This window comes from Saccostrea echinata, unplaced genomic scaffold, assembly GCF_033153115.1.
Source record: "Saccostrea echinata isolate AGI-Se365-2 ecotype Australia unplaced genomic scaffold, CSIRO_AGI_Sech_v1 ptg000005l, whole genome shotgun sequence".
Classification (NCBI taxonomy): Eukaryota; Metazoa; Mollusca; class Bivalvia; order Ostreida; family Ostreidae; genus Saccostrea; species Saccostrea echinata.
Genome location: NW_026889754.1, coordinates 13,466,336 through 13,588,918, shown reverse-complemented (window position 1 = coordinate 13,588,918; position 122,583 = coordinate 13,466,336). Strand labels below are relative to the sequence as shown.

Below are 122,583 nucleotides of genomic sequence, written 5' to 3'. Positions count from 1 at the left end.
AATTTGGGGAATAGTTTTCTATAACTCCGAATAAATTAAACTTGTCTCAACACTTCCGTTGATCTTTGTGTGGTATTGTGTTCCTGTGGTCGAAATTAAACGGTGGTCGAAATTACCCTGACTTACCCTATGTACAATTGATCTGCAAAACAAAAACTTCTTATCTTGAAAACTGTTGGAGAAGTTATCGGAATAAATGATGAACCCTATATGCAATATTTTGCATGAAAATGACTTATCTTATCAACTGGTACCTTTACAGATGATTAAAAAAACCAAGTCAGAGAATCACGTTCATCTCTGATGTACTTTTCTTTGATCTGCAAAATAAAACAAAAAATGATAACTTGAAAACTCTTGAAGGAGTTATCTGGAAAAATCATGAACCCCTAGTAAGCAATATAACACATTAAATGACTAAATTTAGCAACTGGTATTTTCTTATCCATGATCAAAAATCAAAATCCAATTACCATGTTCATCTCTATTGTATGTTCATTTGACTTGAAAAATTAAAAACCTATATTCCCTTTCATGGGATTTCTTTTTGAAGAAAACTGAAGGAGGAATTATCTGCAGATATCATGTACCCTACAAGTAGTATGTTGCATCAAATTGACCAAGTTCAACATCTTGTATCTTTTTCATAACTGACCAAAATCCAAATCAAGGTGCCATGCACATCTATGATGTAAAAATATTAGGGGAAAAATTCTTATTTTTAGAACTGTAGGAGCTATTTGGACAAATATAATGAACACTATATGCAATAGTTGGCATATAAATCACGAATAACAACAACTGGTATTTTTGTCATAAATGATCCAAAACAAAGTCCAAACACTTAGCCACTCTCTTACATATTTACAATTGATTTGCACAATCAAAACTTCCTATCTTAAAAACTGTAGGAAGCAGTAGCCTATAAGCAAAATTTTACATAAAATTGACCAGGCTCATCATCTAGTATTTTCCCTGTCATTGACCAAAAATCAAAATCAATGTACTAAACATATCTTTTATATAATTACGTACACTTCGTCTGCAGAACAAACTTCTTACTTTGAAAACTATCCAGGTAAATGATGTACAAAAAGCAAAATTTTACACAAAGACTGATAAAGTTCAACAACCGCAATTTTCCCCATATATGATGTAAAATCAAAATCAAAGCACAAGGTACATCTCTAATGAAAGTTTAACCTCATCTACAAAGCAAAAAATACCTTCTGATTTTGAAAACTGTTGGAGTGGTTTTCCTGACAAACGATGTAAGAGCTATATTGTACATAAAAATGACTTAGTTCAACAACTGTTATTTTCCCTATAAATGATCTTAATCAAAACCTAACTACAATGAACATCACTGATGTATGTACAATTTATCTGCAAACTAAATCATCTAATCCTGAACACTGTAGGAGTATATATATGGATAAATGATGAACACTGTAATCGATATTTTGCATAAAATTGACAAAGTTCGTCAGTTAATATACCCTCTCATAAATTATCAAAAATCAAAATCCAGGTACCATACACATTTCTGAGGAATAAATAATTGATCCACAATTGTAGGAGTACCCTGCAAAAATTATGTCCCTTTTAACCAATGTTTAACATTAAAATGAAGGAGGAATTATCTGCAGATATGATGTACCCTACAAGTAAAATGATGCATCAAATTGACTAAGTTCAACAGCTTATATCTTTTTCATAACTGACCAAAATCCAAATCAAGGTGCCATGCACATCTATGATGTAAAAATATTTGGGAAAAACTTCTTATTTTTAGAACCGTTGGAGCTATGTGGACAAATATAAGGAACCCTATATGCAACAGTTGGCATAAAAATTACGAATACCAACAACATGTATTTTAGTCATAAATGATCCAAAACAAAGTCCATACACTTAACCACTCTTTTAAATATTTACAATTGATTTGGTCGCCCGCGTGGTGCAGTGGTTAGAGCGTCTGCTCTAGATTCGCGGTATTCTTGTCATAAACAATCCAAAACAAGGTCCAAACACTTAGCCACTCTCTTACATATGTACAATGGATTTGCACAATCAAAACTTCCTATCTTAACAAGAGGCCCATGGGCCACATCACTCACCTGAGCACATTGGCTGGGCAAAAGTACAAATCAGTTCAGTATTGAAAAGATTACCGGGAAGGGGGGGGGGCTTGAATTTTAAACTACCTGATGATGCTTCCATGTCAATATAACAAATGGCTTTGTTGTTCTTGAGAAGATTTTTAAAAAAATTTCCCATATATTCCTTTGTAAAAATTTGATCCCCCATTGTGGCTCCTCCCTATCCCAGGGGTCATCATTTGAACTTGAATCTACACTACCTGAGGATGCTTCCATATCAGTATGACTAAACATAGCTTTCCTATTCTTGGGAAGAAAATATTTTTTCTATATGTTTCCAGATCAAAATGACTAATCATGGTTTGCAGTTCTTCAGAAGATATTTTCCTTTACATTTCTATTTAAAACTTTGATCCTCCATTGTGGCCCCATCCTACCCATGGGGGTCATGATTTGAATAAAATAGAATCTACACTACCTGAGGATGCTTCCACATAATAATACATCAATCAGGGCTTTGCTGTTCCTGAGAAGAACATTTTTAAAATTTTTCCGATATATTTCTATGTAAAACTTTGATCCTTCATTGTGGCCCCACCCTACCCCCGGGGGTCATGATTTGAACAAACTTGAATCTACACTACCTGAGGATGCTTCCATATAAATATGACTCATCATGGCTTTGCTGTTCTTGACAAGAAGATTTTTAAAGATTTTTCCTATATATTTCTATGTAAAACTTTGATCCTCCATTGTGGCCCCGCCCTACCCCCGGGGGTCATGATTTGAACAAACTTGAATCTACACTACCTGAGGATGCTTCCATATAAATATGACTTATCATGACTTTGTTGTTCTTGAGAAGAAGATTTTTAAAGATTTTTCCTATATATTTCTATGTAAAACTTTGATCCTCCATTGTGGCCCTGCCCTACCCCCTGGGGTCATGATTTGAACAAACTTGAATCTACACTACCTGAGGATGCTTCCATATAAATATGACTCATCATGACTTTGTTGTTCTTGAGAGGAAGATTTTTAAAGATTTTTCCTATATATTTCTATGTAAAACTTTGATCCTCCATTGTGGCCCTGCCCTACCCCCAGGGGTCATGGTTTGAACAAATTTGAATCTACACTACCTGAGGATGCTTCCATATAAATATGGCTCATCATGGCTTTGCTGTTCTTGAGAAGAAGATTTTTAAAGATTTTTCCTATATATTTCTATGTAAAACTTTGATCCTCCATTGTGGTCCCGCCCTACCCCCGGGGGTCATGATTTGAACAAACTTGAATCTACACTACCTGAGGATGCTTCCACATGAGTTTCATCTTTCCTGGCCCTACGGTTCTTGAGAAGAAGATTTTTAAATGATGCCATTATTTTTTCACTAAACCCTAATTATCTCCCCTTGAAAGAGGGCGTGGCCCTTCATTTGAACAAACTTGAATCCCCTTTACCCAAGGATACTTTGTGGCAAGTTTGGTAGAAATTGGCCCAGTGGTTCTTGAGAAGAAGTCGAAAATGTGAAAAGTTTACAGACAGACAGACGGACAGACAGACAGACAGACAGACGGACAGACAGACATCTAGTATTCTCCCTGTCATTGACCAAAAATCAAAATCAATGTACTAAACATATCTCTTTTATAATTAGGCCAGAGTTTTTTTATTTTCTGTTTAACGGGAGGCGCCGACCCATTTTTTTCAAAATACCGAAAAAAAATAAAAGAGGTAAATCTCACTTTTATTTTTAAAATACCTGCCGACTGTGTCATTCATTGAGGTTTGTTGTACACCATATTTTTAATAAATCATGTAAACGTTTGACATAGATTGTGTTAATCAAATTCTTTTACGAGCGTCTTGCTGATTACGATATCGCAACCAGTTTAAAGAACTAGTTTTACTGCACTTTCGCAGGTTCTATCAACAAGCAATGCCATTTCGAGACATTTATAGATAAAAATGATGAAATAGTAATATTAAATCCATTGATGATTAAGAGAAAAAAGATCTGAAATCGGAGTGAAGGCATCAACAACCTAACTACACGAGATGCACTCTGAACTGTGGAACTTGTGTCCAAAGAGTTGGGGGTAAGTTTTGAGATGTCTTAATAAACTTTCTGTTACAATCTTTCGATGGTTAACATTTTTTGATACATTTTTTTTTCTTTTAAAGATGTTTTAGGTATATAGTATATTTAATTTGATCACACAAAAAATTGAGGTAAAATTCACTGTAAAATTTAATTTTACAATGAATTGTGTTTAACTATACAGGGACATAAAATTACGATCAAAATATTTTAGATACAAGTCCATGTCTGCTTGGTTGAATTAAATGAGACCAGGATTCCAACAAAATTATGAAGAGTTGAAAAAGAATATTTAAAACTAACACTGACAAGTGATAGCTAATTGGAGTTGCACACATTATCCTGTGAAAAGGTAGAGATAGAAAGAATTAAGTCAAAAAAAAAAAAATTGTCCAATTTAATATTTTAAATGCAAATTGAACAAAGAACAAAATTATTATATTTAATTATTTATTATAATAAGAAATCTGTTATTATCAAAAACTCTTTAAAAATGTTCTGTATCTTCATTTAGAAAAGAAAATAATCTCATGTAAATACTGTTTTTTATCTTCTACTTTCTAACATTTACTACATGTATTTGGTTATATTAATAAAGTATCTTAAAGGAACAATGCAATTTTTGTGCAGTTTGATTTCTTGGTGGAGACCCAAACATTTGTGAGGAGTTCAGAAGACTTCCAAGATGACTGCTGTTGTTCGTCAAATAATTGCAACTGACAAATTTCCATTCTGAACCTCAAGAATGTGTTAATCAAATTGTTCCTCCAAACTCCTGTTTAATAATAATACATGTAGCTTAAAACATTTCATATTATTACTTTTATAAATGTTATACAGAAGGAGATGACCACCAGAGGACATATATAAATTTTTAAGCAGTGTGGAATATTCTGTTATCCATGTATCAAACATTATTGTTGATATATAATAATTTAAACTTTAAGATTTTATTGTTTTGCTTTCATACTAGAATTTACAAGTGTAATTATAAACCACAGTAGGATGACACGTGCATATAGTAAGGAGTTGTATCCTTTTATCTATATTTGAAATCCAAATAAATGATAAACAAAATTTTATTGAGTTTTCTTTCATTTTTCAACATTTTATTTAAAAAAAAAAATTCATACCATTTTTGGGTTTTATTTTTTTTAATGGTCTCGACAAATTTTGAAATTTTTATTTTTATTTTATTTCGTCCCCTCGACCCGACTTTTTCTTAAAAATTCCCATTAAACAGAAAATAAAAAAAACTCTGGCCTTATGTATGATTCGTCCTTACTTTGAAAACTGTTGGAGGGATTATCCTGGCAAATGATGTACCAAAACAAGCAACATTTTGCACAAAAAATTATTAAGTTCAACAACTGCTATTTTCTCCATAAATGATCTAAAATCAAACTCAAAGCACCATGTACATCTCTAATGCAAGTTTAACCTCATCTACAAAGCAAAAAATACCTTCTGATTTTGAAAACTATTGGAGTGGTTATCCTGACAAACGATGTAAAGGCTATATTGTACATTAAAATGACAGTTCAACAACTGTCATTTTCCCTACAAAGGATCTGAAATCAAAACCCAACTACCTTGTACATCACTGATGTATGAACAATTCATCTGCAAAAGAGAAACGTCTTATCTTGAACACTGTAAGAGTAGACATATGGACAAATGATGAACACTGAAATCAATATTTGGCATAAAATTGACCATGTTCGTCACCTGATATCCCTCTCATAAATGATCGAAAATCAAAATCCAGGTACATGTACCATGCACATTTCTGAGAGATCAATAATTGATCCACAATTGTAGGAGTACTCTGCAAAAATGATGTCCTTTCTATCCAATGTTTTGCATAAAAATGAACATGTTCAACCACTGCTATTTTCCCCCATCAAACATCCAAATCAAAGTACTCAGTAGATCCTTAAGATATGTACAATATTTACCTGCAAAATATTAACTTCTTATCTTGAAAAATTGAGCAGGAAATATCCATACAAATGTTATACTCTCTAATATTTTGCACAAAAATGACTGAAGTTCAATAACTGTTGTTTAACCATTAATGATCAGAAGTCTGAATTAAAGTACTAAGCACATACTGGATGTATGTACAATTGATCTGCAAAACAAAAACCTCTTATCTTGAAAACTGTTGGAGAAGTTATCGGAATAAACGATGAACCCTATATGCAATATTTTGCATGAAAATGACTTATTTTAACAACTGGTACCTTGATAGATGATGAAAAAAAACCAAGTCTAAGCATTACGTTCATCTCTGGTGTACTTTTCTTTGATCTGCAAAATAAAACAAAAAATGATAACTTAAAACTCTTGAAGGAGTTATCCGGAAAAATCATCAACCCCTTGTAAGCAATATTACACATTAAATGACTAAATTTAGCAACTGATATTTTCTTATCCATGATCAATCAAAGTACTGAAAGTACTACTACGAGTTGATGGTATTGATTATATAATGTTTAAATGAGTTTAGTCTCTAGTCCATGTATGGATTATATGATATTATGTGCATTGATGAAAACTATCACTTTAAAATCATTATACCCGCACTTTCTAAAGAAAGTTCGGGTATATTGTTGTTACTCATGTCTGTCCGTCCGTCTGTCCGTCCGTCCGTCTGTCACACTCTTCTTTCTCAAGCTCCTCTTAAATTTTACACAGTAGCCTAATCATCTTTTGGGAGATGTTTGGTGGTGTCATGTAGATGTGCAGTAAGGTTCCGGAATTTTCATTTTCACCCTGGGGGTCAAATGGGGGTCGAAAAATGACGCTTTTTATGCAAAAAGCCCCTGATTCCCTGAACTCCTCTTACATTTTACACAGCAGCCTAATCATCTTTTGGGAGATGGTTGGTGGTGTCATGTAGATGTGCAGTAAGGTTTTGGAATTTTCATTTTCAACCTGGGGGTCAAATGGGGGTCGAAAAATGACGCTTTTTTATGCAAAAAGCCCCTGGTTCCCTGAACTCCTCTTACATTTTACACAGCAGCCTAATCATCTTTTGGGAGATGGTTGGTGGTGTCATGTAGATGTGCAGTAAGGTTTCGGAATTTTCATTTTCACCCTGGGGGTCAAATGGGGGTCGAAAAATGATGTTTTTTATGCAAAAAGCCCATGGTTCCCTGAACTCCTCTTACATTTTACACAGTAGCCTAATCATCTTTTGGGAGATGTTTGGTGGTGTCATGTAGATGTGCAGTAAGGTTTTGGAATTTTCATTTTCACCCTGGGGGTCAAATGGGGGTCGAAAAATGACGCTTTTTATGCAAAAAGCCCCTGATTCCCTGAACTCCTCTTACATTTTACCCAGTGGCCTAATCATCTTTTGGGAGATGGTTGGTGGTGTCATGTAGATGTGCAGTAAGGTTTTGGAATTTTCATTTTCACCCTAGGGGTCAAATGGGGGTCGAAAAATGACGTTTTTTATGAAAAAAAGCCCATGGTCCCCTGAACTCCTCTTACATTTTACACAGTAGCCTAATCATCTTTTGGGAGATGTTTGGTGGTGTCATGTAGATGTGCAGTAAGGTTTCGGAATTTTCATTTTCACCCTGGGGGTCAAATGGGGGTCGAAAAATGACGTTTTTTATGCAAAAAGCCCCTGATTCCCAGAACTCCTCTTACATTTTACACAGTAGCCTAATCATCTTTTGGGAGATGGATGGTGGTGTCATGTAGATGTGCAGTAAGGTTTTGGAATTTTCATTTTCAACCTGGAGGTCAAATGGGGGTTGAAAAATGATGTTTTTTATACAAAAAGACCCTGGCTCCCAGAACTCCTCCTACATTTTACACAACAGCCTAATCACCCTTTGGATTGATTATGACTGATTATTATTGTTTAACCCCGAGTCGGCAATATTTATGCCATATTTAGGCAATCAAATTAAGTGTATATTCCCATTAATGAAGTTTTTAGTTTCTCTGGCTCCAAAATGCAAATTTAAGAAAAGTGAGGTCAAGGTCACAGGAAAGTTAAAAGTCAAATATTTTTGATGCAGTTGAATAGTTTTCACAAATATGTATCAGCATATTAATTTTGATAAAAAATATTGTGAATGGTTTATTTAAAACTGAGCTAAACACTTATTTGAAATAAATGAAGTAAAGGTCAAAGGAAAGTTCAAGGGCAAAAAATATTGATGCAGTTGAATAGCTTACATCAGTATGTATCAGCATATGAATTTTGACACAAATTCAAGAAAAGTGGGGTCAAGGTCAGAGGAAAGGTCAAGGTCAAGAAATATTGATGCAGTTGAATAGCTCTCATTAGTATGTACATGTATCAGTATATGAAGTTTCATTAAAATATCTTGAATGATTTCATTAAAACTGAGCTAAACACTAATTTCAGAAAAGTGAGGTCAAGGTCAAAGAAAAGGTCAAGGTCAAAAAAATGTTGATGCAGTTGAATAGCTTACATCAGTATGCATCAACATATGAAGTTTGATTGCACTTTCTTGAATGGTATCTTTAAAACTGAGCTAAACACTAATTTAAGAAAAGTGAGGTCAAGGTCAAAGGAAAGGTCAATGTCACAAAATACTGATGCAGTTGAATAGCTCTCATCAGTATGTATCAACATAAGAAGTTTGATAAAAATATCAATGATAGTTTCTTTGAAACTGAGCTTTGAACGGAGCTAAATGCAAAGCGTGATGGAAAGACAGACGGAAGGATGAAAGGACGGAAGACGGACATGACAAACACTATATGCACCGGCCATATTCATGGCTGGGCATAAAAACAAGGTAAAAAATTTTGTTTGCATGCACCCTTTCTCCATACCACCTCTGCATGTTCCAAGATTGAAGTTTTAATGTCAAAAGGTTCTTAAGTTATGGTTTGGAGGTGTTTTCTCAATTTGACCTTGAGTGAAGAAAGGAGTCAAGGTCAACATTTTAGTGCAGTGCATCTTTCGTAAATGTCTTTTTTCTATGTTACAAATTTGAAATCCTAATGTCAAAGGGTTCTCAGGTTATAGCCTAGACTATATTTTTATGTAAAGATTGACCTTGACCTTATCGAAAGATCAAGGTAAAAAGAGTTTGGTGGCCTCAACCCTAATTCCATACCATCTCTCCATGTTTCATGTTTGAAGTCTTAATGTCAAAGGGTTGTCAAGTTAAGGCTTGGACAAAATTTGACTGAAGAAGAAAACTGACAAAAACAATATGTAGACTAGTATAGTCTACTCGTTGCACCAAACCTGTAGGAGGAGTAGTTTTGAAAGAACAAATTTGCTTCTACATTATGTAATGAAACTTTCACATAAGATTCAACTTTTCTTGCCTAGTGGTTCTTGAGAAGGAATTTTTTTCTTATACAGTAAAGCATACTTATAGCCAAACAAGCCTATAATGAATTGACACTTACAGCAGAGCGATTTTCATTCCCCGTGACTTTAAAATATATTGTAAACTTAATGGATATAAGCAATTACACTTGTAACAAAGCAAAATCATCTGTCCCAGGCACTTTGTTATAAGCGTGTTTTACTGTACATTCCCATGTTCACAAAACTTTGATCCCCTATTGTGGCCGCACCCTACCCCTGAAGGTCATGATTTGAATCTACACTAAGTAATGAAGTTTCACATAATTTTAAACTTTTCTGGCCAAGTGGTTCTTCTTCAGAAGATTTTTGAAATAACAATAAATTTTCACTCATTCTTATCTCCCCTTAAAAGAAGGTTTGGCCCTTCCTTAAAAAAAGGTTTGGCCCTTCATTTGAACAATTGTTATGTTTTACACAAGAAAGAATATTTTGCATGAGAAATAAAACTCTTTGTGTTTCTAGATATTTCATCACACCTCTAGTGTGTTTCTTCTTAGGCCAAACAAAAAAATATGTGTGGTTCCGGTTACACCTCCAAAAAAATTAGGGTAGGTAGGTAGAGATTTTTTTTTTTTTTTTTTTTTTACAAAATTATATTCTTAATTTCTCTAAATAATACCTATCACTGCTTTGCAAGTGGCATTTAGATGTTATGTGATAATATACTAGTCAACATTGGTAGGGGACACCTACATGCTACCTTGCTTCTGATTTAACACTATTAAAAACTAGCACTATGTGTTGAAATGATGTTTTGCAAGGAGGCCGCCATTGCTGAAACTAAAACTAATATTCGAGCCAATTATGGAAATCAGAGAAAATTCTGGAAAAAATATGAAAATTGCCGAAAAAAGTTTGGGGTCGGGGGTATAAAATAGGGACGGTCGGGTAACCGGAACCACACATATTTTTTTTATTTGGCCTTATCTTAACTAAGATAATGATGATTTAATTATGTCTTCAATTTTGTACAGGCCTTTGTATGATAATTATACCCTGAGGGGTATGTATACCTGTCTTCAACAAGTCAGGTGATTGTTCACAGTGAGTACTTTTCAAGCATAATTGATAAGTTCATTTCTGCCTACTGAAAATACTGATCTTGAGCAAATTAATAGGAGTTCCAAGTGAAATTTGTAACAAACAACGTTAAAAGACTTCTGGTTGTGTCCTTTCGTAATTATAGATATAGATCAAAGACAAGATAGTGAGTTAACTTATTTTTTTCTGGGAGGGATAACATTCTTGCTGCAGTATGAATTAGTGTAAAATCCTAAAAAGTCATCAATTAAAAAAAATTGTCTTATAATTCCACTTTAATTTTGACTCACGCAAATGTTAGAGAGAGAGAGAGAGAGATTACTCCAGGTATAAAGCCCCATGCAAAATATGTATATCTGTGATAGCAAATTCTAGTGTTGTACCAATAATCAGGAAACATCGATTGTCAACGAAAAAATGTTACGATTCCGATGATCGATTATAATTTTTCTTAATCGATCATCGGAAACATACTTCTAATACTATACATTCCGGAATTATCTATTTCTGGTTTAAAATTTATTTCTTCTTAATGAAAGAAAATGGCGTCTGCATCTGATACTAGCCAACTAACACGAAGCAGAGGTGATTAAGAACCGAAAGGTGCATACCGGGTATATAAAAAAAATTACGTTTTTTTCCTGTAACCCGACCGACCCATTCAATTTACCCCCGGGTGGATTTTTGTTTCTGCCAAATCTGTGTTTGCTCTTTGGTTTGATCAATCAGCTGATTCTTTTTATTTAAAAAATATTAATTATATCTTTATTTGAGATATAAAATATGCAACATAATCAACATTTATCTTAAATATAAAGAGTAATCAATTCCCCCTACAACTTTTTGAAGTTTGTTTTCTGCCAGGCTAGATAGAACGTTCTATCGTTAAAATGATATTGTCCTACGGATCCGGTTTAACGATAGAATTCGTTCCGTGTATTGGCAATGTTACAAAATAAACACGGGCGATAACTCGAACTCTGTGCATTTTCTATGAACAATCCAGAGAGTTCCGAATGTCAACATGGCGTTAAATTTGAAGCGAGGAAAAATCATTGAGAAAATGAGTTGAATTTTCGTATTATATGGATTATTTTTTATGTTAAAAGGCATATACAATCTCAAAAAGGTTTGTAATGATTAATTTGGTAGTTATTTTCAGTGCAACTCCTTTTGTATTCTTCAAAATCATTTCGGAGTGGATCCACTCTGATTTGCTACATCGCAAGTATATGGAACGTATTCTAACTGTGGTGAGGGCTTGTCCCAAGACACAGTTAGATAATTCTAACTACCGCTAGGCAGCCATGACATGTTGGGTGTCCACTGTAAATACAACACCTGGATAACTGGATAATTCAGTCCCTGGATGTTTGATCCCGTTATTCATAAGCAAAAAAAAAAAAAAAATTCCCAACCTACCGACTCTTGATTTTTTGGGAATGTTACAGGAAACAAACATAATTTTTTTAGGCCTAGAAAGTGTAAAAGAAGCAAAACAACAAAGAAAATAATATATTATATATTTCATATATTTATGTTAAAGAAAAAATATGAAATAATTGTAATAGTCAGCTTTTTGTATACAAAACTATGAAAACTGATTATAATCGGCAAAATCACATCGGAAGCAGTAACCGATTCCAACCGATGATCGATTATGAAAATTAACCGATGTCCCATCACTAGCAAATTCTCAGGAGACAATTTTTGAAAAGCAATATTCCTCCATGCATTGTTTTCAGAAAACTGAAAATTTAAAATTTATACCCATGTCAACATAGTGCAACTTTTATCTATATTGATAAGAATGTACATTAAAAAAAAGTATGATTAAGTAGCTAAATCAAAGTGTTTTGAATAGCAAAACCAAGCTATACCAGTACAGCTAATTCAACTACAGAGCTTAATCAATTCTAAGAGATTGTCCCCTGCGAGAGTTTTATGAGTTGTTCATCATTGTTCATGAATGCTCATAAAAGATTCATAATAGTTTCATAAAAGTAGTTCATGAATTTAATTCATGAACACATCCATACTGAAAAAAATTTATACTTCATGAACAATGATGAACCTTTATGAAATTCGAAAATCTTCAACATTACACAGCAACACAAGTTTCATGATTATTCATGATTATTCATGACTCAATACAATTTAAATTCTATAATGATTCAAATTTATTGATATTGAATTTTAAGTACAATTTTAATTAACTGAGTGTTCTCCATTGGTAATTGCTTATCAATACATGTATTACAATACTGTTCAATGTTGAAATGGAAAGACTAAATAGACAGAAAAACTTGTTGAATTTTTTTTAACATCATTATAGACTATCAGTAATAAGTTGCAAATCAGGGAATTTACGTAAATTTACGTCTTAAAATGCAAAAGATGTATACAATTGTGGTACATACACATTAACATGAATTGTATTTTCTCATGTCCATTCAAGAAATACATGAATCATCAACGTTTTCAAGTAATGATAACCATCACTCACAGTCCAGTATGTTAAAAAAAAAAATATGATTTGATCCCTAAAACTTATAATTTATTATTTAAAAAAAGCCTCCATGCCTATTGCAACATTTTTGTTCATGGGCATAAATGGTTCTAAAATTTACAACATGAAATATATGGAGATAACGAACACTATTCAAGCTCAAAAGTCCATTATACAATACAAAATAGGAGCAGAGCAAACACGGACCTCCAAACATCAGAGGTGGGATCAGGTGCCATGGAGGAGTGAGCATCCCCTGCCGACCGGTCACACCCGCCGTGTGCTCCTCCATATATCTTTATTTTTTTATAAGGTAACATCTTAAAATAGAAAATAAAAATTGTGAGGTTAATAAACATCTTGCCAATCATCTGAAAAGATATCATATTAGTCTTGTCTATGATGTCAGTTTCAAATTGTGTGCTTGCATGAGAAGATCCATAACAACTTGGTTCCATAAGAATCATACTCCTGTCAATTCTGCCTCACTGATAAACATAGCTGATTCTTGCCGCTGATTCTTCAGTCTTTTGGGATATTTCAGTTCTAGTTGTTTCTTCTACCAGTCTGCGGCCACCATCAATCACTGATGATCCTCTTTGATAGACCTGTAAAAATTGTATGCTCTTAATGAAAGTTATATTTTAAATGAATAGACATTGACAAAAAACAAAACAAAAACAAACAAAACATTCAGCAACTATCTGCATAGTTTCAAAGTAGGTAATCTATACGTCTAGTATGCCTGTGATGACTTAAGTTTCAATTTATGTGAATAATTTTGATGTATAAATAGAAACACAATCGTTTTCCCTGAATTCAATAAGCTAGATAATTTAAAAAAATATTAAGTTTAAATACTTTATAAAAATATTTCCACATAATATCGGTACTTTTTGCCTACTAAGTAAGGCCATTCCAAGTTTTTTCTACGTTTAGCTTCCGCGTGCGCCTTGATTTTTGACACCCCATATCACAAAAACAAACAAAATCATGAGTCCTCAAATTGAATATTCTGGTCAAAATCACTGAATTCTGTCAATTTCTCAATATATTTGTCTGCAATATATCATATTAGGGATATAGTAAAAATTGAATACTTTGATTTTGTTGAAGAATGTTTTGTTTTTTTTACGAGAAAAATAGATTATTTATCTTATTCAACAATTAATTTTGTGTTGTTTTTTGATGTTGATCTCATCAGGAAATACGAAATTAATAATCAAATCCTTTGAGTGACGTCATTTTTATGAGTATAAAGTCTGTGTTTTATTTTTTGGTTTGTGTGTTTTTTGCGAATAGGTAGGTGGGTTTTTGAAAGATGGGTGGACGCTAAACAGAGAAAAAACTTGAAATGGCCTAATCTGTGAGGACACGGATTGTGTCAAACTCTGTCAAATAACAACACTGTATACATAATTTTAAATCGTATTTTATCTCCCTCTTGTTTCATTCTTGAGAAAAAAGCAAATGCCTTGCCAATCTCATTTTGAAATTCGAACAAACCAAACAATAAATAGGGCCATAAAAATATAATTAATTTAAGAACATATGAAACAACAACCTTGTAGCTTGCAGGTTGTGCACACGATATCCATCCCCCGATTGTAACATGTATAAAACAGATGAAAACTTACTCATGTTGTGAGCTGATGAATGCAGGCGGAACAGTGCTGGTCTTTCTGTGGATGTTGTTTGGATGGTGTGCATTTAAAATATAACCTCCAATGCAGTCTATATTGTAAATTCTCAAGTTTACAAACTTCTATCGCCCACCAAAAAACAAAAAGGCCGCCATTTTTTTACCGGGTGGCGAGGCAATTCGTATCAATAATTTTTCACACCCTTTTTATTCAAAGATTTTTTTTAAAGTTTGTAGAAACGTTGGCATAAATATAATGAAAAAAGTAAAACTTTATTTCATAGTACCAGTCCACGATTAACTAGGCCATTTTTTATCAAGGTAACCCAAACAAAAATAAATTGGCGGCCAATTAATATTACGGGTATGATTTGAATCGCAACCTCAATCATTTTTAGAAAACGTCGTTTGATTGGACGCTTATGGGTAGCTGATTTATAACATCATTACTGATTAATTAAGCAGTTACGCGAGCGCCAAATTTTCAATAGATTGAAAGGAAGGAAGATGTGCATTGCATTGTCAGAAGATTGTCGATAGATCTAGATTCTGTCAACATTTTTTTAATGGAGTGTTAACTATTATATTCATCAAAAGGAAGGACTGCAATACAGAAAGCATGTGGTAAGAACATAATTCTTTAATTATTTTGGTTCCAAATTTGTTGATTAGCACACTTGTTGCATGCATGCCAAACAAACGTGATTAAAAAAAAAATAACTCGGAGAGAAATATAATTTCAGTTATTGTTAAATGAAATGAATTTTAATGAGATATATTTTAAAAATTTATTTTAAAAAACTTGTTTTGGTGTTTTGATCTCAGAATATATTTTTTATATTTTATAATAACAAGAGGCCCATGGGCCTCATAGGTCACCTGAGTATCATGCAACAACTTCGCCACAATGGATTCATGTTTTAAACCAGAGGCCATGAAATTCACAATTTCAAAAGAGGCACACTTGCTCATCATAATTTTACATTTAGTAAGCTTACTTAATACCCAGAAAGAGAGCAGAGGATTATCAAAGAATTAATGCATTTTCACTATGTAATCATTAGAGCCCTGCCCTAACACCAGAACCATGATGCAGGGGCCATAAAATTCACAATTTTGGAAGAGGCATCCTTACATATCATAACAATACTCTTAGTTCATCGGCTTAATACCCAGGAGAAAAGAAGAAGATTTTCAAAGAATTATTGCATTTTTACTATGTAATCATTAGAGCCCCACCCTAACACCAGAACCCCTGACCCAGGGGGCCATGAAATTCATAATTTTGGAACAGGCACCTTTACTCATCATAACTATGCATCAGTTTGTTTGTTAAATACCCAGGATCAAAGAAAAAGATTTTTAAAGAAATAATGCATTATCACTATATATTCAACAGAGCCCCACCCTAACACCAGAACCCCTGACCTAGGGGCCATGAATTTCACAATTTTGGAACAGGCACCCTTACATATCATAAGTATACTTTTAGTTCATCGGCTTATTACCCAGGAGAAAAGGAGAAGACTGTCAAAGAATTATTGCATTTTTACTATGTAATCATTAGAGCCCCGCCCTAAAACCAGAACCCCTGACCAGGGGCCATGAAATTCACAACATAGGAATAGACACCCTTATTCATCGTAACTATGCCTTCAGTTTGTTTGCCCTGGATCAGAGAAGATTTTTAAAAGAAACTAGATGTCGTCATGAGACAGTAATACCAGCACTAAGGTGTTTGCCTCTAAATGCACACTCCTTCATATTGGGCTTACCAAGGAAAAAGTCCAAATAATTCTATAATTTACACAGTACATGTATTCGTCAAATCGAGCATAAAATGCTCAGGTGACCATGTGACCCATGAACCTCTTATACGCATTTCATATACTTAATTTATTACAAGTGTGAAATAACAGAATTTAATTAATGATGTAAATTAGGTTTTGATAAAAGGGGGGGGGGATATAAATTTTTGGCCCATAATTGGAACTTTTTTAAATTTATTTTCTCAACAACAAATAATATTATTTTAGTACAAAGCGTTTTTGATGAATTTATCAAAATGTGCAAACTTTTTTTGGTATTTGATTACGCAAAAACCTCCTTGAAAAGCCATACCCAATCAATTTTGTCCCCCCCCCCCCAACACACACACACAATTTGCCTGTTTTTGGAAATAGGCCTAGATGGCAAAGTTATGTTAAAACATCGTTTGTTATGATAATTTAAAATTTGTTCTTGTACTGTACATGTATGTGAACACCTTTTTGAAAATTTCTACATCACATTGGGCTTGCGTCACCCTACCAGTGCTAGTACTAGATTTACCATTATCATTTTTAGATTGCACATGCCATGTAACATGGTGCAGTGTTACATGTATATCAGTGGAAATTAAATCATTTTGTGTTTTAATTGGATTATATTTCATGAAGTTGACAGGACCTATGACAGTCGGTAAGTACAAGTTTAAGTATAGATTGGGGTAAAATAAACTGAAATGCAAATGGTTAGGTTAAAGTTTAAAAAGGATCAAAGATCATCGGCAATCTCCTATGCAGAGTTGTCCTTCGTTTCTCTCTCAGCCACTGAATGTATGAGCCGATGGTAGAGAGTGGATCATCAGATACCACAATAGATGAATTTCACATTCTGAAGAGTTATCTCCCGTTGTCGACATTACATTCAGTTACAGGCACAGATCCGGGAATTTTTTTCCGAGGGAGGGGGGGTCCACACCTCAGTCCAAAAAAATTCCAGCCCAGAATTTCCTGAGGAGCAAAAACAAACAAACAAACAAACAAAATAAAAACAATGATGGTGGGGTCCATGTTTTTAAAGGGGGAGGGCATCCAAAGTCATTTTTTATTTGCTTCTGTAAATCAGTATAATCGTAGTCCTATTTAAATAACTCTGCAAATTCCAGGGGGGGGGGGGGTTCCAATCTCCCTAGCCGCTCCCTGTCCCTGAAATGGCAAATGATCATGTGACTCCTAAATAGTAGAAAACTTTTCCATTTGACTATACATAATTTTGTTTCTTGTGTTATTATGTTATGTACATCTAATGGTTTAAGGTTATGAACCCCTGGAGGTCATCCCCACTCTCTTAATGAACTGGAAATGTTCATAATATGACTACATCAAATTAAATAAAAGTGCATCAATGATAAGATTACTTGATATTTCATTCATGAATTTGGGTCAACCCATGTACCCTCCTAGAATTAGGAATGAAAATCATTCAAAGAGATGGACCATTAAACTATTTGTATATATTCACAATTTTTTTTTATGTCAAACCAAAGTATTAGACTAGTTTGCATACATAACAAACAGGGGTCTGGGAAGGGGAAGGGGCAAGGGGAAGGAGTTATCTCTTTATGTCTTAATTGTTGAAAACTCCTAAAATGAATGTTAACCTCAAATCCGACTTGTACGTCTTCATTATTTTTAAGTGGTGGTGTCTCCGTATGAGTGAAAAATTCCCAAGAGGGACATTTAACAACAAACAAACATTAATGACTTAAAAAACACAATATACATGTACATGTTTATAAGTCAACGGATATACTTCTGATCATATCTCTAGTTCTCCCTTGAATCAGAAATGATGATATAAATATTATTTTAAGAATGATTAAGAGTTGAAAAGCTTGTGCATTTTAAAATTCACTAAGCTCTGTGGTTGAATTAGCTATACCAGTTTAGCTTGTTTTGCTACTCAAAGCACCTTGATTAACTAGTTTTAATCATACTGTTTTCTGAAATGTGAAGTTTTTTCAACATGGATACAAGTCATACCTTTTCAGCTTCTGAAAACAATGCATGAAAAAAAAACTGCTTTTCAAATACTGTAACTCTTTCCAAGTACTTGTGATCATCAGGTTTTAGCTCACTTGAGTTTTTCTGGTTTTCTGATCACATTTTGTTTGTCATCCATCTGTACGCCTGTAAACTTTTCACATTTTTGTCTTCTTCACTAGAACCGCTGGGCCAATTTCAACCAACCCTGCCACAAAGCATCTTCGGGTAAAGGGAATTCAAGTTTGTTCAAGTGAAGGGTCACACCCTCTTTCAAGGGGGGATAATCAAGAATTAGTGAAAATTTGGTGGTATCATTTTAAAAAAGTCTTATCAAGAACCACTGACTGGGCCCAAAAATTTGAAACTTTCTTTAAACAGACTTAGTGTAGCTTCAAATTTGTTAAAACTATGACCCACTGGGGTAGGGTGGGGCCACATATGGGGATCCAATGATTTACATAGAAAAATGCAGGGGATTTTTTCCATCATAAATCTTCTTCTCATGAACAGCAAGGGCATTATTGTCGTCCGTTTTCACAAAAGGGACCTAGGGGACATTAAATCTCATTTGTCTGTCAGTCTGTACGTTTGTCAGTCTGTCCATCTGTCACAATAAATTTAACCTTGGTCAAAACTTCTGAATAATAAGAAATAGGGCTTTCATATTTCACATGTACATTACCTACAAGAACTTTCTAAACATACCATGATTTTTGAACCCATGACCTTGACCTTGAAGTTTGACCTACTTTTCAAAAAATTTAACATTATTTTAAATGATCATTTTGAAAGAGAAAAGATAGGGCATTCATATTATACATGTATATTACCTGTGACAAGACCTTTCTAAATATATCATGACTTGACTCTGTGACATTGACCTTGAAGTTTAACCTACTTTTCAAAAATGTTATATTTCCTTATAACTTTTGATTGAGAAGAGATAGGACTTTTATATTTGACATGTACATTATCTGTAACAAGATGTTTCCAAGCATGCTATGATTTTTTTACCCCTTGACCTTGATGTTTTACCTAATTTTCAAAAAATTTAACTTTGATGATTACTTTTGAATGACATATGATAAGGCCTGCATATTTGAAACAATATGTCATAAATAATGGCATCCCATCCACTAGGACACGGAAAGCAGGGGACCACAATTCTTTGAATTTGCTTGTTAGTCATTTTGATATGGAAACATCCTCATATAGTGTAGATTCAAGTTTTTTATGCCCTGCCATGAATATGGCCGAGGCATATAGTTTTGTCATGTCCGACTTCAATAAAACGTCATATGCTAATACATACTGATGTAAGCTTTTCAACTGCATCAAAATTTTTGATCTTGACTTTTCCTTTGACCTTGACCTTACTTTTCTTAAATTAGTGTCTAGATCAGTTTTGAATAAACAATTCAAGAGATATTTATCAAACTTCATATGCTGATATATACTGCTGAGAGATATCAATTGCAACAACTTTTTTGACCTTGACTTTTCCTTTGACCTTGACCTCACTTTTTTAAATTAGTGTTTATCTACGTTTTAAATAAACCATTTCTGATATTTTTATTGAACTTCTATGCTAATAGTAAATACATACTGATATAAGCTTCTCAACTGCATCAGCATTTTGACCTCAACCTTTCCTTTGACCTTGACCTCTCTTTTCTCAAATAAGTGTTAAACTCAATTTTAAATAAATCATTCAAGATATTTTTATCAAACCTAATATGCTGATATGTATTAGTGAGAGCTATTCAACTGCATCAAAAACCTTTCACCTTGCACTTTCCTGTGACCTTGACCTCCCTTCTCTTTAATTTGTATTTTGCTTAGTTTTAAAGAAACAATCTAAGATATTTTTATGTAAGCATGCACTTATACATAATTTTGTGAGAATTTATCATCTATATCCATTTTTTTAGATTTTAGTTTCAATTTTAAAGAAACTGTTCAAGATATTCTCATCAAACTTCATACACTCATACAAATTTTCATGTTGCATTAGTAATATACATTCGGCGGGGCATTTATGTCCTATGGACATATTTCTAGTTTTCAAATCATGACCTCTGAGGATACGGTCAGGCCACAATAAGGGATCAAAGTTTTATAGAGATTTAAAAGGAAAAAAATCTTCAAAATTCTTCTTTTTAAGAACAACAAAAGCATGATTAATATGGAAACATTCCCAAGAAGTGTAGATTCAAGTTTGTACAAATGACCCCATGGGTTAGGGAGGGGCCATTTTTTTCCTGCCCCTATTTCCTATCCACATGGAAATGCAAATTTTAAAACCATTTTACACATCCACAGGACAAAATCAATCATCCTCCAAATGATCATGATTTAAGGCTAGTGCATAAAATATAAGGGAAGTTCTGGGAACCAGGATGTTTAAACATGTTAAATATTTTTTAAAAAAAATTTGACCCCCATTTGACCCCCAGGGGGAAAATAAGAATTCCGAAACCTTACTGCACATCTATAGGACACCACCAACCATCTCCCAAAAGATGATTAGGCTACTGTGTAAAATGTAAGAGGAGTTCAGGGAACCAGGGGCTTTTTGCATAAAAAACGTCATTTTTCGACCCCCATTTGACCCCTAGGGTGAAAATGAAAATTCCGAAACTTTACTGCACATCTACATGACACCACCAAACATCTCCCAAAAGATGATTAGGCTACTGTGTAAAATGTAAGAGGAGTTTGAGAAATAAGAGTGTGACAGACAGACGGACGGACAGACATGAGTATCAACAATATACCCGAACTTTCTTTAGAAAGTGCGGGTATAATAATGCATTTTCACTATACATGTATATTCAACAGAACACTGCCCTAACACCAGAACCCCTGAACCTGGGGCCATGAAATTCACAATTTTGGAAGAGGCACCTTTCATCATCATAACTATGTATTTATTTTGTTTTCATAATATCCAAGAGCACAGAAGAAGCTTTTTAAGAGAGAATGTCACGAATCATCAAGCTTCAGATGGAAACTTTAAATTTTAACCTCCTGTTTTCTTTTATTGGTTGTAAAAAGTGTTCATAGTACAACTCTTTCACATACATGAAAATGATGTTTGACCAACGAAACTATTATTTTTTTCCCTTATTATGTGTTGCCATGGAAACCAACATAAGTTAAGAAAAAAACACTTCAATTTTAACTTTTTTTAAAGAATATTTTTACAAAAAGAATAGTAATACGGATATCACCTACAAGAGACTTTACGCTAATTATCAAAGATGCATAGTATACAAAAAAATTTAAAACCAAATCCAAATACCTAGGCATCAGTTGCCATGGCAACACAAATATTGTACAGTTTTACAGTTTGAAAAACTGAAAATTACCTCTCAAGTTTAAACTTATATATGTAAAATCTACAACAACATTAAAATGAATTTTATTCTTACACAATACAGGTTGATTTTCAAGAATGACATATAAAATTGAGAAGCATTTTTATTGTTTTTGTGGAAAAAACGGTTAAATTTTATGTTTTTACTCTTAAGAAACGTTAAAAATACACAGCAAATTTTAGGGAGAACTTTCAGTTTCTTCCAAATTGATAATTGTTAATGTATATTTGCTATTATACTCTTGCATTATCGATAGATATAGTGATATTATGAGATAAAAATCCTGTAATGTGCCCATAGCAACCAATTTTATTGCATAGCTACCAAGGCATTTTCAAGAGATTGTGTCAAAAAATAAAGGAGAACATGTATTTACATATAAAAAAATTAAATTAACAAGCTTTATTTCACCTAGGAATAATAAAACATACTTAAATTTCAGCATCAATCATATTCTGTGCATAGCAACCAAATGATGTCCATAGCAACAGTTAATTTTTAAGTTTTTACACCAATAAAGGTTAAAAACACATCAATTTTTAAGGGAAAAAACCTTCAATTTCTTCCACATTGATGGTTAAGGGTCCATTACATAATTTCATGTATATTTGCTAATATACTCTTGCAACATCAATAAATAAAGTGATATAATGTTGAAATAATTATGTAATGTTCCCTTAGTAACCAATTTTGCTGCATAGTAACCAATATATTTTCAAAACACTGACAAAAAAAAATGAAGGAGAATATGTATTTATATACAGAAAACAAGATTTTTAAGCTTCATCACTTATGAATTATAAAAACATATTCAATCTTCTGCATCAGTTATGTAATCTGTGTATAGCAACCAAATGAGGTCAACAGCAACAGAGCTGAACAGACATTTTGTAATCCTTAAATTATCAAAAAATGTTGGTAACACTCCAACAAACTATTTATGAAAATTCAAACAAAACATGATCAATTTATGTATGAGAATTGTTTTTGATTTTGTTTGTTTGTTTTTCTTTTTTTCTTTTTTTTCTTTTTTTGTTTTTTTTGTTTTTTGTTTAGGTTTAACCTTTACATAATTTGTCTTAAATTCAATATTTCTCTTCTTTTAATTGAGTAGTCATTCCTCATCCAATGAAATCTTCAATCCATTTAATTTTCATCTGTTTCTTGATAGGGCAATGCCCATGTCACAGCATTCAAAGAAATCATCTCAAACGGTACTTTTCGGAACATAATCAGAGAGACCCATAATGCTGATGGCTTGTGTCATCTCACTTGTCTCAGTCATGTGTGTGTCTTGACTCCATGAAAATCACAGTCTCTCATTAGAATCTGACTTCTGTGTAAAAACTTCAAAAATTAAAAATAATATTAAACAAGAAGCCCATGGTACACCTGCCCTAACCCCGGGGGTCATGACTTTAACAATTTAAAATCTACACTACCCCAGGATGCTTCCACTTAAGTTCCAGCTTTTCCAGCCCAGTGGTTCTTAAGAAGAAGATTTTTAAAGGTATTTTTCTACATATTTCAATGTAAAACTTGGATTCCCTATTGTGGCCCCACCCTAACCTCAGGGTCATGATTTGAACAATTTAGAATCTACACTATCCCAGGATGCTTCCACGTAGGTTGCAGCTTTTCTGGCCCATTGGTTCTTGAGAAGAAGATTTTTTAATGACCCCACCCTATTTTTGTCTTTTCTTGATTATCTCCCCTTGGGAGGCGGCTTAGTCCTTCATTTTAACAATTTAAACTTCCCTTCACTTAAGAATGCTTTGTACCAAGTTTGATTAAAATTGGCCCAGTGGTTCTTGAGAAGAAGTTGAAAGTGTGAAAAGTATACAGATGGACGGACAGACGGATGGACGACGGACAATGGGTGATCAGAAAAGCTCACTTGAGCTTTCAGCTCAGGTGAGCTAAACAAAGTTGCCCAAAACTACATTTCCTTAAATGGAGAAAAATTTACAATCTCAAAGGATGGTTTTTTTCTTTTAATCTGAGTAAAATTAAAATATTACTTTGGATTCAAATTTATGAATTAAAAGAAAAAAATTAATAAGAAAGAGGTCACACTGCGCACCTGAGCCACCTATGCAATGCTTTTATCTTTTAGAAGCTTTTGAAAAAGCATTTTAATCTATATTCCCATGAAAAATGTTCTTACCAGGGCTGTACCCAAGCATGAAGAGCCCATGACTTATGCATACTTGAATCCACTCACAACAAATGCATATGCTGGATAGCAATATGACTTATGTAGCCGTAAAATTTGCTTCCATATTTTAGCCCCACTAAACCCAGCTTGTATCTACAAGACTTGCGAATTTCGATTTTCTTATGAAATACATTGCACACCATTTATAATTTTGCTTGTTATTGGCACACTAAGATACAATGAGTTCATTTAAGAAATGAATTCAACTTTTAAGAATTCATAAAGACATGAATTAGGACGCTTCACACAATTTATTTTAAGACACGTGATTTGAATAAATTTAAATCTACATACCTGAGGATTCTTCCATATCAATATGACTGATCAAGGTCTTGCTGTTTTAGAGAAGAAGATTTTTAAAGATTTTCTTTTTCCTATCCCTATGTAAGACTTTGATTGCCCTTTTTGGCCCCATCCTACCCCAAAAAGGTCAAGATTTGAACAGAACTGGATCTACACTATGTAATTAAAGTTTCACATGAGTTTCAACTTATCTGGCCAAGTGGTTCTGGGTTTTTTTTAAAGATGCCACTAAATTTTCACTAGGTTTTCTCCCTCTTGAAAGATTGTGTGGCCTTTCTATGAATAAACTTGGATTTCCTTTACCCAGGGATGCTATGTAACACTTTTGGTTGAAATTGGCCTAGTTTTTCTGGAGAGGTAGTCAAAAAGTTTAAAATTGGACAAACAGACGAACACTGAACAAATGTGACCACTTGAGCTTACAGCTCAGGTGAGCTAAAAGGTGCAAATGAAAAAAACCCAATAATTATTATAAATGACAATATACTTACATTATCTTACGATCCATCTGTGCCTAATATAACTGATTCTGGTTTCAATAGATAATTTCTTCATTCTCTCTATGAAAGTATAAAAAAAATATAATTATAGGTTTGACCTTGAAAACATGCCTGTTATTATACTGACTTTTCCGTGAATGTTAAAATGTTATGACACACATCCTTTAACTTGAAAATTGAGAAATATTCAATGGAGGAAATAACATGTTTTTTTTCAATAGACAGAGGGAATTAAAATTCAGTGATCACTACTGGAAGGTTTTACATGCATGGGCATGTACATTATGATGCAGTATTGTACTGTGGAAACATTAATTTTATGGAGTTATATAAATTTTAACAATGCCACATATCTTCAACCATAAAATTAAATATTTGTTCTCAAACCTTGAAAATTTGACCCCTCAAAATTAAACAAGAGGCCCATGGGCCTTGAATCGCTCTTCTGATAAACTGTACAACCCTATCACTTCTATTTGAAGCTTCGAAGTATCCTGTATATTTACATAAACCCTTGAAATTCCAATTCACACTCTGAGAACCCAAGATGATTCTATGCCGATTAGTACCTGAGAGTTGGTCATGGTGACCTACTTATCACTTGTCATTCTCTGAGGACCCATCAACTAAGTTTGATGATTCTAAGCCAATTAATACCTAAAATGTTTTTTAAAATTATAATCATAAAATTTTATAAGTAGGTCAAAGTGACCTACTTTTCAATTGTTTTACTCCAAGGACCCAAGATGAATCAACTGACAAAGTTTGATGATTCTAAGCCAAGTACCTGTAATATTTAATTAAAGCCATAAATTTTCAAAAGTAGGTCACCGTGACCTACTTTTCAGTCAACCTACTCTGAGGACAAAAGATGCATCAACTGACAAATTTTGACGATTCTAAGCCAAATAATTTCTGAAAATATTAAATACAGCCATAAAATTTCAAAAGTAGGTCACCGTGACCTCCTTTTCAGTTGCTGTACTCCGAGGACCCAAGACGCATCAACTGACAAAGTTTAATGATTCTAAGCCAATTAGTACCCGAAATATTTGATTAAAGCCATAAATTTTCAAAAGTAGGTCACCGTGACCTACTTTTCAGTTGTTGTACTCCGAGGACCCATGACGCATAAACTGACAAAGTTTTATGATTCTAAGCCAATTAGTACCTGAAATATTTTATTAAAGCCATATATTTTCCGAAAGTAGGTCACGGTGACCTACTTTTTTAGTCGACCTACTCCGAAGACCCATGACGCATCAACTGACAAAGTTTGATGATTCTAGCCAATAAGTACCCAAAATATTAAATTACAGCCATAAATTTTCAAAAGTAGGTCACAGTGACCTACTTTTCAGTCAACCTACTCCGAGGACAAAAGATGCATCAACTGACAAATTTTGATGATTCTAAGCCAAATAATTTCTGAAAATATTAAATACAGCTATAAAATTTCAAAAGTAAGTCACCGTGACCTACTTTTCAGTTGTTGTACTCCGAGGACCCAAGACGGATCAACTGACAAAGTTTAATGATTCTAAGCCAATAAGTACCCGAAATATTTGATTAAAGCCATAAATTTTCAAAAGTAGGTCACCGTGACCTACTTTTCAGTTGTACTCCGAGGACCCAAGACGCATCAACTGACTAAGTTTTATGATTCTAAGCCAATTAGTCCCGAAATATTTTATTAAAGCCATAAATTTTCCGAAAGTAGGTCACGGTGACCTACTTTTTAGTCGACCTACTCCGAAGACCCATGACGCATCAACTGACAAAGTTTGATGATTCTAAGCCAATTAGTACCCGAAATATTTAATTAAAGCCATAAATTTTCAAAAGTAGGTCACGGTGACCTACTTTTTAGTCGACCTACTCCGAAGACCCAAGATGCTTCAACTGACAAAGTTTGATGATTCTAAGCCAATTAGTACCTGAAATATTTAATTATAGTCATATAAATTGAAAAGTAGGTCACGGTGACCTACTTTTCAGTTGACCTTTTTTGAGGACCCAAGATGCATCAACTTACAAAGTTTTATGATCATAGGACTTAAAATGTCCAAATTATGCCTCTAAAACGCTTTGAAATCGAATGCCTGCAAAGTTCAAAAAGTAGGTCACTGTGACCTACTTTTTAATAAATATGTTTTATGGCCGCAAGATGCATCATCTTACAAGATTTAATGATTCTAAGCCTCCCCATATTCGAATTAATGACCTTAATTGTTTTAAAAAAGATCAGCCATAAAATTCAAAAAGTAGGTCAAGGTGACCTACTTTTTAGTTGACGTACTTTGAGGACCCAAGATGCATCAACTGACAAAGTTTGATGATCATAGGCCCTAAATTGTTCAAAATATGCCTCTAAATCATTTTGAAAAAGAATGGCCGCAAAATTTAAAAAGTAGGTCATCGTGACCTACTTTTGAGTCAACATGATATGAGGTCCTTAGATGCACCAACTGACAAGATTTGATGATCCTAGTCCTTATAGTAAGCAAAATATCAACATTTTAATAAAATGTAATTTTTGGTCAACTTTGAAGTGACCTTGAGACCACGCCCTTTGCCCCAGGGTAAATCCCCGTGCAAATTTTAATCTACAACATATCCTCATCCTTTTGTGTAAGTTTGGTGATAATCTGCCCAGTGGTTCTTGAGAAGAAGATTTTTTAGCAACAGTACTTTTTTTCTATTTTCCTAATTATCTCCCCTTGTTAAAGGGTCACAACCCCAGTTTTAGTATAAAAGGGAACCCTTGGGCCAAGGATACCCTGTGACAAATTTGACGATAATTGGCCAAGGGGTTCTTGAGTTATGGCCCATATTCTAAAAAGTTTACGCACACCGCACAAATGGCCATAGCATTAGCTCTTTGAGTCTTTGGCTCAGAAGAGCTAAAAATATATATTTTACAGTATTTCTTTTCTTCTGATCAGAGACATAAACTAAAACAACAAATAAATATTAAAATAATGATTTATATTTCCAGTCTTATTTAATAAGTCTTTCTATTTAAAAGTAAATGACTCTTAATACCAGTGAATAACTGCAAAAGGCTAAATTGTCTTTTTTCTAGATGCTAGCAGCATTTTCTAAACATTCTGTTGAATCTGTAGAGTGTAGAGTACATGTATCTGCATGTAGAGCTATCTTGTATAATTTACATGAAAATCTGTAGTGCTGCTAACAAGAGATTTTCTTGGCTTTTGTAGAGTAAAACAGGAATGAAATATAGAAATACATTTATAATACATTCACGCATTATCTTTTATCTGAAAACAAATCAGTTTGACACTGTCATCTTGCAAAATTAATTAATGAAATATTGTATTGCAATTTGCAATTTCCATGTGCAAATCTGATCTACAGACTTTCATAGTAAAAGTAACAGTAAAATGACCTTTGCCAAGGAAACAAGGACCCCTCGTATGTTGTTAAGCATAATAATATATCTGAAAGAATTGCCTTAAGAAAGTATCTTTTCATACCCCCCCCCCCCTCCCCCAAATCCTGAAATTGAAAAGGTTTTTCAGGTATTTTTATTTTTTTCTTGCATGTCAAAATTTTTATGTTTGGCATCTGTTAAAATTAACTTGAAAAACCCCACCTCCATTCCATCCACCACAAAAATCTTTGATCCGCAACCTGAATTTCAATGAGTTTTTTTTTTAATGTATTTATACAAATTAATGTTTCGCTTTCAGAACATTTTAAATGTTAAATAAATTTACATAATGATTAAAAAATCTGTGATTATAACATGTACATAGCTATACTGGGCATTTCAATAACAAATAAATATAGAGAAAATACATACATGTACCAGTTCCATAGGTGTCGGTCTTGATTGTCACTGTATCAGCTTTGCATTATTTGTTATTAAAATATTTGCATCAAATTAATATTTTTGTTTCTGCATACTTCTACAAAAAGGAAAAATATTTGAAGATCGATGTAATGTGTGTGGCGATTTTTGGGATAATAAACAAAGGAAACCAATTCATTTGGATTTTACATGCATTTAGCTACCAGTTTAAGTTGTACACAGATGAATGGAGAAAATTCGGATAAGGAAGAAAGTGATCGCTTTTAGAAATAAATATATATATTTTTTAAATTGTATTACCTGATTTGTCATAAGGTTTTTGTTGTTGACAAGATTCCAAGCTTATGAATCTTTTTCCCTCTTGAAACAACATGAATTTTCCTTTAGTCAGTGCTCCAGAACATCCAAAGGTTGCCAACATTTTTTGTTTCTATCACAGAAGAGCTCCAAGGGAGGTAATTCATGACAATAAAAGATGGGAAAAGTACCCATCAGTATGATAAAAAACCCTTTCAATTTAAGCCCACTTAAGAATGCTTCTCAATTTTAATTTTGATATAAACAGTATTAATGTTCACCTTTTTGAGGATAGCATCAGATATTTATTTTCTTGTTGTAGATTTGAGAATTCAGTCACTGAAACAGGGTCAAAAATAGGCTAAGTGTATGTAGAAAAACTAATAGAAATTTAAAAGTGTTTGTTCACATGCAGACAAAATATAAAAATACTGTTTTTTTAAAAATAGTTTTAATCAGATTTATTAATATTTATTGATTTTTTATTTTTTGTACTATGAAAAAGTACTGCAAATTGACTGAATCTGAATTTTTCAAAGAGTGTATTTTACTTACTTTGATATATGGTTACCATGGAAACGAGTTGGCTAATCATTGTAAAATTTTACCACAAATGATAAGACTGTTAAAGAAGTTTATTAACGCAAAAATCCCGAAATTTTTAAATTTTATAGTTTCCATCAATTACACTGAGGAAGCTTGATGATCGTGACATTCTCTCTTAAAGAAATAATGCATTATCATTATATATTCAACAAAGCCCCACCCTAACACCAGAACCCCTGACCCTTGGGCCATGAAATTCACAATTTTGGAAGAGGCACTCTTTCTCATCATAACTATGTACTTACTTCATCGGCTTAATACCCAGGAGCAGAGGAGAAGATTTTTGAATAATTAATGCATTTTCACTATATAATCATTAGATACCTGCCCTAACACCAGAACCCCTGACCCAGGGGCCATGAAATTCACAATTTCAGAAGAGACACCGTTCCTCATCTTAACTATGCATATTGTTTGTTTCCTAAATACCCAAGAGCAGAGGAGAAGATTTTTTAAGAATAATGCTTTTCACTACATATTCAACAGAGCCCCACCCTAGCACCAGAACCCCTGACCCTGGGGCCATGAATTTCACTATTTAGGTAGAGGGCTCAATGCTTATTACATTCATGCCAACAGTTGCCTGCTTGATGCCCAGGAGTAGAGAAGAAGATTTTTAAAGATTGCATTAATTCTGATGGTCTTAGCCCCACCCCTCAGGCCCCAGGGGGGGTAAGGGTCATAAATTTCACAATTTTTACTCCCCTTCACATATAGATGCTATGTGCCAAATTTGGTTGAAATTGGTTCAGTGCTTCCAGAGAAGAAGCTGAAAATGTTCAAATGTTAACGCACGACAGGCGACGCACGCCGACGGATGAAAACAGATAGCAATAGGTCACCTGAGTAAACTCAGGTGACCTAAAAAATGGAAGGGGGGGGGGGCATACACACCCCTGTGTGCCCATGGACTAGCTCAAATTGAAGAAAAAGGAAACTTGATTCTAAATTGAAACTAAAATCATTTTTAAATTTTCTTTACTGATCAGAACAAATTCTGAGGATTCCTGACTCTTTATAAATTAAAGACCAAGTATTCTGTATAAAAGACAGGTAATTCCTATATTTTTTTCTGGCCTCCAGTTGCAGCATCACACAATTCCCATATTATTTAAAAGTATCCTGTTCCCTGTAATATTTATTTCTATTTGGCATATCATTTATCTGTTTATATACATGTATATGTAATTTCAGGGAGAGTGAAATGAAAAACAAGGCCTATTGTAAAAGAGCTAGAAAAAAAACCAGGTCATGATTTAAAGGATGGATTTCATTTTTGGATGAATTAGTGAGTGATCCAGCAGACACCCATAGAGAAAAATTCATTTTTGGAATGTAAAGAAGCAAAGTTGACAGGGATAACAAATGCACCACAGGCATCTGACTTACTTGAACATGCCATAAGAAGAACACAAGCGTTGTTTAAGATTCTGAAACTGATCCAGGCTGTACATGTAATTGTTTAAGAGTGTGTTGGCTAAAAGCTGTATACATTTATAAATTCAATGAATTAATTTAATACATAGCATTTAGTTTAGAATATTGTAGTCATTATTTATATATTATCAAATTTTTAAATAGAATGTTTATGTACATGTATTTTGAGGGTACTCACAGTGGTTTTGCCAATTTGGCCTTCTGTCAAATTATGTAATTCAAGAATAATATTCTTAAAAAGTTCCTGAAATGTTCATGAAAGATCTAATGAAGCTAAAATTCACAGGACACTATGATTTCATGAATTCTATAAGGAAGTTCATGAATTTTCAAGAGTAGTAAGTAATTCATGAACAACCCACTATTCTTGAATATTCTTGAACTTGGTTTTCATGAATAAAATTCATGAAATCATGAGTGTCCAATTTTAACTTCATAGGATCTTCATGAATATTTCATGAGCAGATTCAAGAATATAATTCATGAACTTTTCTTAAAAGTTCAAGAATTATTCTTGATACTCTCGCAGGTGTATGCTCATTACAATCATGCTAACAGTTTGACTGCTTGATGTTCAGGAGTAAAGAAGATTTTTAAAGATTGCATTAATTTTATTTTAGCCCCACCCCTCAGGTCCCAGGGGGGCACGGACCATGAATTTCACAATTTTTGTTCCCCTTCACCCATAGATGCTATATGCCAAAATTGGTTGAAATTGGTTCAGCCCTTTCAGAGAAGAAGCTGAAAATGCACAAATGTTAGCACATGAGGCACGACACACAATGATGGATGAAAAGAGATAGCAATAGGTCTCAGGTGATCTAATGACAAATGCAAATCACATACATACTGCAAGACTCTGCACTAGACAGTTTTGCTAACTCAATTCTGCTACTCTACTTTCACGTTGACCTTGACTGAATACAGATCCCAACTTCATTTGTGAATTATTGGTGCATGTACTAGTTGTCTCTTATCTAAATAATTATCCATGGCTCTGAATTAATAAACAATATAAAATTTATAGATTTAAATGCTACATGTACATACATGTATGTTAACAATGGGAGTAGCCTGAGCATAACATGTCTGTTCCTAAAAGGGGGGGGGGGGGGGTAGGGCACTATATTTGAGACTCGATTTGTTTAAAAATGTGTATAAACAAAATAAAATTTGTGTTTCATAGATTTGAACAATTGGAAATGATAGTAAATACAAACTTCGCAACAAAGTACATATCTATGGGAATTTTCTCTTACCAATGGTTACAGTCCACTAATTGTTTTCCCATAGTTGACAATGTTAATGTTTTTTCACATAGTAATGTCCCTAATTTTCGTTCAGCAGTGACTGACCCCTCAAATCAGCACATCAAGTTGTCTTTCCTTGGTTAAAATCTAGAGGAAGATTCTTTTTCCAGCAAAATGCGTCTGTTTTCATTAAGCTCTGAAAATTAAAGTGAAAGTTGGGGGAGTTCCAAACTTCTCACTGGCATCATAATACACAAAACAATTCTGCTTATCTTCTCAATAAATTACATTTGTCAAGCTATTTTGGTAGGGAACATACTCCTTATTGACAAGTATGAGGCTCAGTTTAGTACATTATCACATTTTTCAATTAGTCTGCAAATTAAGGAACTCGTAATTTTTTTTGGCACTACTTTCATCCCCTAAACCGATTCTAACAGGTAACATTCGGTACCTCAAAGTCTGCGGAACCAGGGTAAAACTTCGAGAGATAAAGAGTTCGAGTTTTCAACAGTCCTAAATTTTCCAGGTTGTCTGACAGCTAAATTAATGCTTATATTACACATATACGCTGGGATAAAAAACGATACTTGTTCGTATTTTACTGGGGAAAATACACATCTGCCTTTTTAAAACTGAACAAGAAGTCTGCGAGCCAATGCTCACTAATAATACCCCCGCTCTGATGTGAATACACAAGTTCAGTTATGGACAAACACAGTGATAATCAGGAAATTGACACTGGATTAGTAAAAATTGAATCCCAACATATGGCATGCCTAAACAAACATTGTGTTAAGATTTCAAGCACCTGCAATGAGTAGTTGCTGAGAAAACTGCGACCAAAATTTGTTATGTATGGTACAGATAGATGTAGGGATAAACAGGAAGTTTACATCAGATTCGTACAAAAATGAATCCCACCATATGGCATGCCTAAACAAAGAGTGTGTTAAAATTTCAAGCATCTGCAATGAGTAGTTGCTGAGAAAACTGCGACCAAAGTTTGTTATGTATGGTACGGACAGACACACGGATAAACAGGAAGTTGACATCAGATTAGTACAAAGATGAATCCAACCATATGGCATGCCTAAACAAAGATTGTGCTAAAATTTCAAGCATCTGCAATGAGTAGTTGCTGAGAAAACTACAACCAAAATTTGTTATGTATGGTACGGACAGACGCACAGATAAACAGGCCGTTGACATCGAATTCGTACAAAAATAAATCCCACCATATGGCATGCCTAAACAAAGATTGTGCTAAAATTTCAAGCTTCTGCAATGAGTAGTTGCTGAGAAAACTGCGACCAAAATTTGTTACGGACAGACAGACAGACAGACACACAGACGGACAGACAGACAGACAGACACACAAGGGTAAAACAGTATACCCCCCTCTCCTTCGGAGCTGGGGTATAATAAAGCAAAAAATCTATATTGTCATCTTATTGATTTATTCTATGAAAGACGAACATCACGCATTTATTACATGAAGACATTTTATAGTGTTATAACATAGACTATTGGTATCTGTTAATACTGATTTGGACGAATACACACTTTTTTCCTAAAATATTTTTTGTGAGAAAGGGGTGCATATTTTACACCACAATAGGATTTTGAAAGGTTTTTCTTTCAGGTTCTTTCTTTTGCACTTCAAGAAATTTCTGGGTTGGAATTTTTTTTTTGACTGGGGTGGACCCCCCAGAAATAAATATTTACTGCCCTTATTTCATGTATTGGCTTTGATTGTTTTCACTGTTATAATTGAGCGGTGGATTTATACCCTTCGTACATCATCTTCCTGTAACCAGGGTTATGTATAATTAAAATATTAAATGCAATTTCGTATATGCGAGTATGTGGTATGAAAGACTTTGTGTGATTGTGGTATTGTTAATTTTAGACACTGGACAGACGGTCACATGACTTTACAATTCTGTTCACTAAATTCCCGCTTTTTCTTACTAACGATTGGCTTAAAAAATATATTTAGCCTGTTATAAAGGGGGAATTTCGATAAGGCCGCTCTGCAGCCCACTTTTTTCATAAAAATAAATTTCAATATTTTTTTTCAAAATCAATTTAGAATTCAAGATAGATATGATAACTTTTGTTATTCATATTTCAAAAGTTGAAATAAGATTAATTCATGCTGTAGTTAATCCGTATTTAGATGTATCTTCAACGCGTTAACATTAGGCCTATGGGAAAATACAAGAGGGTGGCATTCATTAATCGATGTTTTAAATATGAAGTGCATGAGGAACACTTACCAAAGAAATGCGCACGATAGTATTGTTCTCCCGCCTAACTCCAAGTCAATTTTCAAAAGTTAACACATGTGAATGATTTTTCATATGTATATAGATATTTACATGAATTTTCATAAAACATTACTTCTTTGGGAAAACAAAGAGAGATAACTCTATAATTTTGGTAAAACTTGTGTTTTTCACTATAGAAATCAACGGAAAATACTTTTAAAACATCCCCCCCCCATGAAACAAAAATTCATTTTTACAGGTAATATGGACTGTCATTTTACAAATTCATACCAAAGCTTTTTGTGTTTCACGGGGGGGGGGGGGGGGAGCATATGTTTACAGACCAAAAAACTACAAAAATGCTTATTTTTTCACCAATTTCAAAGGAGTTTACAACTAAAACATTGCATTTTATCAATATTATATGTTTAATTTTGTATGAGTAAAACATAAGATTTAAGGAACATTTATTCATATCCAAGAATATTTTAAAATGTGGTGATGCTTTAAAAAAGAATTAACACATTTTCACTATATTATCAAGAGACCCCCCCCCCCCGAGAAACACAAAAGCCCTTCACCTTGGGACCCCAAAGTTTTAAAAATTTTGTAAGAAGCACTATGCACTTTATTATCTGCTCAACACTAAGGATTAGACAGGATTATTTAACTGAATAAATGCATTTTCACTATATGATTAAAGAGCCCCACCCTAACACCAGAACCCCTGACCCAGGGGCCATGAAATTCAAAATTTTGGAAGAGACACTCTTGCTCATCATAACTACATACTTAGTTTATATATTACCCAGGAGCAGAGGAGATGATTTTCAAAGAATTAATGCATTTTCACTATATAATCAATAGAGCCCCATCCTAACACCAGAACCTCTGACCCTGGGGCCATGAATTTCACAATTTTGGAAGAGGCAAACATGCTCATCATAACTATGTATTCAGTAGTTTGTTTAATACCCAGGAGCAGAGAAGAAGATTTTTAAAGAAATAAATGTATTTTCACTATATAATCAATAGAGCCCCCCCCCCTTACACCTGAACCCCTGACCCAGGGGCCATAAAATTCAAAACTTTGAAAGAGGCACTCCTGCTCATTAAAACTATATACTTAGTTAGTTTATTTAGTACCCAGGAGCAGAGGAGAGATTTTCAAAGAATTAATGTATTTTCACTATATAATCATTAGAGCCCAGCCCTAACACCAGAACCCCTGACCCAGGGGCCATGAAATTCACAATTTTGGAAGAGGCATTCTTCCTCATCATAATTATGTACTTATTTCATGGGCTTAATACCCAGGAGCAGAGGAGAAGATTTTCAAAGAATTAATGTATTTTCACTTTATAATCAATAGAGCCGCGCCCTAACACCAGAACCCCTGACCCAGGGGCCATGAAATTCACAATTTTGGAAGAGGCATTCTTCCTCATCATAATTATGTACTTAGTTCATTGGCTAAATACCCAGGAGCAGAGGAGAAGATTTTTAAAGAATTAATGCATTTTCACTATATGAACATTAGAGCCCCACCCTAGTGCCAGAACCCCTGACCCTGGGGCCATGAATTTCACAATCTTGGTAGAGGGCTCAATGCTTATTACAATCATGCCAGCAGTTTGACTGCTTGATGTCCAGGAGTAAAGAAGAAGATTTTTTAAAGATTGCATTAATTTTGATGGTTTTAGCCCCACCCCTCAGGCCCCAGAGGGGCAGGGGCCATGAATTTCACAATTTTTACTCCCTTCACCCACAGATGCTATATGCCAAATTTGGTTGAAATTAGTTCAGTGGTTCCAGAGAAGAAGCTAAAAATGTTCAAAAGTTTATGACCGACGACCTACGACGGACAAAAACAGATAGCAATAGGTCACCTGAGTGACTCAGGTGACCTAATAATAATGTATTATCACTATATATTCAACAATGCCTTGCCCTAGCACCAGAACCCCTGACCCTGGGGCCATGAATTTCACTATTTATTTAGAGGGCTCAATGCTCATAACATTCATGCCACCAGTTTTGCCTGCTTAATGTCCAGTAGTAAAGAAGAAGATTTTTAAAGATTGCATTAATTTTGATGGTTTTAGTTCCACCCCTCAGGCCCCAGAGGGGTAAGGGTCATGAATTTCACAATTTTAACTCCCCTTCACACATAGATGCTATATGCCTATATATGCCAAATTTGGTTGAAATTAGTTCAGTGGTTCCAGAGAAGAAGCTGAAAATGTTCAAATGTTAACGCAAGACAGACGACGAACATGGCACGACACACGCCAACGGACGAAAACAGATAGCAATAGGTCACCTGAGTTTATAAAAAAAAATAAATGAATTTCAACTATATATTAAATAGACCCCCCCCCCCCCCAACATGAACCCCTGACCCTGGGGCCACAGATTTCACAATTTTGGAAGAGGCATCCTTAATGGCCATCATAACCATGCCCTTAGTATATCTGTTAAATACAAAGTAGAAGAGATTTTCAAAGAATTAATGTATTTTCGCTATATAATCACAAGAGTTCCGCCCAAACCCAAGAACTCGTAACCCAGAAGCCAAGATATTCAAAATTTTGGAAGAGTTGGCCTTGCTCATCACAACTTTAGGCGTAATTTATCTGCTAAATATCCAGTGGCAGAGAAGAAGATTTTCAAAGAAATACTGCGATTTCACTATAAAATCAATAGAGCCCTGCCCTGACACCAGAACCCCTGACCCAGGGGCCAAGATATTCACAATTTAGTAAGAAGGGCCCTTGCTCATCATAACTGTATATTTGGTTTATCTGCTAATTACCAAGGAGCAGAAAAAGAAGATTTTCAAAAAAAAATAATGCACTTTTGCTATTTAATCAATTATTAATTTAATCCCTCCCCCCTCCCGAAAAACCCCTCACACTGGGGCAACGAATTTCACAATTTTGGAAGAAGAACCCTTGATCATTACAACTATGCACCTATATGGAACGCCATAGCTGCCTTATGTGGTTATTTCATGAGAAGATGGTGCTTTTTTATATTATGCTGTGGTTATTTCATATGAAGATGGTGCTTTTTTATATTATGCTGTGGTTATTTCATGTGAAGGTGGTGCTTTATTATGTTAAGCTGTGGTTATTTCGTGTGAAGATGGTGCTTCATTATGTTATGCTGTGGTTATTTCATGTGAAGATGGTGCTTTATTATGTTATGCTGTGGTTATTTCATGTGAAGGTGTTTTTCATGTGAAGGTGGTTTTTTATGTGAAGGTGGTTTTTCGTGTGAAGGTGGTTTTTCATGTGAAGGTGGTTTTTCGTGTGAAGGTGGTTTTTCATGTGAAGGTGGTTTTTCATGTGAAGGTGGTACTTTATGTGAAGGTGGTTTTTTATGTTATGCTGTGGTTATTTCATGTGAAGGTGGTTTTTTTTAATTCTATGTGAAGGTGGTCACTCGGAACTCCTCATATTTTTAAAGACTGAGTTTAACAGCTATTATATCGAAATTTTGAAAGTAAAACAAATAATCTATGTTATTAAAATTATTTTAATACACCTTTGTTAGTTCCTCTTTTTTTCTAGCATAATAAGTATATTTATAAGCGAACGAGATGAACTGTGTACGACTTGACCTCAACCGGACGTATTTGCAACAAAATGGCGCAATCAAGTTTATCAACAAACACGATGAATGGAATATTGCAAGAATTAAAGGTAAGTAACTTAATCCCGAACTTTGAAATGGAGAAAATTGAAGTAACCAATTACTTGAGTTTAAGCGAAGAGCAGGTTATTCGATTAGGCATAAATGCCTTAGGTGATAGGATTCGACTTGAAGAGAAAGTAAGGGAAAGTCAGAGGGAAAAATCTACTGATTTAGCTGATTTAATAAAGTCTCAAAGGGAGGTCCTTTTTATGGGTGGTAAAGGCAAAGGTAAAAGGTCAAGAAATACAAACAAGATATTCACATCCAATAAAAAGACGCGTGGAAAAGTTAATAGAAATTGGACTGTTACAGTTGTATGTTTACCAGACAAAGATACAAATACTATTCCAACTGCGTTGCAAAAGGAAATAAACTTCAAGGCAGGTCTGGGACCGAAAAAAATCTGCCTTTCACTCAATGACACTGAATCTGAGGTAATGGAAAAAATATCTTCAGATGCCATAGATGAAAAATCTGAGAATAAAAATATGTGTTTAGGATTTCCTCAGTTACAGACTTGCGGAGGGTTCGAGCTTTTAAAATGCAGACAGAATTGTCGCGAGTTAAAAGTAGTTGACTGTGAATGGAATGCAAGGACTTTAAAGACTTTTTTGGGAAATCAAGCAAAAATTTATGTAAGACCGATTCAAAGAAGCTTGTCAACAGATCCAGTAAATGAACATAACGAGCAGGAACACTCAAAAGTCAACTGTCATCACTGCAGGAAAATGTTTAGTGTTCGAGAACTTAGAGAACATTTACATACGTGTGAAAGCCGGGCAAATCTAATTAGTGATAGTGAGGATGAATTACCTGACCCACACCTGACACAAGATTTTCCCAATAAAAAATGTGACTTTGAAGAAGTGCTAGATCAGAAAACTTTTCTTCGAGTTGAGGATTTTGTCAATGACATGAGTACAGATTGTCCTGAACAATTAAGACCTGGCCTTTTGACCATTCCTGAGGATACCAGTTCTGGTAATTTATCTGTTGATGGGAGTGCTGTTCAAACTGAATCAAAAGAGACAGTCATTGAAAATATCACCACTGCTGAAAATGATAGTGAAGGAACCACATCTGATACTTGTGGAGGACCCATGGACTTTGTCATAGCCAAAGCCATAGATTTTTGTATTTCCGAAAACATCCAGGACCCTGTAGAAATTCTGAGATATTTACAGTCTGTTATTGTTTGTGGCAGACAATTGGAAATCACAGACACAACACAATGTGATGAAGGAGAAACAAATTTTATCATAGTAGACAGAAATAACATATTAGAGACAGGATTCGAGGAAGTCAGTTCCATAGAAAATCTACGGAAGACACTTGAAGTGCAATTTTATGATGAGGTAAATGAAAAAAATTGTATTGTAAACTTCATTTCAAAATATCTATTCTTACATGTATACATGCACTGTCCAATAATTTGAATACCAGGTATTGAGGTAAATTTAATTTGTGTATAAAACAGTGTCCTCGTATGTATGCTCTTTCAAATGATTAAAATAAATTTAATTTATGTCTAAAACAGTAATTTAATTTTTTTTTTTTTTTTTTTTTTTTGTTGTCATGTATAGTTTGTAACACTTTTAAGCAAAGTTGACAAATAAAAAAAAAAAATCTGTTTTCCCCCTTTTTGCAGACAGCCATTGATCAAGGAGGCCCGAGAAAAGAGTTTTTCTCGCTGATTTTATCAGCAATAAAAGAAAAATATTTTGACAAAGGACTGCGGGATTATATGCATGCTGATTATACTGTTATTGGAAAAATCATAGGTGGGTATATAAAACATGATAAAGGAATTATCAAAAAAAAAAAATAGTGATATCGAAATACATGTAATATTGCCTAAATTAGTACTTGAGATGTACACATTTTATAATGGATCACAAATTGAAAATACTGAATGGTATTGGTATTGATATTAAAATAATGTGTAAACTTAAGATATTTCATTCTGTTTTTATCCCTCGTACTGTGAAACATAATGATTTTGGCTGTCTTTCTAATTCTTGTCTGTATTTGAAAGAAAAATGATTAGAGATGTCATTTTTCACTATTAATCAGTGGTAAAAGTCAATGTCTTTCATACAAATTTTGTCCCTATCTCACTGAGATATATTGAACTGCTTAACATGTTATTTTTATTGATATTGATCAATTTTTAAAATGAAATTTTCCATGCACTAATTTGCCCTGTGATGTTTAGCCTGGTTACCATACATAAATGTGTCCATTAATTTAAACCTTGCTCTGACATACCCAAGTTTTGTATCTTGGTGTATTTTGGCTCTTGTGAAAATTCCTTTTTTCTAGGGGTTGGGGGGGGGGGGGGGTGTTAAATAAAATGAACATATAAGTAAATTTACACCTGGTGTATTTTAATCATGTGATGGCCATTAAAGCAAATATTCACACCTGTATAACAGATTAACTGTAAATACATTTATTTTTTTAAATGCATATAAAGGCAGTTTCTGTGCTGATAGTAATACAGGTATATACTAGCTATAGTGAGTTTTGGTATTTGATAGTCAGTGTATGTTGCTTGTTTAAAGTGTTGTTCATTGATTAACACCAACATTAATTAGATTAATATGATTGGGAAACAGGCATATGAGTTTTATATATTTATGTAAATTTCTTTATATTTCCAGGTTTAAGTATACTGCAGAATGGACCTGTGCCAAAATTTCTTGATGAAAACATTCTAAACAGGCTTTTTTTAAACTAATTCAGAAGACTTTGAATCAGCATGTGTTCACAATTTAAAGAAAGGTCTAGATTGTCTTGGTCTGATCAAGGTAAAAATGACAAATTGACTGGAATCTGTTGACTACACTATCAGTTAAATCTCATATATACGTTATACGTTAATTTTGTAAAGAAAAAAAAATGTTTGGTAATTACATGTATATTTACACATGATATATTGTAGGTTGGCAGTGTTTTGCCAATGTTCCGGCATCTATTTCGTCCAGGCTGTTGTACACTCACAATCAAAGCTTTGATACAGCTTTTGCGACCAAAATTTTCAGAGGAGGGATCAAACAACAAAAGATATGAGAGTGCAGTATATACAGTATTTCTGAAGTATTTAAGAGCAGTTGCAAGTATGTTTTTAATTCCTTCCATCCTTCAAATCCTAGACACAGGTCATTTACTCTGTCTTTTTGTTTGTAGATATTTTATGTACAAATTAATATCAGAAGTTGCTTTTTGTTAGGTTTAAATGTTTTACATATCTATAAAGATATTTACAATATTTATACCCCGTTCTGAACGACAGGAAGGTATACTGTTTTACCCTTGGGTGTCTGTCTGTATGTCTGTGTGTCTGTCCCTAACAAATTTTTGTCAGTTTTCTTGGCAACTACTCATCGTAGATGATTGAAATTCTAGCACACTCTTTGTTTTGGTTTGCCATATGGTGGGATTCATTTTTGTTCGAATCCCAACTTAGGCAAGTCATTAGGTGAGATTCATTTCTGTATAAATTCAATGTCAACACAAGAGGATATATTCACAACAGAGCAGGGGTATTACTAGTGAACATTCACTCACTGACCTCTTGTTTGTTTTGATAATACTTTTTTTTTTTTTTTTTACAATTTTACTCCTTAATTACAAAATGAAATTCAAGTTTCTGTGGGAGTTTGTGTACATGTATCTCATTTTAACTATAGCAGGGACTCTGAATGAATGAGTTGGTTTTAAAACAGTATGCACAGTAGTACGCTATGTGCAATGTGTGTATAAAGGACTAAATATGAGAAATTGAGAATATTGTTGAAGATTTAAAAAACACAGTATTAATTCTCAGTTAACAACAAAAGTATGTATACCATAATGCTTCCTCACAAACTGTATTTTTGAAAGTGTTATATAGAAATATTTTTATTCATTTTCTTTGGAAACTGTTTTGTAGGTGGTAGAAGGGGAACTGTTAGTCTCAGGGATATTTTGCAGTTTGCTACTGGAGCGAATGAAGAACCTGTTCTTGGATTTGTCCTGCATCCATCCATTGAATTTGTTGAAAGCACACCTAGCACATCTTTCATTCCAACTGCAAGCACTTGTACCAACACCCTGAATATACCCAGGCCATCTGCTGAAATTCCACTCCCACCAGAAGAGAATTTGTTCTCATATTTTGATTATGCATTTTCAAATGCATATTTTGGACTAATGTAACGTTTAAGTCATTAAGCTCATTACATAGCAGAACCAACCGGGTTAACACTTTGATAGAATAACTTTCTCTTAAAATATGAAATACATGTAAGGTCAAGATTTTATGAAAATGTGAATTTTGTCATTAGATCTTTTTATTGCGGGGTTTTGAATAATGTGTATTGTGATTCATTAATAATAATTTGCAAACATCTGGTATTTTTTTTGGAACTGAGTTGTTGAACAGATCGGTATGTATTTTTGCAAGGATGTTGCATATTTAGTTTTTAGCACCATTGAGCATCACATTTTGTCTGCCATTGGTCTGTCTGCCTGTAAACTTTTAACCTTTTTTACTTCTTCCCCAGAACCATTTCAACCAAATGTGGCACAAAACCCTCTTATGCCAAGGAGATTTAAGTTTATTTTTATTATTTTTTTTTTTTTTTATCTAAAACCATTTGGCAAGTAAAGTTTAAACTTATGTGGAAGCATCCTCAGTTAATGTTGATTCAAGTTCTCATCCAAATCATGATCCCATGGGGTAGGAGAGGGGTGGTGGTATAAGTATTAGAAACACAAATTATTTCAAAATATGTGTTCAATTTTAATTTTAAATCTGTGTGGACTTTTAAAAAAAATTTAAACAAAATATGGTCTGCTAAATTTTACAGATATGTTTGTATTTCACTTTTTAAAGCTGCTTGAATTATACTTGTCAGTTGACCAATGTTCCTCATGACTGAGGGATGTGGCCTCCTCATGAGCCGCTTGTTTGCTTGTTTTGCATTTTTTAAAGCAATTGTTTCTAGTCATTTTGGAGTTTGAATTTGATTTATTTGTTTTAGCCAATACTCAAATGTGAACACATTTTCTAGGTTGTATTACTTCAAAGAGAAGTGAAATTTATGTTATGACATGTAATTTGTTATGGTAATTTTGTTTTATTGTTAAAGGTAAAAAACTTTCACATTCAATAAAAATTCAACTACTTTCTTAGTTTGAGATTTTATGATCCTTTTTGATTTGCATCAGTCTGTTTATCATTTTCTTCTAGTGAAAATTAATTGTAAAAATGAGTGGTTATTTAAACTTTTTTTTTCTAAAGGGAGATAAGAAGTTCTTGGAGATTAGAAAAATTGAGATTCACAGAAGAAAAGCGAATTTCTTATGATTAATACAAGAAGTTTTATATTTGCTCATATCTTGACCAGGGTAATAAAGTGATCAAAGTAGGTAATAGAAATGTATGAAAAAAATGATGTACTAGTAAATGAAGGTAAAATATTTTTTTCTATAAACTGTAATGAATTAATATGCAACCATTTATTTAGAATGACAAGAAGTTCAACCTAGACCAAAACTCTCCCATTAATTGTTTTGATTATTTCAACAAACATTTGAAATTGATTTAGATATGGTGCAATTGCTTGTATCATTTAATCTGTCTGGGTGTTTCTCCCAATGATTTCCAAACATTTAAGATAATAATCTATTCCAAAGTTAATCGTATGCCTTGGTGGCTCCATTGACAATTCCAGTCTGCACTGATCACTTATCCTGTGAGCTAGGGGCTGGAAGATTGGCCTCCTATTTTCTTCTTCATTGCTGTTTTCATCAATGTACCCTTCAGTTCCAAAGTCCTCCAGATTTGGTTTTTCTAAAATTCCAGTGGGGTTTTGAAGTTGACCACTTGTCCACAAACTCATTGGAGAGGATTTCACAGTTCGTAACTTATGTCGAGCCCACGCTTCTCTCCCTAATTGCAGTTTTCTATTTATTTCAGGCAAGAAAACATAATGTAAAGAAATTGTGTGGATCAAGTTTAAAGGATCAAGAAAACCTTGATCTTCCATGAAATAGAACAGATTATAGAAGTACTTAACTAAGTACGCCTTCAAATACATCTCTCCATAATCTCTCAATCCTCTGATTATGAGTGCTCTTCCCTGTAATTATACTGTTTTCTCCTTTGTGATTCAACATAAAGTCAGCCACAGAAACATTTTCAAGCCCTTTGTCTGATCTGACTTTATTTGGTATCCCATATTTTTCAACTCCAGACAAAAAGCAATCTAATATTGTCTTTGACGTATTATTGTCAGTGCATTTTAAAAATGTTACTAAGCGGCTAAAACCATCAATACCCCCAACTATAACAAATCTCCAGCGGACAAGCTTATGATTTGTGTCGATATGCCACAAGTAATTTGGACCAGGCACATCGTACACCCGTCTATGAAGTCTTCCAGTGCGTCTATCTTGCACGCCTTGATCATCCATCCTATGAAGACTATCTCTAAGCCTCCATCTTTGTATTCTTATTCCTTTTAATATAAGCATTTGCCGCAACATAGTTTCCCCACACGAAGGAAACTCTTTCACAATTTCTCCTGGTTTAAGGTCTAATTCAGAGTCATCAATTTCTGAGAAAGTCATTTTGCTCAAACCAAACTCTGACATTCTTCTAAAAACAGTTCTTTTAGACACTGACAGTAACTTGGAAATATCTGAGATAGTTAAGACATTCTCTAGGGCATTTTGAAGAAATGATTTGGGAATTTCGAATTTTGGTGCACCACAATTTGTATACACTTTCGGGGGCATAACTGTTCCATATTTTATGCATTCAGTTCGTAATTTCATCATGTCTGCCCTGTTAGAAATGCCCAGACTTTCTAATTGAAAAGCCGATAATCTACAAACAATATCTATACTAATTTTCTCCCTCTCAAAATTTGGAACTGCATGGTGTAAGTTTAAATTTTGAAGAATCTGTTGCAAATTTGCTGACACAGTTGCCATGATTGTAGTTCTTCAAATATGAGAGATGAAGTCAAAGGGGTTCCGAATATAATAATCATGCACCTAAATACTATCATATATATTATATAACTTCCAAACCACCTTCACATGAAATCACCACAGCATAACATAAAAAAAACCCTTCACATAAAAAACCACCTTCACATGAAAAACCACCTTCACACGAAAAACCACCTTCACATGAAAAACCACCTTCACACGAAAGACCACCTTCACATGAAAAACCACCTTCACACGAAAAACCACCTTCACATGAAATAACCACAGCATAACATAATAAAGCACCATCTTCACATGAAATAACCACAGCATAATATAAAAAAGCACCATCTTCACATGAAATAACCACAGCATAACATAATAAAGCACCACCTTCATATGAAATAACCACAGCATAACATAATAAAGCACCATCTTCACATGAAATAACCACAGCATAACATACAGTCCCTGAAACGTTCTACTTTCCCACTTGAACGGTGAGCGAACGCTGAACGAACGGTGAACGAACGGTGAACGAACGCTGAACGAACGCAGAGCGAACGGTGAGTGAACGATGTGTGAACGCTGAACGCAACTTGGTGATTTATTATGTACAATTACCAACTAAAATATTAAAAACTGGACGAAATCTCAAACATTAATGAAAATTAGTGAAATTTCTAAATTACGTCATTTTTGTAACGTTGAATTAAAACGTCAAAAGTCCACGTTACATGTTCGTAATGACCTCCACTATTATACCTACAAATGAAAGTTGCTTCTCGAAATTTGTATAACCTTGTCACACATTTTTGCTTAGACACTCCTCATTTGAAGGTTTGTTTCTTTTGAGCTCATTCAGTATCTGTTGTCTAGTATTGTAGACCCTGTTTCTAAAGACCCCCCCCCCCCCCGAAAAAAGCCCAAAGATTGAGATTGGCGAATGCAGAGAGCAAACTCTTTTCTTGGGGTATTGCATTATTGAAAATTTGTACGCTGATAACTTCATATCATATTTCAAAGTTCAATATATGATGGAAATGCTGATATTAACAGCATAAATTTCTGAAAACATCCGTCTGACAGTTTTCTCAGGAGTTTGCTAAACTATCTAAGAGTCTCCAGTTCACCAATTAAATCTTCGGCTCTTGAAGTCCTTAGGCTTTCTGGAGTTATTGTGTCATTTATCGCATATTACCCGTCCCTGTCCTTTAACCTTGTCTAGCCTTCTGATAAGCATCCTAAAGAGCTTCCATTCTTTTGGAATATTTCCTTAATCAACTTCTGAATGAATATTGGCGACATGTATTGAAAAAAAAACAACAGCTTTACAATTCAGCAATATGTTGATAAGTTAAGTCCATTTTGAAAAATATTCAAATTATGACATCGGCGTTTATGTCACAATTAATCATTGTATTACCATGATTTCCTTGACTTTTTCACATGGAATAAAAATGCAGGATTTGATGTAAAAAATGATATATAGTTTGTAATAGAAATATGATAGGTAAGAAAAATAATTAGATTTAAAAATGTAACATATATTATGAAACACCCTGTATATCTCCGTGTCAAGGCGATTTCGTGTAATGAAAAAAAAAATTAATTACATTTATACCCTCGTATTTTAAATTTTTTAATACAATAATATATTATGTGTCATTTCTATTTTTCAATATGATTTATTGAGCAGACGTCTACATGTATCTCCAGATGGCCGTGATTATACTCGGACAAGATGATACAAAGATACATATTCATATTATTTGTTATAAATTCAATTTTCAAAACTTGATATTTAAGTAATATGGTGTTATAGTTTTTATTAAACAGACAAATGAGAGAGAGAGAGAGAGAGAGAGAGAGAGAGAGAGTAATATTCAGTTTTAGCCCCCCCCCCCTCCTTTCAGGCTTCACCAAATGTTTGTACCTATATCAAACAAAAACTCTGAATTTTTTTTCTAAATATATCAGACAGTGAAAGTAACTTCTTTTTTTTTTTTTTATCAACAAATCATATCCATTTGTTTGACATTCATACTCGTTTTTATTTTCCTGCTTCAAGTTCACACGAAGTCCACGTGCTTGTCCTGTCAATCAAAATCATTCGACACTGTGCAAGTGTGAAAGTTTCGTCACATCGAAGACGAAGTGCGAGTATTTCCAACAAGTTATAACATTTATTTTTATCATTTCTAGATTTGATTCCAACATTTGAATAATAAATTAGTAAAAATACATTGGGCATTAACACTTGAATGTGAAACATACTCTCTGCCAATTTCAAATACCACCGCCGACACGTGTACATTTTGATCTACTATTGTTTTGTGACTTTTTTTAGATGCATGTTTGTTTTGAGACTGAAATTTTTGTTCTAAAAAAGACCGTAGCTTTTTGTTAATGTTAATTTAAATATTCTGGAAATACGGTACTGACTAAGTAACCGATTTAGGGGGAAATGGGGGGGGGGTTATTAATCATATATAAAGTTACGGTGAAGAAAGATTTTTTTCTCTATAACTATAGACTTTACATATTACAGTAGAGAAATTCTGTAGTGCATTACATTTTAAATAAATATTTCCTTTAACCACACTATCAATTTAATTCGTTCTAAAGATAATAAATTAACAGGATATCCGCAGTACTATGTATAACTCTCAGAACTAGTTCTATTATATTTTGTAACAACATTTATTTTCCAGAGTAATTTAATAAATAACCTAACAGCTAAATTAGAATAATAAAAATATATATCGTAGATATTTTTCCTCATGAAATAATGATTCTTCAAACACGATATGTTAGTTAATAAATTAAAAAACCTGTAACTCCTTAACTACAAAAAGATAAGTCCTTTCACTTCGGAGTTCCGAATGACAATGAAAACTGAACGATAGGTGAACGCTGAACGCAAGGTGAACGCAAAGTGAACGGAACGAAGAGCGAACGCTGAACGCTTTGTGAACGGTGAACGCGAGCGCACGGTGAACGGTGAACGCAAAACTGTGAACGGAGAGCGAACGGTGAACGCACGGTGAACGAACGGTGAACGCACGCTGAACGAACGGTGAACGAACGGTGAGCGAACGGAAAAATGGGAAAGTAGAACGTTTCAGGGACTGTAATAAAGCACCACCTTCACATGAAATAACCACAGCATAATATAAAAAAGCACCATCTTCTCATGAAATAACCACATAAGGCAGCTATGGTGTTCCATACACCTAGTTTATCTTCTTCATATATAGGGGGAGAGAAGAAGACTTTTGAAGAATTTATGCATTTTCACTATATGATCAATAGAGCCCCATCCTAACACAAGAACGCCTGATTGAGAAATTATTAGGCTTTTGTGCCGCAGGTTGAAAAAAATTGATAGCTGCATGATCAAATTATTATAACCTTTATTTCAATGTCAATTACTTTTAATATTGTTAAACAATTAAGTTGTATTTTTCTTCAATCTAAATTTAAGTTAAATTTGGACCCTTATTTTTAGTTTGTGGGGATGCCGAGGTTTATAACACATCAAATATCACTGAAGAGCACATAAAGAAGTTGAATATCATGAACCAAGCACTGACTGACAAACAAAAATCAGAACTACATGCATGTAAATGAAAATGACATTCAGTTTAAAGTTAGAAATGAATTAAAATTGAATAAAAAGAGTTATGTGGTCTAGGCAATAAAACTTAAAACCACTATTGACGTGTATTATTTTTATCAAAACAAACAATGCTGGTATTTTAAAATGAAATTGTTAAAATCCTAAATTATTTTTATTTTTCGACCACCCAATGCATTTTTTTGAGACAGAAAATCGTAAACCAAAAAAAAAAAAACAAACTTTGGCCTACCATGGATCTCCAAGTAGCCTAGCTAGCACTGCCGTACACAGAATGATTTCAGAGGACGAATCATGATGATTCCTGAGTAATTATGTACAATACTGTAGAACTTCCAGTTAAAAGTTTGTATGAAATAAATCTCCAACAGATTGTCACATATGTTTTTAAAAGATTCCAAGATTTCATATTCTGTATAATCATGATCTACAAATAACTTTCTTTCGGCATGTCAATGTCAACAGTGCAACGTCATCAATTTACGTGTCATTGATTTGGGTTGAAATCATTCATAGTGTCACAGAGCATAGTGTCACAGGGATTATCTCAAAGTTTGTTATGTAATTTAAATGAAAATTATATGAGATAATTAGAACATCTATAATTGTGTGTTTTGATATTTGCTTTATCCAACTTGTTGAAATGGTGTATATTCGCTCGGCAAGCCTCGCAAATATACACCATTCAACTTGTTGGATAAAGCAAATATCTAAACACACAATATAGATATCCTCTAGTTAGGCCAAATAAAAAAATATGTGTGGTTCCGGTTACCCCACCTTCCCTATTTTATACCCCCGACCCTAAACTTTTTTTGGGCAATTTTCATATTTTTTCCGGAATTTTCCCCAATTTCCATCAATGGCTCCGGTTTAAGTTTTAGTTTCAGCAATGACAGCCTCCTTGCAAAACATAGTGCAAGTGTTTAATAGTATTAAGACCAAAGCAAGCTAGCATGTAGGTGTCCCCTACCAATATTGACTAGTATATTATCACATCACATCTAAATGCCATTTGCAAAGCAGTGATAGGTATTATTTAGAAAAATTGAGAAAATCATTTTGTTAAAAAAAAAAAAAAAAAAAAAAAAAAAAAAAAAAATTCCCTACCTATATAATCAATAGAGCCCTGCCCTGACACCAGAACCCCTGACCCAGGGGCCAAGATATTCACAATTTTGGAAGAAGCAACCTTGCTCATCATAACTGTATATTTGGTTTATCTGCTATTTACCTAGGTGCAGAAAAGAAGATTTTCAAGGAAATAATGCACTTTCACAATATAATCAATAGAGCCCACCCTCCCGCAGAACCCCTCACCTTGGGGCAAAGAATTTCACAATTTTGGAAGAAGCACCCTTTAAAGTTCAACATTTTTGATGCAGTTGAATAGCTCTCATATATACGTATCAGTATATTAAGTTTGATATAAATATTTAGAATGGTGTATATAAAACTGAGCTAAACACTCATTTAAAATAAATGAAGTTAAGGTCAAAGAATGGTCAAGGTCAAAAAATGTTGTTGCAGTTGAAATGCTTACATCAGTATATATTAGCATATGAAGTTTAATAACACTCTCCTGAATGGTTTCTTCAAAACTGAGCTAAACACAAGGTCAAGGTAAAAAATGTTGATGCAGTTGAATAGCTCTCATCCGTATGTATCAGCATATGAAGTTTGACACTAACTTAAGAAAAGTAAGGTCAAGGTCAAAGGAAAGGTCAAAGTCAAAAAATGTTGATGCAGTTGAATAGCTCTCATCAGTATGCATCAGCATATGATGTTTGATAACACTATCCTGAATGGTTTCTTTTAAACTGAGCTACACACTTATTTTAGAAAAGTGAGGTCAAAGGAAAGGTCAAAGTCAAAAAATGTTGATGCAGTTGAATAGCTCTCATCAGTATGTATCAGCACATGAAGTTTGATGAAAATATCTTGAATTGTTTCTTTAAAACTGAACTAAACAATAATTTAAGAAAAGTGAGGTCAAGGTCAAAGGAAAGGTCAAGGTCAGAAAATGTTGATGCAGTTGAATAGCTCTCTTCAGTATGTATCAACATATGAAGTTAAGAAAAAGTGAGGTCAAGGTCAAGGAAAGGTCAAGGTCAAAAAATGTTAATGCTGTTGCATAGCTCTCATCAATATCTATCAACATATGAAGTTTGATGAAAATATCTTGGATAGTTTATTTGAAAATGAGCTTTGAACTGAGCTAAACGCAAAACGCGATGGAAGGACAGACAGAAGGATGGAAGACGGACATTACAAACACTATATGCCCCGGCCATATTCATGGTGGGGCATAAAATCTACTTTTTTGGAGAAAAATAAAAGTAAAAATAATTTTTGTTTGCCCCAAACAAAAATATTGCCTCACTTCTTTTTCTTTATTGTACGCATGCGCAGAAAAGTTAAGAATTTACCATGGTGTCAATTCCATAGATATAAATATCGGATGACTGAGGATTTTGATACAATCTTCAATAAAGATGATCAGAACTTATTTCTCACTTCCGTTTGCTCCAATTCAATGTTGTTTACAAGTTTCACACTAAAAATAAAAGTCGCTCGACCTTGACATTGTTGACATTGACAATAACAAAGCGGTAAATACAACTTTTGTTTTTCCGGCACTTATATTTTACAGTTTTTTTCTTGCTTTACAGTGCACTTGAGTTGTCAAAACTTTGCTTTAGTCATATTTCTCATAAATTTTTTGTTTTATGATGCAATTATCTTAAAAGAAACACATGATTTTGACTCATTATGTAACTTTAAAAAAGAAATTTTATAATTTGTAAAATACTTTTAGGGGGTGCCTTTAAATTCTTCAACAATACATTAATTAAATGATTATGGTACAATGTTTGACTCACAGTGCCAACAAATTTCTAGAGACGTGGGTATGAATTAGAGACATATATTTATAATAAATTTTTATACCATTTTCAAATAATGTTTTAAAAAATGCAACTAGCAATAATACGGTTACATGCATGGAATTGTGGAAACAAATTATTTGTCTTTGTTCCTTCATGCGTATTGTTCAGTGAGCTCTAGGGTCTAGGTTATAATTGATTTATAATGCAAGATGAAGCAAGACAAAGTGCCCTAATTAAGAGATAATTAAGTGTTCTGCCTTAAAAATTGAAAGATGGTAAGATTTGTTTAATAAGAGTTTCAGTTAGAGAGAATTTACTCTCTGATTTTCTGATTATCACAGAACTTACTGTGTAACAAAATTTTTACTGTGTCGCATGCATAAAATTTGAATCAATAGTGTGTCAACTGGGCTGACACAGTAAAACAGCTCACGGATGACCCTGGCCACATTCCAAGGAACGAAGAATTTTGAATGATGCCATAAAATGTTTCCTTGTTTAAATAAAGGGTCACATGCCTTTCAAGGGAGATCCTTTTAATTCTTTTAAGAATTAAATTTAAATCGCTTTCACCCAAGTAGGCCTTGTGGCAAGTTTGGTTGAAATAACTCAGTGGTTCTGGAGAAGAAGTAGAAAATGTAAAAAAAAAATTAGCAGATAGACAGACTGAAGGACAATGTACAAATTTCAATGAAAACATCACTTTAACCTTTGGCTCAGGTGAGCTAATAAAAGAGGCCTATGGGCCACAATGTTCACCTGAGTCATTGTGGCCTTAGTGTTCTTTAACACTAGATTTTTTCCCAATATATTCCTATGTAAAACTGATTGGCTATTGTAGCCCTAGCCTACCCTTTGGAGTCATAATTTGAAAAAAAAAACAAAAAACTTGAATTTACCAACTTGAGAATGATAAGTGATTTTTTTTTTGGCCGAAATTCTGCCCCAGTTCCAATTGAAAATATGCCTGTATTTTCCCAAAATGAAGTAGAAATTTTCCCAAAGGAAAACTTACAAAATATGTGATCAAATTCAGTTTATTTATCATGTTTATTGCATGTTTCTCAGTAAAGTTTAATCAGATTTTGTTGATCACCTTCATAATGAGATAGTTCATACCACTACTGTTCTAAATATATTAAGTAATTAGATATTCATACCAAGAATAGTCTTGATTACCATCTTCCTTGGGAGACGGTATATACAGAGTTGAAGTATTTCACATTCTTCGGACTTGCACTTCCTCTCTTTTGTGATTGGTAGAAATTGCATGATGTGAAAATTTTCGATTATTTCATTGGTTGAAATGCTTTCCAAGGCAAGGGAGATAATTTTCTAATGATCTAATTTTCTTACGACTTAACATTTTTCAAGATTTTCAATCGTTATAAAAAAAATTGACAAAACAAACAGAGGAAAATGGCAGTAATTAATTCTATAAAACATGTTAGTTTTTTTATAGAAATTACTAAAAAGCATTTCTATATTTTCATTGTAAACAGAAATGATCTTTAATATTGCATGCAAGCTTTACAGCTTGTAATTTTGATTTTTCCCTTTGTTTTACACTGTCTTTCTAATCTCAGCAGCAGAGTTGGAGTTTACAGAGACAGCCGAGCTTCTGGCTGAACTTTTACATGGTAGGGCTAATGTCAGTAAAAAGCTAATAAAAAAAATATATATGTAGCCAAGAAATGCTCAGGAATAATATGACCTGATAAGTGTAGGTCAGTTAACTGTATAAGGTTGTTGCTCAAGATTGGAAAGCTTTTTTGAAAAATCTCTACTTGTTTGTTGAAACAATTGTCTGTTAAAGTAGTTTTCTGACAATGTTTTTTATCATGTTTATGTGACTGTGTTTTTCTTGAAAATTCTCAATTTAGCCTAATTGATGCTGAAATTCCAAATTCTGATGGCCCCAGTCCCCAGTCCCAAAATTCTGAAGAAAAAAAACCCACTAATGAACAATAACTTAAAGACTAATCATGCCATAGCTGCAAAACTGTAGCTCTCTGGTTGAGAAAATTCAGACAGGCATTCCAATGCTTAAAGTATGGTAGATCTGTTAATTAACTATGTATATACAGTCAATTCTTGAATTTTCGCTATTCAAATCATCACCACTCTTCCAATACCGCCATGATTTTCCAAGAACATCACATTAGAGTTAGAGCTGCCCATGAAAATTTGAATGTCAGACACCTCGGCCCAACAACACCTCGGCCCTACGACAGGTCGGCTCAAGATCAAAGACAGGTCAACCCATATATAAGACACCTCGGCCCAAGCAAAATTTCATTAGGATATATATATTATACATTTCCAGATTAGAATAAAATATTGATTGGAACAAGAGGCCAATGGGCCACATCGCTCACCTGAGTACAATGGCCAGGAAAAAAGCAAAAATCAGTTCAGTATTGAAAAGTTTACGGGGGGGGGGGGGGCTTGAATTTTAAACTACCTGATGATGATACTTTCATATCAATATAACAAATGATGTTGTTTTTGAGCAGAAGATTTTTTCCCAATGACATATATTTATTTGTAAAAATTTGATCCCCCATTGTGGCCCCACCCTACCCCCGGGGGCCCTCATTTGAATAAATTTATTCTACACAACCCGAGGTTACCTCCATATGAATATGAGTAATCATGGCTTTTCTGTTCTTCAGAAAAAGATTTTTCTTATGTATTCCTATGTAAAACTTTGATCCACCATTGTGGCCCCATCCTATCCCTGGGGGTCATGACTTGAACAAACTTCAATCTACACTACTTGAGGATGCTTCCATATAAATATGATCAATCATGGCTTTGCTGTTCTTGAGAAGATTTTTAAAGTTTTTTCCTATTACTCCTATGAAAAAAGTTGATCACCCATTGTGGCCCCACCCTATCCCGGAGGGTCATGACTTGAACAAACTTGAATCTACACTACCCGAGGATGCTTCCATTAAAATATGACCAATCATGACTTTGCTGTTCTTGAGAAGAAGAGATTTAAAGAATTTAATATGTATTCCTATGCTAAACTTTGATCACCCATTGTGGCCCCATCCTATCCAGGGGGTCGAGATTTGAACAAACTTGAATCCACACTACCGGAGGATGCTTCCATATAAATATGAACAATCAAGGCTTTGCTGTTCTTAAGAAGAAGATTTTTAAAGATACTTTCCCATACATTTCTATGTAAAACTTTGATCCCCCATTGTGGCCCCACCCTACCCTGAGGGTCCTGATTTGAACAAACTTAAATCTACACTACCTGAGGATGCTTCCATATAAATATGACCAATCATGGCTTTGCTGTTCTTGAGAAGAAGAGTTTAAAGATTATTCTTATGTTTTCTTATGTAAAACTATGATCCCCCATTGTGGCCCCACCCTACCCCCGGGGGTCATTATTTGAACAAAATTGAATCTACACTACCTGATATTTTTAATCATGGTAGCATTTTGAATGTTTATCAATTAAAAATACTCCACCAAATGAATTTACAAAATTTTGATTATCATGATCATTGTCCAATTAATTGCACCTTGAATTTCACATAAGCAGCACATGCACACTTCCTACAAATCTCTTGATGAAAAAATGCATACAGTATTTAAAACTCTCTCTTTATTACAATATAAAATACAATGAATCATTTACCACAGATCACAGGCCTTCAGATCGCTTTGATCTGAACGATATGATTGTATAAAAAAAAATATAGTTTCATGTCGGTCAGATCAAAGCAATCTGAAGGCCTGTGCCACAGATATTTTGACAATATTAAAATTTATCTTTTTTTCATCAAGCGCAGATAACTCTACAAGAAACGTTTAAGGTGCAAAATGGCTGGCTTCTTATATGTTATCAGTCGTGGATTTTGTTCATTTCACTTTCACGTTAGTGAAACATGGCAACATTGTTTATTTACAGATCGAATTATTTATCTTAACGTAGTCTACTGGTGTGCCAAGTTATATAGAAATCAGACCAAAACTGTAGGAGTAGTGTTTTGAAAGCATTTCACAGAATTTTTTTATTTTTAGTAACCATAGCAACATTCCTGCATCAAAATCAAAAACCAATATATAGAATTATGTATCTTAGTATAGTCTACTTGTGCTCAAGTTATATTGAAATCAGACCAAAACTAATTATTATTTTACTATAATCAACGATTAAAGCTACAGATTTATTATCTACTTATATAAATGACAAGAAGCATCAACCACATGTGAGAAGAATGTATATCATGTGATACATGTACTAAAAAAAGTTAAGTGTATTCATCTGAACAGGTGAGGCCAAAATAAAAAATAGGTTTGTTTCCCCTAACGCGACCGACCCACTTAAATCGTGCCGACTGAAAAGTTTTTTTTAATAAGATTATTCAAATATTTATTTTTATTGTTTATCAACTTTATCAAACACAATTTCATCAAAATTCGTTTTTTATCAGAACGGCGGCTTTTGTTTTACTCTCATTTGGCGCCCACAACATGTGGCCACAGAGGGTTATTTAGTGTTATAAAACAACCGCAATGTATCAATCTTAATATACATCTTTAACTTATTAGAATCCTACACTCTTGAAACATTTCGTGAATTAAATATACCATGACTAAGGAGCGTTAAGATGGTATTTACAAATGTGTCTTCTAAAATTAACTTACGTAGTAAGCATGACAAAGCCTGCCTCATGAGCAGAAGAGGGGCCCAATTTGTGTTATTGTGTGCAATTTGCATATCAGTAAATTTCACTCCATTTCATTCGTTTCGATCTAAAAAAAAAACACTTCATGTATGATTCTATTTTTACTATATAGGACCATAGGATTTGTAAATATATCTTTGTATATTTATTTCATCTTGAAGAATATAATTCGGATGTTGTTTCTTCATTCCTTTTATTTATGGGGTAAACTTGGTGACTATAACATTAGATATATGAAACTTAATCATTTTTAATATGGTTTGGCTGAATTAAATATTGTTTATACAGGTACACTCTCTTTTCAAATAGTGTTGAAATCTTTAAAGTTGGCTTATGGTACGGCTTCCTGAGACATCCAGTGTATTAAGTGTAAAATAGTTTGTTTCTTTGCTTTAAAATACCTTTAAAAATTGCTGGGTCGACATTTGAACACCTGCCTGGTGGAGGGCTCCTAATTTAGACTTTTTCTCGGCACTTATGGCCATTGATCATAAAGCATCAGTAAGGGATCTTTATCGTGCCAACATCAACATGTATACTGTGAAACTGCATGGCCCTACGTTTTTTTACGGTCTCATTTGACTGACTAGTTTCCATGCCCCACGTCGGGATCTGTGACTTAGAATAAGCTCCTGAATTACGTCGTGACTTCAAAACGGAACACTAGAATTACTTTGCCACGCAAGGCCCTTGACATTTTGTCTGTGTAAGCACATGAAGATGATAGTAGGTTTGAAAAATACCCGGATGGCCGACGGTTGAGTATTTGCAAATCTTGTCTTTTTGTAAAAATTCAATTTCAATAAATTTACGCTGGCCTGAGATATTTCACAAGTTCAAATGAATAATATTTGTGAATTAATTTACCATACATGTTCCTTTTAAATTTCATTTGTATGATATTCGGTTTAAAAATCGGTTTCTTTTGTTCTTTCTTATTTATAGAGATATTATTCAATTTTTCGGAATATATTTTCAAAACTGCTGTCAGAAAAAAAATAATTTACCTACCAGGTTAAATCTAAAGCAAACTAGCATGGCGCGGCGCCATGCCCTTTTCTCTCGGCGCCATGCCCTTTTTTTCCAGCGCCATGCCCTTTTTTCCTTGCAAAAATAAATAAATATGCCTAGCAGAGGCAAGGTGGACTAGCGGCTTTGTTTATTCAGTGCATCCTGATTAGCCCCTTTGTTTATTTAATGCACGCAAAGGTGTGAATTCAGGACAGGAAATCACTTCTCGCTTGAACGCACACAGCCACCTGGCCAGGTAACATGCCTCAGGCTGTCAGGGTATAAGAGATAACACGAGAAAATATCATTTGATTGCATTGATTTTGCAAGAATTAGCCTAATGTCAAAGATAGATTAATTTGTAAATTAAAATGTTACACATTTTAAATCTGGATCGTTTTTTTTTTAAATTGAAAGTAGAAAAAACAGAGTTGATGAAGAAATGTGAAAAATAAAACTGCTGATGAATTAAGTCGGCTTACAATGTACCAAAAAACTGAATATTATGTGTGAAATGGGCTAGGAAACAACAAAGTATGAAGTTAGTTTCTTTCAACATGTTCAATGATTCTGTGTTCTAACTTTTTGAGTTGACACCCTGAGGCTCAATGTTTCTAAGCCAGAAAAAAAGTTTTAACCAATTTATATATTAATTCCAGTTTAATTTTTTGGTATGATCAGTTTTCACTTGATTTTGTTGGTTGATTACTTTCAAAATAAAGAGAATGCCCTCTACATTTATTATCCAAGTAGCCCCCCCCCCCCTTTGCAATTTTGTTCTGTTATTTACCTCATACACAAATAACAATATTAAAGCAAGGAAAAAAAATTCATACCCCAAACTTAAATAATTCTTGAGCAAGTGACAAAAAGATTCACACCCATTACTTTTTAAGCATAACATTGATAACCATAATTTCTGGATTAAAAAATTTTGAATTTAAATTTTGGCAATATTTGCCCTCTCAGTGTGTATTAAATGAATTAAGCTAACAGATTTATAATTTTTTCTTTTAAATACTTGTAAAACTAAAGATTTCAGTATTAAATAATAATTAAAGTACATAAACATGATAAAGAAAATATTTATAATTTCAAAGACGTTAAAAAAGTGCCCTCATGAAAACTTGTCGCGGCGTAAAGTGCCCTTTTGGTTATTGGATTACCATGCCCTTTTTAGTGTCTGGATTTAACACTACTACCTACCTACTCAACTTGAAATTTTAGGGTCGGGTTAGGGGAAACAAAGATATTTTTAATGATGGCCTGAGTAAGGATATGAAAGGTCAGGCGAGTTCACGCCAGGTAAATAACAATTGTTTACAATGGGGAAGGCCATTTGGATTTGTGAAAGTTTTTAATTATATGAATTGAGCACAATTTAAGGTACAATTTTCTTCTTTCATATATACAGTAAAACTTGTTGAATCCGGATGTTGTGCATTCCGGCATGTTGTTCAGTCCGGCGAAATATTTTAGTCCCTTGAATTTTCTTTATAATTTATGTTTAATAAATGTTGTTCAATCCGGATCTTGCCTATTCTGTAAACCGGCCGCTATTTAAAGAACTAACTGCTCATAATTAGTACAAATTATCTCCTCTAATCCGGCCACTTATTTTTACCTGTGCCCGCTAGTCATTATAGAAGTCTCGCGTGGGGTAATTATTGTCCCGTTAATGATCTATCCTGTATCAACAGTTTAGATTTTAACAAACATGATAAAAAAAATGGCTCAAGTAAGGCGGGGAAACTCGCATAAGAATGAGTGATAGTGATGGTTATATGTAGCTTGTCTGTAGAAAATCTTGGAGACTTATTCATGACCTCCTTTCTACTTTCGTTTCGCGTGCACGACGTGCAATTCGAATAACTTCCCTTTGTGTCGCTAGTTTACAACGACCATAGCGACAGAAGATTTTGGTTCAATATTCATTACATGTATGACATTTGAAATCAGGGATGGGCATGATTACTGAAAAATGTAATCGATTAATAATCGATTACTAAGAGGAATTTTGTGTAATCGATTAATAATCGATTACACTCATTTTTGTCCTGTAATCGATTGTAATCGATTACTTTGGAAGATGTAATCGATTAATAATTGATTACTTCCAAGTTTTTATCCCTTCAAATATCAAAGCAATATTTAAATGGTAAATGTTGATGTTATCCACTGAAGTTTGAATGTGTTCCTGCAGTTTCAGTGCAGATTCTTTTAATGATTTACTCTATTATTTTATTATTATGCTAACATTTTCACTAAATGTCCAAATGAGGGATTCTCTACCATGGAAAGTGGAGACATGATTCCTACAATAAAATATGCCAAGGAATTAATTATTCCTTTCAACCTTGGATCTGAACCTCCATATTTATTGACTTGTTGCAAAAATTATTTAATATTTTATTGTGAATTACTTCATTAGAAGTTTTTTGGACTGCCCGTATGTTGACAGTACACATTAAAACATTCCTGTGCTTGTCTTTTTCAAAAAAAATAAAATAAGTAAATTAGAACTCAGATCGAGTAATAAATATGTAAATTAAATTGTCTTTAAGTAATTAAACAAATAGCACAATTTCATTCTGTATTGAAATAAGTGTTTTGAGAGATATATAAATAGTTTTAATAATATTGTTTGTCTTCAATGGAATGAAAGTTAAACACTAGGTAGTTCACAGTTTACACCTCATTATCTGCAAATCAGGGATGTCTCAATCAATTAATTTAATTAGCCAATTAAGATAAGTAAACACAGTGACACTTACGGTTTATTCCCCGAACGTCTACTTGCTAAAGCTAGTTCATAAATGATATACCCCTTAGAGGGCCCCTTAATTGAGTGTGATAATTAGATGTTGGTTTAGTCCAGTAGACGTTCTCGGGGAACACACCACACTTACTCCCTCTCTTACAGACACTTAAAACCTCTCACTGATATAAAAGCAACCGTACAACATGTACAATTTTGAATGAAAACATGAGAATGATTTTGCAAATTTTAAAGTTACTAAAACACAAGTTTGAAGTTGTTGAAATATTTTCAGATATGAATATTAAGTACATGTATTTCCATCTTCTTTTTTTTTGAGTACAATGTAGTTTATTTACCAAATTAATTATATTTAATACAGCACTTAAATCTGTTTTTTCTATTTATAATTTTCTATTACAAGACAAGGTTTTTTAACATCTGAAATATGAAAAAGGACATTCAGCAAGAGGACAGTGGGTCAAATGTAAAATGCACACAAAAATTCTGTGTATTTTATTAATAAATGGTTGAAATACACTTCTGAATTATTTAATACTAGACCAGAAGGTCTATAATGCAAATTTTATTGAGAACATTATTAAACTTCTGATAATAAAAGTTAGGAAATCCAAACATTACACTAGGGGGGTTTATATTTCATATTTATGTGTGACTGACTGGAAATGATTCTCCAAAATAACATCCATTTATGTATAAAATAATCGAAAGTAATCGAAAAAGTAATTATAATTACATTGAAAATTTTAGCTGTAATCGATTAAATTACGATTACAAGTAAACAAAAATCTCTTCGATTACAGTTTACTGTCGATTACTTGAAAAGAAGTAATCATTACAATCGATTACGATTACTCGATTACGATTACCCCATCCCTGTTTGAAATTAACTAATACAGTGTCTAAATATTCAAACATATTAATTTTAAAAGAAAGAAATTAATTAGGAATCTGTCCCTAACAAAATAATATTTACAGCTACGATGAGGTTTTGGAGTTGTTTAAAACATTAAACGATTTTCAAATTTGATAAATGATCAAGAGATATTATATTTCGATACTGAATAAAAAACTTGAACAGAAATGAAAATTCTGAAGAACAAACAGAGTTCAAAACAAACGGAAATAGACGATTTTTTTCAAATGACACACTTGATCAAGTATTTATTTACCATGCACTCTTTGTTTATATCTATGTAATTTTTAACTTAATTGCTATAACGGTTCAATTTTCTCCAATCCGGATGTTGCCTAATCCGGCCAAAAATTTTGGAACCACTGGTCGCCGGATTAGACAAGTTTTACTGTATATATAAAACTATATATATAGGTAGATCTTAATAAAATGCAGTGACCAGTCGTGAGAGAAAAATGTACTTACTCATGTTACTTGGGCTCATGTATTTTAGGAGCTTTGTAAAGTTGGGCAGGGCTAAAAATGAATGGGAATATTGGATGTAAACAGTGTACCCCTACCTGAAAAATAAGTTATATATATCTTACATAATTCTAATTTTCGGTTAAAGTGGTTTTCCATGAAGGTATGTATATATCAAAGATTAAGTATATGCAAAAAAAAAAGAGTAAAATTCGGATAATAATTTTTGTCAATATACTGAGGGGCGGTATAGCACATCATCCTTTTAATAAATAGCTGACATTGACATGCTAATTCCAATCACTGCCACTCAGCTATTAAACTAAAGCAATGATATATTCCTCGAAACTTTGAAAGTAGTTTAATAAACTGGTCAACAAAGCTGGTCAATATTTCACCATTAATATACACTGACCAGTTGATTCAGCTGTTTATCAGAAATTGATATAAAGAATTAAGCCAGGCTGTTCATTATCTGCACTTGCTTACCTTCATCCTAAGTCGACGGTCAATCCTAAATCCCAAGGTCATACTCGTGTACTAACATACGCCACGGCAGATTTTATATGTATACATCAGTCGAGACGATACCTGGCATCACAAAATCACTTACTTATTAACAGTGATTAATAATACACTAGAATCCTTTTACTAGCGATACGAAAAAAGAAACACGAACCTCCATCATTATTTGGGGCACACGCACTTCGGCATTTGTATCAAATTCAAACTCCGATCCCGATTCTTAAGCGGGGAGGGGAAAATATCGCTGTCTCGAGTGATAAGCAAAAGTCATGCATTTACATTGCCACTTTGTGAACGTGCTATATTTGTTTATTTAAAAAATGTGAAGCTTGCTTTATTATTGTATCTATAATTTATTTACTTGGACTAGTTTATCAATCCCGTAACCATGGTAAGCTATGAAAATCTGCACGTGCTATTGTCAAAGAGATCAGCATGAAGCGACATTTACATGTAATATTTATTAATAGAACTAGTCCAATTATTTTTTTTCTTTTTTAACTAAAATTTATTTTTTTTTATTGATTTTTTTTAATGAAAAAATATAAATAAACCATTTAAAAAAATTAAACTAAGGAGAATAAAGATTTATAGAAGCTTGAATTAAGTCATAAAAAAAATCTTTCTTTTGGGAAAGTGTTAGTAAATACTCGTATTAAAATCTCATTTGACTTTCTTTATTGATACTGATATTGACTACAGCGATTACTACTATGAAAAGTCACTGACTAGAAATTAATTATATTCATCAAGAAATGAACAAAAATTGTTTCTCTTACAATCCGATTTATTAAGAAGATATACATGTACATATTTTATGTTATTTGAACGGAGAGATTGGAGAAAGTTTTGAAGAAAAAAACTTATATTTCTATTTCAGGTGTATTCGGGAACAGCTAGTAGGACTTTTTGAAAGTCTCATATGCACAATTCTCTCTCTCTCTCTCTCTCTCACACACACACACATACACACATTGGGCCTACATCTTACTTTTTCTTTCTTAAAAGAAAAAAAAGTAACCCCTTCTTGATCCGCCAATGTACGTGAATATGCAATTCTGGATGCAAACTTTTTTTAAACATGTTAATCTCTATGTTGGAAGAGGAAAGATTTTTGACCTACATATCATGTGCTTTGCCCTGGTTAATATCACGCTTTCTAAATCAGGGTCGTCTGCATAAGAACGCAGCGTGCTTGTCTATCGATTGCAACTTGTACAGAGATATCTAGTAAAGATTTGATTTTAAAAGAGGGGGAGGGGGTCATGATGTGAATATTATTTGCAAGGAAAATGTTCCATCGTATTGATGACAAACTACCTTGTAAAGAAGGCTAGCTTCTCTAAAAAGAATACAGTCGGGAAGGGGGGGGGGCATAAAAATACTTGACAAGCCAAAAACAGAAAAGGTCATTTTTACAAACTCTTATGATGGAATATATATTTTTTTTAGTTAATTTTTGTTTTAAATGATTGTAAGGTTCAGAGGATCGATGATCTTTGATTTACAATTAATTTTTTTGAGAAAATTTTGGTCTCATACATGTCTAGACATGAACATCAATTTCATCTTTTATTATCTATTTATAAGTATTTTTAGGGGGGGGGGGGTTCTTACATCATTTGAAGCATATAATTATAACAAATGGGATAACTGGTTACACGTTTAGATGTACTACATTTCAAAGAATGAAATTAAAGGTAAACATCAAAGATAATAAAGTACACGGATTCCCCATTCTATAAAATATGCTATGATTTTATGATTTATATTTTGAAACTTATTTTTTTTTTTAATTTATCACCCTGTATTTATACTCTTTATTTGATACAATTCCTTCCAGCTGAGCGTTGAACTGTGTCCCCACACATTTTGGACGAAGTAATTAAAGTTTAGCTACTAACAATGCTACATTGTATTATAGGATCATCGAATCTGTTTTTTTAATTGCTTGTCAATTAAGTATTTTAACCCCCCCCCCCCCCCCCGATTGTATTCTTTTTAGAGAAGCTAGCGCTGGCCTTCTTTTCAAGGTTGTTTGTCATCAATACGACGGAGCATTTGTTAAAAAAAAAAAAAAAAAAAAAGAACTGTTAACAAACTGTTCTAAAACATGTAAAAGACTTTCTGAGCCATGCACCAGGCCCTCCTTGTAAGTTTATGATCATGCGATTTTGCTTAAGAAAACCATCAAGCAAACAAAACAAAAAGTTTATAACATCTTTTTTCCTCTTTATTTATTTATCTATTTAATTTTTTGTACGTATGAAATCCAATTTCATTTTATTAATTCAAAGATAAAATCATGATTATGTCATTTGTTCGCGACATTTTTATCATGAAATAATTCTGATACATGCATTATAATTAATTAAGATACAGCAATATCCCCGGTGAGCCTCTCGTGAACACTTCTGAATGCAAGACTTATTTGTTTCAATCGCTACATTCGGGAAGGACAGAATTTTTGACCTAAATTTCCCTGCTTTTTAACACAGTCGTCTGCATAGGAATGCGGTATTGCTGTATCAATTTACAACTTGTGTAGGAAATCTGGAATCTAACAAACCACAAGCTACCCAGCAAAGCCCCCCCCCCCCCCCCGAAAAGAAGAATTAAGATCTTAATGTGAATAGAATAATATGGCATTTATTACCAAATCAGTGACCAAATGGGCATAAACATATAACATATAAATTACAGACAAACACAATGGAGAGTAATTCTTCGAGTTAATACATTGGTGGTATTTCTAAAATATCATATGTAGACATGAGTAATTATAATTAATTTATATACAATTTTCCAAGAATGAATTCTCGATTAAAGACACAATTACCAAGCCTTTTTAAAGTTATGAAAGATCTTGATTTGCCAATCATGGAAACATATAACACCACATTATATATCATATTGCAAACTATATATATATAATTATATATAGTAGTAATAAGTTGACAGTCTCTGTTTTAAGCCTATAAAGTTTGTGGATTTCAAATCAATAGAAAATGTCACTAGAAAATATTGAAGTGAGATGAAAATGGTAGATGTAAAGTGATTTAGACGTGGGTTTTAAAATAGCAATAAGAGTGAATCATCTGAAATAAATAATTTGAGAAAATTTCCCCATTTTGGCTTTTATTTACAAATAATTGATTCCCATGCAAATATATAACCTAGTTTTGTTTCATTTAATCAATGTACATGTATAAGAATACCCTGCTTCAAAGCATCCTGCCTGTGCTCCTGTGCCAATGGGAGTTTAAAATTAAAAAAAAAAGTCTAAGCCAAACTTGCAATTCTATCCAAATTTAATGTTTAAAATGCACTATTGCAGGGCATTAGAAAAGGTAATAAAGATGTCACTTAACATTCAACAATCTCTTTAAATCATCCCACATTATATGTCATATAAGTAGTAAATATCAGTACCCATGCTAAAGCATGTACAGCATGTGGATTTCATATCATTAGAAAATATCATTTTAAACTCATTATAACGAAATAAGATAAAAGTGATATATGTAAATTAAATGATCTAGACATAGATTATAAATTAGTAAGAAGAGTTTATCATCAACTTGTAATTTTTGTCATAAAATCCTTTGACAAAATTTCCATTTTAGTCTGATATATATAGTTTTTAAATTCAATAATTTGCCTGCAGATATGCTCCTTAGTGATGTTTCATTCAATCAATAGATGTAGGAAACACCCTCATAGGTTGTCTGCTTCAAATTAAGAATTTGCATGTGCTCATGGGCACAGGAGAGGTTGGGTGAGACAAGTGCAAACCCAACCTGTTTTAGTATTTAGAGATTTCTCATAAATGATAAAAGGATTCCTTAAATTCTATTCAGCAGGATTATAAGGAATTATTAAAGTAATGAAGAAGACACTTAACTTACATTATTTCTTTACATCATCAAACTTTATAAGTCCATATTATATGTCATAATGCAGCTAGTAGTAAATAGCTGACAGATTCCTTGCTAAAGCCAGTACAGCATCAGGATTTCAAATCATAAGAAAAATAACATCTAGTAATCATTATAATGACACAGAAATGAAAAATTTAATGCGGTCTAGACATATAATTTCAAATAGTAATCAAAGTTGAATACAAACTTCTCATCCTCTATCATAAAATTACATGAAATAAAAAAAAATCTGCTTTGGCCACATTATCTGCCAAATTGTGATAAGGAGCAATTAAATAGCTGATAAGCCCATGCTAAAGCCTGTATAACATGTGGATTTCAAATCATTAGAAAATACCAACGCAAAATCATTGTCATCATAACATGAAATTGATAGACTTAAAGTAATCTAGACATATACTATTTACATTAGTTATAAGCGTTGATCATCAACTTCACATGTTCTGTAATAAAATGACATGAAAAAAAAATCCTTTTTGTCTCTCATTTATTAAATAGAATATTTCCCTGCAAATACATGCTTTAGTTTTGTTTCATTCAATGAATAGGTGTCGGAATACACTCGTGCATTATCTACTTGACAGGACGTTGCAAGTGCCCATGTTCACATGGGAATTTGGATGAAAACGTTTTAAGCTACACCTGTTGTGACAGTCGTATTTAGATATTTTTATCCAAATTCATAGTAGTATTTCTTAAAAGCTATCATGAACTAATGCAGGACATTGCTTAAGTAATGAAGATGACACTAAACATTCAACTATCCCTTTGTTTCATCAAAATGTATAGTTCACATAGATGAGATATCGCTATAACAGCATATATCTGACAAATAACTTGCTTGTAGCCTGTACAGAAGCAGGTAACAACGTAAGGCTCAATATTTTCATTGCATTTGGAAGGAACTGAGGTTTAATTATGCAAGTGATAATCCAACTTATACCCATAGAAGAATGAAATTCTTTTAAATCATATGCCAGTTTTAAATATTTTTAATAATCCCAACTATCAAAATGAAATATACCTATACCGAAAGCCTAAACTTCATAAAAAATCCTTACAAACAAAGATACGTAGCACATTCAAGTAAATATTCTTTCAAGCTTCTTTCTTCACTCCCCACTAAAATATTATCATAAGTAAAGGGGAAACTTCAGGAGTACTATACAACAATATATAAGTGGTGTAAATCAGATGTCGATGCTTAAAAACTACGAACTTTTTGAAAATTTGAAATCACCAACTTTAACCAAAATCAATAACGGCAAAAGTTACGAATTTTCAACACTTTATAAAACCATTCCTCGCGATGATTTTTTAAATCATAGCTGCTGCTTTTGGAACACAGAAATATACTTACCTTGTAATTGGTCATTTGCAAAAATTATTTCATTGTAAAACATTCTGATTGTACAACAAGTACACAGAAGTTGACATAAAAAAGATGCCTAAGTTTCCGAGCGACAATATAAATATGTTGTTTTTCATGACCAAGTCTTCCAACAATCTGTTGGAAACCCTATACGATGATGTTCGATAATATATTTTGATGATGTACAGTGCTTATTGAATGTTTAGTGTCATCATCATCATTTTGCCAATGTCAAGCAATGGTGCATGAAAGATTTCATGAATCCTTCTGAAATTCTAAAGAAACCTGAAAATGCTATATCAAATTGGACTTAGTTTTTTTTCAATCAAATTCCATTGTGAACATGAGCACAAGCTAATATGTTGGAAACAGGGAATAAGTGAATGAATTTTCTATATGTATTGATTGAGTGATGCAAAACTTAAAAATCCAATTGCATGAAAATGATTTATTTTGTCCAGGAAGACCAATTAGGGAGTTTTTTATATGTATTTTTGTGACTGAATAAGAGAAATTGATGATCCATTGTGACCATTAGGGAAAAATCAGGGACTTTATTACTTTATAATCATCATATTCAATTGAAAGGTATCAGATATTCATGCTTTTTGGCAGTGATTTGAAATCCACAAGGTGTTCAGGCTTTAACAAGGGAAATTTCAGCTATTTACTCCTGGTCACAATGTGATACATGATGTTGGATGATATATTTTGATGATGTACAGTGATTATTGATTGCTTAGTGTCATCTTCATCACTTTGGGATTGGCAAGTAATGGTGCATGAAAGATTTCCTGAAATCCTTCTGACATTCTAATGAAACCTGAAAATGCTAAATCAAATTGGACTTAGTATCTTTTTATCCAAATTCCCTTGTGCACATGAGCACAAGCTTATACAGTGGAAACATGACATAAGTGAATGAATTTCTATATGTATTGATTGAGTGATGCAAAACTTAAAAATCCAATTGCATGAAAATGATTTATTTTGTCCAGGAAGACCAATAAGGGAGTTTTTTATATGTATTTTTGTGACTGAATAAGAGAAATTGATGATCCATTGTGACCATTAGGGAAAAATCAGGGACTTTATTGCTTTATAATCATCATATTCAATTGAAAGGTATCAGATATTCATGCTTTTTGGCAGTGATTTGAAATCCACAAGGTGTTCAGGCTTTAACAAGGGAAATTTCAGCTATTTACTCCTGGTCGCAATGTGATACATCATGTTGGATGATATACTTTGATGATGTACAGTGATTATTGATTGCTTAGTGTCATCTTCATCACTTTGGGATTGGCAAGTAATGGTGCATGAAAGATTTCCTGAAATCCTTCTGACATTCTAATGAAACCTGAAAATGCTAAATCAAATTGGACTTAGTATCTTTTTATCCAAATTCCCTTGTGCACATGAGCATATGCAAGCTGATATATTGGAAGCAGGAAATAAGTGAATGAATTTTCTATCTATACTGATTGAGTGATGCAAAACTTAAAAATCCAATTGTATGAAAATGATTTATTTTGTCCAGGAAGACCAATTAGGGAGTTTTTTATATGTATTTTTGTGACTGAATATGAGAAATTGATGATCCATTGTGACCATTAGGGAAAAATCAGGGACTTTATTACTTTAAAATCATCATATTCAATTGAAAGGTATCAGATATTCATGCTTTTTGGCAGTGATTTGAAATCCACAAGGTGTTCAGGCTTTAACAAGGGAAATTTCAGCTATTTACTCCTGGTCACAATGTGATATATGATGTTGGATGATATATTTTGATGATGTACAGTAATTATTGATTGCTTAGTGTCATCTTCATCACTTTGGGATTGGCAAGCAATGGTGCATGAAAGATTTCCTGAAATCCTTCTGACATTCTAATGAAACCTGAAAATGCTAAATCAAATTGGACTTAGTATCTTTTTATCCAAATTCCCTTGTGCACATGAGCATATGCAAGCTTAAATAGTGGAAACATGACATAAGTGAATGAATTTTCTATATATACTGATTGAGTGATGCAAAACTTAAAAATCCAATTGTATGAAAATGATTCATTTTGTCCAGGAAGACCAATTAGGGAGTTTTTTATATGTATTTTTGTGACTGAATATGAGAAATTGATGATCCATTGTGACCATTAGGGAAAAATCAGGGACTTTATTACTTTAAAATCATCATATTCAATTGAAAGGTATCAGATATTCATGCTTTTTGGCAGTGATTTGAAATCCACAAGGTGTTCAGGCTTTAACAAGGGAAATTTCAGCTATTTACTCCTGGTCACAATGTGATATATGATGTTGGATAATATATTTTGATGATGTACAGTGATTATTGATTGCTTAGTGTCATCTTCATCACTTTGGGATTGGCAAGTAATGGTGCATGAAAGATTTCCTGAAATCCTTCTGACATTCTAATGAAACCTGAAAATGCTAAATCAAATTGGACTTAGTATCTTTTTATCCAAATTCCCTTGTGCACATGAGCATATGCAAGCTTATATAGTGGAAACATGACATAAGTGAATGAATTTTCTATATATACTGATTGAGTGATGCAAAACTTAAAAATCCAATTGCATGAAAATGATTCATTTTGTCCAGGAAGACCAATTAGGGAGTTTTTTTATATGTATTTTTGTGACTGAATAAGAGAAATTGATGATCCATTGTGACCATTAGGGAAAAATCAGGGACTTTATTACTTTAAAATCATCATATTCAATTGAAAGGTATCAGATATTCATGCTTTTTGGCAGTGATTTGAAATCCACAAGGTGTTCAGGCTTTAACAAGGGAAATTTCAGCTATTTACTCCTGGTCGCAATGTGATATATGATGTTGGATGATATATTTTGATGATGTACAGTGATTATTGATTGCTTAGTGTCATCTTCATCACTTTGGGATTGGCAAGTAATGGTGCATGAAAGATTTCCTGAAATCCTTCTGACATTCTAATGAAACCTGAAAATGCTAAATCAAATTGGACTTAGTATCTTTTTATCCAAATTCCCTTGTGCACATGAGCATATGCAAGCTTATATAGTGGAAACATGACATAAGTGAATGAATTTTCTATATATACTGATTGAGTGATGCAAAACTTAAAAATCCAATTGCATGAAAATGATTCATTTTGTCCAGGAAGACCAATTAGGGAGTTTTTTTATATGTATTTTTGTGACTGAATAAGAGAAATTGATGATCCATTGTGACCATTAGGGAAAAATCAGGGACTTTATTACTTTAAAATCATCATATTCAATTGAAAGGTATCAGATATTCATGCTTTTTGGCAGTGATTTGAAATCCACAAGGTGTTCAGGCTTTAACAAGGGAAATTTCAGCTATTTACTCCTGGTCGCAATGTGATATATGATGTTGGATGATATATTTTGATGATGTACAGTGATTATTGATTGCTTAGTGTCATCTTCATCACTTTGGGATTGGCAAGTAATGGTGCATGAAAGATTTCCTGAAATCCTTCTGACATTCTAATGAAACCTGAAAATGCTAAATCAAATTGGACTTAGTATCTTTTTATCCAAATTCCCTTGTGCACATGAGCATATGCAAGCTTATATAGTGGAAACATGACATAAGTGAATGAATTTTCTATATATACTGATTGAGTGATGCAAAACTTAAAAATCCAATTGCATGAAAATGATTCATTTTGTCCAGGAAGACCAATTAGGGAGTTTTTTTATATGTATTTTTGTGACTGAATAAGAGAAATTGATGATCCATTGTGACCATTAGGGAAAAATCAGGGACTTTATTACTTTAAAATCATCATATTCAATTGAAAGGTATCAGATATTCATGCTTTTTGGCAGTGATTTGAAATCCACAAAGTGTTCAGGCTTTAACAAGGGAAATTTCAGCTATTTACTCCTGGTCGCAATGTGATACATCATGTTGGATGATATACTTTGATGATGTACAGTGATTATTGATTGCTTAGTGTCATCTTCATCACTTTGGGATTGGCAAGTAATAGTGCATGACAGATTTCCTGAAATCCTTCTGACATTCTAATGAAACCTGAAAATGCTAAATCAAATTGGATTTAGTTTTTTTTCACCCAAATTCCCTTGTGCACATGAGCACAAGCTTATATATTGGAAACATGACATAAGTGAATGAATTTTCTATATGTATTGATTGAGTGATGCAAAACTTAAAAATCCAATTGCATGAAAATGATTTATTTTGTCCAGGAAGACCAATTAGGGAGTTTTTTATATGTATTTTTGTGACTGAATAAGAGAAATTGATGATCCATTGTGACCATTAGGGAAAAATCAGGGACTTTATTACTTTAAAATCATCATATTCAATTGAAAGGTATCAGATATTCATGCTTTTTGGCAGTGATTTGAAATCCACAAGGTGTTTTTTTTCTTAACAAGGGAAATTTCAGCTATTTACTCCTGGTCACAATGTGATATATGATGTTGGATGATATATTTTGATGATGTACAGTAATTATTGATTGCTTAGTGTCATCTTCATCACTTTGGGATTGGCAAGCAATGGTGCATGAAAGATTTCCTGAAATCCTTCTGACATTCTAATGAAACCTGAAAATGCTAAATCAAATTGGACTTAGTATCTTTTTATCCAAATTCCCTTGTGCACATGAGCACAAGCTTATATAGTGGAAACATGACATAAGTGAATGAATTTCTATATGTATTGATTGAGTGATGCAAAACTTAAAAATCCAATTGCATGAAAATGATTTATTTTGTCCAGGAAGACCAATTAGGGAGTTTTTTATATGTATTTTTGTGACTGAATATGAGAAATTGATGATCCATTGTGACCATTAGGGAAAAATCAGGGACTTTATTACTTTAAAATCATCATATTCAATTGAAAGGTATCAGATATTCATGCTTTTTGGCAGTGATTTGAAATCCACAAGGTGTTCAGGCTTTAACAAGGGAAATTTCAGCTATTTACTCCTGGTCGCAATGTGATATATGATGTTGGATGATATATTTTGATGATGTACAGTGATTATTGATTGCTTAGTGTCATCTTCATCACTTTGGGATTGGCAAGTAATGGTGCATGAAAGATTTCCTGAAATCCTTCTGACATTCTAATGAAACCTGAAAATGCTAAATCAAATTGGACTTAGTATCTTTTTATCCAAATTCCCTTGTGCACATGAGCATATGCAAGCTTATATAGTGGAAACATGACATAAGTGAATGAATTTTCTATATATACTGATTGAGTGATGCAAAACTTAAAAATCCAATTGTATGAAAATGATTCATTTTGTCCAGGAAGACACATTAGGGAGTTTTTTATATGTATTTTTGTGACTGAATATGAGAAATTGATGATCCATTGTGACCATTAGGGAAAAATCAGGGACTTTATTACTTTAAAATCATCATATTCAATTGAAAGGTATCAGATATTCATGCTTTTTGGCAGTGATTTGAAATCCACAAGGTGTTCAGGCTTTAACAAGGGAAATTTCAGCTATTTACTCCTGGTCACAATGTGATATATGATGTTGGATGATATATTTTGATGATGTACAGTGATTATTGATTGCTTAGTGTCATCTTCATCACTTTGGGATTGGCAAGTAATGGTGCATGAAAGATTTCCTGAAATCCTTCTGACATTCTAATGAAACCTGAAAATGCTAAATCAAATTGGACTTAGTTTTTTTTCACCCAAATTCCCTTGTGCACATGAGCACAAGCTTATATATTGGAAACATGACATAAGTGAATGAATTTTCTATATGTATTGATTGAGTGATGCAAAACTTAAAAATCCAATTGCATGAAAATGATTTATTTTGTCCAGGAAGACCAATTAGGGAGTTTTTTATATGTATTTTTGTGACTGAATAAGAGAAATTGATGATCCATTGTGACCATTAGGGAAAAATCAGGGACTTTATTACTTTAAAATCATCATATTCAATTGAAAGGTATCAGATATTCATGCTTTTTGGCAGTGATTTGAAATCCACAAGGTGTTTTTTTTCTTAACAAGGGAAATTTCAGCTATTTACTCCTGGTCACAATGTGATATATGATGTTGGATGATATATTTTGATGATGTACAGTAATTATTGATTGCTTAGTGTCATCTTCATCACTTTGGGATTGGCAAGCAATGGTGCATGAAAGATTTCCTGAAATCCTTCTGACCTTCTAATGAAACCTGAAATTGCTAAATCAAATTGGACTTAGTATCTTTTTATCCAAATTCCCTTGTGCACATGAGCACAAGCTTATATAGTGGAAACATGACATAAGTGAATGAATTTCTATATGTATTGATTGAGTGATGCAAAACTTAAAAATCCAATTGCATGAAAATGATTTATTTTGTCCAGGAAGACCAATTAGGGAGTTTTTTTATATGTATTTTTGTGACTGAATATGAGAAATTGATGATCCATTGTGACCATTAGGGAAAAATCAGGGACTTTATTACTTTAAAATCATCATATTCAATTGAAAGGTATCAGATATTCATGTTTTTTGGCAGTGATTTGAAATCCACAAGGTGTTCAGGCTTTAACAAGGGAAATTTCAGCTATTTACTCCTGGTCGCAATGTGATATATGATGTTGGATGATATATTTTGATGATGTACAGTGATTATTGATTGCTTAGTGTCATCTTCATCACTTTGGGATTGGCAAGTAATGGTGCATGAAAGATTTCCTGAAATCCTTCTGACATTCTAATGAAACCTGAAAATGCTAAATCAAATTGGACTTAGTATCTTTTTATCCAAATTCCCTTGTGCACATGAGCATATGCAAGCTTATATAGTGGAAACATGACATAAGTGAATGAATTTTCTATATATACTGATTGAGTGATGCAAAACTTAAAAATCCAATTGCATGAAAATGATTCATTTTGTCCAGGAAGACCAATTAGGGAGTTTTTTTATATGTATTTTTGTGACTGAATAAGAGAAATTGATGATCCATTGTGACCATTAGGGAAAAATCAGGGACTTTATTACTTTAAAATCATCATATTCAATTGAAAGGTATCAGATATTCATGCTTTTTGGCAGTGATTTGAAATCCACAAAGTGTGCAGGCTTTAACAAGGGAAATTTCAGCTATTTACTCCTGGTCACAATGTGATATATGATGTTGGATGATATACTTTGATGATGTACAGTGATTATTGATTGCTTAGTGTCATCTTCATCACTTTGGGATTGGCAAGTAATAGTGCATGACAGATTTCCTGAAATCCTTCTGACATTCTAATGAAACCTGAAAATGCTAAATCAAATTGGACTTAGTTTTTTTTCACCCAAATTCCCTTGTGCACATGAGCACAAGCTTATATATTGGAAACATGACATAAGTGAATGAATTTTCTATATGTATTGATTGAGTGATGCAAAACTTAAAAATCCAATTGCATGAAAATGATTTATTTTGTCCAGGAAGACCAATTAGGGAGTTTTTTATATGTATTTTTGTGACTGAATAAGAGAAATTGATGATCCATTGTGACCATTAGGGAAAAATCAGGGACTTTATTACTTTAAAATCATCATATTCAATTGAAAGGTATCAGATATTCATGCTTTTTGGCAGTGATTTGAAATCCACAAGGTGTTTTTTTTCTTAACAAGGGAAATTTCAGCTATTTACTCCTGGTCAGAATGTGATATATGATGTTGGATGATATATTTTGATGATGTACAGTAATTATTGATTGCTTAATGTCATCTTCATCACTTTGGGATTGGCAAGCAATGGTGCATGAAAGATTTCCTGAAATCCTTCTGACATTCTAATGAAACCTGAAAATGCTAAATCAAATTGGACTTAGTATCTTTTTATCCAAATTCCCTTGTGCACATGAGCACAAGCTTATATAGTGGAAACATGACATAAGTGAATGAATTTCTATATGTATTGATTGAGTGATGCAAAACTTAAAAATCCAATTGCATGAAAATGATTTATTTTGTCCAGGAAGACCAATTAGGGAGTTTTTTATATGTATTTTTGTGACTGAATATGAGAAATTGATGATCCATTGTGACCATTAGGGAAAAATCAGGGACTTTATTACTTTAAAATCATCATATTCAATTGAAAGGTATCAGATATTCATGCTTTTTGGCAGTGATTTGAAATCCACAAGGTGTTCAGGCTTTAACAAGGGAAATTTCAGCTATTTACTCCTGGTCGCAATGTGATATATGATGTTGGATGATATATTTTGATGATGTACAGTGATTATTGATTGCTTAGTGTCATCTTCATCACTTTGGGATTGGCAAGTAATGGTGCATGAAAGATTTCCTGAAATCCTTCTGACATTCTAATGAAACCTGAAAATGCTAAATCAAATTGGACTTAGTATCTTTTTATCCAAATTCCCTTGTGCACATGAGCATATGCAAGCTTATATAGTGGAAACATGACATAAGTGAATGAATTTTCTATATATACTGATTGAGTGATGCAAAACTTAAAAATCCAATTGTATGAAAATGATTCATTTTGTCCAGGAAGACACATTAGGGAGTTTTTTATATGTATTTTTGTGACTGAATATGAGAAATTGATGATCCATTGTGACCATTAGGGAAAAATCAGGGACTTTATTACTTTAAAATCATCATATTCAATTGAAAGGTATCAGATATTCATGCTTTTTGGCAGTGATTTGAAATCCACAAGGTGTTCAGGCTTTAACAAGGGAAATTTCAGCTATTTACTCCTGGTCACAATGTGATATATGATGTTGGATGATATATTTTGATGATGTACAGTGATTATTGATTGCTTAGTGTCATCTTCATCACTTTGGGATTGGCAAGTAATGGTGCATGAAAGATTTCCTGAAATCCTTCTGACATTCTAATGAAACCTGAAAATGCTAAATCAAATTGGACTTAGTTTTTTTTCACCCAAATTCCCTTGTGCACATGAGCACAAGCTTATATATTGGAAACATGACATAAGTGAATGAATTTTCTATATGTATTGATTGAGTGATGCAAAACTTAAAAATCCAATTGCATGAAAATGATTTATTTTGTCCAGGAAGACCAATTAGGGAGTTTTTTATATGTATTTTTGTGACTGAATAAGAGAAATTGATGATCCATTGTGACCATTAGGGAAAAATCAGGGACTTTATTACTTTAAAATCATCATATTCAATTGAAAGGTATCAGATATTCATGCTTTTTGGCAGTGATTTGAAATCCACAAGGTGTTTTTTTTCTTAACAAGGGAAATTTCAGCTATTTACTCCTGGTCGCAATGTGATACATGATGTTGGATGATATACTTTGTTGATGTACAGTGATTATTGATTGCTTAATGTCATCTTCATCACTTTTGGATTGTCAAGTAATGATACATGAAAGATTTCATGAAATCCTTCTGACATTCTAATGAAACCTGAAAATGCTAAATCAAATTGGACTTAGTATCTTTTTATCCAAATTTCCTTGTGCACATGAGCACAAGCTTATATAGTGGAAACATGACATAAGTGAATGAATTTTCTATCTATACTGATTGAGTGATGCAAAACTTAAAAATCCAATTGCATGAAAATGATTTATTTTGTCCAGGAAGACCAATTAGGGAGTTTTTTATATGTATTTTTGTGACTGAATAAGAGAAATTGATGATCCATTGTGACCATTAGGGAAAAATCAGGGACTTTATTACTTTATAATCATCATATTCAATTGAAAGGTATCAGATATTCATGCTTTTTGGCAGTGATTTGAAATCCACAAAATCTTCAGGCTTAACAAGGGAAATTTCAGCTATCTACTCCTGGTCGCAATGTGATACATGATGTTGGATGATATACTTTGTTGATGTACAGTGATTATTGATTGCTTAGTGTCATCTTCATCACTTTGGGATTGGCAAGTAATGATGCATGAAAGATTTCCTGAAATCCTTCTGACATTCTAATGAAACCTGAAAATGCTAAATCAAATTGGACTTAGTTTTTTTCACCCAAATTCCCTTGTGCACATGAACACAAGCTGATATATTGGAAACATGACATAAGTGAATGAATTTTCTATATATACTGATTGAGTGATGCAAAACTTAAAAATCCAATTGCATGAAAATGATTTATTTTGTCCAGGAAGACACATTAGGGAGTTTTTTATATGTATTTTTGTGACTGAATAAGAGAAATTGATGATCCATCGTGACCATTAGGGAAAAATCAGGGACTTTATTACTTTATAATCATCATATTCAATTGAAAGGTATCAGATATTCATGCTTTTTGGCTGTGATTTGAAATCCACAAAGTGTTCAGGCTTTAACAAGGGAAATTTCAGCTATTTACTCCTGGTCGCAATGTGATGTATGATATTGGATGATATATTTTGATGATGTACAGTGATTATTGATTACTTAGTGTCATCTTCATCACTTTGGGATTGGCAAGTAATGGTGCATGAAAGATTTCCTGAAATCCTTCTGACATTCTAATGAAACCTGAAAATGCTAAATCAAATTGGACTTAGTATCTTTTTATCCAAATTTCCTTGTGCACATGAGCACAAGCTTATATAGTGGAAACATGACATAAGTGAATGAATTTTCTATATATACTGATTGAGTGATGCAAAACTTAAAAATCCAATTGCATGAAAATGATTTATTTTGTCCAGGAAGACCAATTAGGGAGTTTTTTATATGTATTTTTGTGACTGAATAAGAGAAATTGATGATCCATTGTGACCATTAGGGAAAAATCAGGGACTTTATTACTTTATAATCATCATATTCAATTGAAAGGTATCAGATATTCATGCTTTTTGGCAGTGATTTGAAATCCACAAAATCTTCAGGCTTAACAAGGGAAATTTCAGCTATCTACTCCTGGTCGCAATGTGATACATGATGTTGGATGATATACTTTGATGATGTACAGTGATTATTGATTGCTTAGTGTCATCTTCATCACTTTGGGATTGGCAAGTAATGGTGCATGAAAGATTTCATGAAATCCTTCTGACATTCTAATGAAACCTGAAAATGCTAAATCAAATTGGACTTAGTTTTTTTCACCCAAATTCCCTTGTGCACATGAGCACAAGCTTATATATTGGAAACATGACATAAGTGAATGAATTTTCTATAGATACTGATTGAGTGATGCAAAACTTAAAAATCCAATTGCATGAAAATGATTTATTTTGTCCAGGAAGACACATTAGGGAGTTTTTTATATGTATTTTTGTGACTGAATAAGAGAAATTGATGATCCATTGTGACCATTAGGGAAAAATCAGGGACTTTATTACTGTAAAATCATTATATTCAATTGAAAGGTATCAGATATTCATGCTTTTTGGCAGTGATTTGAAATCCACAAGGTGTTCAGGCTTTAACAAGGGAAATTTCAGCTATTTACTCCTGGTCGCAATGTGATACATGATGTTGGATTATTTAATTTTTCTCTTTGCCCGAGATTAGCACGTACCGTTCTATGGTTTATTTCGACTTTTCTACCCGGCGAGTACAGTTTTGACGCTGTTTACGGAGATTAAAGAAAACAAAGACAAGCAAGCCATATATGGTTGTGTAGATAAATTATCGTAGATGACATAGGTATTGGATATAAATTAGGGAAACAGTTTGATTCTTCTTTACAGGAAGTAGAACAACTTAAACCACAAGGTTCATTTAGAAATCCAGGTATCACAATTGAATTGATTGCAAATGAAATGGTTAAAATGTCATCTTCGAAAGCCACGGGTATTGATGGTTTGTCTGTAAAACTTTTAAAGATGTCTTAATCATATAGGTGATATATTACATTTTATTTTTAATGAATCTATATCATCGTGTACATTTGTTGATGGATGGAAAAGAGCAAGAGTAGTTTCAGTGCACAAAGCAGGTAATGAAAATCTAGTAAACAATTACAGACCCGTATCTATTTTGCCAGTCATTAGCAAAATTATTGAACGTCATGTTTTTAATTCTTTTTTTTAATAAATATTTATCAAAGAACAAACTAATAACTGAAAGTAAATCAGGTTTTCGGACAGGACATTCATGTGAAACAGCACTAATCAATCTAACAGATAAATGGTTTGAAAACATGAAGGACGGTAAACTTACAGGAGTTTTGTTTATTGACCCGCGTATAAGGCTTTTGATACAGTCAATCATAAAAAAATTCTTTTACATAAGCTGATGTCATTTGGGAATCTGTGAAAATACCTTTAAATTTTTTCAATCTTATCTTTTAAATCGTAAGCAATGCGTCAGTTGGCGAGGTGCTTTGTCTCGAGAAAAAGATATCTTTAGGTGTCATTCAAGGATCAATTTTAGGACCGTTATTTTTATTCTATATATTAACGAATATTCAAAGTGTATATTGCGAATATTCACAATGTATGCAGACGACACCTCGCAGGACGTAAGCGGAAGATGTGTAGACTTTATTGAGAAAAAAAAACTTCAAGAAGATCTCAAGTTGGGTATTCAATGGATGATCAAAAATAAACTCAATATAAATCTAAAAAAAAAAACGCAGTGTATGCTTATTGGCACATCCAAAAGGTTTCAAAAATATGGAAATCTTATCATAAATTTAAATGGTGTTCAAATTGAACTTGTGAAGCAGGCCAAATTACTTGGTGTTTATATTGATAATAACTTATCTTGGGATGTTCATGTTGATTTTATTTCAAAGAAAAATTTAAGAAAACTTGCTGTGCTTAAGAGAGTGAGTTATTTTATGCCACCAAATGCATTATTAAGGTTTTTAGCTCACCTGAGCCGAAGGCTCAAGTGAGCTTTTCTGATCACATTTTGTCCGTCGCCCGTCCGTCTAGCTGTTTGTCTGTCTGTCTGTCCGTCTGTAAACTTTTCACATTTTCAACTTCTCCTCAAGACCTCCTGAGCAGATTTTGACCAAACTTGGTACAAAGCATCCTTGGGTAAAGGGAAATTTAAATTGTTAAAATGAAGGGTCAAGTCCCCTCACAAGGGGAGATAATCAAGAAAAGACAAAAATAACATTAACCACTGGGCCAGAAAAGTTGAATCTTGTATTTCAGGTTTTGAAGTACACATTAAATGTTCAGTCGGCCAGTTGCAAAATTATTATTAATATAGAATTCTATATTATAAGATATTTGTGGAAGCATCCTGGGGTAGTGTAGATTCTAAATTATTCAAATCATGACGCCCGGGGGCAGGGCGGGGCCACAATAAGGAATCAAAGTTTAACATAGAAATATATAGGAAAAATCTTTAACAATCTTCTTCTCAATAACCACTGTGCCAGAACAGCTGAAACTTATGTGGAAGCATCATTGGGTAGTGTAGATTCTAAATTGTTCAAATCATGACCCCGGGGATAGGGCGGGGCAAAAATAGGGAATCAAAGTTTTACACAGAAATATATAGGAAAAATCTTTGAAAATCTTCTTCTCAAGAACCACAGGGCCAGAAAAGCTGAAACTTATGTGGAAGCATCCTTGGGTAGTGTAGATTCTAAATTATTCAAATCATGACCCCCGGGGTTAGGGTGGGGCCACAATAGGGAATCAAAGTTTTACATAGAAATATATAGGAAAAATCTTTAAAAATCTTCTTCTCAATACTGTGCCAGAAAAGCTGGAACTTATTTGGAAGCATCCTGGGATAATGTAGATTTTAAATTGTCCAAATTATGACCCGTGGGGTAGGATGGGGTCACAGTAGGTATTACAAGGGGAAAATCTGGTAAAGAACATCATGGTCAAAGCTTCTCAGGTGAGCGATGTGGCCCATGGGCCTCTTGTTAATAGTATTGTATTTACTTATGGTGCAATTTAAAAATCAAATGTATTTAGAAAAGTTATTCAAACATCAAAAGAGGGGAGCTAGGATACTCTTAAACATTCGAGATATTTTAACTCCTACCTCGTTCTTATTTTCCTGTTTAAACTGGATGCCAATCAAGGATTATTTTATGTTTAGACAGGTCATTTTTCTATCTAAGATTTTAAACAATCAAATCCCAGTTTATTTGAATGTGTTTCAATATAGAAGAGATGTCAATTGTCGTTAAAGCAGATCGAATGATTTTATGTCAGATGTATTGTATTTACCACGAGACAAAACGAAAAATTACAAACGTTCATTTGAATTTTCACCCGCATTCTGTCACCCGCGTGGCGCAGTGGTTACAGCATCTGCTCTAGAGTCAGTCATTACGTCGCGGGTTCGAATTCCACTGTGGGACGTGGAGATCCGGTCCCTTGGATTAGACCGTAGAAACCGAGGCCCCGTGTCGCAGTAGGTGCTGGCACGAAAAAGATCCCTCAATGCTCAATGGCCCTGAGTGCCGAATATAGGACAAAATTTGTAGCTCTCCACCGGCAAGTGATGGCGTCTCCATATGAGTGGAAAATTCTCGAGAGGGACGTTAAACAGCATGCAATCAATCATCTGCATTTTTATGGAACAAACTGTCACAAAATGTAAGAGTTCTAGGTCAGTGGACATTTTTCAATATATGTATAACACTGAGTATTTCTACAGACTCAATACTTAAAATGGATTTTTTCCCAATCTTTGAGTGTTCCCTAGTGATATATTATTTACCATAATATCAAAAGCCTATTTTATATGGGAGCGATACTGACATCGTTAGTTAAAGAGGTGTAAAATATTTAAAAGAAAAAAAAAATCCTCGAAATAAAATTTACATGCGTACCCTCCAGAAATTGAAGTATGATTATGTTGATGTTATTAAACGTTTCACACATTAGTTTGTAAGCATTACACTGATTTCAATTTAAATTTTAATTAGAATGAAGTAGGTATCAAATAAAAATTTGGTATTAAAATACATCTAGGTGTAGAAAGTAGAATACTAGTATCTACATTGAAAAGAAGAGTAAAAATAATTTCTATTTGTAACTTTTTTTTGATGAGAGTAAAATTGAATAAAACAAATAAGATACAAGAATAAACAATTTGGTCTGGTACATGTAGACACGGGATGGAGGTAGCGATAAAAATTTCTGATTCTTAACTTTGGACTTATTGTTCATGTTTATTCATTGAACAAGTGAAAATATTGAGCTTAATATTTTTTTTATACATGGTTGCTAAATACATATTTTAACTATTAAAAGAAAACAAAATGATAGGCAATAAAACAATATGTTAAAATATCACCCGTTTTATCATGTTTGACAATCTGTTTTGCAAAAACATTGAGATAAAAAGTAAAGGAATAAACCAGTGAAGTGTCTTTACTCATCATTAGTTATTGGTAACCAGCTTGAATAAGTCTCAGTATCGCAGTGCGCTTTTAAGAGAAGTCGCTTTCTATTGTTCAGCAGAGGTAAGTGTTAAAAGAACCTAAAGCTATAAACACTTTGAAAAGAAGGAGATAAAAAATGTGTATCTAACAAAACCTGAATTGTCACTTTTCTCTTCAGAAAAAGTACTTAAAATATACAAGTAAACTTAAAATTCATATTTCATATCATCATTACTTAGAGCTCAGTCATATTAAGACTAATTTCAAGAAACTCTTTAGACTACATATGCATTTCAATCATAAAGGTATTTAAAAGAATGCTTCCCCTAAATATCATATATTTAATGTCTGTGAAAATTTTAAGCATGTAAAAGACATCAATACCGAATAAAGTTCTTGAATGCATGAATTTCTGACAGTACAGACATTATTTATTTTTAGATTAAATGAATTAGGGTACTGTAAATCACTTTTTATTCGCGAGAACTTTATTTTCGCGTAATTACGCGAAAATTTATTGCTCGCGTATAATATTATTCCTTAAGATTATATAGAGGAATAACCACAATTCGTGAAAATTTTGTCTCGCTAATCAAGAGTCAATCACTATCCCGCAAAAATAAGGTGTCGCGAAAATTAAGTGATCTACAGTATGCATACTCAAATAGATTTTTTCCCAAACCGTCCACTAGTAAACGGATACATTGTTGCATGTCCATTATTATTGGATCAGAATAAAGTATCATTTTTAATCAGATAAAATCCTGTTTCAGATGGTTCCTCCGAAGTCAAGAGGACTTCGTCCACTTTCGGAAGAGAGGTATAAGTTATTTGTACTATTGCTGCAAGGTAGATTTAATGTTCCTGTAAAGGAAAGGACATTGGAGCAGAGGAGAGGAATTCTCCACTTTTGGAGGATAAGAAACAAATTGAAACTAGAGAAAAAAGAGAACGAAGATATTCTTCTTCATGAGGGGAAGTTTTAAAAAGCTCCAATTTTAAGAGAACAGTCCTTCAGGAAGCTAAGGATACAATAGGAGCAGGAGCAAGATGTGTTCACTACAAAATGAAGAAGAAAATTACAGGTGGAAGGGAAGCGCGTGTAAGAAAAATATTATCAAGGAGCTACAGCCATTCTTTTTTTAATGCGAAATTTACAAATTAAGCACCTGTCCAAAGTATGATATCAACAAAGGTTTTTATAAGGCTTCAAATTGACTTAGTGGACATGAGGAATGAATCCGTGGTTTATAACGGTAATGAATATTCATACATTCTAAGTGCAATTGACTGCTTTTCAAGATTTATATTTTTGCGGCCACTCTCAAATAAGAGTTCTAGAAGTGTTTTGAAATCGGTCCAGAGCATATCTTTTTAGCATGGATATCCCTCCATTGTACAATGTTACAACAGAAACGAATTAAGGGAGACATTCCTTCATCTTAGCAAGGCACAATATAAAACTTGTTCACAGTAGTCCATATCATCCTCAAAGCCAAGAAAAGATAGAGCGTAGCAATTCCTTGCTGAAAAGAAAACTGCATTTCCTAAAAGTTACAAAACCTAGCGGATCAAACTGGGTAAAATGTCTTTCAGAGGTCGAATACGCAATAAATAAATAACCAGCCAAAAGAAGCGTTGGACTACCAGACACCATTTGCAGTATATTATGGAAGGGGTCCAATTTCTGCCGATAACATTAGACGCAAAGCACATTTGGCCTCTAGCAGGCGCGGAAACAGATTGAGCAACCAAAAAAGGCAATTTCTGCTGTTCCATTTACAAGCCAGGAGAAAAAGTTTTACTAAAATATCCTTGTCAAAAACGCGTTCCAAAAAAAGATCTGTGGTAATCGCCACAATCCTTTAGAGAAATAAATCTTTCAACAAATATTACGTATCCGATACGGGAAAGGCGTATTACGCTTACATGGGTTGTGTATTTCTACTGCAATAGCTGCGACTTTAATTCCCGTACTAACAACCAAAGAAAGCATTTTATTATTTAAATGAATACGGAATGGAAGATGGTTTTAATATTGATCATAGGTTGCTTAATGTGCGATTGTAACATACATCTGATACATTAAAATCAATTCTGACAAAGTGTCAAGGTCTTCTTTTTCATGTCTCGTCTATCACCTGGCGTAATATTCTACAGAATTCATAATACGAAGGTTGTTCCAAAAATTCGTAGACAATGTTTATAACTTTTTAAACATGCAACCAATACAAACCAAATTTTGCAAAGGCATATATTATATTCAATGTTCTTTAAAAATTGTGAATTTAAGTGTCCCTTAGTCAAAAGTGGTATTTCACTTTAAAAAAAAATTGAATGTTAACAGAGGCATATGACGCAGAAAAAATATATCATGACGTTATAAGGGACGTAAATTACGTTTACTTTCGTGCGCCGATGTACAGTAACACGCTTTCTTTATTTTTTCATAATTTTCTTATTAAATGTGATATCATCATGAAGCTTGAAATGCATGATCATAAAATGCAAAGAGAAACAAAACTGTTTTCCCTGTCTACGACATTTTGGGACAATCCTCGTATATAAGAAATTACAACTCCAACTGAAGGATCTGGGTTCCCTATATTTAGGACCTTTTAGAATTTGTCATCTAAGGCCGTATTATTAGCTATATTTTACATCACCAGCAGGACCATGATTATAGGGTGAAAAGAGCATGATATTTTTAAAAAATGTCTACAGTCAAAGGCGAGGTAATTACAAAAAAGTCATATTTATATCTTAAAATTTTTCCATCTCTGATATGCACATATGTATTTTCTTAAAGTAATTTACTTTATTACAATTGTTTGCGATACATGTATATTTTGTCATTTTGAACTCAAATTAAATTTACAGTTACATGATAATTGAGCAAGTTAAGTAAAATCAGGCGTGAATTTCTTGTAGCGTTTATCCAGACCAGGACTTGAACCTAGATTTACCATAAGTAATTATGGTCGCTTTTCCTTAAGCTATCTGGATTTGATTCAAGAAATTATGACCTGCTTTTTAAATGAGAATATTTTTGTGTCTTTTTAATTGTTTTAGCTCACCTGAGCTAAAGATCAAATTGGCTTACATGAACACATTTTGTCTTGAGTCTATCTGTCTGTCTGTTTCTTCGTCCGTCTCTTTGTTCCACTGTTATCCTTTAATATATTTTATTTCTTCTAAAGAACCACCAAGTCATGATCAAATTACACGCACTGCCTTGAAAACTGACAAATAGCGGGTGAATGCAATCTATAAACTATTTTGCAGACATCCATTATTAAAATGTACCCATATTTTAATATTTATTCGAGATATATCTTGTTTTAAGGCTAAACGCCCACTCAAATATTAGATTTTTCAGACATCATTTTTAGTAAATTTTTAAATTATACATATATATTTTTATTAGACAGGTCCCCTGTTTCGGTGAAGAAAAAATCAGATTTTTTTTCTAATTAAAAAGAAATGAATACTGTAGATCACTTAATTTTTGCGACATCTTATTTTTGCGGGATAGTGATTGACTCTTGATTAGCGAGACAAAATTTTCACGAATTGTAGTTATTCCTCTATATAATCTTGAGGAATAATATTATACGCGAGCAATAAATTTTCGCGTGCACACTCTCTCGCGTAATTACGCGAAAATAAAGTTCTCGCAAATAAAAAGTGATTTACAGTATTACAACCTCTAATGAGAGTTTACTTAATAAAGTAATTTTATCATTATCCATTCACACACACTCTCTCCCTCACACACACATACACCCTATCTCACCCATCCACACACACACCCATCCCCCCACACACCCTCACAGAGAGAAGTCTTATCTTTCATAAGTTGAGCATTGTGCATTGACCTCTTTTTGAAATGAAAGCACATTCCGTTAATGCAGAATTGGGTCAATTTGTCAATGAAGTGGCGTATTTCATCTTGTTTTGATTTTATTAGAGATAAAGAAAAATCATTGACTGATTCATAAATTAACTGATTCTTAAACATTTATATTTATAAATATGAATATTTTTAATTTTTTCTGATAATTTTTTTTCAAATGTTTTTGCGACATAATCCTTAATTGTTCATGTCTTAGATTTAATACTTTAATATGATACCCTTTTTTTTTTACTGGACCTTATTCCGGGTTCTTTTTTTAACTACTTAAAATTTTGTTGTCTCTAAAATTCTCGGTATCAATAAAATTATCTTTTAGAAATATATATTATTTCATAAAGATATCCACAGAAAACCGGCGTCTGTACCCAATTAAGTTGATTATCACACTTCGATATATACGCCAAGAAAGGGTAGTCCCTTACTAAGGATAATATTTCAATTAATTAACAATATACAAAGCTATCTCTTATATCAATGTAGGTCGCCCGAGTGGCGCAGTGGTTAGCGCGTCTGCTTTAGAATCGCAAAGTAAGGAGTCAATCCACACGTCGCGGGTTCGAATCCCACTGTGCAGTTCTCCACCAGCAAGTGGTGGCGTCTTTTTAGCCGCACCCAAGTTGGTGTTTCGTCACTAGATCTGCACTCAAGTTGGTAAAAAGTTATATTTACAAGTATATATAAATTCTTTTTCCTAATGGTAATATTAACATCATGAAACACATCCAAATAGCTTAAAATAATATAATATACATGAACCAGTATACCTTCACCCTTACACACCCTGATTAACGGTCTACTGGGTGTTTTTTGCTGCTGGCTCAGGCCTGAGGGTAGGCTGTACGAGTGCAACTACCACCAAGTCAATTAAGTGGAGTATCTCAGAATACTTCTGTTTTGAATTTATTAGAGATACAGTAAAATCATTGATTGATTCTTAAACATTCCTCTAGGCTCTTACACAGAATATAATGTTACTAGATGGCTATAAATTCTAATTTTCGATCGCATCCAAGTTTGTGTTTCGTCACTATAGAGCAGCACTCAAGTTGGTAAAAATTTATATTTATCAATATATATATATATAATTTGTTGAATTTTTTGGTAGCTAAAATTCTTGGTATTAATGTACTGCATGTATTTGAAACGTTGTCATTTTTTACCTGTATTGATATAACACAGAGTTTTGTATTTTTCAAATAACCCTTTAAAATAAATATTTTGAAGAAAACAAATCAATCTCAGAAGAATAGAAGTATCTGGACATTTTAATGATGAATTTTTTTTCAGAAATCAACAGAAAAGTTCTTTCAATTTCCTTACATTGATGGAGTTATTTATTTCAATCCAATCAGTAATAGCATGCAAATTACAAAACGTTATATCTTTATTACCTTTAAACAGATCAATGACCTCCTTGTGAATGTTGTAAACAAATTCCGTAAATGCAGAATTGGGTCACTACACATATTCACTAAAACACAAGTTCATCCTCGTATTTCTGAATCGAGACCAAAATTAATCGGTTTTATTCATGGTTTGTTATATTACAGATGCAGATAATTCATTGATTGATTCTCAAAAACTCTATTCGAAACACAGTATAATAGAATATATCAATATCCTTTACCATTAACACAATCAAGCTCATTTAAAGGTCTCGAGATAGCTTGCGATCCTCCGCTTTGTATGTGATACATAGCATACTTCAAAACTTGATAAATACATATCCAAAGAAGAGCAAATAAATACAAAAATGGTACTAGATTTCAATGTTTACAAAAAGTAAAAAATTTAGGGCACGTCGCCATTACTAACTGAAATACTGAAGCGAGCATGCGCGATTATATATACAAAATGCAGCCAAAAATCGACCTATCCTTGCAGAAAATCCTTCCAAGTTATGGTCATTGATACAATTAAGAAGTCATAATTTCTCAGAAGGTGTCGTTGCATCTCTTCTTTTGATTAATGACGATATCTTTTAGATATATATTTCACTTCATAAAGATATTCACAGAAAATCGGCGTCTGTACCCAATTAGGTTGTTTATCACACTTCGATATATACGCCAAGAAAGGGTAGTCCCTTACTAAGGATAATATTTCAATTAATTAACAATATACAAAGCTATCTCTTATATCAATGTAGAGAAAAAAGGAAAAAATTTCAAATAATCGAAACAATTTTTATTTTTTTTATTTAGAAAAGAGTTCTAGCGATTATAAAAACCACCCGGGCTTAGTTCCGGTTCAAAAACAGCACCTAATTTTCAGCCGGACCCAAGTTGGTGTTTCGTCACTAGAGCGGCACTCAAGTTGGTTAAAAGTTATATTTATAAGTATATATATATTTTTTTTCCTAATGATAATATTAACATCATGAAACACATCCAAATAGCTTAATATGATATAATATACATAAACCACTACACCCTCATTATCTCTCTCTCAAACACACACACACGCACAACACGCAAAACAAAATGTTAAGTATTAAGATGGAAATATTTCAAACAATATTATATTTTCTGAATATTGTAAATAATTTTGCTTCATTTTCCTTTATTGTTCTGGTTATATTAAATATCATTTTTGAAAAAAATGATTTAAATAAGATAAATACCCCACTAAAGTGTCAAGAAATTGAAAGTTTTCTGTCGATTGCTGAAAAAAAAGTTCTTTTAAAAGATAATTATTATCAAGATTTACAGATATTTTAATCCTTTTCGAAATATTTTTGTTTCATGGGTTAAACGTCCCCTAAAAAAATAAACACCAATGACTTTTTAAAATGACTGTAGAAATGCATAATTTTTGGGCAGGGGATAGTTTCGTCTAATAACCCAGTCAAATTTCTTTTAAAACAGAGATCCCCAGTTTGATGTGATATTTTACGTAGAAAAATGATTTGAATAAAAATGACCCTATATTAATTTGTAAATTTTCCTTAGGGCATGCATTGATTTACGGATTACTGGGTGTTTTTTGCTGCTTGCTCAGTCCTGAGGGTGGGCTGTACGGGTGCAACCGAGGTCCAAATCTTCGAAAAACAAGCTAAACTTCCGTGGAGTCCAAACATGTTGTCCTCAGTTGTGACTAGTTTTATGGTGTTTTTAACCATAGGTTTAATTATATTCACAAATGATGTGTTTTATATACATAAATAATTTTTTTTATAAAAAAAAATTTAAAGTCTAACCAGCCTTTCTTTACATATTTTATTAGATATTCATATGATGCATTCATTTACAGCAAACTTTTAGCTCGAAAGCAACTTATTCGGATATAAATGATTTTTTTCATTTTCTTTGAAAAAAATACAAAATAATTAATATAAAAAAAAATTAAGAGCTGATATCGGCCTTTCAATGGTGAAATCATTTTTTAAAAAGGATGACTCAAAGATCTATAAGACGAAAAGTTGGTGTGGCATTCCACCTTAAGTGGAGTATCTTATCCTGTTTTGAGTTTATTTGAGATACAGTAAAATCATTGATTCTTAAAAAATCTTCTTACACAGAATATCAATATCCTTGAAGCTGAACCAAATTAAATACTAAATTAAAAGGTCACTATTCATGTACTGCATGTATGTGAAGCTTTTTCCTTTTTTCGTATTGATATAACAAAATAGTTTGGAATTTTTCAAATAACTCTATAAAATAAATATTTTGAAGGAGATAAGCCCATAAAACAAACAAATCTCAGAAGGAATGAAATAACTTGAATTTTTTTTTCCAGAAATCAACAGAAAAGTTCTACCAATTTCCTTAAATTGACGAAGTTATTTATTCCAATCCAATCAGTAATAGCATGCAAATTACAAAACGTTATATCTTTATTACCTTTAAACAGATCAATGACCTCCTTGTGAATGTTGTAAACAAATTCCGTAAATGCAGAGTTGGGTCACTACAACACAAGTTCATCCTCGTATTTCTGAATCAAGACGCAAATTTATGGGTTTTATTCATGGTTTGTTATATAACAGATGCAGATTGATTGATTCTCAAAAACTCTATTCGAAACACGGTAGAATAGAATATCAATATCCTTTAACATTAACACAATCAAGTCGCTCATTTAAAGGTCTCGAGATAGCTTGCGATCCTCCGCTTTGTATGTGATACATAGCATACTCCAAATTTTTGATAAATACATATCCAAAGAAGAACAAATAAATACACAAATGGTACTAGATTCCAATGTTTACAAAAAGTAAAAAATTTAGGGCACGTCGCCATTACTAACTGAAATACTGAAGCGAGCATGCGCGATTATATATACAAAATGCAGCCAAACATCGACCTATCCTTGCAGAAAATCCTTCCAAGTTATGTTCATTGATACAGTTAAGAAGTCATAATTGCTTAGAAGGTGTCCCTGCATCTCTTCTTTTGATTAATGAAGATATCTTTTAGATATATATTTCATTTCATAAAGATATTCACAGAAAACCGGCGTCTGTACCCAAGTAGGTTGTTCATCACACTTCGATATATACGCCAAAAAAGGGTAGTCCCTTACAAAAGATAATATTTCAATTAATTGACAATATACAAAGCTATCTCTTATATCAATGTAGAGATAAAAGAACAAAGTTTCACATATATGAAGCATATCTATTGATTTTACTAGATGAAAGAGTTCTAGCGATAATAAAAACAGCCCTGACTTAGGTCCGGTTAAAAAACAGCACCTAATTTTCAACCGGACCCAAGTTGGTGTTACGTCACTATAGAGCAGCAGTCAAGTTGGGGAAAAGATATATATATATATATCTATATATATATAGATAGATAGATAGATAGAAAGATAGTAGACGCAGTGACGATTCTGTGAATTAGCTAAAATATCTGAAATAGGTTGGGGAACGGATGCTGACGAAATTTAAGTTTAGCTAAACCAAAATAGACTTCAATAATTGAAAAAAAATTGAAGATTTATTTATTTTTTTTTTTTCAACAGACATACACTTTGTGTTGATACTAAATTACATAATTTTAATCCAGTTTGGCGTTTTCAATTTGCTTCTCGAAGAAAATGTTTCTGGCCCTCTTTAGGAGCCACTGTTAATGTTTCTTCTGCCTTCCATTTTGACACAGTCTTTATATTTTTTGCAGTTGTTTCTTTTTTTCTTTCTGTCTTTTTTTCTCTTCAAGTTCTAGGATGCAGTTTCTTCTTACACTTATTACACTGTATGTATTTGCACAGGTTGACATCAATAGTTTCATGCAAGAAGTCTTTTACCTGGAAATATTTAAATGTGTCACGTATTTTTAAGTCAGTCTTTTTCTAAATTGATTATTTTATTTGTTTATTTAATATTCTGCAGTATTTATATAACTCCCGGTCACTCGTTCTATTTTTAGAATAGTTTGTTTACATCCGGTCACTCATTAGGAGTGACGGTCATTTGTTTATACCCCATCACTCCTTAGGAGTGATGGTCATTTAGTATATTTGATACGGGGACAGTTTTTTTTATAGTTCTGATGGGAGATACTTCGCTCAAAAATTGTTCCAGGATTAATTATACAGTGTTTTATTGTGTTGATTTTGGATGATTCTTAACTATGATTATGTGTAAATAAAATTTAAACCGATACTGACTTTTGATTTCCAAAGAAGGAGTAAATCGCCGGGAGCGATGAAATACCTAGATTACGCATTGAGCGTTTACTTATATTTTACACATTATTGCTACCTGCAATAAGCAATGGATTAATTAATTTATCTGATAATTGTTCGGACGCTACAACTGGTGGCAGCGGTGGGATAGTTTCTGTGACATATATTAGTGAATTTGTAAATTTTGGATTTACCTAGAAACATTTCGAACCAGAGACTAGCGTATATTTACGATTATGATGATTCCGGGAATAAAGTGCTCGTCAGGATTGAACCATTCGATTTGAGAAAAGAGTGCCCGAATTGTAACAGTATGTTTATCAAAACAGAAAATCGGCATCGTTTGATAATCGAAAGTAAAGGGATTGTGAGCCATTTCTATCGATGCCCGGCATGTGCTTGCCGCATCAAAATTCACGTTTAACATAATTAGATGTGATGTGAATAATGTAATTATTTTGTCAAATTGGATTTATTTGTGAGTGGTGTTTTGGTGGCGCACATTGCAGTGATATTGACATTGCTATTTAAACAACCTGAGAAACACAAATTTGATATGGAGACTATACGAAGTGCGGAGACTCCAAGGCCCCCCCGAAGTTCAGTGCGCAGAAATTTGCTAACGGAATTTGACGAAGCGGATACTCCAATTTGTCGTACACCCGACTTTAATTTACGTACTCCAGAAACGGAAGTGCAATTGACACCCGAAGTCGATCGTCCTAAGGGATGGGGGAAATTTGTTAAAATTCTGGATGTATGTGAGCTTGCTGTGTGTTTCAGTGATAGCTGTGATTTACAATTTTTTCCCTAGCGATTCTCTTTAGAGAAATCGTACGGCACCTAAAGACGAGAGCCTACATTCCTCTTAGCTATACCAATATAAATGAACAGTTTTATTTTACTCTGTAAACACTCAGGGAATATAAATAATTGTTAATTAGAGAGTCTTAGTTTCATTTAAACATTAGTATTATTACCAACAGCATCTTTCAGTCGTGCTACAAGATCAGGCTTCCTTTTGTAGTGTAGCTCATCTTTCAACTGATTTACTGAGAGGCTTTCTATTGATACATAATGCCTATCCTTTTTATTGTCCAGAATATGGTGAATTTGGACATCTTCGAAAAGTTTACGTAAATCATCACCTACAAATGAAATGATAAATATCGTTTAAGGATTATATATAATAAGTGTAAATATTTGTTGTCCAATTTTTAAAGGAAATGCTTACATGTTGGCTTAGACCATTTCCTCACTTTGGTGTTCAATTTATCATCACCCTTCTCTTCCCACATTCTGAAACTGACGCCTACACGTTTCAGCTCCCTTCTCAAATTTTCTTCAGATTTCTGGTCTATTGCCCAGGTCACAAGCTGAATTCAGAATTTTTAAAATCCAGCAAGGATTACATTTGTATGAAGGTACATAGCAATGATATTTACGTGTATAATACTAATTAGACGTAATGGACCTGATTGAAGAGCTTAAGGGATATCCTTATACGCAAATGAAGATCATCGATTGGCATGTCACTGTATCACAGTATCTAACCCACATACTAAAAAAACGGAAGTTGTTGCGTTTCTTGGTTGACAACATGATCCAGTCATGGGGTTATGAAAATAAGACGGCAATTATTCGTAAACATATTAAGTATTTAAATGTGTAGTGCATTAAAACGCATAGATATATGATGAAACGTGTCCTAGGAAACACAGTTTTGTCAACATGCAGCTTTGTTTTTTAACACAATGCAAAACGCAGTGCAGTGTAGTTGTAGAAAGACTTAAAAAGATATATTATGGCATTGACGTTTATCCCATATTCGGTAATAATTGTATCAAATAATAAAAAATATAAATATTGGGGTATTGAAACGTAATTTATTCCTAATTATGATTAGATTATCCTTAATTTTACTTCTTTAATCAAAATGCGACTGTATCCGTCGTTCAATATTTACTGTATGTGTCGTTGTGCGGGACAGTATTCTCATTGTACGAGTCGTTGATAAATTAGGTGCGTTCTTAATTGAAAAGTTCTAGGATAAATTCTATTTCCTCTTTCAGCACTCGATAAATGATATAATGCTTCCATACCTTATTCTGTTTGTTACTACTGCCACTTTGAAACAAGAAATTTCAACAAAACCATTGTCACAAAATCATTCTCATTTACATGTCAGACTCCAAATAGAACTGTGTTAGACTGTTTTCCCTTGTGGAAATGGGATAAAATTAGACATATTTTGCGATTAGACCTTTTTTCGATATAGAAGCTAATTCATAATTCACATAACATAATTCACCCCCCTCCCCCCCCCCCCCCCCCATTTACAGAGGCAAAAGTAAATATCATTTTGCAGTTTCTTTCTTATAAAAGATTGATAAAATATTGTCGCTAAGAAGCATTAACAATTAAGCGTTTACACTAACTTATCCACAGATATGAATTTAGGTAGAAACAATAATTCATAAATTGTTTTTAAATTTAACATACTATATTATAGGTATTATTCATTCTTTTACTGCAGAGGCGTAGTCACAAACTTAAAAGGGGGAGGGGGCCTCAAATCCAAGAAAGATGTAAAACGTGTAATATAAAGAAATTAAAAGGCCCGTAGGAAGCAATTTCACTTTGAGGGGGCACAACCATATATTTTCAGTTGGGGGGCACTATCAACAACCAAAATTCCTAGACAAGCAAAAAAAAAAAGTCATCAGACGTTATTATTGAGGGGGCACACTCATATAGTAGCTATGTTTTCTATAGTATTCTATGTATCGGCAAAATTATTAGGGGGGGGGCAGGCCCTCCGTGCCCCCCCCCCCCCCCGATTCCTATGGCCATGATTAAGATGTAAAACATGTTATATCAAGCCCCTGTCTAAGTTGAATGAGAGGACTTCAAATAGTGCACTTAAAGTTGATTGACATTCATCACAGGTATACCGAAATCAGAATCTTCAATACTGCAGCTATCTTGTAGAAATTACTAATCTTGATGAGATTCGGATTGGCTAGGATATATTCTAAAGTATATTACATTACTATTACTTCAAGATAAATGCTTACTCAGTCGTTGCTGAAAATAAAATAAATTTGCCATAAAATGAGGTTTAATATAATTTCAACATAGCTGTGATTTTGTTCTACATCAAATGGGGGGGGGGGCACAGACATACTCTTGCCGCCCCCCATCTGAAAGTGTGTGTGGGGGGGGGCTAGTGCCCCCGCTGCCCCCCCTGTGACTACGCCCATAAACTGTATGGTTGTTTTGTTGTCCAAAAGGCGGTTATCAATTTGATTCTTTCTACTGTCAAAAGATTTTTAATTAGCAAGCGTTACCTTTTTTTCTATGTCCAAACAATATTTTAACTGAACCTTCCCATATGTTAGGCTGGATAGCTGTATGACTCTGTGTGTAACTGATTTTCAAACTGAATAAATCCAAAATGTAGGAAAAAGTACGCAACAATCTGATATTTTGTTAACAAGCGATACCTTTAACAAAAGTTATTATTCAACATCCCTTGCAATATTTGCTTCAATATAATATTTAGTGACGTAGCATCGTTTTTGAAAGGGGGGGGGGGCAACCCGAGGAAAAAATTTCAACTTACCTGAAAAAAACTCGACAAGCAAAAAAAAAACCATACAAAAAAAAAACAAACAAACAAACAAACAAACAAAGGGAAAATTGTGCAAACTCGAAAATCCTAGTCGTCGGGGGGGGGGGGGGGGTTAGGTTCCAACTTCTTTTTACTCAAACACTGCATTCTCCTTATATTACCCTTATTTGACAATACTGCAACCAAAAGTGGGGGGGGGGGTTAGGGGGCAACCGGACATTCAATGAACATTTCCTATAGAAATACTTGTGTCTGGAAAAAAGTGGGGGGCCAGACCCCCCTGTCCCCCCCCCATACTACGTGCCTGATATTATACTTACATATAATGCGTTGAACGTTATAAATTTTGTCATAATTTGAACACTTTATAACGTCTATAAAAATTTGTAACTAATGAACTTAGTACAGGGTTTATCTTTCAATTATACAGTTAAATGACTTCATCGGCAAATAAATTTCTATCATGTATTGAGGTACAAGTGAATTCCAATACCTATTTTTGTCCGCTTTCACTGAAAGTGGGGGATATTAATTTGGGCCTGCCTGTCCGTCTGTCAGTCCGTCCGTCCGTCTTTCTGTTTATCTGTAACACTTTCGTTTCCGCGCGATATCTCGAGAAGCCTTTGAGCTTTTCGCAATGGAATTTTACATAACTAAATCAATAGGGGTCTTCCTAGGCTACAGGGTGAAATTTCATTGCTAAAGCTCAAAGGCTTCTCGAGATATCGCGCGGAAACGAAAGTGTTACAAGCAGACAGAAAGGCGGATGGACAGACAGCCCCAAATTAATATCCCCCACTTTCAGTGAAAGCGGGGGATAAAATTAAGATATTTTCCCCTAACATTACTGTCATTGAAATGGGGTATCAATTCTGTATATGACTGCACAACGAAGAGCAAGAAAAGAAATAAAAGACAAAATTAGTCCAAATAAAAACACCAAGACAAATTTTTATTCCAAATCATGTCTCAAAAACAAATTCAATTCAAAGTTTACAATTTGATGACCTAATCAAAGGACCAAGTTCATGCAGCATTAAACCTTGTTGCGACGTGTACATGTATATTTTCCCACATTGATCGAATATATATATTTATATATAAATATAGCACTTTTCCATAACAAACAGCAGTAGTCTGTGATTTTACAACATGCCTGGTGCGTTTATGCCTTTTGAGACCATGTTTTCTTTTAGTGCTGTATAAGAACATATTACAATGTTGCCTGATTCTACTTCCTGATGTCTTCTCAACTGCCTCTAATATACAGCCATCAATCCTTAACAAATAAAAAGAAAAATAATAATTATCGTGCATTTGTTTTATCAAAACATTGTTAATAAAACAATTTAAAAATACGTGTAGGTCACCTGAGTTACTCATTTGACCTATGGCATTTTGGTTTCCGTCTGTCGACGTTCGTCCTGTGTTCACAGTTTTATTGGGGGGGGGGGGGGTTGTTTGTTTGTTTTTCTTTTCTTTTTTAAATATTTTATGTTTTTTTTTTGTTTTTGTTATTTTTATTTATTTGTGTGTGTGTTTTGTTTTTGTTTGTTTGTTTGTTTGTTTTTTTTTACCTTTTATTGACAACTATAAATATTGTTAATTCTTCTCAAATTCAGACGCCAAAATTAAATTTAAATGAAAGTATGAAACTCTCTGACTGTTGGGTTAAATGAATTTATGGACTAGGTACCCAGGTGACCGTCAAGACTTGTGAATCTCCTGTTTGTTCAATTACATGCCAGTACAACTTGCGTTTATTTTAGGAACGAACAATACAATTCGAAAAATCTCGTTTGAAACGACGCATACAGTGATTACAATGACAGAGGTGTTTTAAATTGTGCAATTTCAAACCTTAACATTTAAATATAAAACTCCGAAGCATACATGACATTGTTCTGTATCATAATTTTCAATATTTGCCATTCAGGGAAATAATTATATCTCTTGTGGACTATAAACAACGTACAAACGTTACATGCATGTGTAAATATGTGAGCAAACGATTGCGTTTTTAAAATTTCTCCTTAAATATTTATACAATTTTAATACAAACAATTGACACTTATTCAGCGGAATATGCAGAATGATAATTCCGTTTATTCTTCATGGTTGTGTGTCAATAATCATACTCACCTTGCATTATAACAGGTACTTGTTCTTCTCTAGGTTTGTTTACACGCTTCGATACGCAAGAACTTCCGCTATTTTTAGTATGTCGGTTAGACACTGTGTGTATGTAATAAATGAGCAGAGATCTTTGTCTTTGTGTCCAAATGTTTTTTTTTCAGAGTCTAGAACAGTTTGTTGTTCTTCTTTTGATCTCTGCATCGACCAAGATGGGACTACAAAATAAATCATAAAATCACTGCAGTTGACTATAATCATTTATTATTAGAAGTAGTCGTATATTTGTATCAATTTCTCATTTTGCAAGAGTTATTTACTACTGAAGTCACATATCTGCTTTTTCGAGCAGTTACACCACATACAGAAAAAGTTGCATTGGGCACCATTTATACCCCTCTATAAGGCAAGTGCCTCCCAATCACAAGTCATTATCCTACAAAATACCAGTCTAGAATTTAAGATGATATAACACAAGGCTACGAGTAAAAATTACCTGCACTATAAGGTAGTTTTTCTCAATAAGCCTTAACATTTTACTGAAATTGTTCCTCCATTGATGACAATTCCATTTGACTGAATTTTTTCCATGTCTCTGAATGTGTCTAAGCCACTCTAAGGCAAACTCTTCCTTACTGCATCGATTTTCATCTCCTTAATTCAAATGAACAGGTGCTTGTTGAAATAAAAACTTAGGAAATACAAAACCAAGACAAGGATTTCAATAAATATGAAATCTCTCACCAATGTAAACGAAAAGTGTTATCTCATCTTCTGGACACATGCTCAAATCTTCAAGATTATCTGGTAATCAGTGCCTTGGTGCCAAAATCTTGAACACCCCTCTTACAGACGAGATATTTTTTGCAATTTTCGCACCGTCACAGGAAAAACTCAGGGTGACAGTGTCATTGTCAATATACCTCTTGTATTTTGCATGTTGTAGCACAAATTCTAGAATGTGTTCTAACTTTCTAGAACTGCAGTCTGCCTGTGTAAAGAATTTTTTGTCAATCAAAGTAAGAAAAATGGTTCATGCTATAAACTGTTTTACAAAAGTGATATTAAAATGAAGCAATAAAAATATATAGTGAACTATACATTTAAATTCAGTACATATACTTACTGATGGATGAAATTATCTCAAGAATTGTTTTGAGACGGATTTTTTCTGCATTAATGGCTGACTGGAATAATTGCACCAATCATCTGTAATTCATGTAACGCTCATCATAAATTCTGAATTTGTCCTTCACTGCTATTACCTGTTGAACCACACAAGATCCTTGGACATTCTTAACACCTTCATTTTCTAACGTAGCATTGAAATTAAACTGAACTTTGATAGATGAAACATCACTGTGAACAATAGTTGAAGCTTCTTGAAAAGCACTTTGGTATTTTCTTTTTTTCTCCTACCTTTGTGAATGTATAAGGTCAAAATACGATTTAAATTGGCGTGGGGTCTTATCACAGTGGTCCTACTTGTAGAACCAAAAAAAAAGCAATTAAAAAAACGTATTATATGAATAATAGATAAATCATTTAAGTTCCTGTTTTGTAGGGACCGGCTTTTTCATGTCACAGAATCACTGTCCAACGAAAAAAGTGCGCACGTACTTGTCTGTTCTTATTCAAACTCACCAACACTCGAGCAGGTTCTGTCGGTCCTGCCTCGAAAAAAAAATTCGACATTTTACAAGTTCAACCTCTTATCTTTACATAGTTTATTTTCCAGTATTTTGCATTTTCCACCAAAACAGATAGTAAGGCGCTGTCTAAACAACGGAAGACATTAAAAACTGACAATAATAATTTTTTAGATGCATTTTGCAACATGTAAAGATCTGAAAAAGTTAGACATTATTAAATCACATTCGTTTCATAGAAAATGACAAACGTTATTATATTTTCGCATGAATATTTGATTCATTAGTATAGTATAATTCAGTCCTATTTCTTACGAAGTGAGTTAGACATACCTTTAAACTCTCTAAGCAAAACGTACTATCCGTCTTTTAAACTCTTCATCATTATGTACATTAATAATGATAATAATACAAAGATCATTATTTACACATATCTAGACTAATAAAAATATATAATCTATACTTATAAATTAATAAATTTTGCAAATAAACTCTGAAACGGGTGCACCAGAGTTCTTACTTACTCCTCTAACAATACACTAGATACAAGCTGATGTCCGTAAACTATATTTAGATTTCACTCGCATAGTAAGTATCGTACATTAAATTAAGTCTACTTTCATTTTCTATAAACAGCCATGAAATAGCTAAAACGTGAGTACGGTGGCGTTTCCGATTGGCGGATCTAAGTTACTGACAATTTTTAATGAAACTTACAACAAGCAATCGTTTATTTATTACATAAAACGTCATCACTGAATTATTCAATCAAAACTCGATTTAAACGATATAAAAGAAATAAGTTGTGATAACCGATTAAAAAGGGAAATGTGCAAAATATTTTCGTCATTCACCGATCTTTATATGGACGGAAGCTTCTAGAACGTCATATAGCATCGAGCCCGATGTTAAGAAAAAACGAGGCGATTATAGCTACATGACCATTAAAAAAAGCTTTTGTGCAAATGGTCATAATTGAAATAATGGTAAATCACTGATAACACTATAAATTGTGAATATAATTATATATCGAAAGACTATTGCATATACATGTATGTAGTAGGTTTTCCTTATAAATTTATCGGTAGAATTTGTATACATTCCTTACTGGGAGCATCGTGGCAACGAACCCGAAGTACAATTTGTACTTCATAATAAACTTGCTTACATGAAAAGAGAAAATTAATGAATAAGGTATTGTTCAAATACAATTAAAGATGTAAATTTTTCGCTTTAATCAATGCACAGTTATTTTCTGAATACAATTTCTTGTAGCTGCAATAATGTAGCCCTCCTTTTTTGAAGGGGGGGGGGCAGAGAGAGGCCAGAAAATATCAGATCAAATAAAAAGGGCTACATTATTGCAGCTTAGTCTTTTGTATCAAATACTCAGCCTATTCATAGGGCGTTAAAAGCTAATTTTTACACAGGTACTTGGTTTATAAATATGTATGTACCTTATTGATAGGTAAAAAAGTAAAGTACATTTTTACATATCACTAAGGTACAAACATATTTGTAAACCAAGACCCAAGTACCTGTGAATTTTTACCCCCCCCCCCCCCCATCAATTTATTACTAAAATGTGAATATTCGTTGCTTTTATTCTTGACGGAAATGAAATAAGAGCTTAAAGTACAATTTCCATAACATAGTATAACAGGTTTCACAATAAACGTCAATTAATGAAATTGCTATTTTTCAAGTTAAAAAAAATAAATAAATAAAACAAACACAAAAAAAAAAAACAAAAAAAAACGGGGGTTTGGATAGTTAAATCTATTTCATGCGGGATTTTCAACAAAGTATATGTTCCTGCTATAAGCCTGTGGGCTGTCAGTAGAGAATTACAATATATTTTCTGTCGGTAGTGGTATAAATTCAATTCCCCGCGCTTGCGCGGGATTTCATCTAGTATTTTATATTTTAACAAGAAGTTTTTCAATATTTTTTGAGATTGTGTTTCTAAGTGTAAACAATATGGAGACGATGAATAGTAAAAGAGGAAAATCATAGAAACTTTTTTAATAACTGTCTGACCGTCCACTGTCTCTTTGCTACTTTCCTAATTTCTCTATCCCCCATGCACCGGCTGCTGACCTAAATCTCTCCTACTTTATTATTACTGCTCCAGTGCATTGCGGGGTTTCAGTCTAGAAAATCGGCTGACCTCAATTGTGTAATTGATGACCGTTAGCTAAGCATATTCAGACCGGACGAGATTTCTTGGCATGGGTATATTTTATAAATCGTCTCAAGAACCACTGGGCTAGGAATGACCCAAGAGGGTAGGGAGGGGCCACAATGGGCAGTAAAAGTTTTACAAAGAAATAATTTGGAAAAATCTTTAAAAGTTTCTTCTCAAGAACAGCAAACCCATGATTAGTCATATAAACTCAGAAGCATACTCGGGTTACAGTGTAGATTCAAATTCGTTCTAATTATATTATCAATATTAGCTCGTTTGCTTAATTTCGCATAGTGACTAAATTAAGTTCATCTCATTTTGTTCAAGTACAATATGATGTAAAACATCATTGAGGCCTTCATCATCCTCACTTGATTGTATTGATGGAATCTTGAGAATAAGCGTTGGACTTGTTGAGAGCTTAACCAGTCTTCTGGTGAAAACAGTCTATGTCCATCCTTCTGAGGAGTAAATCTTATCAATTTTGATGCCACTGTTGGGCTGACTTTCGAACACTTCTCTCCCTTTCCAAGTACACGTTATAAACGAACTTTTTAAGTACAGCAATAAATCTTTTGCTCACTCGTATGTAGACATAAGTGTAGCATAGCAGAGCCCAGTGTAATGCTTCACCTTCTCATCATCTTGAAATGTCTCTTGATAGACATCACCAGTACCAGCACACAGTTTTTCTTTCAATGAAAGGTTTTCCTTTTTCAATCTTTTTTTCTCTTGCTGATTTTCAGTTTCTTCCTCTTCCCTCGTACATCCAAATGCTCCTCCAAGAATAAATGTGCAATTTGGTTTACTGTCTCCAGAAGTTGCCTCGATCTCTTATATGGTCTCAATATGACTGGACTCTTGTAACTTCAGAAGGCCCTCTGCTGTTCGAAACTGTATCTTCTTTACATTTCTGGCCTGTATCCTGTGATATCTCTCTGGTCCAGTGGATTCTGCTGGTCCGCGCTTTAAAGAAGGTGCCCAGTCAGGGTTGGTTTTGTCATATAAGTCAGCTTTTGACCCTGAAAAAGAAACAAAGGTAGGGGTTAAGAATTTAATGTACATGTGCTATAGTGCAAAAAAAAGAAAGAAAGAAAATTGAATTGAATTCCTTGATTATTCCTTTTACTTTTATTTTAAAGATAAAAATTAGGTATATATGGTGTTCAAATCTTTTCAATTTATATAATATTTCAAACATTCTTGTAAACACGTTTATATTCCGCGATCTTCAGAAAAGGACAGTAACATGCGTAATACATTCCAATGTAAACATGCACTTAAACATAGTAAAAAACTCGGATTGTTTTAAATACTTACAAGTAATGAAATGATCCTAGCACACTTTGATATGCCGCTTCGTAGGATCGGGGTTAAAATCTGCTCTGTTGATGCGAGCCAGCCACAATCTACGTCGTTTGATTGAAAGGTCTTCCGTTTCGTCGCCCAAGTGTTTAATGACCTTTGGAATGTCACAAAACTTCACTGCGGTATCTCCAGGCTTGGAACGCCTTGTACAGCCCCACACAACACAAGTGTTTACCATGGCTTTAGGTTATAATCCGATTACACGCACTGATTGCTTTCTTCGCTTCGATTACGCTTGCCCTACAAGACGGCGCGCGCGCAATGCATGCTGGATAAAACCCAGTCATGGATAACCATCTATAGCAAATATACATTAAAAAATATCAAGTTTGAAGAAATTGAATGTTTTCCTTAAAAGTTGCTGTGCATTTTTAACATTTTTAATAGTAAAAACATAAAATTTAACCTTTTTTTCACAAAAACAATAAAAATGCTTCTCAATTTTATATGTCATTCTTGAAGATCAATCTGTATTGTGTAAGAATGAAATTCATTATAATGCTCAGCTTGTTGTAGATTTTATATATTTTAGTTTAAACTTGAGAGAGAACTTTCAATTTTTATACTGTAAAACTACTATATTTGTGTTCCCATGGAACAGAAGAATGCTGTAAAGAAACCTCTTTTACTCGCATCAGTAATAGCAAAGGAGATCGATGTAACAAAAAGAAATGTAAGGAGAACTGAGATGAAGGCGGTGTACAGTGTAGTCAGTGGTAAAATTGTCAAAAAATACAGATGCTTAACATCCTTGGCAGCAAAGGCTGGTCTGGACAGAAACCGCATGTCTAAAGTAAAAACGAAATCTTTGTCCACAGCTCGCTACACACGCCGCAACAAAAAGAGAATGTTTGAGAGAAAAGTAACAGAATTTATGGAGAGGGAAGACAATAGCAGAGCTCAGCCGGGCAAGAACGATGTGAAGAAAACAGACAATGGAGAGAAAGCACAAACACGGGTACTCACGGATTACTTAGAGAATCTTTACAAAAAGTTCAAGTCCGAGAACCCTGAGATGAAGATTTCTCTCACAACATTCAAACGGATAAGACCAAAGAACATTCTCTTAATGGCTTTTATAAGCCGTAATACATGTCTCTGCACCAAGCATCAGAATATGGCACTTACAGCAAAAGCGCTGAAAGCAGCAGGATTGAACATTCCCCTTAATCCAGAACATATGGTAAAAGAAAACGTTGCAGTTAAAGCAAAAGAACATTTTGCAGAGAATGATGTCGTAAAAGTGAATCAGTGGAAAAGAGTGGAAGTAGAGGAAAAAGGAAATATGTTACAAAAATCATGGAGCAGTCTTTTGAGAATATAAAATCGTTCCTAGACTTTCTGAATAAGCAAACGGAAGACTTTAAGGGTCATGTAAGTCGCGTGTCAACCCAGTATGAGCAGATACACACCCTTAAAGGAAATCTACCTCAGCATAATGTAGTCATTCAGATGGACTTCGCCGAAAACTACACCTGTAAGTCACTAGAGGAAGTTCAGAGTGCATATTTTAATCAGACGTGCGTTACCTTACACCCCATGGTCGTGTATTACCCCAATTCAGAAAATACCATCGAACACAAAAGTATCATCGTTGTCTCTGATGAAATGGGCCATAATTCAACGACAGTTTTAACCTTTATTGACAAAATTATGCCAATAATTAAAAACATAGACCCTGACGTATCGACCATTCATTATTGGACAGACAGCCCGACAAGTCAATATAGAAATAAGACTATAATCGACTTTGTTGCAAACCACAAGAGCACCCATGGGATGAACGCACGATGGAACTATTTTGAGTCCGGTCATGGTAAGGGGCCGTGTGATGGTCTTGGAGGCACGGTGGAAAGACTGGCGGATGAAGCAATGAGGAGTGGGAAAGTGATGATACAAGATGCCAAAGCTTTCTATGATTGGGCAAAATCTTCTAGCATGAAAAATATCACTTTCATCTACCTGGAGTCAGCGGAATGTGAAAAAAAGAAAGATGTAGTAAATGCATATCAGTCAGAGATCAGAGCGGTGAAAGGTACAATGAAATTACATGCAGTAGTTGGTCTCGGAAACTCCTGTGTGAAGATAAAGGATGTAAGTTGTTACTGTGACGAATGCTTGTCCGGTAATATTTGCAGTGGTTGGAATGAAACAGTAACTCGAACAGTTGCAAATGAGAACAATGCCCTTGAAGAAATTGTTTCCCCTACTGGTGACAGCAATGTCAAGTTGAATATAGGAGATTTTGTTGCAGCATATTATGATGTGGAGTGGTACGTTGGAAAGGTTGTCGACAAGGATGATGATGATGGAGAGTTTGAGATCTCTTTTATGGAGAAGAGAAAGGAGTTGTACAGGTGGCCGAGGAAACCTGACGAACTATGGGTATCAGCAGACAAAATCATCTGTATTATTGATGAACCTATTCCAGCTGGGAAGTATGGTAGACTTCACAAGCTGTCAAATGAGAGCCAAAGCAAAATAGCCGAAAACATCAAGTGACTGTCGTCTTGAAATGTTCGTTACGTCAATTCTATGACTTTCATATGTTCAATATTTTGAGTAAGAAGTTCAATATAAAATTGTTTCACTTCGATGACTTCCAAATACTGTGATTACACGATGAACACTTAACAAACGTTGTTACTATAGAAAATTTATCGTTGCACTTGCATATTGAAATGTTCGTTACCATTTGTGTTCAATATCCATGATATGGAGTTTAATTTGTTGTTAAAAGATCAAATCTGTCTAATTAGTTATAAATCTTACAAATCTAGCGTTCTGTATGTCTTTCAATCGCACAATCCTGTGAAAAAGCAGAAGTTTTGAGGGAGATAAAATGTTCGTTACAATGAAATGTCCGTTACTTACGTTCTCTTTGTGAATTTATGTTTACCCCATTGAATCCTTGTACCTATTTTGTTTATACAGATAATATAAAGTCTACAAAAGTAATTTTAAAAGGTCAAAACTATTAGTATGTCTTACCAAAACAACTGTTGTTCTAAAATCATTACAAAGTACTCTACATGTGTTTGAATATTAGAACGAGTCTTTTAATAATACAGACCAAAAATTTTTTTTTTTTTTATTACCCCATCACATGAATATGATGATCAATAAGTTTACAGCCAAGTTTGGGGAGCCTTGGATTCTGCAAACTAATCTGACAAAGTTCCTATACTAAACATCTTGTGACAGGTGAATTTTTTATATACAAAAAAAAGGGAAAGAAAAGCCAACATTCACACCTCAGCCATACAAGACATATATATGCAAGCTTAATTATCTAAATTTTACCAAAAAAAAAAACAAAAAATCATTGTTTCAATAATAAGAAGTTTGAGCAACAGGGGCTTCATCTCAAACAAAACAATTATGCAGTACATGTTCTAATGGTAGACAGTTCCATTTTCTATCAAATTTCTCAATATCACAGTTTTTCTTGTAAATATATTTCTCACATTTATAATAATACAAAATTTCGTTTTTAGCTCCTTCAAATGAAGGAATTTGTTTTAAACATCTTTTTCGGTATATGTGCTTCTTTACAATACATGTTATTAGATATGTAATGTTATAATACTTATCATCTTTTCCAATAATAATGTCCAATTTATTCATTGCAATATCAATTCCAGATAGTTCTTTTATCCAATCTTGAATTTTTTCCCAGATCTCACTTACACATTCACACTCCCAAAATAAATGTCCCAGTGTTTCTGGATGTACATTACAAAAAGTACATAATTCTGATTCTACAATCCCAATCTTGTTTAAAAATGTATTTGTTGCAAGAATTCTGTGCATAATGCGGTATTGAAACCAACTAATTTGCATGTCATTTGTAACTTTAAAAATAAGACTATTTTTAGTTTTCCACCAATTACTGTTCACATCTAGATTAAACTCTTTTTCCCATTTTATTTCACATTTAGGTTTTTTCCAACTTTGATTCAAAAATACATTGTAGTAATCCTTTGAGCCCTTTTTACTTTTTCTAATTATTTGCAAAAATTGTGGGTAAAAAGGTAAGTTATTAACAATATACTCTGTATTGTAATATAAGTCTTGTTTCTTTATACTATTTATAATCCCGTAATACAAGGTAAATGGTGGATAGAAATTGTACTGATTACAGAACTCTTCATAACACATTAATTCACCTGTGTAATTGTAAAAATCTAGTATGTAACAAACACCTTTTTCAAACCATTGTTTATAAAATACACTTTTGTTATTAATACATATTGATTCATTAAACCATACAGGACTCAAAATACAGTGAGTCTCGATACACTTTCTTAATTCTAAAAAAGCTGAAAAAACATCAATCCAAAAAATATTTGTACTGGTTTTAATAAGCTTTTGCAAAAAAGAAGGTCCAAAAACTGTTATCTGTGATGCATTAGGCAAAGTTTCAACTATCAAGTGTTTCCAGCCGGATTTACATGTATCATCATAAAAGCGGCGAACCCATGTAATTTTCAAACTTTTAGCAAAAGTATCAAGACAAATCATTTGGAAACCTCCATTTTCATAGCTTTGAATAATATCACTCTTTGCAACTCTTGGAGTTTTAAAATTCCATATATACTGATAAAAAATATTTTCGATTTCTTTCAATTTTTCTTTTGGGGGAGTTGGTAAACTAATTAACAAGTGTGTAATTTTTGGAAGAATCAATGATTTAACCACAGTAATCCTTCCTGCAGTTGATAACATTCTGCGTGACCATGAACATATGAGTGCTTTTATTTCTTTAAGTTTCGGTGTGAAGTTTAATTCCAACATAGAGTTACTTTCTAGATTTACACAATATGTTATTCCTAAAACAGTAAAGGGTTTTTGAGACCAGTTTAAGTTTTTGAATTCATCTGATAACCTCAAATTGTTTCTTAGTGATCCTATTTTAATACACTGTGTTTTTTCATAGTTAGGTTTTAGTCCAGAAAACTTTGAGAATTGATCAACAAGAGAAAGAGCTGATTTTAAAGAGTTTTTGGAACCATCTAGTAGCAATACTGTGTCATCTGCATATTGAAGCAATTTAAATTCCTTACTCACTGTAGTAATGCCCCTGATTAACGAATTATTCCTTATCATTATACCCATTATATCAGCACAAAGGAGAAATAAATATGGAGAAATTGGATCAACTTGTCTGCATCCTCTACCTATATTGAAGAATTCAGAAAAAATGCCATTCTGTATTACACACAATCTGGCATCTTGAAAAAGAAGTTTAATACACTTTATAAAAAAATCACCAAAATTGAAAAAATCTAAGACTTTAAAAATAAATTTCCATGAGACTGAATCAAAAGCCTTTTCAAAGTCAATGAGAAGGACTAATCCAGGTTTATTGTTTTCATTACAATAATGTATAATATCATAGAGGAGTCTGGAATTTTCACCAATGTACCGTCCTGCAAGAAAGCCTTTTTGATTCTCATGAATTATTTCTGACAAAATTGGTTTAATACGATTTGCTAATACACCAGATAATAATTTATAAGTGATATTCAAAAGTGAAATTGGTCTCCAATTTTTTAAATACTCTCTAGGTTTATTCCCTTTAGGCAGAATTGAAGTAATTCCTTGTCTTTGAGTAGCTGATAGTCGACCGGACTTTAAACTATGTTTGAAAGACTTTAGAAGCAGTGTACCAATGTCTGCCCAGAAGAATTTAAAAAACTCAGCAGTAAAACCATCTGTACCTGGTGATTTATCATTTTTAAAGTTTTTTAAAGTATCAAGTATTTCCTGTTTAGTTATGTCCAATTCTAATTTCTTTTGAGCTTCTGAGGATACCTTTCTAATATCATAGTCATGTATTACATCATTTAGGTTTACATCTTCTAATGATTGCTCTTTATTACTATAAAGTGATTTGTAAAAATATGCAACCTCTTCCAAAATCTCATTTTGTTTATTAATAATTTTGCCTTGGCTATTAATTAATCTATTTATATTTTTATTGACATAATTCCTTATTTCAAGACCAAGGAAATATTTAGTGGGTTTCTCACCATCCTCAATCCACTTACACCTACTCCTTAATAGTAATCCATTTAGTTCATATTTTCTTATTTCTTCTAGTTCAATCTGTAGGTCATTAAGCATATTTGAATATATTTCTAAGTGATATGCATTGTACAACTCCAATACAACTTTTATTTGAGTTTGTAGTTCTTGTTTTCTATTATTTCTTTCCTTAACTTTTTTAGCTGAATAATACAGGGTCATGCTTCTTATTTTCATTAGCAATATATCAAGGAACAAATCATCAGGAATTGTTAAACTTGAATCAGTACTTGTATTAGAATCTGGGCCTTTATATTCTGACAGTGTCTCCTTGATTACTTGTTTTACATTTGAAACATAATCCTTATTTCTCAAAAGAGAATTGTTGAAACGCCAAAATCCCTTACCTCGATAGAAATCATTAATTATGAGCTCAATTTCTATTATAGAATGATCTGTTTTGTACACAGGCAAAATTTAAACTTCTTCTACTATTGACATTAACTCCTCAGAGATGAGAAAAAAATCAAGTCGCGCCTGCTTCAATGGGTTCCTTCGATTCCATGTGTACATTTTAGAATCGGGATTATTTATCCTCCAAGGATCTATTAAATTAAATTTATTCTTAAGTTTTTCAATTTCTTCTCTATTTTTTAAATTGTTTTCTCTGATGTAATTATAACAATCTAGTTGAAAATCCTGAACAACATTCCAATCACCACACATAATTACAAAATCTGATTCGATATCTTCAATCAAATTTCCTATTTCAGAGTAGAAATGAGAATCATCTTTATTTGGGCCATATAAGTTAACAAGAGTAACTGTGTATCTATTTTCAACTAAGATATTAGATATAATGTAATTTCCATTGTTGTCATATTTCACTGTCAAAATTTTTAGTTCTATATTATTGTTCAAAAGTGTTAAGGTACCCCTAGCATCAGTTCTACCTGAGCTCATTAATATATCATGACCCCATTGGGCATAAATTGATTTTTTTTTCAGACTCGGTACAGTGAGTGTCTTGTAAACAAAATATGGAGGACTTTAACTCCCTTAAATAGTTAAAAACATCTTTTCTTATTTTACTATCATGAAGTCCCCTGCAATTGACTGATGTAATCTTAAATCTAGTCATAGTAAAATATTTGCAAATTAAGCCAGCATATACAAAAAACTTTTACATACCCATCATTCATACTAAAAACAAAAAAACCTTCCAGCATGTTATCAAATACCAGTTTCACAATAGATTTGATATTATCAAAAAAGTGAGGGTTATTATGAGAACAATAAGGTTATTCAATTCATTTTATAGGTATATAAATGTACAATAATGAGATACCTTAACTTAGAACCTGGTATAGTTACATATACAAGTTATGATTCAATGAAAGATATACTGCAGAAACGACAGATGTTATTGATACACCATTTGTGAAGGGAAAGCTTACTCGCATTGCTTCCACACAGTTTCATCTTTAGCACGGAACTGTAGGATCACACTGTCTTTGGTTTCTATGATTCTGGTCTTGACGTGATCATTTTTCCTCATGAGGTATGCTTTGTGTGCGAGCTCGCCCCTTTTCTTTTTCAGCTGATTTGGTAAATCTGTCCTGACTGCCATTCCTTTTGGTAAGGTCACTGTCCTTGCTTGGTTCAGCACTTTGTTTCGGTCCTCCATTCGCGAAAATTTTACTATCAGTGCATCTGGTGCTTCAGGTTTATACGTGTTCTGTGGGTTCCTGGGTATCCTGTGTGAATTTTGTATAATAATGCTCTGGATATCTTCAGGCGGCATATGTAGATTCTTTTCCAAACAGCTCAGGACTACCTCGGTTGTGTTTTCTTGATCGACTCTAGGAATACCATAGAATAGCAAATTATATTTCCTTGATCTGTTTTCTTGGTGTAAGATGTACGTTTGTAGTTCTTTCACAGAGTTTTCCATTTCACATATTCTCTTGCATTGAGAATCAATCTTTTCCACCTTAAGACTTTCCAAGTCCGTAATTCTGAGGTCCTGATCCTCTAATGCTAACTGGACATCATTGAGATCTTTTCTAAGTACTTTCATATTTTCGTCTACATTATCGAGCTTATCTTGGATTTTTTTGAGCTTAGCATTCACTGAACAATCTAATTTTTCGATAAGTGACGTAAATATGTCTTTTAAATCTTTATTAGTAAGGTCACTTGCCTTTTTCATATCGTTTCTGTTATCCTTATCGTTTCTGCTAGTGCTGTCCTTATCGTTTCTGCTATCCTTAGCGTCTTTCGTTCGTGGCATGGTGGCCCGAGTTTTCTCTGTCCTGTACTAGTATAATAGTTCCTGTCTTCTCTCGCTCTAAGCAGTATAGTTCTTGGTTAAAAAATATCATTCGTACCCAAGGACAATTGGAGAGATAAATACATAACCTTACATTCTTTAAGTTTTGGATTAGACAGAACTTTCCCCCACTTTTTTCTCAACCGAGAAAATCACGCCATTCCTTGGCGCCACCAAACCAAAAATATTACTTATCTACAATTCATGAGTTTGACTATAAAAGCAGAGCAATTTCTGAGTAATATTAAAAGCTGATGGATACCCAATATTCTCCTTAGTGAACAACAGATTTGAACTCGCTTACGAAATGTTCGTTACATTCGACACTAAACATGAAAAAGGAAAATTTGTGTTTAAATTGTCGACATAAACCCAAGAAATTATACCAAAGTGATGAAAAACATTCAAATTGTAGAAATTAATTGCTTAAAATAAAATTCAACCCGTATGATTTATTTTCAAAAATTTCAAAATTATGCATCTCCAAAATTTATAATTATGAATATGTTTGTTAAATTGATCACATATATGTTTCCGCTATTATTATCAACATTGTCTGGATATCTTGAAACAAATCTTTGGAAAGCTACATGTATTGTGTTATGAAATGTTTTTGCAAGCAAAAGGCTTTCTATTATTAGTGATTTTGTACAGATGTGCTGTTGCAAATAGGCTAATCGAATGTAACGTACATTTTTAAGCTCATTTTCATTTGTTCGGGACCGCATATATTCGATGAAATATCTTTTAAACCCTTTATTTCATGTACACGAAAATCTAGATTAAGATTCCATACATTGTTAGGCTTACCAGAAAGTCATCAAAACCAGATTTAAAGGCATTTATTTTTTCGCTATCTCTACATGCCAAATGCTGCTTATTAGTGAACTTGGGTGTAAAACAATAGATACACTTAGTGTTCATTACCTAAGGATTAATAACAACTATTACATATACAGTCATATTCTCTTACCTTATAGGCATGTTTCGGCTTAGACTTCCTTGCACACTTTCTCTGCAGTCTAGAGCTGTCCTGATGGAAGAAAAGTCTTCCATGAGCTGACATCTCAACTGTGCTTTCATCCACAAAGATGACGTCCCGAAAGTCCTCCCTCTGGTTGAGGGCATTAAGGCACCACTTAAGTCGAACCTACGATAAAAAATATGGTGTTTGGTTATTTACAAATTATGTTCAGATTCAAGTCTCAAACTGCTTCATGATTTTAAACCTCACCCATGTAAAAATGATACATGTAAAAAAAAAAGGGGGGGGGTTCTCCTGTGACAACATATAAAAAAAAACAAAGCAAAAACAAATACAAAACTTCTGAACTTTGTAGATGCTGCCTTGTCACAGCCAAACACATCCTCTATGTCACAGCCTTATAAACGTGGTAAAATACAACACAACACGGCTGCTGGGTTCGATGTTTATACATAATATATATTCTACGATTATGGAATTTATAACATAGAAGGAAGGGTGACCTGAAATATAACAACAGGTATTAAATATCTCTCGCCTCACTCACACTTTTACGCGGATCATAATTTAAATTTTATAAATTTGGATAATTTAGAAAATACCCGATTTGAATAAAATGATCAAAGAGATATTGAATAATAATTAAATCCTTAGAAATAATTTACCAATTATTTCTTACCGTAATTCCTAGACTGAAGTTCACAATTATCATGAGATAAAGTTGTGTTGGGGAGAGAGAGCGTCTTCTCTCCCCAAAGTCTTAGGTTGGAGTGCTTGAGAATTAGTATTGGCGCGAATGCGCAGGGGACAGAATAAAACCAGTTTGACCACTCACACACCCGTACTCTCACTGACCACTCACCCGTATAAATGAATGAATAAAGGCAATGAATGAACATAGTAAATTCCGTAGTGAGAACGGAATTCACTAGTTACTATAATAATATAATGCCTTAGACAAATGTATGAATATGATATGAATGATAATTAGTAATATTAATTAATTAATTATAATTCACCCTGTGACATCTATAATAGAAACAACTGAATCTTATACACAATTTCAAATATATTACATTTAATACTCAGATATAAAACACTTACCAATTTGTTCTTGTTACTGATGAGCTGGCATGTTTTTGACACAACAGTCTTCCATCCTAGCTCTGCTCGTTTTTTCCTCACAAGACTTCTGGAAACACGGATTCCACACACTTCAAAAAGTTTTCTTTGCAACATTGTTGTTGTAAGCTCATTATTTTTCGAGAGCCAAACGTCCATGAATTTCAAATGAAGAGACTTTAGTTTGATGGCGTCTTCTTTAACAGTTCTCGATTTCCTTGCCAGACCACTACCAGATTTCCCCCGTTTTAGGAATCCGTATATTCCCTGTCTACTGGCGATTACATTGTGGTGCCTCCGTAATCCATCGCGTATCATCTCCACAGTCATCTTGCTGGTGAACATCCTGATAATCGCCAATTTTACGGCCTCCGAAAAACGTGTCCCTCTCTCTGTCCGCGCCATTGTTTGAATGAATCGTAAAAAAAAATAACAAAACGAAAATTGGACTCGGAATTCCTCGGGTGTTTCATCTATACGTAAAGATCATAAGCGATGAGTTCCGAATGCACACGATAAACGCAAAACACGATACACGATAGAACCTGATAAACGATCTTCACGATAAACGCAAAACCTGATAAACGAAAAACACGGTAGAAAACGCAAAACCTGATAAACGGAAAACACGATACGATAGGATACACGCACGATACGATAGGATACATGCACGATAGGACACGATAGAAATGTAAAGAATAACGATGCGGGTACTGTAACTATCGACAGAAATAAGGGTCTCATCAAGGAACATGACTACCGACAGAAATAAGGGTCTCATCAAGGAACATAACTACCGACAGAATTAAAGCGTGTCATCAAGGAACATAACTATCGATAGAAATAAGGGTCTCATCAAGGAACATAACTATCGACAGAAATAAGGGTCTCATCAAGGAACATAACAATCGACAGATTTAAGTATAAATGAAAACATAAGGAAATGGATGAATTTTGAATATAGACTTATTTTAAATTTTGAAAATTTATTATGAAAATTTTCCTACGTTTTGTTTGAGTTTCCCAGACTCTGAAAGTCAGTTTGGCATATGTGAATCGGTTTTATACAAAATTAAAACTACACATAGTATATCTTGGATTTACTGAAAAAGAAAAGCGATGATTAAATATGAATTGCTACACGTTTTCATTTTAATACAAAATTTTAGTACGTATTTAGGCTATTAAAAAGCGGTATGTAATCCATTGATAAAATTAGAAACAAATTGATCAGAAAAAAGATATTGTTTTAATAGCTGAAAAATTAAAAGAACAATGTATTGTGATAACTATAAGTTATGGTTTAAAAATTGTATAACTTGTAGGATGAAGAGAATGTATTATTATTCTAAAGGGAATCAAGCGAAAGAAAATAGTCGATATATGTCAATCACAATAGATGGGGTGGATAAGGGTAAGTACATAAGTACCAAAAACTGTTCAGTGACGCATAATCATAATCAATGTCGGATGTTCCATATCTGATCAAATTTCATTTTGCAGTGGTTTTAATGAATGTTCTACGTTAAACTTTTCCAATTTGTATACATGTAGCATTCAATGAATACATTCAAATTTTACAGTGAAGACGAACCGTCCTCACTTTCTTGGTAGACGATATAATGATTTAGATATGGCGAATTTGTTGTCAACTCACATCCAGGGAGTCATTAATCATGGATTAAAGAAGTTCACTAAATACCTGGATATCAAAATATGCCCATGATTCAAACATGGTCATTAGTACACTTTTAAAGGAATTATATTGAGCAAGCATGCAAATGGTAAATATTCACACTAATTACGTTAAGTAAATCATCTCACTGGATCAAATAATTACAATTGCTGAAAAATGTAATGGTATTTCAATGTTACATTGTATATCCAATTGGCACATATGAATGGTGAAACAGCAGTATTTCTAGAATCCTTTTTTTTAATACATAAAATGTAGATCAAGTAATGAATAATGTATTTCATCACCAATGTTTTTTTCCGTATTTCTTAATAAACATCAATAAATGTATTCTCAAAAAAGAAGAAGAAACTTAAGTCAAATACGCTTAACTAGAGTTAGACACCTGCTTTATTGAATAGGGCAACTTTCTTCCACCAGCGCTCACTCAATGACACAAATTGATTAAAACAGATAATCCATTTCTTCTGATGGAAGGACGTGACATTTAAAGATTGATCATTTTTAAAATTGGTCTGCTTTTTGTTAAGTAACCATTTTATGCATGGTCTGTATCAGAGCAAAGGCCAAGAGTAGGTACATTTCCAAATATGCAGTCATAAAGAAAGAAACAATTTGTAATGTAAATGCATGTTTAGCTCGCCTAAAGGAAAGTAAAGTGAGTTTTATTTATCACAGTTTTGTATTGCATCATTTATAGAGCGCTCGCTCCGTGTTCGGGAGGTCGTGAGTTCGAATCTCGAATGTACTTTTGTACATGTATGTATATTATATTCTTTGAGGTAAGGTTGTAATCTCTAATTATTTTGTTTTATAATTACAGGAAAATGTTGCAATGTTTATCCAGGGATGGTTTATTTCAACTGCCTTGAGAGTGCAAGTAGCTCCACTACGTCAATTCGAAATTCCAGATTATTGTGGAAATCAATTTCGAGAGGGAACAGTGTTCTTAATTCAGTCCTCCAGAATCAGAAGTGTGACATGTTAAGTGCATGATGGTTTGTGGGATGTAGAATGAAAGAGAGAATGAAAGTCCATCTGATTTTGATATGCATGTGATACATACCCCTCCGTCACGGGCCACCTCACCAAGTACCAGTACAGCTTCTTTCTCCAAACCCCTGATATAAGCATGAAGACTGAGTCACCAGTGCCCTCAAGATAAGACAAACTGCAAGGAACCTAAGTTTTGTCACAAGCCTGTAAAATATTTCATTTAACGTTAACCTTGTGTTTCACCGAATTTTATGAGTGACATATTGTTATCATTAATACGGTTAATGCTGTAAGATTTTCTTGAGAAAGTGTTTCACGTATTTTTTTTTTATTTTATTTTGTAACAATCGCCATATTACTAATAATATGGGTTATGCTATTAGATTTTTCTACTTTAAAGATTCACTGATGTCAGTTGTATCCCAGTGTTGTTGTTGATACCATGTGTTTTAGTGTTACATATCACAGGAGTTTTTGCAGAGAAACAGTATATTTGATATCTGTTATCATTATCTGAGTTCTCAATAACAGGTGAAGATAGCGAAAAGTGATCCATCTCAAGAAATCTATAAAGATCTGAGAGTCAAATTCATTCTTCTTCATGCATTCAGTAGCGTATGTGCACAAATTGTTATTTCACATCTACCCTAAAAGTAAATATCTAATTCCTCTTTCAATTTTATTCTCAAAGAAAAATATTGATCAATTAACATTTCCGAAGATTGAGATTGAGATTGGAGCACACGGCGGGTGTGACCGGTCGGCAGGGGATGCTCACTCCTCCATGGCACCTGATCCCAACTCTGATGTTTGGAGGTCCGTGTTTGCTCTGCTCCTATTTTGTATTGTATAATGGACTTTTGAGCTTGAATATTGTTCGTTATCTCCATATATTTCATGTTAAAAATATTTGTTTAAGTATCGTCTCTCAGTGTGACTATTTTGTTTATCGGAAGCGTCTGCTTTGACGCTGTTTGGCTTTTTGTTTACTTTTCTGAACATTGTGCTATTTATAGTAAGGCAGTCGATCAGCATGCCTACAGCCAGGACTTTGCTTTCAACAAAGCCCGGCTAAAAAGCACATGTTTAATCTATGTAAAAGTAGCCTCCATTTTTTAAGCCACCTGAGTCACTCAGATGACCTATTGCCATCTGTTTTCGTCCGTCTTCGTGCGTCGTCCGTCGTGTGTTAACATTTGAATATTTTCATCTTCTTCTCTCAAACCGCTGAACCAATTTCAGCCAATTTTAGCATATGGCATCTTTGTGCAAAGGGGGGCAAAATATGTTAATTTCATGGTTCCTGCCCCCCCCCCGGGGCCTGAGGGGTGGGGCTAAAGTCACCAAAATTAATGTATTCTTTAAAAATCTTCTTCTTTACTCCTGGACATCAAACAGTCAAACTGTTGGAATGATTGTAATAAGCATTGAGCCCTCTACCAAAATTGTGAAATTCATGGCCCCAGGTTCTGGTGCTAGGACGGGGCTATATATATCATATAGTGAAAGTGCATTATTTCTTTGAAAATCGTCTTCTCTACTCCTGGGTATTATTGAAACAATTAAATTGCATACATAGTTATGATAAGCAAGGGTGACTCTACCAAAAATTGTGAAATTCATGGCCCCAGGGTCAGGGGTTCTGATGATGCTAGGGCGGGGCAATATAGATCATATAGTGAAACTGGATTATTTCTCTGAAAATCTTCTTCTCTACTCCTGAGTATTATTGAAACAAATTGCATATAAAGTTATGATAAGCAAGGGTGACTCTACCAACAATTGTGAAATTCATGGCCCCAGGGACAGGGGTTCTGGTGCTAGGGCGGGGCTATATAGATCACATAGTGAAAGTGCATTATTTCTTTGAAAATTTTCTTCTCTACTCCTGGATATTATTTAAACAAATTAAATACATGGTTATGATAAGCAAGAGTGACTCTACCAAAATTGTGAAATTCATAGCCCCAGGGTCAGGGTCCTGGTGCTAGGGCGGGGCTATATAGATCATATAGTGAAAGTGGTATTATTTAAACAAATTAAGTGCATCGTTATGATAAGCAAGGGTGACTCTACCAAAAATTGTGAAATTCATGACCCCAGGGACAGGCGTTCTGGTGCTAGGGTGGGTCTAAATAGATCTTTTAGTGAAGGAGAATTGTTTCTTTGAAAATCTTCTCCTCTGCCCCTGGGTATTATTTAAACAAACTAAGTACGTTGTTATCATGCGCAAGGATGCCTCTTCCAAAATTGTGAATTTCATGGCCCCAGGGTCAAGGGTTCTGGTGAAAAGGGGGCGGGGGCTCTATTGATTATATAGTGAAGCAAAATTTCTTTGAAAATATTCTTTTCTGCTTCTTGTTAAAAAGCAAAGAAGCTAAGGATATAGTTATAATGAGCAAGAGTGCTTCTTCCAGAGTAGTGAATTGCATGACGCCTGGTCAGATGTGCTGGTGTAAGGGTGGGGCTCTTGATAATATAGTTAAAATGCATTAATTCTCTCAAATAATCCTGTCGGTTCCGTAGTGTTAAGCAAATAAGCAAAGTGATTACAAATGTACTTAAATTTGTATAATGAGCAAACTTCTGGTCCCAGGGTGAGTGGTTCTGGTGTTTCTCGGTGGGGAGGGGGGGGGGGCTCTATTGATAATGTAGTGAATCTATGGTAAAAATGCATGGTTTCTTTAAAATCTTCTCTGCACCTGGGGATATCAGAGGCAAAAAGAGTAAAAGTTTTAAAAGGGAAGGGCATTTTTACCAGATTTTTTGAACATGTGGACCATTTGGTCAAATATTCTGGTCCTGGCCAGGGCTCTATTAATCTGTATTCTACTGAGAGGAGTAATTCCCCTTTGACATTTACTTTTGATAATTAGTCACTGTAAATAATGTACTTGAATAGAATAAGAGAATTATGCAAAACATTTTATTGTTATACCCCCACTCCGAAGGAGAGGGGGCTATACTGTTTTACCCTTGTGTGTGTCTGTCTGTGTGTCTGTCCATAACAAATTTTGGTCACAGTTTTCTCAGCAACTACTCATCGCAGATGCCTGAAATTTTAGCACACTCTTTGTTTAGGCATGCCATATGTTGGGATTCATTTTTGTACGATTCCGATGTCAACTTCCTGTTTACCCGTGCGTCTGTCCATACCATGCATAAGAAATTTTGGTCGCAGTTTTCTCAGCAACTACTCATCGCAGGTGCTTGAAATTTTAGCACACTCTTTGTTCAGGCATGCCATATGGTGGGATTCATTTTTGTACGAATCCGATGTCAACTTCCTGTTTATCCGTGCGTCTGTCCGTACCATACATAAGAAATTTTGGTCGCAGTTTTCTCAGCAACTACTCATCGCAGATGCTTGAAATTTTAGCACACTCTTTGTTTAGGCATGCCATATGTTGGGATTCATTTTTGTAAAGATCCAATATCCACTTCCTGATTATCACTGTGTCTGTCCATAACTGAACTTGTGTATTCACATCAGAGCGGGGGTATTATTAGTGAGCATTGGCTCACAGACTTCTTGTTTGATACAAAAAGTACTTTCATAATTTTAATGATCAGGTAGACTTGTAAGTAATAGATAAATAAAAATGAGACAAACATAACTTGTCTTATTAAATGTTTATCAAAGACCAAGAGAGGCCAATGTAAGAGATTTCAACAAGGAATTGAAATAGTACTGAAGCACCTATAGTTTGTTAATACACTGTATGGTGATAGTGATAAATGGGGAACATATTAGAACCTAATTTATGATCTGTTAATGAATACTAGACTAATTATTTTGTTGATCCTGATCACCTTATTTTTCTTGCTTTTGGGCAACAAAGCTTCACCTTTCAGTTCATTTTATATTCTATGGATCATCTAAATTGTTGTATTGTACTCAGGTGACCGTTAAGGCCCTTCCTTTAGCCTCTTATTTTCTTTTTTTTTGTAAATTTCAAAAACAGTATAAAGCTGATCGAGAATCAGTTATCTATAACCAACGAATTAATGTATCTCTGTAATGGAAATGTGTTTGTTTCAGATTCTTTCATTTTTTTCCCCTTTTTTGTAATCTGTTCAATTAAAAATGAATGTTTAGTTTTGTTTTTGCCATGCAGTTAATTAATCACGTTGCACATTACCCTTGATGATCATTTGGGACGTTGCTCTTTTAAACAACAAAAACGAAATGTAACCAGTATAGGCCTACATGACCTGTGCGATAATTGTCATTTAAAGAAGAATAAGTCACAAAATATATCCATAAGCATTCGTATCATGTACTAATTCCATTTAAATCTAGTGTTTGTGTAGGTTAATATGATAAATGCATCTGACCATCTACAAAAATACCTATTGAAAACTCGTTACAGTGAATTATATCTTCCTCATATAGGCATATTACACTCGATATTTCTTACAAGGTTTTCATGAATGTTTATTATTTACAGAGAATAATTACCAAAGATTCCGATAAACTTTTTCTCCCGGTTGTGACAGCTCCTCTAAAGATCGATTCAGCTCCTCGATTAAGGTCCGTCAAATTCAGTTCGAGGACACGTCCATTCGTTAAAACTGTTACAAGCACTGCGGTGATTAAAGCGTTTACGTAACCATCTCAAGTACACAGGCGACACCTGACGTCAAAAATACGACGAATGATTCCTATTAATAGAGTATCATTGAAGAAGCCCCCCTCTTCCCGTTTGGTTAAAGCAAGACAAACCGTCCAAGTTTGTAAGGGTTCCCCATTCTCCTATGTCCAAGATCATTACCGGCCGCCAAGAGGCGGTCGGTTATATGATATGAAAGTTTGAAATAGCCGTACCTTTCTGTGGAGTTACCAAATTTTTTTTAAATATTTAACATTCAAGTAGAATATTAATAAAGAGTGTCAAAAGAGAAAAAATGCAGTGGCGGGTGGGTTGTGGGGTTTACAACAACCTTCTTTGGAAAGATTGATTGTATGTTGTTTTACGTCCTATTCCAGAATTTTTCACTAATATAGAGACGTCACCATATACCGGTGAAGGGCTTCAAATGGACCTTTACTCGGCACTCAGGGCCATTGAGCAGTGAGAGATCTTTATCGTGCCTACGCCTGCCGTGACACGGTCCCTCGGTTTTTAAGGTATCATCCGAAGGATCCGCAACTTTCACTTCAAAGTGCCGAGCGCATGGCGAAGGAACAGTTGCTTCCCTTTTTTATCGACTTGAGTCAGTCGCAGTCGAGATTCGAACTCACTACCTCCCGATCACGGAGCGAGCGCTCTACCAACTGAGCTACCGTGAATGGTTCTTTGGAAAGAGAGTGGAGTCTAAAATGTTTGTGTTTTTACTGAAGTAAATGATCTGTGATAGGCTACTTATAATTAGGTCCGCGCCCGCAATGTCGCATGCACTGTTTTATGTCACCGGGATATATTAACAGATTAATATCTGGGTTCGTACGCATAAAAATTCTTATTCTGCTAAGCATATTCTTAAGTGTCGATTTACGCTAAGTAGAGTGACGTTTTTTACTTAGCACGTCACTTAGCGTTGTAAGTGGATTGCATGATGCTTCTTATTCTTACTTATATGTCTTAGAATATGCTTAAAGTTAAACAACACCCCACCTTGCCTTAAGTTTTTAAGTATTTTGCTTACCATAGCAAAATGGCTGCCAGACAGCAAAGACAACGCCGTGTTTTTAAGCAGAGATTAGATCCCTTTACAGAATATAATGGTGTAGGGCTTATCACACGCTATGGTTTTGACAGACAAGGGATTGAACATATCGGGACGCTGATTGACGATTTCGTTTCACCAGCAACAGGTCGAAATTGTAGCATACCAACTAATTTACAAGTCATGATAGCTCTTTGCTATTTCGCAACAGGAAAAATGCAGTTATGTAACGGGGATGACTTCGGAATTCACCAATCAATTGTGTCCAGAATTGTACAGAGGGTTTCTACAGCCT

General features: G+C 33.5%; 1 long non-coding RNA gene and 2 pseudogenes across 3 annotated transcripts; 1 reads left to right on the top strand and 2 right to left on the bottom strand.

The window, feature by feature from the left end:
* Positions 1 to 6,492: 6,492 nt before the first annotated feature.
* On the bottom strand, positions 6,493 to 62,444 carry LOC133179813 (uncharacterized). 3 transcript variants are annotated; one of them, XR_009720196.1, is made up of 3 exons: positions 62,268 to 62,444; positions 24,978 to 25,046; positions 6,493 to 6,520 (listed from the first exon to the last, which is right to left on the bottom strand). It is a non-coding gene; the product is annotated as an uncharacterized LOC133179813 (long non-coding RNA). The 3 variants fall into 3 exon arrangements; XR_009720194.1 differs by lacking the exon at positions 6,493 to 6,520 and adding an exon at positions 23,050 to 23,312; XR_009720195.1 differs by lacking the exon at positions 6,493 to 6,520 and adding an exon at positions 23,050 to 23,301.
* LOC133180073 (uncharacterized) lies at positions 38,682 to 42,583 on the top strand (annotated as a pseudogene).
* A 30,851-nt stretch (positions 62,445 to 93,295) lies between the features above and the next one.
* LOC133179674 (uncharacterized) lies at positions 93,296 to 99,947 on the bottom strand (annotated as a pseudogene).
* Positions 99,948 to 122,583: the final 22,636 nt, after the last annotated feature.